The sequence below is a fragment of the Phascolarctos cinereus genome, unplaced genomic scaffold, assembly GCF_003287225.1.
Source record: "Phascolarctos cinereus isolate Bilbo 61053 unplaced genomic scaffold, phaCin_HiC Scaffold_2;HRSCAF=192, whole genome shotgun sequence".
Classification (NCBI taxonomy): domain Eukaryota; kingdom Metazoa; phylum Chordata; class Mammalia; order Diprotodontia; family Phascolarctidae; genus Phascolarctos; species Phascolarctos cinereus.
The window spans coordinates 320,604,069-320,748,247 of record NW_027555625.1 but is presented as its reverse complement, the minus strand read 5'-3'; the positions used below and the strand labels follow the sequence as shown (position 1 = coordinate 320,748,247).

General features: G+C 39.7%; 1 long non-coding RNA gene across 11 annotated transcripts; it reads right to left on the bottom strand.

Moving 5' to 3' along the window:
- Window positions 1-31,247: 31,247 nt before the first annotated feature.
- LOC110211471 (uncharacterized) lies at window positions 31,248-105,415 on the bottom strand. 11 transcript variants are annotated; one of them, XR_013484802.1, is made up of 8 exons: window positions 104,728-105,415; window positions 99,666-99,845; window positions 74,091-79,036; window positions 59,339-59,442; window positions 57,392-57,539; window positions 57,080-57,243; window positions 47,038-47,120; window positions 31,248-37,990 (listed from the first exon to the last, which is right to left on the bottom strand). It is a non-coding gene; the product is annotated as an uncharacterized LOC110211471 (long non-coding RNA). The 11 variants fall into 11 exon arrangements; XR_013484803.1 differs by having other exon boundaries at window positions 31,248-35,120; XR_013484799.1 differs by lacking the exons at window positions 31,248-37,990; window positions 47,038-47,120 and adding an exon at window positions 47,130-50,885 and having other exon boundaries at window positions 74,091-78,504; window positions 78,972-79,036.
- Between the last annotated feature and the right edge of the window lie 38,764 nt (window positions 105,416-144,179).

Below are 144,179 nucleotides of genomic sequence, written 5' to 3'. Positions count from 1 at the left end.
TCAGTTACCACTTCCTTATACAGGGTCTTTTCCTATTGTATTAGTTAGAGCTCTTTGCTTCTATGTGCTGCAAATTAGTTATAATTATTTGGCATATATTTTGTATTTATTTATCTATATATATACACGTGTATATATATATATATGCATATGTATATATGTATGTGTATATATATGTATATGTATATATATGTGTGTATATATATGTATATATATGTGTGTGTGTATATGTATATGTATATATATGTGTGTATATATGTGTGTATATATATATATATTTATGTATGTATGTATATATATATATATATATATATTTATGTATGTATGTATTTGTGTGTGAGATATATCCCCTTCCAAGTAGAATGTAAGCTTCTTGAGGGCAGGGGATGTTTCATTTTTGTCTTTGTACACTCAGCACCTAGCACAGAGCCTGGCATATAATAGGAGCTAAATACAATGACTGTTGTATTAAAGCTCTGAAAAGCTAGATGACTTGTCCACAGTCACACAGTAAGTACCTTGTAGGAAGGATTCAAAGCTCAGTCTCCTGATTCTAAGTCCAATGTCCTTTCAACTGTCCTGCAAAGAACAGCTTTAATGGCCCAGATATCTCATGCAGAGGCAACTCAAGTCTAGTCCCACAAATGGCTTAGCTTATGGGGCTCCAAGGATTGAGGACTATTCTTCATTTCCTTTGATTTTGCCTGGGTTGCTCAAACTCTACAAGTCAGCTTAAATTTGCACTGCTCCAAGGTTTGAAAGGATGCTTCTTTTCCTTAAAAGAAAAGTTTTATTGATGCTCTTTAAAAACAAAACAAAACGAAACAAAACACCAACAAAAATCACTAACCTTACCCTAAGATCCCCCTGCCTCCATGTAACAAAAAATTATAGTTAAACTGAACAAATCAACACGTTGACTATATGGGACAATGCATTTAGCTCCTGTTCTCCCCCAATGTCCCTTCTCTCCCCAGGCAAGGAAGAAACTTCTCTCTCTTCCTCCTGAACATTCTTTTTCCGGCTTCTATCTAGCCTATTTTGATTTGTAATCACTTCCTTGCTTACTCTTGGAGGACTCTAAGTCTTTGGCCATTGGGTTTTTCTTGCTCCTGGTCCTGTTTTGTTTGCCTGAAACATATTTAGTAGCCAATGTTAAGCCTGGGCCTAGTTTTCTGGGGCCTCCTTCCTCCATGGTCCTCAGTAGTGTCTGGAACTAGTATTTCTCCTAATTTGAAAACAAATCACTTAAAAAATTTTGAGTTCCTAATTCTCTCCCTCCCTCCCCATTTACAAGGCAAGAAATGTAATAATACTCATTATACCTGTGTTGTCAAGCAAAACATATTTCCATATTAATCATGTTTATTTTGCCTATTTTTTGTTTTTTTAATTTTTTCACGGACCTAATATTTCTCAAGACCACATTGCCTCAACAGCAGATGTCATCATCCCTGGAAGCTGCCTATAATACAGATTGCTCACATTTCTATGGCTCTAGGTTTACTAGGAGCTTTTCCCATTATGATAATCTCACTATCGCTCTTTTGCAAATACAGGATCTGAGTCTCAGGAATTTAATTTGCCCCAGTTAGGGTATTTAGGCCTGAAAGGGCTTGTAGATATTCCCTAGCCCAATTCCCCTCTTTTTTTTTTTTTTGGCTAGGCAATGGAATTAATTGACTTGCCCAGGGTCACATAGCTAGTAAGTGTCAAGGCCGGATTTGAACTTAGGTCCTTCTGACTCCAGGGCCAGTGCTCTACCCACCGCACCATCTAGCTGCCCCAACTCGTCTCTTTTTTCAGCTGGAGGAACTGAGACCTCAGAAAGTTAAATAACTTGCCCAGTATCACATAGGTAGTAAACAGCAGAGATAGAATTTGAACTGAGTTCCTATGACTCCCTACTCATTGCGCTTTTCACTAGGCCATACTTCATCTCCAATAAAAGTAACTTATCCTTGTATTAGCTGTGTGGTTTAGAGATACTTTAATATGTAGGCTCAGAGGTGGGAAGACTTGTCGACAGCCCCATAGTCATTGTAATATATAGGCAGGAATTTGAAAAATAATTATTTGAAGGGCAAAGTGATAGCCTTGTATCAGCTTCATCTAGCCTCTTTTATTCTTGCCTTACGACCTTCATCCATCTGTATAGGAGACCCACAGAATCTTGAGGGGTGGGCTATGCTGAGGAAAATTATGGGGCTCATATTCACATAGCCCAGTGGTTTTCTTTGTTTGTTTGTTTCTTGGGCAAAATCCTTGTGACTTGCCCAGTGGATTTGAGGACAGGAAATGATGGGGTATTTCTAATCCTAAATCAGATAATTAGTTAAGACAATGGAGAGATGCAGAAAGCTAAAAAGACAGAACTATATGTCTACAAGCCCTACCTAGATAACTGGATGTTCCATGTTCTGAAAGACCATGGACACTGGAGGTTAAGACTGGAAACTGATACACTTCTTGTGGGAAGAAAATAGCTCCCTAGTCCAATGACTGGTTATATGTGTGTGGTGGTTTACCTTCCTTAAAAAATTAAATATAATAAAATTTGAGTATCTTGCTTTTATATAACTTTCATTTCCAAATATATCCCTCCATCCTACCTCACTCAAATTATTTGGAAAAAAATAAAAGCAAACATTCAGTGGACCATCCCTTGTAACAAAAAATAGAAAAAGAAAAAGAAGGGGAGAGGAAGAAGTTCAGCAAAACTAAGCAGTACATCAACTGAACCTGGTAATATATGTAATATTCCAAAGCCAGAGTGCTCCACCTGTGATCAGTTTTTGTTCTTGTTCTTTCCATTTACATTGCTGTAGTCATTGTGTATATTATTTTCCTGATTCTGCCTACTTCACTTTGCAACCAGTTGTCTAAATCTTCTCATTTTCTCTGAATTCTTCACATGCGTATCTTCTTTATAGCACAGCCATTTTCCATTATACTTACATATCACAATTTTTTAACCACCCCCAGCTGATATTCATCTACTTTGCAGTTTTTTGTTGTCACAAAAAAATCCTGCCTTCCTTCTGAAAGAGTTAAAATTTAGGCTCTGAGCTCTGGGTGCTAAGCTAAAAGAGACATGGTATAGAACCCCTTCCTTCTATGGGAATGGTCAGCACCTAGGCTGAGGACCTAGTAGGTGGCAACAGAGAGGAAAGGGACCAGCTCAGGAGGGAGAGATAGGGAGTAGCATAGGTGTGACAGCATACCCATCAGACAGCATGTATATGGCATGATGCACAGGTGCAGGCCCAGCAGAGAGCAGCATGAAGACATTACCAAAAGTCACAGGCAGCCCTTCAGCTATACAAGCACGTGTTGCCTCTCCACATGTGCCCTAGCCGCACATGTTCTCCACTACGGGTAGATGCTGGACATGTGTGATCTCAAACACAATCCCAGTGAATGTTCAGTTTTTGCAGCGATTGTGTGTGCATTTATCACAGAGTATATCCAAGATTTATGGGGGTAAATGTTTTATTGCTTTTTGCTTACTATTCTGTTTGATTAAATGCGTCCTGCTCTAAACTGATCATGCCTATTGTTTTGAATGGCTACTAAAGCAAACCTGCTAGTGGTAGAGAATGGCGGAGAATCATGACCTCTGGTTTTGGATGAATACAGATCAAAGCAATGCCCCATAGCTGGAACAATATTTCTGGGGCCTTGTGTGAGAGGGCGGTGTCCCAGGTCTTGCACAGACATTATCTTATATAATCCTCACAGCAAACCTATAGAGTAAGCAGGGTGAGTGCTATTCTCCCTGTTTCATATGCTTCCCCCTCAAAAAAAATAAATAGCCAGCCACTCCCTGTTTCAAAGTGCTGCAGCTCTGTAGACCTCATGTCTACTTGACTGCCATTTCCTGTCTGAAGGATACTTCGACCTTCAAGCTCATTTGAGGAGCTAAGAGGACCAATGGATGGAAAGTCAAGAAGTTAGCAAGCTCAAGTTACCAGCTTTGCCTCTGTCTCCATCTACCTTTTGATGATTCATTCACCTTGATGACTCAGGTATACCCCTGAGAGTTATTTTCTAGAAACCCAGCTCTATGGGAAAAATAATTTTCACCCCAGGTAAGAATAGTAGACATTTTGTGTCAATAGCAGGGGGAGACTTGTTCCCTATTCTCTATCTTTACTTCATGACAACCTACTAGGTTCCCTCAAAAGGAGGGTTATCTGAGTTTGCACTCCCTTTGAAAGGAGGCTCTTTTCCTCTAGCTGTAATCGTGGGACCCAGCCCTGCCCTATACCTCCCTTCTGCTCCCCCTCCTAGCGAGTCATCAACAATCTCACATTCAGTTGGAGTAGACTGTATAGTTGCTGGAAAACTGCAAATTGACAGCACAGTTACAGAGCCCAACCCCTCTCCAACTTGCTCCTGAGAAACCTGTTTTTTTCTTCCTAATTCATCTGTTTCTATATGTCCAGTCTATGCAATACAACTCAATTAAGTACAAGGCACAGTGCCAGGTACTGGGGATATATGGACAAAAATGAAAACGATTCTTGGCCTTGAGGAGCTTATGTTATGCTGGGGTGGGGGGAGGGGCTAGGGCTTGTACCAGATAAGTAAATACGACGTCATTTCAAGGTGGGGGACAGCACTGTCACATTGTGGGGCGATCGGAAAGGCTTGAAGTAGGAGGTGGAAACTTAATGAAATCATGCACGAAGCCAAAAGAGAGCTCCCTTCCTTAAGATTTTGGGAAGTCATAGATGAGATTTCTCTTTTGGGTTGGGAAATCAAAATGGCAGTAAAATAACAACTAGAATAAGTTTAAGCTTCCAGGGTGCTGCGTATTTATGTACTGGGGAATGGGAGTGTTCTTTTTACATTCTAAGAATGTTGAATATCCACTCTTAACTTTTACTAACATTTATTAGCTGTGAATTAACCTTTCTGAATTTCAGTTTCTTCATTTTTAAATGATGATAACAGTTCTTCTGCCACTTACTGTAATGGAGTTATTGTGAGGGAATCACTTTGTAAACTTTAGTGTACTACAGAAATAGGAGCATTTATCTATTGGAATTTCCTTGTCGAATTAGGGCTTTTCATTCTGTTTCTGCTGGGTCAACTCAGGGGAGAGTAGGTTGGAGGTGGGAGGTCAATGGAGCCAAGTTCTAATGATGTCTCTGCTCTTAACATGCTGCATACCCTTTACCTTTCACATCTTGATCTCCCCAACCATTTCATTTTTTCAGTTGCTTTCTTTTTTTTAAATTTTTACTTGTTTTATTTTTAATTTATGTGATAAAATAAACATTTCCATAACACAGCATAATAAAAAAAAAGATGATTGCACATGAAACTGCAAACATATTATGTACAACTTGCCATTCCTTTTAAATGTAATAACAAAGATATCTTGATGAGGAAAAAGGATATCACCTTTTCCCCCAGCTAGAGCTCTCCACTTTCTCATTTCTTGGAGTACTTTCCTTTGGCTTGTGCTTTGCCCTTGTTGTTTTCATTAGAGCTAGAAGGGACCTAACAGGACATTGAGTCCAGTGCACACCTGAATAAGACTCCCCTCTACAGAGATCGTTAGATAGTGGATAGAGGGCTGGACCTGGATTCAGGAGAACCTGAGTTCAAATCCTGCCTCAGACATGTATTAGCTGTGTGACTCAGGCTTAATCACTTTCTGCTCAGTTCATCCTCTAGAAAATGGGCATAATAATTGTACCTGCCTCAAGGATGTCATGAGGATAAAGTGAGATAATATATGCAAAATGCTTTGTAAATCTTAATGTGTCATATAATGTTAACTATTGTCATTATAGCATCATGAACAAATGGTCACCTAATCTTAACTTGAAGACTTTTAGTGAGGTGAACCCACTGCTGTTTTTGTAGATGTTAAAGTGTAGTATAAATTCAAACTGCTATTCCTCTCTTTTTCTATCTTTCTTTTTTGTGTTCATTAAGATGGTAAGCTCCTTCAAAGCAGGGACTCCATCTTTTTCATTAAAAAATATAAATAAATAAATAAATAAAGCAAAACCAATTCCCCCCCCCCCCATTTCTGCACAGCTGAGCTCAAGGCTTTTCGTATCAGGCATTGGAAGTATTTATTATATGTTTGTTGAGTTGAATTGAATTAAATTAAAATGTTCTCACCTGTTCCTCATTTGAGCTAGAACTTAATCATAGGTGTCTGACTCACCTCTTTGACTCGTCATACTTTTCACTTCATGTTCACACATCTCCCCCTCTCCTGCTGGAGAGGTCCAAAAATCTCTGTCACCCACTATGTAGCTGATAAACCCTGGCACATCCGCCAAGCAACATTTGCAGGCCCTTTCACTAAAAAAAATTCAGTGAATAAAGCAAGAAGGGTTATACAAAGCACAAACCGCAGAAGAGACTGCTCATCACTTCCCTACTATTCCTGGAACAGGGAAAATATAGCAACAACAACAACAATAATAATTTCACATCTTTTTTTTAGAGATCTAGAAAATACTTTTTTCAAAATGCCCCTGTGGCACTGGTCGTCTTAACTCAACAAATAAGGAAACTTTACCTCACGGTGAGTAAGTAATTTGTTTGTGGTGGCATAGTTACTAAGTAGTGAAGTTAGTACACAACTTCAGGCCTCCTACTCCCAAGTGCTAGGCACATTTTACTAGATGAGAATTGAGTCCATATAATACTATAATGATGATAATGACTTCTACAACTAATGTTAATTACAAGGACATGGTAGAAACTGTGTGATTTATCACTGCAAGTTGCAAAAACAATGACACCTAAAGAAAACAAAACCAAACAAAAAAAATATGACCAAGTGCCCAGAATTATAAACCACAAACTCATTACTCTTGTTAAACAAATCACTATCCCACAAATATGAAACTCAAAACACCCTTTAGAATGAAGCAACTGAGTTAGAAATAGAGTGCTATCACAGATCAAAATCTATCACTCTTAATCACTTGAGCATAATAATACTGACCCACAAAAATTTAAGAACAATATTATTAATAGTTGTACCATACCAAACAGTCATAAATTGCAAATCACGTGGAATAAAAACCTCTCAGAATATAGAGAGAACTAGAAGAAATCAAACCCAAAGGGGAACAGGAAGAAGTACATATCATCTTTCTTGTCCTTCCTATTCTTGGAGTGGCCCCAAGAATGCTTTCAAAAAAACCTAGAAAAGAAACAAATAAAAACAATTCCAATTACACAACAAATTAGGTACTCTTCAAATAAATGAAGAGATTAATAAAACTGAAAGCAAAATAACTGTTGCATTTTTAAATAAAAGGAGAAGTTAGTTTTTTTAACAAACTAATAAAATAACTGTTAGCTAGTCAGATTTTTTAAAATAAAGGAAAATCAAAAGATAAGTATTAAAAATGAAAAAGAATTCACAACAAAGAAGAAATCAACAAAATTGTCAGTTGCATGCCCAAAAAACTGATAATTGTGATGTAATTTATCAGTATCAAAATATATGAAATATTCATTTATTCAATGCCAAACTATCAAAAACTATTTTATAGGACTTAAAACATAGTAACAAAATTCATCTGGAAGAAGAAAAGCTTGAGGATATCAAGGTAATCAATGAAAAAAAAATGTGAAAGAAAGTGGTCTAGCTATACCAGATCTCAAATTGTATTATAAGGCAGTAATTATCAAAACAATCTGGTACTAGCTAAGAAATAGAGTGGTGGATCAGTGGAATAGATTAGATATAAATTACGTTATAGTAAATGGCCATAGCAATCTAACATATACACCCAAAGATCCAAGCCTTTGGAATGAAAACTCATCATTTAACAAAAACTGCTGAAGAAATTGGAGAACAATATGGCAGAAACTAGGTATAGACAAACATCTCACACCATATACCAAAATAAGGTCAAAGTAAATACATCATTTACACTAAAAGGTGATACTATAAGCAAATTAAGAGAGCATGGAATACTTGATCTGCAAGATTTATGGATAAGGGAAGAATTCAGGACCAAAGAAAATATGGAGGCAATTACAAAATATAAAATATATAATTTTGATTGTATAAAATTTAAAAAGGTTTTGCACAAACAAAACCAATGCAACCATATTATAAGGAAAGCAGAAAGCTGGGGGGGGGAATTTTGCAACAGGTATCTCTGATAAAAGCCTTATTTCTCAGGTATATAGAAAACTGAGTCAAATTTATAAAAGTGAGTATACTAAGGACGATCTCAATGGTATTATTAAATTTCAAAGGATCAATAACCAAATTAACCTATGCAATGGCTTGCCAAACAGAAGACATAGAAAAATAATAACAGGATAGTGACTTGTCAGCAGACTTTATGTCTGGACTCCATTGAACATAAAGATCAGAATAAAAGGATGATGATGATGTCCATGAGGATGTTAAATCTTCTAATCTATCTGCATAATAATTCATGTTCACATTAAATATAAAAGTACAAATAATTCCCCAAATGGTCAAAGGGTATGAACAGGCAGTTTTCAGACAAAAAGAAATCAAAGCTATCTCTAGTCATAAAAAAATTCTCTGAAGGAATAATGAAACAGTAGCATGTCCCAGGAATACTGTTTTTTTTTTAAAACAAATTATTTATGTTCATCCTGAACTTGACACATACCAAGTAAAATGAGCATTTTCACATACAATGTAGAGCAGAAAAAGAAGAGTGCATGTGAAGCTGTGAATCTCTATCATAGAGACCTTGCTTTTCTTTTCAAGCATACAACAAATTCAACATGTAGCTTCAAAGATGTTGTGCTTGTCTATATTTCCATCTAGCCTTCCTTCTGCTCTCTTCTGTGCATTTAATGAGAAAAGTTTCAGTGATCCCTTTCCTTTCCTTTCCTTTCCTTTCCTTTCCTTTCCTTTCCTTTCCTTTCCTTTCCTTTCCTTTCCTTTCCTTTCCTTTCCTTCCTTTCCTTTCCTTTCCTTTCCTTTCCTTTCCTTTCCTTTCCTTTCCTTTCCTTTCCTTTCCTTTCCTTTCCTTTCCTTTCCTTTCCTTTCCTTTCCTTTCCTTTCCTTTCCTTTCCTTTCCTTTCCTTTCCTTTCCTTTCCTTTCCTTTCCTTTCCTTTCCTTTCCTTTCCTTTCCTTTCCTTTCCTTTCCTTTCCCTTACAACCCTGTTGCTACTGGGGGCAGGGGAACCCCTGTAACAAATTTGAATAGTGAAGCAAAACAAGCTTACACATTGACTGTGTTCAAAAATGTATGTCTTGTCCTGCACTTTGAATCCCTTACCCTTCTGTTATGCTTCATCATCAGTCTTTGGAATCATGATTTGCTATTACATTGACCAGAGTTCACTTGCTTTTCTTAATAGTGTTGTTATTATTGTATAAATTGTTCTCCTGGTTCTGTTCACTTTACTCTGCATCAGTTCATAGAAGCCTTCTCAAGTTTCTCTAAAATGATTCACCATTTCTTACAGCTCAATAATAATCCATTATGTTTCTATACCATTTATTTATTCAACCATTCCCCAATTGGTGAGTATATCCTTAGTTTCCATTTATTTGTTATAATAGACAGGACTGCTATTAATATTTTTTCACATATTAGTCTTGATATAAATCTAACCTGCTCAGTGTATAATCTTTTTAACATGTTGTAATCTTTTTGCTAATGTCTCATTCAATATCTTTGTGTTGGTATTCATTAAAGATATTGTTCTATATCTTTCTGTGATTTGTCTCTTTCTGGTTTAGGTATTAAGACTATATTTTATCCTAGAAGGAATTTGGTATTATCTCTTCTTCTTCTTCTTCTTCTTCTTCTTCTTCTTCTTCTTCTTCTTCTTCTTCTTCTTCTTCTTCTTCTTCTTCTTCTTCTTCTTCTTCTTCTTCTTCTTCTTTTTTTTGGCTATCTATGTAATATTGGAATTATTTTGTCTTTGAATGTTTGATATAATTCATTTGTAAATCAATCTGTTTTTTCTTTTCTTAATTCATTTATTAATTGTTCAATTTATTTTTCTGATATTGATTTATTTCTATAGCTTTTCTTTCATTAATCTGAGTATTTTATATATGTCCCTATTATAACTTTATTTTTTTTAAAACATTTTTGTTTAAAATTTTGAATTCCAAATTCTATCCCTCCTTCTCCTCACCTCTTCCTGATATGGTAAGCAATTAAATATAGGTTATACATGTGCAATTATGTAACATTTCCATATTAGTTATTTTGTACGAGAAGACTCAAAAAAATGAAAGAAAAAAAGTGAAAAATAGCATGCTTCAGTGTCTAAACAATATCAGTTCTTTCTCTGGAGGCAGATAGTATGCTTCATCATTAGTTCTTTGGGATTGTCTTGGATCATTGTTTTGCTGAGAATAGCTAAGTCATTCACAATTGACCATTTTCTAATATTCCTGTTACTCTCTACAATGTTCTTCTGATTCTGTTCAGTTCACTATGCATCAGTTGATGTAAGTGTATCCAGTTTTTTCTGAAACCATCCTGCTTGTCATTTTTTATGGCAAAATAATATTCTATTACAATCATAAACCACAGCTTGTTTAGCCATTCCCCAACTGATGGGCATCTTTTTGATTTCTAATTCTTTGTCAACACAAAAAGAGCTGCTATAAATACTTTTGCACAAATAAGTCCTTTCCCTTTTTTCTGGATGTCTTTAGGATATAGACCTAGTGGTGGTATTTGCTGGATCAAAGGGTATTCACATTTTTATAGCCCTTTGGGCACAGTTCCAAAGTGCTTTCCAGAATGGTTGGATCAGTTCACAACTCCACCAACAGTGCATTAGTGTTCTAGTTTTCCCACACCCCCTCCAACAGCCAACATTTTCCTTTTTTTTTTTTGTCATATTGGTCAATCTGATAGAGGTAAGGTGGTACCTCAGCATTGTTTTAATTTGCATTTCTCTAATCAATAATGATTTAGAGCATTTTTTTGTATGACTAGAAATAGCTTTGATTTTTTTTTGTCTGAAAACTGCCTGTTCAAACCCTTTGACCATTTGTCAATTGAGGAATTACTTGTACTTTTATAAGTTTGACTCAGTTTTCTGTATATTTGAGAAATAAGGCTTTTATCAGAGATACATGTTGCAAAATTCCCCCCCCCCAGTTTTCTGCTTTCCTTATAACATTGGTTGTATTAGTTTTTTTCTGTACAAAACTTTTTAATTTTATACAATCAAAATTATATATTTTACATTTTGTAATTTGCTCCATATTTTCTTTGGTCCTGAATTCTTCCCTTATCTATAAATCTTACAGATCAACTATTCTAAGCTCTCTTAATTTGCTTAATTTATCACTTTTTATTGTAAATGATGTACCCATTTTAACCTTGTTTTGGTATATGGTCTTGGATGTTTGTCTATACCTAGTTTCTGCCATACTGTTTTCCAATTTTTTCAGCAGTTTTTGTTAAATAATTGGAATTGTTTTTATTTGATTTGGTAGGGTAAGTTATTTTGTTTGCAAGCCTTTATCTTTTGTGTTTGGGAATATTATATTGCAAGACAAGTTCTGGGTTATCCTGACTGTGGTTGCTTGGTACTTGAACTCTTTCTGGTTATTTATATTTTCCCCCTTTAATCTGAAAGCTCTGAGTTTTGTTTATGGCATCCCTGGGAATTTTCATTTTGGAGTTTCTTTGGGTGTTAAGGTGCATAGTGGATTCTTTATATGTTCACAGTTCCTCAAGTTCAAATAGATTTGAGCAGTTTTTGTTAAATAATGAGTTTTCATTCCAAAAGCTTGGATCTTTGGGTGTATATGTTAGATTACTATGGCCATTTACTACAATGTAATTTGTATTTAATCTATCCCACTGATCCACCACTCTTTTTCTTAGCCAGTACCATATTGTTTTGATAATTACTGCTTTATAATACAATTTGAGATCTGGTATAGCTAGACCATCTTCTTTCACATTTTTTTTCATTGATTACCTTGATATCCTTGAGCTTTTCTTCTTCCAGAAGAATTTTGTTGCTATTTTTTTAGCTCTATAAAATAATTTTTGATAAGTTTGATTTGGCATTGACTAATGAGTATTTTATATATTTTGAAAATACTCATCAATTACATCAAAATTATCAACTTTTTTTGGTGTGTGACAATTTTGTTGATTTCTTCTTTGTTGTGAATTCTTTTTCCTTTTTGATACTTATCTTTTGATTTTCCTTTGTTTAAAAAAATCTGACTAGCTAACTGTTATTTCATTAGTTTTGAAAAAAACTAACTTCTCATTTTATTTAAAAATGCAATAGTTATTTTGCTTTCAGTTTTATTAATCTCTTCATTTATTTGAAGAGTACCTAATTTGTTATATAATTGGAATTGTTTTTATTTGTTTATTTTCTAGGGTTTTTTTTTTTCCTTCCCAAGTCATTGACTTATACTTCTTCTCTTTTACTGGTAATAGAATATAAAGGCATATTTTGTCCTTCTTGTTCTCTGTAATAAAAGAGGTAATGAAAAAGGAACTTACTTAACATTAATGATCTTAATTGAATTGATTTTTTTCTATTCTTCTATTCTCTTTACCTAAGCTTCAACTCAGTCTTACTCTTGCTTTCTGTCCTTTTAATATTCTCTTCATCACTTACCCTCTTATTTTTCCTTGTTTTGCTTATGACCTATTTCTCATTGATCCTGCCCTCCACCTCAGACACTTCTTTCCCCTCTCTCTTCCTATTTCCCTGTTGCATTTAATATATTTTTACTCATTATTCTGTGTATTTGTTCATCTTTCCCTTGTCTGGTTTGGATGAAAGTAGGGTTCATGTGATGTCTGTTCCCTCTACCTCATCTCTTCCCTGTTTGCATAGTCTTCTTCTAGCACACAGTGTTTGTGATGGGGTTCTCTTACATGTATAGACTTCATTAATTTACTAATATCATCATCCATGTGTAGGACTGGAATAAGTATGCACATTCTTTGTTGGCCTGATGTTGTTGGGATGGGCCTTTTCCAATTAGTTGTGTATCTGAAATAGTGTATCATTGAAATGGTCTGAGTTAGCACTTGCTGTGGTTTTGCTGTCTTCCTGTTGGGGGAATATGAACTGATTCCCTCACTCATGGCTGGTAAGACCATATGGTTGAGGAGGGGAGGGACTTAACACCTCCTTCTCCCTCTTTCTCCTGAGAATATATGACCCTAAGAAATGGTCTTAGGTCTTTGCCTTTTCATTAATTCTTTTACATGCTAGATGAAGGGAGTGGAATCTCTGATCTGGGCTGGGAGTAAAAGACACAGTGATCTGGGAGTCTAAGAATTTAGATTGGGTATTGTAGCCAGCCTAGCGTGGATGCCTTGAACCTCAAGGGCCCCCAAACTCCATCTTAGCAGACGCCAAAAGTGAAGAAGGCTTTGGATATGAACTTGATGGGAGCAGTGCTATGTAGGAACTTAATTCCTCCTTCCACTTCCTACCAGAGACCAAGGTGATAGAGGGGTCATTATGACCCTGAGGTTTTGAGGGAAAACGTACCTTTATTTGAGCTATATCTGTAAAGTAAATATCCCTTTGTAAAAGCCAATTGATGTTAAGTGGCTAAATAGAAATAGAGTCCTAGTCATCAGGCCCCTAAAATGGAGGAACAAAGCTTGTAGGAACTCAAGATGATGGCAGAGAAATGAGACTCCTTATCCCTCTCAGGGGTACCTGAGAATCTTAGAACAGAGAGAAATGTAACAGGCCTATCCCTGAGTGTGCAAAATCAATTATATGTGTATAGTAAGTTCCTTCTCCCTTACCTGCCCCCTTTCTTTTCCTGTATATTCACTTTTCTCTTCCTTTTCTTAAGGCACATCTGTTTGTCCTATTTAACTTCCCTATGGCTCTTGAAGACCTTAGGGTGCTGAAAGGTCACTAACTTCTTCTACTGGAATATAAACATTTCATCATCCTATAGCCCCTTCCAAGTGCTCAAATGTATTTATCTTTCTAGTTTTCTCTTTGACATCTGTATTTGCATTTCAAAGCTTCTATTCAGCTCTGATCTTTTCATCAGAAACACTTGAAAGCCCTTTCCACCTCTATCCCAGAGGCCTTCTCCTTCTGGCGCTGGTTCAATTCCTGTGGCATTGTCCTTTGATTGGTGAGATCCTCCCTGGGAACCTCCATTTGAGGAAACACCCACAATAGCCACGCTTACTTCACACTTAGGCAAGCCCATGACTTTCCAGACAAATTCTCCACCTTGCCCCTCTTCCCACTTTACCACCTCTCCCCAAATTTTCAGTTCCCTTTTATGTGTTGTTATCTCCCATTAGAAAGAAAGCTTCTTGAGGTTAAGAACTGCTTTTCTTGCTTGAACTTGTATTTTCATTGTTTAGCACAGTACCTGGAACATATTAAGGGCTTAATAAATGTTTTGTCCACCAATCAACCAATCAGTAAATCTGTCTGTCCCATCTCTCTCTCCCTCATCTATTCCACTAAAATTTATTTGCCTCCTTTAGGATTATATTTGGTTTGGTAGGGTAAGTTATTCTTGTTTGCAAGCCTTTATCTTTTGTGTTTTGGAATATTATATTGCAAGACAAGTTCTGGGTTATCCTGACTGTGGTTGCTTGATACTTGAACTCTTTTTGGTTATTTACCATGTTTTTCCCTTTAATCTGGAATCTCTGAGTTTTGTTTATGACATTCCTAGGAATTTTCATTTTGGAGTTTCTTTGGGTGCTAAGGTGCATAGTGGATTCCTTCTATGTTCACATTTCTTCCAGTTCAAATAGGTTTGAGTAGTTTTCATTTATGATGTCTTGAAACATGACGTCCTAGCTTTTTTCTGTGGCCATAGTTTTCAAGTAGTCTGATAATTCTTAGATTATTTCTTAATAACATTTTTATAGATCAATTTTCATTAGTAATTAGCTTATATTTTCTTCTATTTTTTCAATCTCCATTTTGTTGTAGTCATTGCTTTCCATCAGGTCCATTCTAATTTTCAAAGAGTCTGTTTCATGGGTAAGGCTTACCACTCTCCTTTCAATTCCTCCTTCCAAACATTTCCTCTATAACTTGATTTAATTTATTGTCTCTTGTTGCATTTCTTCCAGGTATTCATGTAGTCCTCCTAGCTAAGGCATTTTCTTTGGAGTGGCTCTGCTTGTAGTTGTTGTGGTGCTATTCCTTTCGGGTTTTGCCTTTTGGAACATTGTTGACCCATAATATGTCTTCATATTGTTTAATGTTTTCTTCTGTTCATTCATATCTCAAGCTTCAGTCCTTGACTTGAGATTTCATCCCAGGGCCAGGCTCTACATCATCCCAGACTCTTGGATATGGCACCTTGGCTTTGTTAGTTCCAGGTCTTGATTTTCTGCACATTTTCACTTCTACTGCTGTGTCTGTACTTGGAGAGCTATTAGGCTTCAATGGCTCTGGCCAAAGCTCTCTGGTTGGTTTTCTCTGATCAAGGCACTGGGTGTTCTTCTCTGTATTTTGAGGCTTCCATGATGAGGAATTGTCTCTTCTGTCTCTTCTGGGGCTTCCCTGGTCAGGATAATGTTGTGGTTTGTTATCAATCACATCTTTGGCTTTTTCCAATCAGGTCTGTGTTCCTTGGGTCCACCCCAAGTCAAGGCACTTGTAGGGTCTATTGCATCCCCTTCCCAAGATTCTGAGGCCAAGGTGCTACTTCTTTTGTGCTCCATTGGGCAACCCTGATCACGTCATTGCAGTGGTCTTGCCTTTTAGGTTCCTTCCTTCCTTCCTTCCTTCCTTCCTTCCTTCCTTCCTTCTTCCTTCCTCCTTCCTTCCCTTCCTTCCTTTCCTTCCTTCCCCTTCCTTCCTTCCTTCCTTCCTTTCCTTCCTTTTTTTCCTTCTTCCTTCCTTTCCTTCTTTCTTTCTTTCTTTCTTTCTTTCTTTCTTTCTTTCTTTCTCTTTCTTTCTTTCTTTCTTTCTTTCAATTGAGGCACTGCCAGGGGCTCTGTCTGGAGGAGGAAGAAGACAATTTTGAGGAATGTGAGCTCTAGCAGTCTAGATTAGAACTATCTATGGAAGAAGAACTTTTCTTCTGAGAGAGAATTGCTACTTGCCTTTTGGTGGGAGAATGGATTTCTCCCTTCTCCCATCATCCTATCAGCTATACATTTTTTTTTCGAGGCAATTGGGGTTAAGTGATTTGCCCAGGGTCACAGAGCTAGTAAGTGTCAAGTGTCTGGACTGAAACTGGATTTGAACTTGGGTCTTCCTAACTCCAGGGCTGGTGCTCTATCCACAGCTGCCCCAGCTATAGCTTCTTATAGCAGAGCTACTTGCCCAGAATGTTTGGTAGATACTATTATTATACCTAAGAGAAGTTATATATGGTGGCGGATAGAGCACAAGACATGTTGTTAGGATGGCCCAGTTTCGAGTCATGCCTCAGAAATTTATTAATTGTGTGACCCTAAGTGAGTCATTTAACTTCTCTATTCCATAATTTCCCCATCTACCTAATAGGTGGACTTAATGGCCCCTAAGTTTTCTTCCAGCTCTAAATCTACTACTCTATGATACTATTTCAGTAAATGCCTTTGCTTTGAGCTAAATGTATGCCCTAGCTAGCTGTGAAAGATAAATATATCTATGGGGGCTCATGAGCTATGGTTTTAGGACCGCAGGCCAACAGGTCTGTGAATACCAGTTGTCAGCCATCTGGATGTTCAAGATGGTATGTTAGGAGTGTCAGGACAATTTTGCCAGTGAACAGACATGTTATGATTAGGAAAAATGGCAGAGGTAGTTACTCTTGTAGCCAGATAAAACAGATTGATTGACTTAATATGTTTCAGCATGCCATGAAAACCAAGTTTCATCAATGTCTATGCAGTATCAAGATATATATGCATGTTCTACTGATATATACTTCTGTGGCATACATTTTATACATATATTTTTGCATTAATGCATTTGCTGTATTTCCATAGGTGATATATATATTTGTTTACTGTATGCTTCACTATTATCAATGATTGCATTTTGGAAGATAAGTGCCATCCAGAAGTCCACAAGCTATGGTAGATATAGAATCTCATGAAAGACTGTTACTTTATTATCCCCATCTTATATATGAAAAAACTGAGGTTGAGGAAGGTCAAGTGACCTGCCTAGGGTCACTCAGCTGGTAGGTGTCTGAGTCTGCATTTGAACTCAGGCTTTCCTGACTCCAAGTCCAGAAGTCTTTCCTCTGTAACCACCCACCAGCCTCCAACTGAGTGAGAATAAGGGCTTGTATCCTGAATAGGAGTGGCTAGATGCAATGTGATATTGAATAAGGAGAAGTGAATTTGGAGTCAGAAAACCTGAGGGGTGTGGTCAGGCTAGAGAAGAGGCTCAAAGTCATGTCATGTGATGAACAATTAATGAAAAAGTGGGTGCTTAGGCCTGGAGAAAAGAGGACTTGATGGGGACATGGTATCTGTCTCCTTATATCTCAAAGATAGGAAAGGAGAAGAGAGATTAAACTCTACTAAGCTCAGGCTTAGGAGCAAAGGATAAAATTATAGGAAGGTAGGTTTCTGCTCAATTGTTAGGAAGGACTTACACTGAGAAGTATTTGAAAATGGATCAGGTTGCTTTGTGAAGTTATTGATTTTCCCTCAACAAGATGTGTTCAAGGAGAGCTAGGTGACCACTCTCAGGAGCAGAAAATGGGATTCTTACAAGGAGTGCAGAGTTGTTCTAGAGTCAATTCAATAAAATAAACATTTTTTAAAAGTTGCTGTCATCTATAAGTCAATCTACAAGATTCTTCTGAGCAATTATATATGAACCAATTCATTTTATAAGCATTTGTCAAATGCCTACTATGTGTCAGATGCTATGCTAAGCATTGGGGATAGCAACACAAGATAGAGATAGCCCATGCCCTCAAGAATGTTATGTTCTTCTACTGGAGTAGGGGAGATAACAAGACAAATAAATACAAAATTTGTAAATATGAAATAGAGTCAAAGTAATTTGGAGGGGTATGCTGCTAGTAACTGTGGAGGTTCAGAAAGGCCTCACATAGGAGACAGCACTTTCTGCTGTTTGTCCTTTGTTCTACAAAAGGACCATGACATCATGGAAATGATGCCATGACATGCAAGTGAATTGGATTTAAGTAAGGGAGGGCCGTGGAAGGTCACCAGCCTCACTTTCTACTTCAGAACCATCTGAGTCTTGGGTATGGGTGCAGCCTTGGGACAAGCTACCTGTTGTCCTTTGCCTTTATCAGATATCCTGAAGGACAATACAGAGGCAGATGGTGGACACAGGCAATGTAGATTTGTGACATATTCCTAACAATGACCTGTGTATGAGAGTGGTGCAAGAGATGTGTGATTAGAAAGGGGATTAATGAGTGATATTATATATGCTTAAAAGAGACTTCCCATTTGAACTTAACCTTACTAAGGAGGCTAAGAGGATGGCCTCCTTCTGTCCTGTCAGAGTAGATTGGGAGGATTGATCTTTGTGTTAATTGGTGTTAGCATGAAAAGGATTTCCACACCACCAATGAGGTCAGACGTTCACCTCTGAAACCTGTTCCCTGTCTCCAAGACCACTGCTCTCAGGAGCCTGGGCCCAAGGACAGCTGCCTTCACTCTCCAGAGGCCCCTTGAATCTGTTCACTTCCAGGTTTGGCAATTTCCTTTGTACCTTTGGAATGTGGCACAGTGTTTGAGGGCTTCACCAGATCATCCTGGAATGGAGGCTTCTGGCAGGCAGCCCACTGACCCTGACTCCACATCCTTCTGGACTCTCAAGGAAAGAGTCCAGAATTTCACAACTGGGTGTCTAGACAAGAAAAGGCCATTTGCTCAATGCCAGTGTGTGCTTATAGAGTGCCAGACTCTGAGTCCTTCTTTTCTACTTCCATAGAGTGACAGAGGCCACATTTCACAACTCACAGCAATGCTTGTGTAGTTCAAGATTTTTGACAGTTAAATCCCCTTTTTTAAAGGGCAGTTTTAGCCAAAGTGATGGTATGCTCTTGTGACACTTTTCTTCAACCGTTACTAGAAACTAATACTTGAAGAATGAACTCTGTTCCTGTATAGAAATTGTTTGGAGAATGAACTATACAAAATTCATTTCAGCTCACCTCAATGACATATATAATTCAATTTAATTCAGTTCAGGTTAGTGCCATTCAATTCAATTCACTTCAATGCAATGCAATGTATTTCAGTTCAGTCTTGTTCAATTCAGTTCTTTAGCTCATTTCAATATTTTTTTCCAGTTTCAATAAAATGAAATCAATTCAGTTTAATTTAATTCTATTAAATTCATATCTATTCCACCCCACCCCATCCCATCCCATCCCATCCCATCCCACCCCACCCCATCCCATCCCATCCCATCCCATCCCATCCATCCCATCCCATCCCATCCAACTCCATGCAGTTCAGTTCAGTTCCATTCCATTCCATTGAATTAAATTCAATTGAATTCAATTTAAGAGGGACAAAAATGTTATGCTTGATAATGTGCTAAGGTTAAGGGTAGAGCTTGATATTGTGTGCTAAGTGAGGGCAGAGAGGAGAAGAAAAAAGAAAGGGAGAATGATATAGTAGAAGCAATGTTGGACTTCTGGTCAGAAGATCTGGGTTCTTATTAGAGGTAGATAGATAATTCAGGAGGTAAAGCACTGGGCCTGGAGTCAGGAAGACCTGAGCTCAATTTATTGAGTTAGTAATTTCTGGTATTTCCCATACTTATAAACATTGACTCCTTCCATAAAGAACAGACCCAAATTTATTTCAATCCAATTAATATTTATGAAGGACCTACTACGTGCAAAGCACTATGCTAGCTGCTGGATATAGATTCAAAAGAAAATCAAACAAAATTGTCTCTGCCTTCAAGAAGCTTACGTTTTATTGGTATGGAACTAACATGGGTACGTATAATATAAGGTGGGATTGTGAACTAACAACCTGGTCAAGCAAGGTTTCACAAAGAGGATAACACTTGAACTGACCCTTAAAAAAGGATTGACAACAGCTCTGATAATGATAGTAAATTTGAGATCAAGGAATAGCCTAAGTAAGGCTTTCTGAACTGTCACTTTGAATCCTGCCTCTGAGTCAGGGCAGATATTCTGACCTCTTCTATTCCACATTATCTGGCTTTCCTATATTTGACTGAAGCTCCCAGAAGGTAACTTTTTTTGAATGATTCTACAAATAAAGTCAGAAAAGTTTATTTGTTTTTGGAGGCGGTAGAAGGTGAGAATGAGGTATTGTTTTAGGCCACATAGAGAACATACGGGTTCAATCATGTACCCCTGTTCCCAAGGTCCCTAGAGGCATATCATAGTGAAAGTTGGGTTCAAGTCTCAACATTGCTACTTATTATTAGGTAATCTTGGGCATCTCTCTTGGTCTCAGATTCCTTATCTGTAGAAGGAGGCAGCTGGACTAAACGATTTCTAGTTCTGATATTCTGTAGCTTAGAGGAGCTGGGGGCAAATATAACAAACAAAATAAATAGGTAACTAATGATACATAATCAGGAGTGGAAAGGTGGGGGGATGTTTACTTTTCCCTCTCCATCTTTCCTTTGTCCTCCAAGCTGAGGGGTCCCTGGGCCTACTTGTTGATGGTTTCTCTGCCCTTTATTTGGGTGGGAGGCAAGTTAAGGAGCAGTGAGGGCTCCCTTAGATAGTAGTAACACATGAACTTTGGGTCTTAAAATGAGAGCAACAAAACCCTTTTCAGCTATGCTCTGGGGTAACTGTCAGGTTTTTGTTCTCTGCCTCACCTGACCCTGCTGCTCTGCCTTCTGAAGACACATTAGTGCGGACGTACTTCTCTCACTGTCCTGCCGGAGCCAGCATGTTCTGGCTGCACTTTCAAGAGACACCTCTACGCTGCTGAGAAAGGCAGTGCAGGAAGAAAAGTAGGAGGACAGAGTTTGTACTCTTCCTCCGAAACTTATTGGCTATGACCGTGGGTACAGTGGTAGCTAGCACAGTCTGCCCGAGTCTGGCAGGATGGAGTGTCCTTACCCCACTCCCTAGTCCCATGTGCAGACAGAACCTAGCAGCACAACCAGAACTCCTCTGGAAGCTCAGGGTTCCCCTCTACTGCCTTCTGGCTAATAAATAGAGCTCCAGAGTGAGGGTCCCATGTTCTGGGGCTGCTGAGGTTTTCTGTACCAGTGCAACTGCATTGGGGTGGGTGGTCCCTTGCATGCTGCTCTCCCTTATTCCATCCCTTCCAATTCACCCCCTCCCTTTTTTGTGAGTTTTATGTAGAAGAAATAAATAGCTATCCTATATGTTGTACATTGATTACCCTTTGAACTCTCACCCTTGGAAAGACTCCAGACACCAGCCAAAAACTAAGCTTTAAATCATTTTTCCCTGAAGGGATAGGGCTGTAAAGAACCAAAAAGGGAGAGGATAAGGAACCTGCCCCTTCTTTTAGGTGGTCAAACCTCCCCCAGGACTGAACCCAGATGGAATGCTTGGGCAGAGAGCTGAGAGGGGTTCATTAGTAGAGCAGGGGGCATAACATCATTCTACATTAGTGTAAATATGCTGAAAAAGCTTAACCGCAGTTCTTAGGGTTATCTTAGTTAAGACTCTTGATGGGCAAGTCACTTCTACTTTCTGTAACTCAGTTTCCTTGATTATAAAATAAAGTTAACAGTGCTTAACATCAATCTTACAGGATTGTTGTGAGGAAAGAGTTTTCCAAACCTTAATGTGATCTAGAAATAGGAGATATTTTGATATCTACATGCTTTTTAGACTCTGATTTGATCATTTCTTGAGCAATACCCTCAGCTCTGGAAAATGGTCACAGGAAAGCTAGCCCCATGCTGGCACCTGGCTTTTCTGGAGGTCCTCAAACTAAAGATGGGGCCCATCTTCATTTTCCTGCCCAGTCCTCGAGCTGGCAGAGGAAGGGAAAGGGATGAAAAATATTCCCTGTTTTATCCTTCCCCGAGCATTTAAAAAGCAGTAATAAATAGATGATAGCCTTGGAGGTGTGATTTATTTGTTTTATGAATCACAGAAGAGCCCATAACTCATGGGAGATTAAGGCTGAAGTAAGTTGTATGACTCTTGCATTACAAGTTGAGATTAATGTCTTATCACACGAGGCACCATCATTAACCCATCCTTCCTGCGGTTAGTTTAATGGCAGTGACAGAAGAATTGACTTTTAACATTAAAAAAAATGTTCTTGGTTTCTGTTTGGCTCTCATTCTAGCCAAATAAATACTTACATGGTTATGATAGCTGGGCCAGGGGTTTTGAGTGGGCAGGGTTACTCAGGCCCTGGGGTGGAATAGTTTGGCCAGTTTATTTTATTGATGAGGGGAGGGGCATTATGTGGAATGCTTGGACTTCCTTCATCTGATCTGAACTGGGAGGAGAGCTCTGGGAAGGCAGAACCTTTCTTTCTGCTCTCAGTGATACTTTTAAAAAAAGTTTTATTGATACTTTATTTTTAAATTTCAATAATTACTGAAAATCAGTTCCCAACCTATTCACAATGAAACCCTAACTCATAACAAAGGGAAAAGTTAAGGAAAAAAATGGGTAAGTGGTTCAATATTCACAAATAAGTATGCAGCATTCTGCCAAAGTAGCCCCTACTTTCCCTTTGGAGAAGAATGAGGCATATTTCATCATTTGTTCTCGGGGACTGTTATTGGGTTTTCAATTGCTCAGCATTTGGCTTCCTTTCTATGCTCTTTTTATTCTTGTAGCCATAATGTATGTTATTCTTTTGGTCTTATTGATTTCACTCTTGCAGAGATACTTCTGAGAGAAATGACCATTCAAGGTGCTATGATGTGAAAGTCTCCAAACCAGACTTTCCATGGGAAAGTTAGAATTCAGGGAAAAGCATCCTTCAAGACCTCAGTCTAATGTGTTGCTGGGACCCGAAGGCCCATTCAGTGTTGGACACTGCCATGAAGGGAACTGGAAATAAAATCAGACATACGATGTATCCCCTTCCTGAAATCCTTACAAAATCATAGGGAGTATGGACCCGCTAGGGAATCCTATGGGCAGCTCCAGTCCCTACACCTGTCATGTCGTAGAAGGAAAAGAAGCAGCAGGATGTAGTAGGGCAAGCTTTTTTGGGAAGGCTGAGGCTGGAGGATCACTTGAGTTCTGGAATTCTCAACTATAATATGGCTAAAACCAATTCAGGGTCCACACCTAATACAGTAGCTAAGTGACGTGGTGGATAGAGTGCTCATTTGAGGTCAGGAAGAGCTGAGTACAAATCCAGCTTCAGACACTTACTAGCTGTGTGACCCTGGAGAAGTCATTTAATCCTGGTTCCTCATCTGTAAAATGAGCTGGAGATGGAAATGGCAAACCACTCTAGCATTTAAGACCTTAAATGGGGTCTGAAATGACTGGACAACAGCAATACACCAAATTTGGCACCAATAGAGAGAACCTCCAGGAGAAGAGGACCACCAGACTGCCTAAGGAGAGATGAATTGGCCTAGTTCATAAAAATAGAATTAATTCATGCTGATCCATATTGGGATTGGGTCTGTGAACGGTCGCTATATTTCCAGCTTGGGTGAGAGGGATACCCAGGCTCAGGAAGAAAAAAAAGATAATCAAATAAATCTGTCAGGGCAGGATGGTGCTAGTTTGTGGAAGGCCTTGAATGCCAGGTAGAGTACTTTGGACTTTCCTCAATATATAATAGGGCGTCACTAACTGGTTTTGAACTGAGGAGTAATATGATTTGTATTTGGAGTTAAAAAACAACAACAACCCTACATTCATATCCTTATTCTGTTAAGTATCATCTTAGGACTTTTACTAAGTTACTTTTCTTAAATCCTCAGCTTCCAAATTTGTAAAATGATGGGGTTGGACTAGATATTCTCCAAGGTCTTTTCTAGCCCTAAATTCTGTGATTCTAAAATGGATCTGGAGGAGGTCCTGAAGATGATGAAATAGAAGACAAAGGTGGGAGCATAGAGAGGAGGAGGGATGAGGAAGAAGTGAGGAGGGCAAGGAATGGGGGAGGACATTTCACTTAGATCAGATCCATGAGGTTAGCACATCTAGTTTGCCTCCTGAATCATCTAGTCTGGTTGTTTACATGACTCAACTTGACCAGATCTTCAACAGAGGGAAAATCAATAGCCCTTGAACCAGACAGAGTCAGAAGTATAATAGAAGTGCAATAGGGGTGCTTCCTCTGCCGTCTCTCCTGCATAACTATGTCAACTGTAGGGGTTCCTAGATATTCTTTGTCCTTAATTTTTGTTTCTGTGTATGTATCTCTAATTTTTGTTTTCCTTCATTGGATGGTTCAGCCAACCCTTCTCAACAACATTGTTAAGGTGAGCAAACATATGTTTGCTGGAAGCCTGTTGTTTTTGAGGCCTGTGCTGAGTTCTGGGGACACATGGACGTGACAGATGCAGCTTTTGCTCTCCGTGTGTTCACAGTCCATAAGAAGAGATACAACACACACACAAAAAATGGGTAACTAACAACACGTAATCTTGAGTACAAAGTGCCAAAAAAATGAATACAAATAGGCTTGCCATCAGAAAGGCAGTTTGAATCTAGCCTCAAACACTTACTAGCTGTGTGACACTGAGCAAATAATTTCATTTTCATTTGCCTCAGTTTCCTCATCTATAAAATGGGGATAATAATAGCACCTACCCCCTCGGGGCTGTTGTGAGGATCAAATGAGAGAATAATTGTAAGGTACTTAGCACTATGATTGGTACGTAGTAAGTGCTATATAAATATTATTATTGTTATTATTATTGTTATTATTATTATTATTATTATTATAGTAGTAGTAGTAGTAGTAGTAGTAGTAGTAGTAGTGATGATGGTGGCAGTAGTGGTGGTGACGGTGGTAGTAGAAGGATCAAAGGACTTGGTGTCAGAAATTCAAGGTTCATATCCCAGCTGTGCCACTACCTAGCACTGTGACCTTGGGCAAGCCACTTAACATCATCATCATCATCAACACTTATGTAACATTTTAAGCTTTACAAAGCTCTCTTTATATGCTATCTTATTTAATCTTCACAACAACCCTGGGAGCTGGGTGCTACTATTATCATCCTAATTTTATAGATGAGGAAACTGAGTTAAACATAGATTAAGTGACTTGCCCAGGATCACAAAGTTACTATCTCAGGTAGAATTTGAACTCAGGTTTTCCTGACTCTCTGAGTCTCAGTTTTCTCAACTGTAAAAGAGGGAATAGTCAGTCAATAGTCAATGAGCATTTATTAAGCACTTATTATATATCAGGCACTATGCAAAATGCTGGGGATATAAAGAAATGCAAAAACACTCTCTTTGCTCTCAGGGAGCTCACAATCTAATGGGGGAGACAAACATGAAAATAATTAGGTGCATGTAAGAAATATACGAAGATACGCTCAAAAAGAAGTTGCAGTATCTGGTTGAACCAGGAAATGCCTCCTACAGGAGGGGAGACTTGAGCTGTGGCTTATAGGAAGCCAGGGAAGCTAAGAGGTAGAAGTGAAGAGGGGTGAAGGGTTCTGAGCACAAGGAGCAGCAATCACAAGGGGGTGGAGGCAGGAGATGGAGTGTTATAAGAAGAGTAGCAAGAAAGCCAGTGTGGTCTGATCATAGAGCTCATGGAGGGGAATAAAGTGTAAGAAGACAAGAAAGGTAAGAAGAGGTCAGGCTGTAAAGAGATTTTAAATGCCCCAAAGAGGACTTTGTATTTTTTCCTGGAGGGAATAAGGGATTCATCAAGAGAGATTGAGGTGGGGGTGAGTCAACACAGGCTGACCTTTACTTTAAATAAATCACTTTGGCAGGCTAGTGGAAAACAGGTAATCATGAGTGGAAAGTGCCAAATAAGGGGTATGGCAGGAATGCCATCCTGGTGTTAGTAGAAGGACCATAGGACTTGATGTCGGAAGATTAGGATTCATATCCCAGCCCTATCTTTCCCTAACTTGAGGACCTTAGGCAAGGCATTTAACATCATCATCATCATCGTCATCATCATCATCATCATCATAATCATCACCATCATCATTATCATCATCATCATCATCACTGACATTTATATAACCCTCCAAGCTTTACAAAACACTTTAAAACATTCTATTTCATTTAATCTTCACAACAATCCCAGGGGACACGAGGCAGGGCAGTCAATTACAAATCTATTGTGATAGTCCAGGTGACAGGTGTTGTTCATCCTTGGTTTTCAAAGAGGACCAATAATATCACAGGGTGAAGTCTTGGCTTGCATTAAATGGGATTTAAGTGAGGCAGAGCTGCACAAAGCCATCAACCTCATTTTCTCTTCTAGACTCATCAAAGTCCAGTGGCAAGACAAAAGTCAGGATGACTGGTGATGGCCTGGGATGCAGCAGATGACTTGGGTGTCTTTGATGTCTGACCAAGCTCTAAGTGCTCCACTGCTACCTTCATGGCCATTGGAATGAATTGTTCTCATCTGCCCATTTCTCTAGGGGAAGTCTTCACATGCTTGGGATAGACATCTCCCTAACTCACTGAGGGGTCTGAGACCTGTCATTTACCCTCAACCTGGTTTAGCCTATCTGCCAAGACAGTGTATTGTGGAATGGCTGCTGCACATGCTACAGCTTCTTGGAGCCACAGGGAAGAGTTGGGTGAAGGTGGACACTAAAGGCAGATAAGCAGCCCTGAAAAGAGATTGGCAGGCATTCACACCAGAGGTGCTAATCCTCCTTGAATGCCCCAAGGTATAAAGTGACAGATGATGAGGACCTGAAGTAAGGAGGTAGATGTGTTAGTGGAAATAAAGGGACAATTATGAAAGAGGTGAAGACAGAGATGGACCAGAGATTGCATATGTGGGGTGAATGAATATGAGGTTTTGAGGATGACAATGAAGTTTTCAGCTGAGTTAACTAGAAAGGTGGTGGTCTTTTCAACAGTAATAGAAAAGTTCAGAAGAAAGGAGGATTTGGGGTGAGAGAATGAATCTATTTTGGATATGTTGAATTTGAGACAACTATGGGACATTCACCTTGAGACAGGTCAAAGGCAATTGTTGATGAAGGAGCTGGAGCTCAGGAGAGAGACTAGGACTGAATATAGAAATCTAGAACTTATATGTATAGAAAAAATAAATTAATCCATGAGAACTGAGGAGAACATCAAGTAAGATGGTATAGAGGGAAAAGAGAAGAGATTCCAGGACAGAACCTTGGGTAATACCCATGGTTAGTGGGCATGATGTGGATGAAGATGCAGCAAAGGAACCTGAAATGGAGTCATCATTTAGGTGGGAGTAGAACCAGGAGAGAGCAGTGTTACTAAAAACCAAGAAAGGATCGATTATTTAGGAGGAGAAGTTGATATTATTAAATGCTACAGAGAGCTCAAGAAGAGTGAAGATTGGGAAAAAGTCATTAGATTTGTCAAGTAAGAAGTCATTGGTAGTTTTGAAGAGTTGTTCCAGTTGAATAAAGAGGTCAGAAACCAGATGGCAGAGTGTTAAAAAGAGAATGATAGGAGAAGTAGAGTCTTCTAGTGTAGATAGCTTTTAAGAAAGGGAGAAGAAATTAGGACAATACAGGATAGTCAGATAAAGTGAAGACTTTCAAGTATTGGGGAGACATGGGGATGTTTATAGGCAGCAAAGCAAAAGCCTGCAGATACTTAGAAATTGAATATTAGAGAGAGAGAGAGAAAGAGTGTAGATAATAGCAGAGACAATCTGCTAGACAAGATGGGAGGGAATGGGACCAAGGATGCCTGACAAGGGATTCACTATTGGCAAGGAGAAAGGCCACTGCTTCATGCAAGACAGGGATGAAGAAAGAGATGGTACGGGAAGACATGTGAGTCATATGAGATGACAATGAAGAGATAAGAAGGAGCTCTTGGTGAATGGCCTTGATTATTTATTTATTTTTTTTTAATGTTAGGGAAGGTCCTCAGTAAAGTGGGTTGGGGGAGGGGGTGGCCTAAGAAGCTTGAGGATAAATAAAAAGATTCAGAACAATTGTTGTAGAGAGTGAATTACTGAGTCTGTTTATTAGCTCTTATTCTATTTCATAGATTTGTGGTTAAGAACATGTGTTGCCTTATTATCATCTGATTTAAAGGGAGGGAAAAATCTCAGTGGGCTAGGGCAGCCAAGGAAGGCTCCAGAGAGCAGCTGCGTCTAGAATAAGAGGAAGGGCTTAGGTAAGTAGGGGGGCTGCTGCTCTAGCCAAAGCATGCAGGTGGAAAAAGGCATGATGTAGATGGGTATGAGGAGATGAGTATGATTGGAATTGAGGGTTTCCTTACTCACCCACCAGAGCCATCTTTAGTAGACAAACAATGAAGACAATCAAGCTCATGGCAATAAGGCATTGAGTCTTAACTCAGGGTTTATGCTGAAGAAGCCTAAAGCTCATGGACACAGAGGCTCATAAAGTTTTAGCTGAAAATGACCTTAGAGGACATCAAGGCTGATCCCTACTCCCATCTCCATTTTGCAGGTGAGGAAACTGAGGCAAAGAAAGGTTAAATAACTTGTCCAGCATCACAAACTAGCCATCTACTTCAAATCTTCTCATCTATGCTCAAGCCTCCTATACCATCCCTTACCCCAACCCATTGCACTCAGGACCTCCCTTTGCGTTTCACCAAAAAAAAAAAAATAGGTCATTACCAGGAGCTCTTATTTCTTCATCATCATCCCACATGACTCAGAAGCAGAACTGCAATTCAACTCATCCTGACATTCAATTCAGCCCAGTCCCATAACCCACACAGACATGCTGCCTCTCAAATATAACTAACCTCCAAATATCAGTCACCCATCCAACAACCATTAATTAATGCAATGCAAAGGAAGGACTTGCTCTCCTTTCTTATTCACCCATGTCTTTCGTTCCCTCCCAAATTACCTTTCTATACCTTCTATTGAATTTTGAGACTGCTCTAGAGAGTCAGTAATCATTTTCAATACTATCTCATAGGATCACAGATTTAGCTGGAAAGGACCTCAGGGGCCATGAAAGCAAATGCTTTAACTTTAAATATGAGAAAACTACTCCCCCCAAGTTAAGTCAGTTGCTCAGGGTCACATAGCTTATATATATACACATACATATATATATATATATATATATATATATATATATATATATATATATATATATATATATATATATGTATATATGTGTGTATATGTATATATGTGTGTGTATATATATGTATATATATGTGTGTGTATATATGTGTATGTGTATATTTGTATATATATGTGTATGTGTATGTATATATACACACACACACACACACACACACATATATATATATATATGTATATATGTATATGTAGATATACATCTGAATTGGGATTTAACCCCAGATTAAGTACAATCCTCTACCCACCATATTATGCTGTCTCTCACCCTCATTCAAATCGTTAAGGGAATGGTCTATGATCCTGTGATCCCCTATTACCACTTAGGGATCACAGAGTTACAGATTTTGGAGTACTCTTTCAACACTCGGTATGCCCCCATGGGAAGAGTGTAACAGAGTGTTCTCAAATGGCTCATGAGAGCTAATTGTTAAATTTTCAGTATGAGCATTTTCACGTTGGAAATTGGCCAACACTACAAATCAGGGAAGCTAGATGGAGCAGCTGATAGAATGCTGGGCTTGGAGTCAGGAAGACTCCTCTTCCTGTATTGAAATTTGGCCTCAGACACTTAGCAGCTGTGCTGGGCAAGTCACTTAATCCTGTTTGCCTCAGTTTCCTCATCTGTAAAATGAACTGAAGAAGGAAATGACAGACCATTCTAGTGTTTTTGCCAAGAAAACCCTAAATGGGGGTCATGAAGAGTCAGAGGACCGAACAATATCAACAACTCATCAGGGCTTGTCTTACTGTTTTCTTGATTGTCTAGATTTAAGAAAGTCTATACGTGGAGAAAATGTTTATAGTACAGATTAAGCTTAAAAGTGTGCTGTATGTTTTCAGTAAGCCAGTTGTTAAGCATTTGCTGGAATTCTGCCCCATACCCTACATTTTGGAGTGGATAGCCTCACTCCGAATTTCACTTTGAAGGTATCAACCAGCTGTCTTGATTTTCCTACGATCTGCTTTTCTGTGCTTTCAACTTTTTCATCATTGTCACCTTCTGGTCAAGAAGAGACAGTCTTGATCAAGTAAATCCTCCCACCTCTACCCATGATCCCATTCCCTGTGACCTCTGGGACCTACTTCCAGCAATCCTCCTCTTTCTCTTAGTAATCTTCAGTATTTCCCTTGTCAGATATTCCTTCCCATGTGTCTACACGTGTAGTCAGGCTTTTCCTCAATCTTTTTTTTGCCCTTTTGGTGAGGCAATTGGGGTTAAGTGACTTGCCCAGGGTCACACAGCTAGTAAGTGTCATGTGTCTGAGGCTGGATTTGAACTCAGGTCCTCCTGACTCTAAGGCCAGAACACTATCCACTGCACCACCTATCTGCCCCCTTGACCTTTCTATACCACCCAGCTACTACCCTAACTTTCTGCTTCCCTTCATCAGTACATTTGAAAGACGTTGCATACATTCAATGATTCCAGTTTCTCAACAGCCAATATTTCTGTAAACATACCCAGTCAGGCTTTGACCCCACCACTCTATTGAAACTTTTTTCCCTAAACTAACAAAGTCTTCTTCATTGCCAAAAGGGTAAATAGGATCATAGGAGCATAGATTTAGAGCTGAAAAAAAACTTCAGAGCTTTGAACACAGAATTTAAAAACACAGCAGAATAGGAAAAATTGAATATGCATTGGGATATCTTTCCAAAGATGTAGAAGCTCTGAGAAAGAGAATAACAGCTTTGGAACACCGAAACCAAAGTGGAAGGAAATTTGTCAGAAGTAAAAGGCAATAATATTAAAAAAAAGAATTCTCTATAAGTCAAAGAAAAATGTTTTTATTTTTCAGAATATTTTCCCCAATTACGTGTAAAATCATTTTTTTACATTTTTTAGGTTTTGAGTTACAAATTCCATCCCTCCCTATTTCCCCTCCCCCCTCCCTGAGGCAGTAAGCAATCTGATATAGGTTATACATGTACGATCATGTAAAATATATTTCCATATTAGTCATTTTATTGAAAGAAAACAAACCAAAAAAAGAAAAAAAAGAAAGAAAGAAAGGAAAGAAAGAAGGAAGCAAGGAAGAAAGGAAGGAAGGAAGGAAGGAAGGAAGAAGGAAGGAAGGAAGGAAGGAAGGAAGGAAGGAAGGAAGGAAGAAGGAAGGAGGAAGAGGGAAGGAAGGAAGAAAAAAAGGAGAAAAATAGTACACCTTAGTCTGTATTCAGATGCCATCAGTTCTTTCTCTGGAGGCGTTTAGCATTTTTCATCATGAGTCCTTTGGGAATATCTTGCATCATTGTATTGCTGAGAATAGGTAAGTCACTTACAGTTTATCATTGTACAATATTGTGTTACTGTGTACAATATTCTCCTGGTTCTGTTCACTTCACTCTATGTCAGTTCAGTCTGAGACTTTGTTTTATACCATGAAAATTGGCAAAGATGATTAAAAAAAGGAGAAATATATGTTGGAGGGGCCATGAGAAAACTAGTATAGTAATGTGTTTTTGGTGTAGACCTGTCAATTGGTCCAACTGTTCTGAATATTGATTTGTAATTATGCAAGAAAACTTTTGACACAGTTATTCCACTACTCATTATATAACATAAGTGGATCTGATTTTGAATCATGGGGGCCCCAGGATAGTAAGAGACACAACAAAGTAGCAAAAAATACTTTTATTGAATGGGAATAAGTTATTTCCAGTGGCAGGGAGAAACCCTGGCAACAATCCTGCCAAACTGCTGCCTGTAGAGTGACCTTCTGTCATTGCTGGTCTTATCCAAATAGAGGTTTCAAAAAGTCTAATGAAGTCAGGTCCCTAAAGTTGTCCTAAGTCTGCAACCTAGAGAGTCAGTCACAGTAAATTTCCACTCAGTTAATATAGGTTAAGAGGTTCCACTCTCCAGCAAGTTTCAAGCTGTGGTCACTAGCTGGCTCTAGAAGTTAATGCATATCATTCTTCTGGCTGGGTTCAGACAGTGGTCACTACTATAGCTAAAGCCAAGAGTCCTGATGTTCACCCTGTCTTTCCACAGAAACTTTTCTACAAATTCACTGTCTCCTATGCCAAGGAAGCACAAAAAAACCAGAAACAAAAGTTAATGTACACTCAAATTCTTAGTAGTATTCTTGGTGCTAGCAACCACACAGAAACAAAATAGGTACCCATCCACCAGGGAATGGCTAAAAAAATCAATAACAACAACAACAACAACAAAAAAAACAAACCCCAGCCAAACTTATGATATTTGAATGTGATGAAATATTTTTGTATAGTCAAAAATGGTGAATATGAGGGATTCAGAGAAACACAAGAAAATAGGTACAAACTGATGCAGAATGACATAAGAAGCAAAGAACAATATAGTAACAACGATGTATATGGAAAAATAATTAAGAGAAATCTGAACTTTGAGTGATTGGAAGACCAGTGAAGAGTTTAGAAAAGTCTCAGAAAATAGAAATTGAACATACTTCCCTCCTCACAGTTGAAAGATAGGGGACTACCAGGGCAGAATGCTGTATACATTGTCATATATGGTCATTGTACTGGGTGTTTTGTCTTAATTATAAAATAGGTTCCTCTGCCTCTTTTCCTCTCAATCTCTTTAATTCTCTTTAGATTGACTTCTGACTTCATCATTCAACCAAAATTGCTCTCTCCAAAGTTACCAATGATCTCTTAATTGCCAAATCCAGTGCCCTTTTTCGATTCTGATCCTTCTTGACCCCTTTTCAGCTTTCAATCACCCTTTTCTCTTTGATACGCTCTTCCCTCTAGGTTTACATGTCACTACTCTATCCTGGTCTTTCTCTTACTTGTCTGATCGTTCATTTTCTGTGTCCTCTGATGGATCTTCATCCAGGTCATACCTGCTTTGGAATACTGCACCTCCTGGCTTCTCTAGCTTCCTTCATGTCCCAGCTAACATCCCTTCTGTTATGAGAAACCTTTCCTAAGTCCTCTTAATGCCAATGTTTTCCTCCTATTATTTATCTCCAATTGATCCTATATAAATCTTGATAACAGTAATAGCATTTATATAGTGCCTACTATGTGACAGGCAGAGCCAGGGCTAAGGACCAAGGTCTCCTGGTCTTTTCCACTGTCCCATGACATTCCCTGATCAGAGGATAAAAGAACTGTAGCCGAGAATGGTGGAAAGAAAGGAAGGGAGAATTTATGAAATGACTACTATGTGCCAGGAACTGTGCTAAGTGCTTTCACAAATATTATCTCATCTGATCCTCACAACAACCCTGGGAGATGAATGCTATTATTATCTGCATTTTACAGATTAGGAAGCTGAGGCAAACAGAAGTTAAATGACTTGCCCAAGGTCAAACAACTAGCAAGTGTCTGAGAACGGATTTGAACTCAGGAAGATGAATCTTTCTGACTCCAGGCCCAGCACTGTATCTAATATATCACCTAACTGCTCTCAATAAAATGCATATAGCTTTAAAAAAATTACCTTAAAAGAACTATAATTGCGTATATGTGCATATATGTGTGTGCGTAGGTGTGCTTTTTCTCCCAACTACCCAAATATAGATGATAACCCCTTCACATTTTAGTAGACAGGTCAATATCCCCACATCAACAAAGATACGCAAGACCTCAGGGAACGTGGACTTTTCCCAGACTCTGTAAATCTGGGACAAGGGTTGAAAGTTGAAGGCTGGAGCACAGAATCATGGGACCATAGATTTAGAGCTGAGATATATCTGAGAGGTCATCTAGTTCAGTCTCCTTATTCTACAGAAGAGGAAGTCAAGGCCCTCAGCTCTCATGGCAAAAAAAATAAAAGAAAATGAAAAAATCCTCCCCTCTAGGGCAACCTTCTGGTGAATGAGTCTCTTTGAATGGAGCTAGTAGCTCTTGGAAAACAGATACAGATGCAGCCATTGGGCTGGGGTTCTAAGTCTTTCCAAATCACTGGGACCTGTTGGAGTTCATGTCTTACTGACAGCTTTCTAGAGCCCAGGATTAAATACACAATGTGCTCAGGCATGGGAGCAGGACTTTTTATTTGTTTATTTTTTTAAAGTTTATTGAGTCTTTTGTTTTAAATCATATATAGAATGTACCTCTTCCTCCTTTACCTCACTGAGCCTTCCCTTGTGGCAAAGAAAAATAGTTAAGAAAAAAATCAACAGCACAGGGACCAAGTCTGACACTGTACAAAATATTCCACACCCATAATCCCTCCCACCTTTCCAAAGAAAGGAGGGAGGTGCATTTACTCATTTTCTTCCTGAGGCTAAGATTGGTAATTATAATTATAATTATAATATTGCATAATATCTGGCTTTGTTTGATCATTCTTTCCATATGTATTGTCATTAACTTGTCTACTGTTTCCCTGGTTCTGCTTACTTCATTCCGCATCAGTCTATATGAGTCTTCCCATGTTCCTTTGAATTCTTTATATTTGCTGTGTTTTTTTATGGTGCTTTTTGATGTTTTTTTTTTATCTGAGGGTATTTTTAAAATATATAATATTTCCCCCAATTATATGTTAATTTTTTTTTTTAACATTTGGGTTGTCTGTTAAGTTGTGAGTTCCAGATTCTATCCCTTCTCCCCTCCTGAGACATTAAGCAATCAGATATAGGTTATACATGTGCAATCATGTAAAACATTTCCATATTAGTCATTTTGTACAAGAAGACTTGAATAAAAAAAAAAGAAAGTGAAAAATAGCATGCTTCAGTCTGTATTTAATCAATATCAGTTCTTTCTCTGGAGGCCGATAGTATGCTTCATCATGAGTTCTTTGGAATTGTCTTAGATCATTGCATTGCTAAGAATAGCTAAGTCATTTACAATTCTTCATTGTACAATTTTGCTGTTGCTGTGTACATTTTCCCAGTTCTGCTGTCTTCACTTTGCATCAGTTCATGTAAGTCTTTCCAGGATTTTTTGAAATCTGCCTGCTCTTCATTTCTTATAGCACAAAAGTATTCCATCACAATCAGATACCACAACTTGTTACACCATTCTCCAACTGATGGGCATCCTCTTGATTTCCAATTCTAAGCCATCAAAAAAGAGCTGCTATAAATATTTTTGTTTGAATAGGTCCTTCTCCTCTCCCCCTTTTTTTGTATGTCTTTGGGATGTGGACCTAACACTGGTATTGCTGGATCAAAGGGTATGCACAGTTTTATAGCCCTTTAGGCATTTAATGCTATTTTTATGTTGCTTTTTTTTCATTCCATTACATTTGTATATCACAATTTTGTTGGCTGTGCCCCAGTCATTGGGCACCCACTAGGTCTTTACAAATACAAAAGGTTCTACCATGGACCTTTTAGGTTACAGGGCTTTTGTCTCTGTCCTTGACTTCCTCTGAGTCAAAAGAAATGATCACTCTTTTTACCTCATTTCAGATTATTTTTCAGGATGGCTATACCATTTCCTAGCTTCACAGACAGTTTAACTTTATGTCTGCTTTCCTGCAGTCCCTATGATGATGATGATGTTAATAATAACAATAATGATGATGATGATAAAAAAAACAATAATGTTTATATAGCACTTTAAGGTTAGCAAAGCTCTTTGCACATGTCATCTCATTTGAGCCTTACAGCAATGTGTGGGGTAGGTGGTATTATTATCCTCAATTTATTGATGAGAAAACTGAGACTGAGAAAGGTCAGGTCCTTTACCAGGGCCACATAATTACAAAGTGTCCAAGGCAAGACTTGTACTCAGATCTTTCTGACTCAAGTCTTATGCTCTGTTCATTATGCCACCCCAAGGGCAAATTTTTGTGGGGGAGCCTCAGAAAGTGTACTTTCATCTAAGAAGGACACCTTTCAATCTCTTACATAGGAGGTGGTACACATTTCCAGATGATAAACTTCTGCTGATGTCCTTCATTACTGTCCAGTATCAGTGGAAAGGGTTCTGATCCTGGTACCCCTATAAAATGCTTTCATTGTATGATGCAAGGGATTCAGAATCATTTGATGCCAAGTTGTCTCTTCCCCCCTCCCTCCATCTCCCCTGTTACCCTGATTATCCAACATATCTTTTGTCAGAATGGCTCTACTCATTCTCAGTTGTGGTCAGTGATTTTTTTTTTGGTGGATTAAAACAAACTCTAGGAAAAAAAGGGAAGGGGGGGAGGAAGAGAAGAAAAGGAGTTTTTCCTGGGGAGATCAAAGAGACAGCCTAACATGAAAGCGATCTTATAAAACTATATATTAGAAGCAAAACAACAAAGGCCCAGCCCTTGAGCAATACCCATATGGGAGAGTCATTCGAGCCAAGCCTCAGGGGTGCTGGACTGTAAAGTTGCCGAAGGAGATAGGAATTTGGTGACATTGTGCATTAAAGGCGGGCTGAATAAAAGCGGGGCCTTGTTCTGGAATGCTGTGTGGAGACATAGGAGCCCTCTGGTGAAAAGATCCTGGCCAAATCTTTGTTGGCCTGAGACAGGTGGGGAGCTAGGGGTGACCCAACATTCTGTCTCCAGGTGTGCAGGCCTCAGAATGCCTGTTGTAACCTTTTGCACTACAGTTATCATCGAACTGTTTGAAGTCACCCCATTTTCCCCTTTGCTTTTGGTTAAAGGCCTGGCCTTGTGGCCTTCCAGATGTGTGAGAAATCCTTTCCCTCAGGACCAGCTTTTGGGGGAGATGGAGGCGAGACACGGAGGTGGTAAAGCAGAGTGGAAAGAGCACTGGATTTAGGGTCCATGGAATGGACTCTCTGCTACATATTTACTACTACCTGTATCAACCTTAAGCAAGTAACTTAAGTAGCTAGATAACACAGTGGATGGAGCGTAGGGCCTGGAATCATGAAGACCTGAGCTTAGATCCAGCCTCAGACCCTTACTAACCGTGTGGCCTAGAGCAAATCACTTTACCTCTGTTTGCGTCAGCTTCCTCATCTACAAAATGGAGATAATAATAGCACCTACCTCCCAGGGTTGTTTTGAGGATCAAATAAAGGTAGTAATTGTAAAGTGCTTGGCACAGTGCCTGGCACACAGTAGGCATAACATAGATGGTAGCTATTATTATCACGTCATCTTTCAGCTTTCTCATCTATATAAGAAGGGGGTTGAGTTAGATGACCTTGGAAGTCCATTTCAACTCTAAATCTGTCATCCCATGATTCTTATGCTTCAGCCTCCAACTTTCAACCTTTGTCCCAGATTTACAGAGGCTGGGAAATGTTCATGTTCCCCGGAATCTCGTGGATGTCATTGTGGCTGCGGGGATATTGAACTGTCGTATGCGACCTGCAGCAATCTTCTGAGGCCAGCCAAGAAACTAGATCTCCTCCACGGTAGTCCTGTTCATATCCTTTTTCAATATTAGCCTTAGTGACTCGGCAAGTGCTTATATGAGGTGCTCCCTAAAATGCATTTAAGGGGCAGCAACATTTTGTTCCATTATAAGAGATCTAGCTGGAAATATAATATCTGTTGGGAGAGGGAATAGTGACTCCAACCTTCATTAAGGTGCAAATGACTAATCCCAGAATTAGTCATGGGTTTGGAATCACAAAATCTCAGAAATAAACAGGACTTCAGACGTCATCTGGTCCAATTTGTACCTGAACTGGAAATCTTCTACCACATAAAAAAGGGGTCATTCAGCCTTTGTGTGGAGACCTCTGGTGATGGGCAGGTAGGACAATAAGCACAGTGGATTCGAAATCAGAGGGCTACGGTTCAAAACCCAGTTCTTAGACTTGCTCCCTGTGTGATCTTGGGTACATCGTTCTTTGGGTCTCAGTTCCCTCATCTGTAAGATGGACAGGTTAGGATCACTGGCCTCTGAGGTCCTTTCCAGTTCTAAGTTGAAGACCTTTTGGCCTCTAACATACTATGATTCAGTTGTACCTATAGATGCAGTTTTTGAGGTGGTATAGACAGCCAAATATCCTGAAGGGGAACAAGATAAGTGGCAAAACTGAGTTCATTTTATCAATGTAAAATAGCCTAATAGTCTAGACCCTGAAATACATACTCCCCCCCCGCCCCGATTTAACTGGCTTATTGTCACTGCTGATTGAGTATTAATAATAAGCAAGGGAAGAACAGACCTTCACATTTGCCAGTTCTGTTAGTTACAAAATGACAATGGGCATTAGAAAAACATAGATAGAATTACACAAAACAATGAAGAGTGTAATGAGCAGAACCAAAAGAACATTGTATACAGTAAAACAACTCTAAGTGAATGTCATTTTGACTATTATAAATACCAAAATTAACTACAAAGGACCTGTGAAGGGGGACACTATCTGCATCCAGAGAAAGAATGGATAAATAGAAGTATGTATAGAAAGATTTTGCATATATATATATATGTATATGTATATATATACATATATACATATATATGTGTATATATACATATATACATATATATACACACACACATATTTGTATCTAATGGTATTTACGTGATAACTTTATTATATATTTAAAAAGAATTGCAGGTTGTAGATAGTAGATTTGCAGTGTCATGTACGATCATCTTTATCATACCATGTTATGGAAATGCTTGTTTTATTCCATAAATTAAAAATAAAGTAAATCAAGGTTAAAAATGACAATGGGCAAAACTATATTCAATAAATAACAATAATTGACATTTACATAGCAGAATTTGCAAAGCATATGACACCCATGGTCTTGTGGTACAGTGGAGAGCCAGCTAGAAAATCAGAGACATCTCAATAAGAGTCCTACCTCTGATACATACTGGCTTGTGTGGCCCTGGGCAAGTCACTTATCTCCTCAGTGCTCTAGGAAACTCTCTAAGACTGTAAGTTGCAGAGAAGGTGCCAAATTTGCATTAGGAGAAGGCGTTTGCTCATCCATGAATTTCCTATACCAATGAAATCACAAGGCCAGTCTCTGTTCTGGTCTTTTTCTCATTTGAATCTTAAAGCAACCATGTGACATAAGCGCTAGAATTATCATCCCTATTTTATAGATGAGGAACTGAAACTCAGAGAGGTTAATTACTGACCCCATTGTCACATGGCCAAAAAATGTCAAAAGTGGGATTTGAACCCAGGCCTTCCTGATTCTAGGTTCAGCATTCTAGCTGCCACATTAAGCTGCTGCCTTCCAAACTATTAGTACAAGAGCTCAAAAGTGATAGAACACTGAAAGGAACGCAGTGTGCTCACATCAGTAACCTTGTACCCTCTCTTCTTCTGGTCTATGTACAGAACACCTCCTGGCCCTACCTTTCAAAGGAACTGAGGCAGTGAAGATGTTATTATTCCCATTTTACAGAGGAAGACGATGAGGATCAGAGAAGATGAGTAACTTGCCACAAGCTAGTAAGTGTCTAAGCCAAGATTCAAACCCCTATCTCCACATGGCCTTTCTCTACCTAGATAGATACCACATGATTCGGTACTGAAGGGATGTTAGAGGTCATCATCTCTTCCAACCTCTCATATTATTATTAGGGACAAAACTGAGGTCCTGAGAAATGAAATGGTTTTTCCATAGGACTATAGCTATGTATAGAATGGTTTTACACCTATATTTATGTCTGCATCTATTTGTGTCTAAAGGTGGCTATCTCTAGGGCCACCTAGAGGGGGAGGGAAGAAAAAAAAGGAGACAAAAAAATTTGTATAATTATTACATATTTAAAAGGAATAGCAAATTGTACATAATAGATTTGCAGTTTCATGTACAATCATCTTTTAAAAATTATACTGTTATGGACATGTTTGTTTTATTCCATAAATTAAAAATAAAAATTAAAAAAGAGAGGAGACTGAAACTCAGTTTCCCTTATTTCAAATATAGTGCTTTTTCCTTTACACCAAGGCATACTTCTTTCATATCTGTGTATCAATCATATATCTATCTATCCATCTATCTATCTATCTATCTATCTATCTATCTATCTATCTATCTATCTGTCTGTCTGTCTGTCTGTCTGTCTGTCTGTCTATCTATCTATCTATCTGTGTATCTATCTATCTTCTACATGTGAACCTGCTTACCACTTATAATTATTATCACTATTCACATATACAGACAGACCATACACAGAGAAGAAAAAGTTAGGGGAGACCTCAGTCAAACATTTGGTTGTTTTGTCTTTATGATATACAATATGCATGCACTTGGAAATAACTAAATGTTTGGTCTTCTGGATCTAGTCTTTGAGGGTGGCTGGGTCTCTCCATCTCTTAGTAATTATATTTTTTAAGGTCTCGTTATTCTCTCCAGGGTCTTAGTACAGAATTCCTTGCCTGGGCCCGTAGTTCTGACCAGAGCTCTGTGAAAGTGAGGACACGCCAATCCCAGAGCCTAAAGCCGCCTGCAGATGTGCCATGGCCACACGATGTCCTCTATACTGGCTTCAAGTGAGGTTCTTTAATTGCAGTAGGACCTCAGCAGTCTTTGCTCTTCCCTACCTGGGTTCATTCCCCGTTCCATTTCTCCATATTGGAAGGCAACTTGTGCATGTGTGTGGGTGTGTGTACAGGGCATGTGCATTCACACATGTGTACGTGTATAATTATTCCAACTTTCCTTTGCCTTTATTCAGGACAGCAGCAGCAATGCACAAGTGTTTATTAAGGACCTGCTGTGTGCCAGGCACTGTACTAAGCACTGGACAGTTTTGAGGCTGCAACAGCAAATGCTGATGCATCCATTTGGAAGAAGGGTTTTGCAAACACATGTGAAGTTTGTTCCTAATTCATGTGAGTAGCAAGAAGTAAAAAAAAAAAGACTTTCAGGAGGCAAAAGATAAATGGATACAGGAGAGCAGGCTCTGGACTTTTATGTAAACATTTTTGCTTTGTTTCTAATGATCAAAACCACTCTTTCCACAGAACCACATTAAAACAACAACATACAAAAAGTCACTGCTTGTATCTGTGCCAAAGGTGGAAAAGTCTGTAGACAAGCAAGACAAAAGATGAGGGCGAACTGAGAAGTGGTGATTCCCAGCCCTGGGTGCCAGCTCCAGGCCCTAGAACTGCCCCTTCCTGACTGAGCCTTCGCGAGGGAGCTTTTAGGAGGATAACTCCCATTTCTGGAGAGCTTACCTTTGACAAAGCTCAGCCCTCACAAGCTGAAGCATTATTCTCTCCATTTTAAAAAATAAAGAAACTGAGTCTCGGAGATCTGAAGTAACTAACAAGACAACAAGCATTTGAATGGAAATTCAAACCCAGGACTTGACAATAAAATGACTCAGTATTTCTTCTGAGAATAAAGGTTAGTTGAAGCACGGTGAGGGGAAGGGATTAAATGGTTACGGCATAGATCTGGAAATTAGATCAAAGGTCATAGGATCACAGATTTAGAACTGGAAGAGCCTTTAGAGTCTCTTCCTAGTCCATCCCTTCTTTTTACAAATAAGGAAACTGAGGCTCAAAGAGGCAAAGGGATTTGCCCCAGGTTATACAGGTAAGTGGCAGAACAGGAGTTGAACCTGGGTTAGCTGAATCTAAATATAGCACTCTTTCCAGGAGACCATGTGGCTTTAGTTAGCAGGTTGCCTCTGTCTCTGAAATCTTGGTGAAGTTACCTAGCCTTTCTGTGCCTCAGTTTCTCTATATGAGATAACACCAGTCTACGTTAACAAGGTACTATGGGGAACAAATTAAGTGATAGTTACAACGTTCTTTGAAAAAATAAATCACTAAGTAATAATACTTAATTATTTATAATATACTTTGAGATCTTCAGATGAAAGGCTATCTAACTATAGTACATTATTAACCAGTCATCAGGAACTTTTGTTTGGTTAATTGACTTAATTATCTACACTAATTTAATACAATTCTGTAGATGAATAATTTAATTCTCATCCCTATTTCTCTCCTTTTCCTATCCTGGGTCATCCTGCCACTGGATCTCACCAACATGTGTAATAACTAGCAAACCCATTGCTTCTCTTGGGATCTCTGGCTTGTTATTGTGATTTTTTGTGAAGAGATATGGGGCATTTCTCTTGTGTCCCTGCATGTCAGCCATCAACACTAATTAGACTGTAAGCATCCTTTTTTTTTTTTAATAAGCCTGTCGCAAGTTTGCATGGGCTGTAGGTAAATCATGGTTCCCATGTCAGTTAAATAGCTACAGTGACCAGTATGCAGTAACTCAAGCTTTATCCATAAATGGGGGAGGGGAGAGTGAGAAACCAACCAGTCAGAGACCATGGCAGGTTTGTTCACTTCAAGTTAAACTTCATAAATATGAACAATTGGTGCTAGACCCAGCCTAGCATGTGACTGGTGAGATGGTTGAGAGGTAACTGGGCAGGGAAAGTGTCACAGAGCCGATTCCAGGTAGCTATTTCTGAGGCCCTAGCTACTCTTCCACGTCTGTTCTCTTGGCAGGTAATTCTCTTGCAGCCATTGGGAAAGCTGTCTCTAAGCCATGATGCCTTGTCCTGTCCATGCTGTCTTGTGTGGGGAGGAAAGAATTAGCAAACCATAGGTAACCTGGTCCCTGTAGAGGTGAAATTCCCTCTTGGCATTCAGACAGTCTGAGAAGGTGGTGACTGCTGTTGCTTAGCTTCAATAAGTTCCTTCCTTGCCCTGAGCCCCAGTTTCTTCATATTCCCTTTCCCTGAGCCCCAGTTTCTTCATATTCCCTTTCCCTGAGCCCCAGTTTCTTCATCTTCCAAACGAGAAGGTTCACTCTAACTCCTCCACAAAGTTTTGCTCCAATGGCTCACAGATGCATAAAAGTAACCTTGGATTCTTGAAGGCTGGATCAGGACATTATCTCTGGTTGGAAAGTCTTTGGGTGACAAACTGATAACAGATTGTGTTTGCTTTCCAAGGACCAGTCTGCCTAAATACAGAGTGATGTATCTTAGCGCCTGGCCAGTAGGTAACTAATTCTTTGGCCATGGTGACCCATTAAACAAGAAAATTTTAAAGTAGCCCTTATCTGCTTTCTTAGTGATGGTCATGGAGTTTCAGTAAAGGAGTTAGAAAATATTAAGAACTACTGTTTTTAGACAACTTTTAAATATAAACTCTAGGTACATATGATGGGGGATTGGGCTAATGAGAGCCTAACCCTTGGAGCTGATTATGTATACTCTAAGAATGGGATCCTCACTAGCTAGTCCCAGTTACATAGATGTTAGGAATGAAGGCATTACAATATAGTAATAGAATGCTAAACTTGGAGTCAAGAAGATCTAGGTTCAAATCCTACCTCACATACTTAACTATTTGACCCTGCACGAAAGGCATTTAATCAGTCCAATCCTCAGTTTTTTCATCTACAAAATGGAATTAATAGTAGCACCTTGCGACAACCCAATAAGATGTAGGTAATGTGTGTTGAAAACCTAAGCTTAAAAAAAACAAACCCTTGAGTTATAGTAATAATTATAATGACAATAATAATAGCATTTATATGGCGCTTTAAGATTTTCAAAGCACTTTAGAGATTTTATCTCATTTTATCTTCACAACTCTGGGACGAGGTACTGTTATCCCCATTTACAGTTGAAGAAACTGAGGCAGGCATAAGTTAAATGATTTGTCCAGAGTCACATAGCCAGTTAGGGTCTGTCCAGATTTGAACTCAGGTCTTCCTTATTATGGTTCCAGTGCTCTATCAGCTTGTGCCACCACTTTTTGCTGTTCTTTGTTTATTGAAATTTTCATGTTTGTTGATATTTATTGAATTTGTGATTAAAAAACACTTAAAATTAAGAAAGAAACTTTAAAAGACTACATAAATATAAGTTATTATTGTTATTACTTTAAATTAGACGGGAATCACATTAATAAATATTGATCATTAAGGTTAGAAGACAAAATAGGGTTCTAACTCAATGGAAGGGGGGCTCACAGGTTCTCCTTAGAAAGGTGAACAAAGTTGTTGATGGAGTTAGTTTTATCTTGTACAAAGAATACATGGAACTCCATTGTATGGGTCACTCGGTCACCTCATCTTGCAATGATCAAGATGAGTATAACCAAACAAAAAACCCCCAACCAAACAAAACCTAAAGCAAAAATGACCAAGGAAATAATTGCAGGTTATGGGTCAGCATCTGTTGTAGAGGATGAGGAGGCATTCTATATATATCAGAGTACATATATATATATATATATATATATATATATATATATATATATATATATATATATTATATATATTATATATATATATATATACACACACACATATATATACATATATACACACACATATATATACACACGTATATGTATATGTATATATACATATATACATATATATGTGTGTGTATGTGCGTATGTATGTGTATATATATATATACACATACACACACATATGCATATACATATATATATATATACATACATATATATACACACACCACACACACACACACACACACACACACACACACACACCCTGAGTTTAATACCTTTCTATCAGAAAGGGAGTATGCTGTTTCATCATCAGTCCTCTGGAATCATGTTTGGGCATTGTTTTCATCACAGTTTCTTTACAATATTATTGTTATTGTATAATTTGTTCTCCTGTTTCTGCTCATTTCATTTTGCATCAGTTCATATCAATCTTCCCAGGTTTCTCTGAACCCATTCCCTTTATCATTTTTTTTTGTATAGCACAATAGTATCCTATTAAATTCAAATAACATAGCTTGTTCAACTATTATATGATTGATGGATTGCCCCTCAGTTTCCAATTCTTGGCCAGTACAAACAGAGATACTTTAAATAATTTTGTTCGCATGGGTCTTTTTGCTCTTTATTTGATATCTTTGGTTCATAGACTTATTGCTGGGTTAAAGGGTATGCACAATTTAATATTGTTTGGCATAATTTTAAATTGCTTTCCAGAATGTCTGGACCAGTTCACAGCTCCACCAAGAGTGGAGCTCTTGTTTGCCCTGTTTGCCCACAACCCCTACAGCATTTGTTATTTTCCTTTTTTTGGCTGACTTTGTCAATCTGATGTACGTGAGGTATAATCTCAGTTTTAGTTTTCCTTTTTCTAATAGTTATTTAGAGTATTCTTTTCTTATAGCTATTGAGGACACTGATTTCTTCCTCTTAAATCTCAACAGGCAAACTTTCGCATATACATTTCAATATTAAATCATATTTTTTGTTACATAATTGACAGAAAAGTGTAAGAGATATGCCATTTATCTATTATTTATAGTTTGTTGATTACCAAAATGTTAAGAACAAGAACAAGAACATAGAAGAGAAGAAAGAGAAAGAGAAGAAGGAGGAGGAAGAGGAGGAGGAGGAGAGGAGGAGGAGGAGAGGAGGAGAGGAGGAGGAGGAGAAGGAGAAGAAGAAGAAGAAGAAGAAGAAGAAGAAGAAGAAGAAGAAGAAGAAGAAGAAAGAAGAAAAAGAACAACAACAACAACAACAACAACAACAACAATAACAAATCATTTGACTCCAAAAAGAAAACCATAGGCTAAAAGTTTTCCTGGATAGGGAGTCTCTTTCATGCAAATATCAAGCTTTTAAGTAATTCTTCAATAAATTCAATCACAGAGATAACTCTGTTCAGTAACCCTCTGATTATTACTGTTACATGAGATATAAAAAGGATTTTGGGACCCTCACCTGACTCCCACATTCCATCTGCAGTGGAAGGAGTTCCACTGTCATTTGAGATATACTGGTAGAATAGACCCCAAATGAAAGAGGCAAATCTTAGATTATAATGTCTTTAATAGGTTCCTGTTTGCTGCTGATTTTGTGCTGATTGCAAACAAGCTCCTCAATGAGATCCTTGATTACTCAAGAGAGATCAACCTAACAATTCATGCAGAAAAAAAATAAAATAAACGAAAAATCTCTGATGTTCCAATTGTGATATGTGGTTGGATGACCAATCCATAGTACACCTGTGCATGTGTAATGGTGGCTTTGGATCATGTTTAGATCACTTAACACGGAAGCACACTGATTCTGGGGGAAGACATCCTGTGTTCCCTTTCCATCTGAGTGGGAGTTGCCTCATTTGATTGGCTGCATAGCTGGAACAAGCTGTCTCCCTAAAACTGCCAGACTAGTCAATCTCGATTTCTTTCTCATGTGCTTTTTACAGCTGTGTCCAGGGAGGGCGAAGGTCATAGTTCACTCAGAGCACAGGCACCACAAACTGAACCAGTAAGGGGGAAGGGCTCACCAGATGCTAGGAACACCTTTGTATATTTATTATTACACCTTTGAAGTAAATATTCCTTTGAAAAAACTACTCCAACTGTAAGTTGCTAAATGGAACTAAGGTGCTAGAACTCTCTTTCTATAATTGGAGGAACACCTTTGCTGAGAGCTTCAGCCAATGGCAGAGAGCCTAGGCACCCCCAACTCTCCCTTAAGGGTACTAGAGTACCCTGGGCTGGGGATGAGATGTAGCACACCTGGCCTTCAGACTGTGAGCACCAAGGTGGTCACTGTCACACATGTATTGCAGATAAGCAATAAAGATGGACAATGAAAAGGAGGAAGGGAAAAGCATTCTGGACCTTATCTGAGAAATTATGTAGATTTCAAGAATCCCAAGCTATTCCTTTGCATGATTTAAAAAAAAAAAAACAAATAAATGTTCTCCCAGTGATGCTGAATGGTTGTTTATCTCAGTTTATCATGGCCTGAAGAATCAAAGGAGAAGTTCACTCCAAGGGAAATAATGGAAAGATGTGTGGTGGGCATATTTCCCATGATTACTAGCACATGTGATATCACTGAGCAGATGAAAGATCAGAAAAGGATATAATGTAGGCTGTTCATGCAATGAAAACAAGGGACCATCAGAGAGAGCTAACTCGTAGGTTACCCTAGTTCACATCAAATGTAAAAATACCTAGTTTTCTATCACGCTGAATATTTTCTCAATGAAGGATTGACGGGAGCACATGGATAAGAATGGCACAGGCAATGAGAAGACATTTATGAGTTATCATCGGTACTGATGGAAAGAGTACCCACCTTGCTGATATCACAGATCCACTGGTGTGGCTCACAAGAGTTGGTTGTTAAATTTTCATTGTGAACATTTATACCTTGAAAATCTGCAAACATTACAAACCAAGGCTTGATTTATTGTTTTGTTGATTATCTAGACTTAAGAAAGTGATGGAGAAAATGCTAACAATACAGATTATTTCCCCCCATGGAGAGCTGATTGTTAAACATTTACCAGCATGCCATTGTACAGATTACAAATCCATTGAAATGTGGAAATTGAAATAAGTGGGTTACATGAGATGATTGATCATTAAGGTCCTTCCAGATCTGATATCTGTGTTCTAAGGTCCCTTCTAGACCAGTTATTCTTTGTTTTTTCCTCTACTATGTTCTAAGGTCATTTCAAGTCTGACATTTTATTCTAAGAGGAATAACTCCAACATTTCAGGTGGACTTTCTATGGAGCTAGTATAACATAGTGGAAAAAAGGACTGGACTTTGATTCAGCAGTCAAACAGAACTCAGAATCAGAACTGTGGGACAGTTCAAATCCTGTATCTGGCACTCACTTGGTTTGTGACCTTGGGGAAAGCCCTTTTCCCTTGTCCGAGCCTCATTTTTATCATCTGTAAAGTGGGGATAACTGCTTACATATCACAGGACTGCATCATCTCATAGGATCAGAGAGGAAAGTACTTTATAAACCTTTAAATATTATGGAAATGTGAGCTATCCATTCATGGCAAAATGAAGACAAAAACTGCAAAGAGTGAAAAGGTATGGAAGAAGGGTGTGACTTGTTCTGATGGAGGCATCATCCATGTAGGCAGGATCACAGAACCATCAAATGATAAAACCTTATGAGATAGAACATTCTTTACTCTGCACCAGTAGTGTCAAACTCAGATAGAAAGAGGGGCCACTAAACCATACATAAGCATCTCTGAGGGCCCCATATTGACTTAGAAACCCTTGTATTCACATGATCTATATTCTATTGTATTTTTATTTATTTTGTTAAATATTTCCTGATGACATTTTAATCTGTTTCCCTCCCCCCTAAGGTGTTTGCTCCAGTCCTCTCAAATAAATCTTCCTGTACTGTCCTCAGAATGTCTCTGTGATAGGCAAGGAGGTCTTATTACCCTCTTTGGCAGGTGAGAAAACAGACACCATGGGAGAAATGATCCATCCAAAGTTAGAGGAATTGTTGATTTGACCACTTCAGTCCTCCTGTCTGAGATTAGACGCTGGGCCTTCTTATTTCATTGATCTTTTTATCAAACTTAGCTTTCACTCACTTCCAAAGGGGCCAGAGCCCCTGTGGATTTGAAATTTTCTCCACCTCCATCCTACCCACCTCTGTCTACTTAGTAGGAAGGACAAATTCTTTCCAGGGTCTGTTGTTATATTTTCATATTTTGTAAACTTTTAAACTTGTATTGTTGTGTTTTTCTTTTGACAACTTCATTTCTGAATATAGCCCTGTTCCCTCCATTACTTAGTGAGTCTTCTTTCACAATAAAGAATGAAAAAGAGAAAATCTACAAAATTAGCCAACACATCAACTGAGTGTGAATGTGCCTGCAATGTTCTACACTTGTAATTCCCCACTTCTGCAAGGGAAAGGAAGGAGGTATGTTTTTCCCATCTCTTCCTTGGAGTTAATCTTGGTCATTATAATTATGGTCACTTTAATTATTATAATTATGAAGCATTTGACCTCCCTCCCTCCCTTCCTCTCTCCCTCCCTCCCTTCCTCTCTCTCCCTTTTCTTTCTTTCTTTCTTTCTTTCTTTCTTTCTTTCTTTCTTTCTTTCTTTCTTTCTTTCTTTCTTTCTTTCTCTCTCTCTCTCTCTCTCTCTCTCTCTCTCTCTCTCTCTCTCTCTCTCTCTCTCTTTCTTCCATTCTTTTCCATTTAGATGGAAAGCTACCTAGAGGAAGTAGCTGGTATACAAGCATACTGGGCCAGGAGTCAGGAAGACCTGGGTTCAAATAATTTTTCAGACACTTACTAGTTGTGTAAACCTGATCAAGTCACTTAACACTTCTCAGCCTCAGTTTCCTCAACTGGAAAATAAGGATCATAACAGCACTTACCTCCCAGTATTATGAAGATTAAATACATATCAATGCATATAAGTATATATTTTCCATGTTTATCTGAATTTAAAATTTTCATTCTTTCTGGTGACACAGTAATATCTCACAATATTCATGAGCTATAATTTGTTTACCCATTCTCCAATCTATGTGATTCATGTTTTCTGTGACCCATTAACATCTTCTTGTTTTTTTGTGTTTTTTTCTTTTTGGTGGGGGCAGGCAATGTGGTTAAGTGACTTGCCCAGGGTCACACAGTTAGTAAGTGTTCAAGTGTCTGAGGCCGGATTTGAATTCAGGTCCTCCTGACTCCAGGGCCAGTGTTCTATCCACTGTGCCACCTAGCTGCCCCTCTATTAATATCTTCTTGAGAGAGCTGTGAGGCTCCCTAGTTCCCAGGAGAGGAGTTCCATAGTCATGCCTTTTGGAGTGAGGTCCCTTGAAGCAGAATCAGGAAATGTGAACCCTTCTGGTCTTCCTGAGAAGTAACAAAGAGAGACATGCACTCTCTACTCAGACTCAGCAGATCTGAATTCTATACTCAGCACCATTAAGCAATCACACAGCCTGGTGAACATTTTTGTAGAACCCCTGATTCTCTGACTCGTCTCAACAGTTTTCAATTCTCTGATGCTTTTATCTTCTCTCTGGACAACCTGTGGCATTCCCAGGTCTCCGGCTAAGACTCCAGCTAATCTTGAGGAACCATGGATATTCTATGATTACTGATGCCTTGGTCAAGATGGACAATTTCAGGTGGTCTAGGTCTGTTTAATGAACAGGCCTTTCTTTTCCCAAATTAGCCCTTCCTAAGCTATATGGGAAGAATAATTCTGGCAGTGGAAGAAATGTATCTTGCCAATAAAGAATGCAGATGTGACTTGGAAGCCATTGCTTAAAACAAGGAGTTTTTGCATTTTGCTGTTCCCAAGGGGATAAAAAAGAATAAAAATTTAGCTTAGCTTATTTTGGTGAAGCTAGCATTCAAGGGAGCATAAAGAATGCATATATTAGAGGGAAGGAACATGGCAAACACACAGGTGCAGACTCCCAGAAGATTAGGTCCACAGGGGCTCACACCTCCGCTAAGCCTTTTGGCTAAGATCAAGCACAGAGGTGAAGATGATATTGAAGAGCATTCAGTCCAACCTTCTCATTTGACAGAGGAAACATAATGATGCTGTCTGAGGCCATTGGGTTCATACAGTAAGCATGGGTACTCCCACTGACTCTAGCTCTGGCTATGCAAGTAGTAGATGAACCACCTTATCATTAAGGTTAATCAGGATTTATCAGCTACCATCTTCCCCACCATACTGCTCTGGGCTCTCAGCAGGAAGGACAGGGCACCATAAACAAACAAGGCATACATAATTCATGAGATATGGGGACCACCCTCTGACTCTAAATGAAAAGAGACTTTTTGAGCAAGAGAAGAAAAATGGGGAGAAGGCACTGGGAAGAGAGGACATGGGGACTTCTGCCTCCAGTTCCTTCTGGGAAGCATTGTCATTCATTGACCCTCATTGTTGAAGGGGATCTCAGCGGTCATGTAGTCCAAACTGTGCTTGACCAAGTGTTCTCGCTATAACTTCCATAACTAGTGTCATTAAAATTCTGCTGAAATGATGAAGCCCCCACACACCTCCTAGGTAGCCTATTCTGATTGTGGACAGCATTTAGCTCCTTCATCAAACTTCAAGCTGCCCCTTGGCAACTTCTGTTGGTCTTCTCTTCTCTGGAGGCCTTTTCTTGAGGTTCTTTTCTCTGAGGGCCGAGGAGAACAGGTATAAGCTTTTTAGTCAGTCACCATCACTCTATCAAATTATCTTTATCTGGGCTAAAAATGCCTGCTTTTTCAACTAATCCGTACACAGCATGGTCTCTAGTCTCTCTTCTCCTGCTAGTCTTCCCTTATTTAGGCTCCAGTTACTGACATCCTTTTAAAATTGTCCATTGCTGACAGAAAAAAAAAACCTTACAGGAAGTATACAAAAGCCCCTAGTACTAAAACACCACAGTCCAGACACTGTCTGAGCAGAGCCAAGGGCAATGGGACTATCACCTTGTTTGTTCTCAGTAGACTCTCTCACCCAGATGTACTTTATGTGTCTGGAGTCGGAGTGAGGGCAGAAACAAGTCAATTCACTGAGGCCATGAAGTCCCAAAGAAGAAAGGGCCACTGGCAGGGCCCTACAGGTCTAGACCATCATTTCCCAACATATTCCTCCACACATTACTTTGGGGTTGTGGAAAAAGCCTTTAAACAAGAGTTAGGAGTCCTAAGTTCTGCTTTAGCTGCATTACAAACTCCCTATGTGACCTGGGGGGCAAGTTCCTTTCTCTTTCTGCAGAAAGGAAAAGGAATTTTTATAAATCTGTCATTCATGAATAGCAGTTATACTAGTAGGTAGAAAGGTATCATAGAATGGCAGAAAGAACACTGGCCTAAGAGTTCTGGATTCTAGTCCTGACTCTGTGGGATTTGGGCAAGTCACTTCTGCTCCTTCTCTGAGTCTGTTTCCTTCTCTATAAAATGAGGGGCTCGAATGAGATCATAGGCTCACAGATTTAGAGCTACAAAAAGAAGACCTCTAAGATCCTCACCCTGCCTTGACATGCCAAGGCTCTGTGTTTCTATATATTGCTTAGCCCAGGTTTCTCTGAATCAAGCCTCTGTGTGCTTCTGAAAGCAACCTGTTGTCCTGAGAGAGAAAGAGAAAGGGAAGAGACAGAAAGAAAAGAGACAGAGAGACAAAGAGAGGAAAAAGAAGAAGGAAGGGAGAGAAGAGAGACAGAGACAGAGACAGACAGACAGACACACACACAGAGACAGAGAGAGGCAGAGACAGACAGAGAGAGACAGGGAGAAAGAGACAGAGAGAGGGAGGGAGGGAGGAAGAGAGAGAGAAAGAGACAGAGATGAGACAGACAGAGATAGAAACAAAGACAGACAGACACACACATATATGCACACACAGAAAGAGAGAGTGAGAGAAAAAGAGAGAGAGAAAGAGAGAGAGAGAGAGAGAAAGAGAGAGAGAGAGAGAGAGAGAGAGAGAGAGAGAGAGAGAGAGAGAGAGAGAGAGAGAGAGAGAGAGAAATATTTTATTTTCTCATCTGTAAAATAGTGGCCCTGAAAATCTTTACAGTTCCTTTGTGGCTTGACATTCTAAATTCAATGGTTACCTTTTCATTGAGATTTGGCTGCTAAAATATATAGTGTGTGTATTAGTGAAGTTATGAATGTTATGTTTCAAGTTGATGTGGTTGAACTGATAGTTACCAGAAGCCAACATTGCTGTGGGGACTTTTGTATCCTTCCTGTCGGGTTTTCTCCTGCCAACAATGGACACTGTTCCTCCCTTTCTCCCCTCAGGCTTCACTGGAACATGTGAAGAAGTGTGACCAGTTGGTAAACATTTCTCCATTACCAGCAGGTTTGATTAATTCTTTCTGTAACTCTTCAACTGAGTTGGCCGAATCCTTCAGGGGTTAGGGCTTTTGCAACTGCCAGCAGCCGAATGGATAATTACTCCAAGGTTAGAAGGGAATCAAAAACTAAAATAACTAAACAAAGCAAACTTGTCTTCCTTCCTTGGAACTGGGAATGCGGCAAAGAAGGTAACCTGGTGATGGTGGTTGTGGGGGGCACAATTAAAATATCCCAAACTTAGACATAATGGAAAGGTTAGTCTTCTCAGGCCACTGTACTCATACGGAAGATGTGGAGGGAATGTTAGAAATTCAAAGGACTTTACTCATCATTTACTCTACCCTCTCCATTTTACAGAAGAAAACCAAGGCCAAGAGAGAGGAGATGTGCCCAAGGTGACACAGGTGAATTGCAGAGACAAGCCTCAAACTCCAGGCTTCTGACTCCAAATCCAGTGCTGTTCTCAAGACACCAAGAGCAGAGCTAGATCCCCCCCCCCCAAAAAAAAAGCAGAAGGGGCCAGACAAACAGTGGTGAATGAGAGAAGATGAAATGATGATGTGTGCACATGATGGGAACATTTTAGGTGCTAAGAATTTTATAAAATGCCTCCTGAACTAGGATTGACAAAAATGAGCCTGGGGCATGGTCTCTCCTTGGGAATCAGCACAAGCTGCATTCCTTGGGAGATTTAAAGCTGGTTTGGAAAACCCACTGGAGAGTATGTGGTAGGGACTGGCCTGCCCTGGGATGGGGAGTATACCAATGAAGTGGTCGGTATTTTCCATCTGTAGTTTCTTCTACGTCTTTGAGTCAAAAGCGGCCTCAGCCTGGGATTTCAGCCTAGGATTTAAATTACTTTATCCCTATTATTTATTATGCGGAATTTTAGACATGTTACAGACACAGAATGTCCTGAAATCTTTTCTGAGACCTAGGCCTTTCTAATCCATGGAGGGTGTTCTGAGACTCAGACTGGGCCTTCTTAAGCAAGTGGAGCTGGTAACTGGGTTTGGGGGGTGGTGGTGGAAATAGAAGGGTCAGAGGAAGAGGTGGGAAGAGTTACTGTGGAGAGGGTTTCAGGCATGGCTCATGGCATTGTTATCTCTGGGGTTCTCAGCTTCCAGTTTAAATTCATTGGAGCATTGCTTTTAAAAGTTATTATTATTTTTATGGAAACATTTCTCTTTCTGTCGTCTCTGTGTCTGTCTCTGTCTGTCCCTGTTTCTCTGTCTCTTTCTCTTTTTCTTTTTCTGTCTGTTTCTCTTTTTCTCTGTCTCTTTCTCCCCCCCCCCCCGTCTCTTTCTCTCTCTGCCTCTCTCTGTCTCTTTTTCTGTATCTCTTGCTATCTCTGTCTCTCCATCTCTGTCTCTATCTTTCTCTCTCTCTATTCAGGACAACAGACTGCCTTCAGAAGCCTTGCAGAGATCCAACTCAGTGGAACTTGGACTAAGCAATAGGTACAAACATAGAGCCATGTCAAAGGGTGTGTGTGTGTGTGTGTGTGTGTGTGTGTGTGTGTGTGTAATATTAGAGGTCTTCTTTTTGTAACTCTAAATCTGTGATCCTATGATCCCATCTAAGTCTCTCATTTAATAGAGGAAGAAACAGACCCAGAGAAAGAAGAGAAGTGACTTGCCCAAGGGCCCACTGAGTCAGGCCTAGAATCCAGAACTCTGACTGTTAGGCTGGTGTTCTTTCTGCCATTCTGTGGACCTTTCTACCTCTTACTAATCTGTCATTCATGAATCTATCTAATCCACCCCATCTTTGAAACTCTGTCTCTATCTAATGCCAAATAGTGCCTTGAATTTAGGAGAACTTTTTTTGAGCAAATAATGGGATGCCTATTTCCTTAAGTAAAATATGATACATTTAATAGGACCTCTTAGCAATGACCCAGAATACGAGCTCTTTGAGAGCTTATTTCATTTTTTTTTATCCTCAGTGCCTTGCACAGTGACTGGCACCTAGTAAGTACTAAATAAATACTTGCTGATTAATTGACTATCTGAAACCTATTTTTCTGTGAACCTGCAAGGGGGTTAGTGGTATTGGAGGTGAGGGATATCTTAGCTCTAATATCTGGGATTTGTAAATCTTTGTTCCTCTTCTCTAAATCCTACCTGCCTTATGAAACTTCTTAACTGCTTAAGGCAGGCAGACCTCCTTTTTCCCTCTACCTTCTCCTTGACTTAAACCCAGTACTCTAGGGGACCGGCAGTGACCAGTACCTTCTAACGTACATGTGATGTAAAACACCCCCATACACCTTCTGTTTGTCTGGAATAGCTAAGCTAACCTGGGCTGGTCCCTCCAATACTCCTCCAGGTTCCTGTATGAATCACCACAGAGCCAGCTCCCTGCCAAAGGCAAAGGATGGAGAAAGGGGGAGGAGAAGCTTTCCAGGTAGGGTCCAGCCCCAGGCTGGAGAATGAAGGGGAGGAGGTATACTCCCTGGCTTCCCCAGGGGTGGGAGGTGCAGGTGGTGGGATGATAGAAGCTGGCTAATTCTTTCTCTCCACTTTTGAGTCACCCACCACTGGAGGCAGGGCAGGATGATATGACCAGGAAGACCAGTTAAGACACTCACTGGTCTCCCTGTATCTGCCCTGCCCTCCTCAATTTATCCTAAAACACACTTCCAGATTAATCTTTCAAAAAGGATGGCTTGAGTTCCAACACTCATCTGTTCAAAAACCATTAATTGGCTCCCTTTGCCAAACTAAATGAAATTTAATTCCTTAGCCTAGCATTCAAGGGCATCAGTGATTTGGTTCCAATCTCCCTTTCTAGCCTTAGCTCCCTTTTATGTATCCTGTGCTCTTTTTTAAACTGGGCTATTTATCATTTTCCAAACAAATCCTGTACTTTGCCACTTTGTGCATGCTGTTTCCTCTAAAAGGAAGGAAGGAAGGAAGGAAGGAAGGAAGGAAGGAAGGAAGGAAGGAAGGAAAGGAAGAAGCAAAGAAGGAAGGAAGGAAGGAAGGAAGGAAGAAGGAAGGAAGGAAGGAAAAAGAAGGAAGGAAGAAGGAAGGAAGGAAGGAAGGAAGGAAGGAAGGAAGGAAGGAAGGGAGGGAGGGAGGGGAGGAGAGAGGAACAAAGGAAAGTGAAATAACAACAGGAAATTAGTTTATTTGAAAATGAGCTGGGAATGAGAGGAGGAACTTCAGGGAACATCAGGTCCAAATCCTTCATTTCACAAATAATGAAACAGAGGTATTAAGGTGGAAATGATTTACCCAGAGTTACAATAATAGTTAAGTAGAGAGGGAGGGGTGCAAGGAATATGCATTTCTGTAGCACCTACTATGGGCCAGGCAAGGTGCTAAGTGCTTTACAAATGTTATATCATTTGATCTTCACAACAACACTGGGAGATAGGTGCTATTATAATCACTATTTTACATTTCAGAGAAAACTGAGGCAAACAATGGTTAAGTGACTTGCCTAGGGTCACAAAGCTACTGAGTGTCTGTAGCTGGATTTGAACACAAGTCTCCCTGAGTACAGACCCAGCACTCTATCTGCTTTGCCAGACAAGATTCTAACCCAGGTCCTCAGACTCAAATAAAATTCTATTTCAATCGCACTCTGTAGCATTTTTTTTTCTTCTGGTGGCAAAGTAGTTGGCCAGCTGAAAGCTAGTTTATTTGAGGGCAAATCCTGAATCCATGAACTTTAAAAAGAAGGAGAGAAGGGTGTGGATTAAGCAGATGTGTATATTTGGGGTGGGGGGTGGAGAGGAGGGACTCTCTTCCTTTCCTATTTTCCCCTTAGCAAAATGTGCTTAGCACAGGGCTTGGAACACAGTAAACATATAATCAGGCTTCTTTATCCATTTATTCCCTTGGACCTGGAATCCTACCCACTCCCATACTAAAAGAACAGCGACAATAAAAATAATAATTGCTAGCATTCGCAGAGTTCTTTAAAGTTTACAGAGTGCATTACATATGTTATCTCATTGTACTACAGACTCGTTTTCCAAACTGCAAAATAGGATCCATGGGGCAGGGGTGATGAAAGGCCACGTGATGCCATGAATTTAGCACTGGACTTGGAGTGGGAAGATGTGGGTGTGTCTGAGGCAGAATGATCTTGGGCAAGTCACTTACCCTTGAAGAGGTTAAGTGTCAGTCTCCTCTCTTTAAAAGGGGAGGAATTTGAACTCATGATCTCAAAGGTCCCTTCTAGGTCTAAATCCGTGATCCCATAATACAATATGAATATGAAATCATCTGAACACTTTGGATTCTTAGTTTTGTGGAAGTAAGAAGTTGTAGTGAGTCTGACCACTTGCTTAACAATAGGGGACTGAGGATTGAGGAAAACTCTGAGATCATTGAGTCAAACCCCCTCAATTTATAGGAGAAGAAATTGAGGCTCACAGAGGTACGGTGACTTGCCCATGGTCACCTGGTTTGTAAATAATAATAGGATTTAGAGCTGGAAGGACTTTGGAGATCCTATAGTCCTCATTTTGCAGATAGGGAAACAAAGGCCCAGAGGGAAAGGAATTTACCTGAGATACCTTAGCTGGTAGATGGCAGTGTCAGCATTCAAATCCAGGCTTCAGACTAAAACAATCTAGTGTTTTTTCTCCTACAGCTTCTTGTCTTCCTCCTCTGGTCACAGGAGAGTTAAATTGTTGACCAGAAGTGACCTTCCCCGACCTGGGTCTCAGAGCTGGAAAGAGCAGACAGGGGCATGGATCTTTCTTAGAATTTTACAGAACCTTTGTTTATTTTCCACAGATTTTTCCTTAAAGCAAATAACAGCAGGGTAATCAATTGCCAAATTGGGCAACAGGACAAGCTTTCCATGCCTCCCTTACCTGCAACTCCCAGAATGCACTGGAAATGTCCACTAAAGCCCTCCACAGGCATTTCTGGGCCCCTCTGATGGGTACTATGGTGGAGCCTGTTGGGGACTAGATAGAGAATGAGACCTTAGGTGTCCTCTGTCCTCAAGGGGTTTGTAGTCTAGGTAGAGAGAAGAAGAATACAGACACCTGTGAAAAACCATCCAAGAGTCTACAACAATAATGACTAGATGAGGCTGGGTCCGTGTCTCCTAGTCCACAGAAGCAGAAGGAAAAAACCATAAGCCAGGACTTGATGGTGAGAATGAATTTGTGCATTGACGGGTCAGTGAGGATCCCATCTTGCCTGTGAAGAGGGTTCACGTAACGAACAGGTGGGAAATAAAGTTTAGAGAGGTAGGTTAGGAAAGATTGTGAAAAGCCTTGAATGCCAGGCTAAATAAGGGTAAGATGCTAGCTCCTGGAGGGTAAGTAATATTTTAATTTTCTTTGTATCTCTCTGCAGTGCCTAGCACAGGGCTTGGCCCAGAAAAAGTGCTTCATAAATGCTTGTCTAGGACTTGGCACAGAATGGGTGTTGGATTAACACTTGCTGATCGATTTCTATCCCAATGCTTAGCATAGTGCTCAGCACATGTCTTGATAGTTGTCCAGTCATGTCAGACTCTTCGTGACCCCCTTTGGGGTTTTCTTGGCAAAGATACTGGAGTGGTTTGCCTTTCACTTCTCCAGCTCATTTTACAGGTGAGGAAACTGAGGCAAACAGGACTGAGTGCCTTGCCTATGGTTATCTAGATAGTAAGTGTCTGAGGCTGAATTTGATCTCAAATCTTCCTGATCCAGCCACTGAGCCATGTAGCTGCCAGTACTTTGGCACATAGTAGGTGCTTAATAAATGCTTGTTGATTGATTGCTTTGTTTAATTAGGCAAAAAAAACCCCCGTAACCAGATGCCATAGCCATTTTCTATACTCTAAATGCTAAGGAAAATACAGATTTTTTTTAATGGGGACACCCCAATATCTTTTCCTAAAGCTGCTATTTGTCTGTATCGACCTTCTTGCTCACAGACATATGTCTTCAGTTCAGGAGGTCCTGAGCTAAGCCAGAGCAGGCCCACTGACTTAAAACTGATTAGAATTGTTCCTTCCTTGAGCTGCAGGAGATACTAACTTTCTGGGTCTAGTCCGGTAGAATAGAGCAGACACCCCTGGCTGTTCACAGGCTCAACCCTGGCCCTTGAACACAACTTCAGAGAAGCCACCTTTGCACAGCAGGGTAGGGCATGTAAGGGCACCTGAGCTGAGGTGTCCTCACTTGCCCTGGCAGCAGCCCACACCCCCACACACTGTAAGCAGAGGAGGAGGCTGAGGTTTGTGGCACCTTCACACAGGCATCAATGGGCCATACATTGTTAGCCTCTGGTATTCCCTGTCATTTCACCATCCTATGCCTCATGAACTTTGTTTACACCTAGAGCTAGGCCCCATAGCTGGGCCTCTGTGGGCTAGGTGACTTTGGGCAAATCACTTATCTTCTCTGGGACTCAGTTTCCTCATCTGTAAAATGAGTAGTTTGAGTAGGTAATCTTTAATATCCCTTCCTATGTCTCTGAGTTCAACATCAGAGAAGGTTCCAGGGGCTGTCCAAAAGAGTTGGGGGGCACTTCTTTAACCTCCATATACCTCCTGAAGACCTCAGAAATGGAATGGAATTTCCCTCAGGAAAGGATAAAGTAGGGCTGACTAGTTCTAGGGACCCTGAGGAGAAGAAGAATGGAGAGGAATGATCAGAAAAAGCCTGATTGGACAGAAATAGTTAGAGAAGAGCCAGAATGGATGAAATACTCTAAAAGAGAATAACTTCTTTTAGGGCAGAGATTATATTTTATTTATGTCTATATCCTAGCACCAAATCCATTGCATTGCATATAATAACTTACATTTCTAAAGCACTTACCTGTGAGGTTGGTAGTACAAGTAATATTAACTCCATTTTATAGTCAAATTTTCAGTCAATTAGTATTTATTAAGCACCTCCTATGAGCCAAGCACCATACTAACCTGGGGATAAAAAAAAAATGACAAAAAACAGAGGGTCAGAGGATTAGAGTGCTTAGGTTGCTACAAACTTAGGTTCATAGAATTTAGAGTCAGAAAGAAGCTTGGAGATCATCTAGCCAACTTCTGTTATTTTCCAGATGGGTAAATTGAGACCCCACAAGGTTAAAGTGATTTCTCCATATCTATACAAGTAGTAGAGTAGCTCCGGATCCATTATTCTTTCCAATAGACCAGGCTGTCAACCTCCACCCAACAATTGCTGTTCAGTTTTTTCTGACTCTTCTTGACCCCATTTGGGATTTTCTTGGCAAAGATACTGGAGTGGTTTGCCATTTCCTTCTCTAGTTCATTTTATAGATGAGGAAACTGAGGCAAGCAGGGTTAAGTGACTTGCCACACACAGCTGAGAAGTGTCTGAGGCTGGATTTGAATTTAGGAAGATGGGTCTCCCTGACTCAGGTCCAGTAGTCTATCCACTGCGCCACCCAGCTGCGCATCGACCCAACAATATCAATATATAAAAAAGGTGAGAAAATTGAAAAATAATAGGGATAGAATAAAATGAAAAAAAATATAGCAAACTGTTAATTATACATGAGAGAAGCTTCGTAAATGTTGAATAAACTGAATGAGTGGATGAATTCATCATCATCATCATCATCATAATAGCTGGCATTTACATAATACTTTAGAATTTGCAAAGCACTTTAAATACATTATCTTAATTGATCCCCATTACAACCCTGTAGGGTAAATACTACAGGTAGTATTAACTCTTTTTCTGAATGAGTTACTAGGGAGGGGAAGTTGTGTGAAGCAAGAAGTCCAAACTCCTTTCTGCTGTACCATAGATATGAATTCACAAGGTAAAGAAGGGAGGGAGGTTATTACAGATGACTAGGAGAGGGCCCAGCTTGGACCCACCTGAAAGTGGGGAGAAGCTGGGATTCAGACCAGCTTATCCCCCAGTGGTGGGTAATAGTCCTGCCCTTGCCAGAAGGTGGGGTTCTTCTTGGCTGTTTATTTTATATTCATTAAAAGTCAAGGTCCCCTCTCTGGGGAGGCACAGTGGAATATAGAAAATATATTGGATTCTAGGTTCAAAGAATATGGGTTTAGATCCTAAGTCAGTCACTTATTAACTGGGTAACCTTGGGCAAGTTACATAATTTCACTAGGCCTTGGTTTCTTCATCTGGAAAACCTGAGGATTAGACAGGATGTTCTCTAAACCATCTGAACCCAATATATGTTTCCCTAAAGTAAGGCCAGTGTTAAAACTTATCCTTAGGGCTCTAGTTAGTAAGAGAGTGGTGAAATACTACTCATTTCCAGTTTTCCTGCCAGCCCCTGGGAAGCTTGGCTTTCCAAAACCTTGGTGGTTTCAATCTATGAGTCTGCAAGCATTTTAAGCACAGAGCATCATGCTGGCCACAGAGGCAATGAATGCAAAGAAGGAAACAATCCCTGTTCTCAAGTGGCTTACGTTTTAGTAGGGAACAAAATAAGTTGCATAAGTGGCCAGATGGAGTCATGGTGCTGATCTTTCTTTCTTCCTTTCTTCCTTTCTTCCTTCCTTCTTCCTTCCTTCCTTCCTTCCTTCCTTCCTTCCTTTCTTTCTTTCTTTCTTTCTTTCTTTCTTTCTTTCTTTCTTTCTTTCTTTCTTTCTTTCTTTCTTTCTTTCTTTCTTTCCTTCCTTCTCTCCCTCCCTCCTTCCTCCCTTTCTTTCTTTTCCCCTTCCTCTCTTTCTTTCTTTTCTTCTTCCTTCCTTCCTTCCTTCTCTTTCTTTCTTTCTTTCTTTCTTTCTTTCTTTCTTTCTTTCTTTCTTTCTTTCTTTCTTTCTTTCTTTCTTTCTTTCTTTTTCTTCCTTCCTTTCTTTCTTTCTTTTTCTTCCTTTCTTTCCTTTCTTTCTTTCTTTCTTTCTTTCTTTCTTTCTTTCTTCTTTCTTTCTTTCTTTCTTTTTTCTTCCTTTCTTTCCTTTCTTTCTTCCTTCTTTCCTTCCTTCCTTCCTCCTTCCTTCCTTCCTTCCTTCCTTCCTTCCTTCCTTCCTTCCTTCTTTCTTTTTTTTCTTTTCTTTCTTTCTTTCTGGAGTGGTGTAAGAGTGGGACACAATCCTGAATTGATTATGATATAAAGTAAAACAAATTGTGTGCTTCTCTCTGCAAATGTCATAGAGGTTAAGAGAAGCCTCCATGAGCACAGGAGTCATCAGGGAAGACTCGTTGGAGGAGAGGAGACTTGATCTGGGCTTAGACACATGAACAGGATTTGGATAGTCAGAGAAGAGGAGGGAGGTGACCCAAGTTGGGACCGGGAGGAGTAGAGGGGAGAGAAGGGAATGGGAATCATAGATTTGAAAGGGATCTCAAAGGCATAGGCAGGAATGAACATAATGTATTTTTGGCAAAGTCAGTCATAGGAAAGGAACAAGGATGTGAGGAAGTCACATAAAGCCCAAGGAATCATCATATATTTAATAAAGCATGTATAAGGTGCAGAGCACTGTATTAGGTAGTGGGAGACATAAAAAGTTCAAGTTTAACATGGTCCCTGCCCTCATGGAATATAGAGTTGGGTAATGGGGCATCTAGGTGGCACAGTGGATAGAGTTCCAGGCTTGGAATCAGAAAGGCTCATCTACCTGAGTTCAAATCTGATATCAGATACTTACTAGCTGTGTGACCCTGGGTAAGTAAGTTAACCCTGTTTGCCTCAGTTTCCTCATCTGTAAAATGAACTGGAGAAGGAAATGATAAACAACTCCAGTATATTTGCCAAGAGTCAGACACAAATGAATAATAACAACAGTGGAGAATAAAGTTTAATGGTACCAGGAATACAGGAAAGGGATTTGGGGCAAGAGGATCTCTGTGGGCCTCCTCTCCTGCCCAAGCATTCCTCTTTCAGAACTTCCAGGGAAAAAGAAAAATGACAAATTCTGGACAGGATGTGCAAAAGCAGGAACACTAATTAATTATTGGGGTAATTGTGAACTGATCTACCATTCTGGAGAACAATTTGGAACTATGCCCAAAGGGCAATAAAACTATGCATACTCTCTGACCCAGCAATACCACTTTCTATCCCAAAAAGTTCAAAGAAAGAAAAGGATCTATTTGTACAAAAATATTGTAGTTTTTTTTTGTGGTCTCAAAGAATTGGAAATTGAGAGGATGCCCATCAACTGGGGAATGGCTGAACAAACTGTGGTATGTGAATGTGATGGAATACTATTGTACTATAAGAAATGACAAGCAAGATTGGTTTCAGAAAAACTTGGGAAGACTTATATGAACTAATGCAAAGTGAAATGGGCAGAAGCAGGAGAATATTGTACCCAGTAAAAGCAATGTTGTAATGATGATGAACTGTGAGAGACTTAGCTACTCTAATCAATACAATGATCTGTGACAATACTAAAAGACTTATAATGAAAAATACTATCCACTTCTAGTGAGAGAACCGATGAAATCTGAGTGCATATTGAAACATATTTTTTCTCATTTTCCCCTGTATTTCTATTTTTCTTGCTTTTTAAATTTTATTTATTTATTTTCATAACATGGCTAATATGCAAATGTGTTTTGCATGACTTCACATTTATAATGGGTATAATATTGCTAGCCTTCTTAATGGAAAAGGGGATGGCAAGAGGTAGAGAATTTAGAATTCAAAATTTTAAAAATGGAATGTTAAAAATTAAAAAAATAATAATAATAAAGAAGAACTTCCAGGGGAATCGTGATTCAGGGAGTGTTGATCTTTGCATGTGTCCTTGTTACCATTAGGGTTCCTGATTAGACTGCCTTTGCCATTTTGGCCACCATTTTGTTTTTATTGCTTCTTTTTTCTATTATGAAATTAATAACCAACAACAAACAAATAAGCACAGAGAGTCAAACACACAAAGAACAACAACAATTATAAACTCCGACACATTGTACATTGAATCCTAGCCTTTGGTTATGGGCAGATTGTTTTAAAAATATGTAAACGCTTTAACAAGCCAGTAACCAAGTTGTTCAGCCTGATTGCACATGCCTTGCTGAAACTTTCATTTTACAGATGAGGGAGCTGTGAGTCCCTCTGGAACAGGAACTGTCTTTCACCTTTCTTTGAGGGTAAGGCACAATGGAAAGATTCCTGGGCCTCAACTCCGGTACGTCTTGAGTTAAAATCGGGCTTCACTTACTAATTGTGCAAACTATAAAAGTCACTTAACCTCTGCTGGCCCCAGTTTCTTCAACTAGAAATGGGGATAATATAGCACTTGGGTTGTTGGGAGGATCAAATGAAATACTATTTGTAAAGTGTTTAGCTCAGTGCCTTGCACACAGTAGGCACTTAATAAATGTTTGTTGACTGAGATCCCTCTTTTATATACTGTTCCAGATTTTGTTGCTGTTAACTATTAATTGCTGTTTTCATGGGACAAGGACAAATGCAAAGTGTGTCTATTCTTCATTGGATTCTGCTTGCTTTCCTACAGCTTCCTATATTTCTTCATATTTTTCATACTTGCCACTTCCTCTATATTTATGTATTACGGTCGCTTCAGCCATGTCTCATACAAAATATGGGTTATGTTCAGTTAAGGGTGTTTTTTGCTATTATAGATAATGGTGGTAGGAATATTTTTATACAAATAAGTCTTTCTTCCCACTGTCACTCTCCTTCTTATGGAACAGTCCGAGTATTCTGCTGGGATCTCTCAAGCAAAAGGTAGCAACAAATGCGTAGCTTGTATGATAGGTTTTTGTGTTGCTTTTGAAGATTACCCTGATTTCTAGCTCAAAATAGTAGTATGTTTCCACAGCAACTTGGGCAATATTTTAACAACAAGGCCAATTGCATCTTCTTGATGTGCTGTGACAGTCTGTGTGGTTTATCTTTTTATTTTGGTAGCACAAGGCAATCTGATGTACATCCATAGATCTCAACCATCCAGGTATGAAAACAATTCCCTCAGCATCTCTCTCCCCCATGTCTACTCCTACCTCCACAACCAATGGATGGGGACCATCCACCTTGATCTGAAGACAGACAGCTCTGTGGCCAGGAAGTCTTCTTTTCAGAGTTTAGGTCAATCCAGACTTGCTGATATCCTGACCTTCCTGCAGCTCACATTGAGCATAGAAAATAGTCTTGAACAGGATTCCATTTTTCACAGATTTGATGAAACCCAGGGCTGAAGTGGACCTCAGAGGCATCTAGGCCACCCACTAGCTAATTAAAAATCCATTGAATGATATCACTGAGCAGGGGTCTTGTGGCAGGTGAAAGATGAAATGACTGAGGAAACAAAAGTTTGAGCTTCTGAGTATATCTATTCATTAATCAATGGGTGCCAATTGTCCAACAAATCAGGACCAGTAGGCTTCCTCAGCTTTGACACTGAACCACAAATTCAAGGGGAAATAGACTTTTATGCATTAAAAACAATCAAACAAGACCAATTAATTCAAAGAAAACAGTTAACTAGGATGCAAAATTGAAAAATCTGATTTCCAATTGGAGGAAATATTAGGGATCGTCTAAGTTGGGAGGGGAAGAGTGAACAGGTATGATTCTCTGAAATAAGATAAAGAGGTGTTTCACTCCCTCTAAGTGACTGTACACAATTAAAAGAACATGGAAACAATAACTGATTGATCAATACGAGACCAGTTTTCAGATAGGACATATGAGTTGCTTCAGATGTAGGATTGTGAGAAAATTCCTAGATCTTGACTGGGTTTCTGATCAGCATAACCTAGGTCCTTAGTTAAGGGTCTCTAAGGAGCAGGTAGACGTGGTCCAGCTTCCTAGCCATGCAAGGCTAGGTTCAAACAATGCAATATAGTTTTTCTTACAATTCCCACAATTGAATAAACTTTTCTCATAGGACAGAAATTGGACTAGACCCATCATTGAATAGACAGGGAACTGAGGTAGCTCCAGAACTGAGTCACAATATGGAGTCAGTGTGGTCCACTCAATTCCTATAATTAATCACTTGCTGTTCTAATCTCTTTAATCCCCTCAGTCTTTTTTACCTATACTTGAATACTTCCAGAAATTGTGACCTCAAATCTACCCAAGATAGCCCATTCCCTGTTTGGGGAAATACTATCAATTTTTCCTTTCATCAAACCAAAATCTCCCTCTCTTTAACTCAGAACCCCATGATTTTACATTTAGAGCTGGAAGGGTTCTCAGAGGCCATCTTGTCCAACTTTCTTCATTTTATAGATGAAAAAGTTGAAAGTCAAGTGACTTATCCAAGGTTACAAGTGGCAAGGGGCAGAGATCAGATTGGAACTCAAGTGTCCTGTCTTTAGAGCCAGCTATTTTCCTACTTCACCAGTATACATTGCTCCCCATCCTGTCTTCTAGAATCAAGGGAAACAATTCTAAAATGTCTTTAATATGACAGTCCATCAAGTACTTGAAGATGGTGATCTAGGAATCCCAGGCAAATCACTTAAGTTTTCTAGGTCTCAATTTCCTCAATTGTGAAAAAGGGGTTGGACTAGATTGCCTCAAAGATCCCTTCCAGCCCTAGGTCTATAATCCTATGATCCCAATCTACTCTCCTCTCTCAAATCTTCTCTTCTCCAGGCCCAAGAGAGCCTTTAACCACTCCTCATATGGCATGGTCTTCAGACCCTTCACCATCCTGGTCACCCTTACAACCTTCCAGATTGTCAATATTCTTCCTAGAATGGGTCACCTAGAACTGTTCCATGCTTCAGATAGAGGTAGCTTAGACAACACTGGGCTTCCTGATTACATTTGTATGTATCTAAAATGGGGATTGACAAGAGCCAGGTGCCCCACCGCCCCATCCAGCAGGTTCCAAGCTGCTTGGTTCTGTGGGGTTGACAGAAGTAGAAGGCAGGTGGCGAGATTGTGAAACTGGATGAAACATGGGTCCTTTTGCTATAGCACATTTATTCTTATTTAGAAGGGTTAGTATTTGGTCATGTGTTGTGGGATTTTCTTTTTTCTATTAGATTCCTGATGAATTAACAATCAGAAAGGACTTCAAGCCTTCACAGATTTGAGATTCTTTCCCTCCCTGTCTCTTTAAATGAATGCCAATTAGGTGTCCACACCAACTCTGGCACCAATTTCTGAGCTCTCAAGAGCAGAGATGGGATGATAGGTCACCTAAGGAGACATGAACAGGTCCAAATCAGAAATGGAGAAGTCCCAAGCTTCCATATTGATTAATTGTGGGACTGGGCTTATAAGTTGCCACTGTCCTTCCAGACTGAGTGAGATAGGGAGACTAGCCTCAAATACACACACACACACACAACACACACACACACACACACACACACACACACAAATCCCTGAACTCTATGCTCTAAAACATCAAATAATATTGGCATTTCCACATACTTAACAGAACAGAAAAAAAGGATTTGCACATGAATCTGCAGAACTCTATAACCTAGCTTGCTTTTCATCTTAAGTATATAATAGGTTCAACCCACAACTTTCAAAGCCTGGAAACATCTTCTTCAATGCTGCAAAGAGCTCTGTGCACTATCCTTCCATTCACATTGTCTGCCAGATGCCAGACAACCAGATTAGACCTGGGGCTCCTCCCACATCCCCTGTCTTTGCTTTGCTGCTGGAATATGGAACCTAGGAATCCTGGGAGTGTAAGGAGGATTAGCAGCATACACAGGGGCCTCCTGATTGATGTTACATGGGGAAGAGCCATGCCTATGCCCATGCCCATGCCCATGCCCATGACTGTGACAGCATGGTTCTTGAGAGAATCATTTTTATGATAGGGATTCTAAGCCATGGTTTGGGCAGGCATCATTCTTGCTGTTGCCTTCAGAATTTAAAAGTCATGGGATCTAGACCTAAAAGGGACCTTAGAGACCATCTATTACAGAGGAGGAAATAGAGATCTATAAAGCCTAAGTGACATGATCACAGAACTAGAAAGCGGCGGAGTCAGGATTCAAACCCAGGTTCCAAATTCACTGTTCTTTCCATTAATACCACACTCTCTTCTATTTTTTCAATGTAAATTTATTTATTTTTAGTTTTCAACATTCACTCCCACAAGCTTTTGAATTCCAAATTTTTACCCCATCTCTCCCCTCCCCCTCCCTAAGATGGCATGCATTCTGAATACCCCTTCCCCTGGTCTGTCCTCTCTTCTATCTCTCTTCCCTTCTCTTATCCCTTTCCCCTTCTATTTTTCTATAGGGCAGGATAAACTTCTGTACCCCATTTCCTGTATTTCTTATTTCCCAGTAGCATGTGAAAACATTTTTTTAAACATATGTTTTTAAAACTTTAGGTTTCAAATTCTCTCTTCCTCCCTCCCCACCCACCCTCATTGAAAAGGCAAGCAACTCAATATAGGTTATATATGTGCAGTTATGCAAAACACGTCCACAGTAGACATGTTTTGAAAAACTAACTCTATTTCCCTTAATCCTATCCTGCCCTCCCATTTAGTCTATTCTTTCTTTTGACCCTGTCCCTCCTCAGAAGTATTTACTTCTGATTACCCCTTTCCCAATCTGCCCTCCTCTCTATCATCCCCCTGCTCTCTTGTCCCCTTCTCCCCCTATTTTCCTGTAGGGTAAGACAGATTTCCATACCCAATTGAATGTGTATGTTATTCCCTCCTTAAGCCAAATCCTATGAGAATAAGATTCCTCATTCCCTCTCACCTTCCCCTTTCCCCTCCACTGTAAGAGACTTTTCTTTTCTGTTTTTTTTTGTGAGATAATTTACCCCATTCTACCTCTCCCTTTCTTCTTCTCCAGTATAATCCTCTCTCATCCCTTAATTTTATTCTCCAGATATGACCCCTTAATCTTCAACTCACCCTGTGCCCTCTATCTATCTATCTACATACATACATATAATTTTTTTCCTCCAACTACCCTAATACTGACAAAGGTCTCATGAGTTATAAATATCATCTTTCCATGCAGGAATGTAAACAGTTCAATCTTAATAAGTCTCTTATGATTTCTCTTTCCTGTTTACCTCTTCATGTTCCACTTGAGTCCTGTATTTGAAAGTCAAATTTTCTATTCAGCTCTGGTCTTTTCATCAAGAATGCTTGAAAGTCCTCTATTTCACTGAATGACCATTTTTTCCCCTGAAGGATTATACTCAGTTTTGCTGGGTAGGTGATTCTTGGTTGTAATCCTATCTCCTTTGCCCTCCGGAATATTATATTCCATGCCCTGCGTCCTTTAATGTAGAAGCTGCTAAATCTTGTGTTATCCTGATTGTGTTTCCACAGTACTTGAATGTTTCCTTCTGGCAGCTTGTAATATTTTCTCCTTGACCTGGGAACTCTGGAATTTGGCTACAATATTCCTAGGAGTTTTCCTTTGGGGATCTCTTTCAGGAGGAGATCTGTGGATTCTTTCAATTTCTATTTTGCCCTCTGGTTCTAATAATCAGGGCAGTTTTCCTTGATAATTTCTTGAAAGATGATGTCTAGGCTCTTTTTTTGATCATGGCTTTCAGATAGTCCAATAATTTTTAAATTCTCTCTCCTGGATCTATTTTCCAGGTCAGTTGTTTTTCCAATGAGATATTTCACATTGTTTTCTAATTTTTCATTCTTTTGGATTTGTTTACTGTGTCTTGATTTCTCATAAAGTCACTGTCTTCCAATTGCTCTATTCTAATTTTTAAGGAAGTATTTTCTTCAGTAATCTTTTGGACTTCCTTTTCCATTTGGCCAATTTTTCTTTTTAGGGCATTTTCTCCTCATTGGCTTTTTGGACCTCTTTTGCCATTTGGGTTAGGCTATTTTTTAAGGTGTTATTTTCTTCAGTATTTTTTTGGGTCTCCTTTAGCAAGCTGTTGACTTGTTTTTTGATTTTCTTGCATCACTCTTTCTCTTCCCAGTTTTTCCTCTACTTCCCTTACTTGCTTCTCAAAATCCCTTTTGAGCTCTTCCAAGGCCTGGGACTGATTCATATTTTTCTTGGAGGCTTTGGATGTAGGAGCTTTGACTTTGTTGTCTTCTTCTGGTTGTATATTTTGATCTTCTTTTTCACCAAAGTAAGATTATATCTGACTCTTTTTGCTGCTTGCTCATGATCCCAGCCAATTACTTGAGTTTTAAACTCTTTGTTAAGGTAAGAGTCTGCTTCCAATGTGGAGAATGTACTGTCCCAAGCTTCAGGGGTTTGTACAGCTGTTTTCAGAGATACTTGTAGGGACCTGTAAATTTTCAGTTCTTCCAAGGTGGTATGATAAGGGAGGTGTTTACTCCTTTCCTGGCCTGTGACCACAAGTATTCCTTTCTGTCCTGTAACTGTGAGGAGGGTTCCTTCCACAGCCACTACAAGCTCCACCATGCCAGTCCTCCTCACCCCAGCACTGCCGCCAGAACTGTGACCCAGATCCAAACAGGGCAAAGCAAGCGATTCCTGCCTCAGCACTAGCAAAGAGACCCCTGCAATCCCTCTCTGATCAGCCACTGGATTCCCCCTCAGTCTGTGGGCTGGAAGCTCGGGAAGCAGCTGCCCCCCCCAGGGCCACTCTTGGGGAATGGAGCTGAAACCCCCTTCCTGTCTCAGCACCGACAGAAACAGACTTTTCCCACTGACCTTCTAAGTTGTCTTTGGCATTGTGGATTGAGGAGTCTGGAAACCTCCACAGCTGCCCGATTCAGTCCTCTGAGGCCTGCTCCAGGTTTGCGGAGGCCTGAGCGCCCACGCTGCACTGCACTCCCAGCCCAGAGCGATACACCTTTCTGATCAATCATCCAGGTTGTCTTGGGCTGGAAATTTGTTTCACTGTGTCTTTTTGTGGGTTCTGCTGCTTCAGAATTTGTTTAGAGCCATTTTTTTTATGAGTATTTGGAGGGGTTTGGAGGAGAGCTCAAGCAAGTCACTGCTTTCACTCCGCCATCTTGGCTCTGCCCCTCTCTCTTCTGTTTTTAATAGCTCACTCACGCTCTCTCATCTGTTAGTTTATTTGACCCTTCTTTGAACTAGGTCACATTTTTAGCCCATACCACTTCTTGGGGAAACAAATTCCATAAGTTGACTCCCTGTTATGCAAACGGGAGACTTCCTTTTATTTGCCTCAAAACTACCTCTTTCAGGCTTCAAGGGGGAACTTGCAAGTTCCCCTAGTTCTACTATTCTGGGGTTTGGTGAAGAAGTCCATGCTCACCCCCCCGTATGCCCTTCATGATTTTACTGACTCCCAAGAATGCTGATTTAGAGATGCCACCTCTACCTCTACACAGGATCCTACCTGCATAGGGCTGCTGGAGTGAAGCGTTACATTGCTCATTTGAAAAAATGTCCCCTGTGTTATTCTGATATTGGAGACTGACTCAATTTAATGCATTAAATACTTACGAGTATTAGAGGTAAGACCTAGCGCCAAATTGTAGGGGAGCTACCACAAGAAGAGACTCATCCTTTGTCTCCTTACACAGATCTATGCTCTCTGTGGTCCCTTTCCAGCTCTTGTATTCTCTGCCTGTGTGTCACTACTTAACTGAAAAACCTTCAGTAGCTTCCTGTTGATTACACACAGCACTAGGGCCAGTGCCCAGCACATAGTAGGAACTTAATCCACACTTGTTGACTATCAGAATAAAGTCTAATTTCATGAGAATGTCATTTAAAGACCTCCGCATTATGGGACTCATCCTATTTCTCCAAATCTTAATTCTGACTAGACCCTGATTTTCATCACACAAGAATGATACTTTCCATTCTTCATATCCCCAGCCCCGCCCTATTCTTTCCCATTTAAAAAAATTATCCCTGCTCTAACACCACCTTTAGCATGCTCCTTCCCAAATCTGTCTGTCCAAATCATATCTGTCCTTTGAAGTCTGCTAAGATGCCTTCTCTATGAAGCCTTCCTTGATCTTCCCCGTCTCTGTTCTCAAAGCACCTCCAAAATCCCTCCTTCTGCCAGAATCCTCTCCTGATCCCTTTTAATTCTAGTGCCTTGTCTGTGTTGATTATTGCCTATCCTATATATAGCTTGTTTGTACATAGCTGTCTGAACATTGTCTCTCCCATTAGACTGTGAGATCCTTGAGAGGGGGGATTGTCTTTTGCCCCTTTCTTGTCTTTTCAGCACTTAGCACAGTGCCTAGAACATAGTGGGTGCTTAATTAATTTTTATTGCCTGACTGACCTTGTTCCTTTATTATTTTTGCCCATGTCTTAGAGCTCTGACTAGATTGCAAGCTCCTTGAACACAGATAGTGTATTATTTATCCTGCACATGGCAAATTCAACTTACGCTTTCTAAGCTGAGTTAATTGGGATGTAGCAGAAAATATAGTGGGTCAGGGGGCAGAATACCTGGTTTCTAGTCAAGGACTATATGCTAATTCACTATATGGTCTCGTGTAAGTCATGTTACCCTTTCTAGGGCTCCATTTCCTCACTTGGAAAATGAACTCTATTGATCTTACTTGAGTAATTTCTTGGGTTCCTAACTGGCACATATACAGGCTGGCACTCATAGAGAATATCCATGGACCAAACCATACATCTCACCACCATCGATGAGGACTTATTTTTAATTTTCCTTGTCACTGGTCATCTGACTCATATAGGGTGGCCAACTAATTAATCAACAGACATTCATTAAGTGCTTAGTATATGCCAGGGTGCTTGGCAATGGGTATAAATATGCAAAAGTGAAATCATCCCAGAGCTCAAGGAGTTTATATCCCACTGGGGGTAGGAGGGAAGGTTGCAACGCATTCACAGAAAATATTATTATGTATACAAAGTGATTGGATGGTGAACACTAGAGGATCAGGAATCAGTAAAAAAGCCTCTTTAAGGAATTAAGCTTTGAAAGGACCTCAGGGTTCCAAGAGGGGGTTCTGAGAGGCAGAGTGAGGAGGAAGAGGGTTCTAGTCTAATGCAAAGGTATGGGGATGCATGATGGAATGTAGTATTTGAGGAACAAAAAGCAGGATAGTTTTCCTGGGACATAGAAGGGAATACTGTGTAATCAACCTGAAAAGATAGGTAGGAGTCAAATTGAGAATGGCTTTAAATGCCAAATGGGGGAGTTTACATTTTATTCTAAATGCAATGGAGAGTTATTGATGCTTCTTGAGCAGGGGAGTGACATGATCAGATCAGAAACAGGCCATATGTAATATTAAATGGTATTAAGTATGCTATGCTCAGAGAACATTCTATCCATCATCTTTCCCTTCTTTTTCACCTTAGGTGTGAAGTTAGTTACAAAACAAACAGATCTCCAGGTCACTAGTAATATATGGGCTGTTTGGGCAGTAGAAAAGGGAGAGAAAAGGACAAGATGGGTATCGTATACCTTCTTTGAGCTGGAAGAAGTTTATGAGTTTATAGAATGCTGTTATAAAAGGAACCCTGGATTAGGGTTTAGGGTTCTGAGTTTGAATTCCAAGTATGCTACATCTCAGTGATGGGACCTTGAATAATTTCATCTGTCAAGGTTTCAGTTTCCTCTTCTCTAAAATGAACAGGGGCTAAACTAGGTGAAAAGTGACTAGTTGGCTAGGTGGATAGAGCTCTGGGCCTGGAGTTGGGAGGACCTGAGTTCAAATTTGGCCTCAGACTCTTACTAGCTGTGTGACCCTGAGCAAGTCAAATTACCTTGTTTGCTTCAGTTTCCTCAGCTGTAAAATGAGTTGGAGGAGGAAATGGCAAACCATTCCATTATCTTATCCAAGAAAAGCCCAAATGGGGTCAAGAAGAGTTGGACAGGACTGAAAATCATCCAATAACAATAACAAAAAGACTGGATGATATCCTGGCTCACTTTCAGCTCTAAATCCTATTTGCTTCAAAGTTATTACAACTTCCTACACCTCAGTTTCTTCCTCTTTAAAATAGAGGGTGGTGGGGCAAGACCGGATAATTGCTAAGATCTCCATTTCTAAATCTAGGATTCTTTTTTTTTTTAGCAGTCTGAATAAATATGCATCTTTATCATTAGTGTCCCTCCTCCAAATTTAGAGGGTTTAGCTGAAATGGGTGTTTTATATATAGAAGAATCTAATGGAGCCTTCGAGGGCTATAAAAACCCTCTGTAAATATTCCCCCTGGTTTCATTACAAGGATTTTCAGAGGAGGTGAACCTAGAATTGTAGCCTGGGGCTCCTAGGACAGTTCTAGCCAGTGGGCCCCAGGCTTGGCAAAGACTGATTCAGTAGTGTGTGAGTATCTGTGGAATCTTTTATTGTAGAATCACAGACCCTCAGAGGTGAAAGGAACTTCAGAAACTTGTATTTGTACATAAGTCCCTTCTACAGCACCCCCAGCAAGCGGTCTTCCAGTGGAAGCCTTGAGACCTGCAGTGATGGGACACTCATTACCTTCCAAAGGTGCTCATTCAACTTTTGGACCATGCCTAGCACAGTGGAAGTTTTTCCTGACATTCAGCTATATGTATCTCTGAAACTTAAGTACACACCCTTATTCATCTGTCCAATTTGAGAAATTGGGAGCTATCTTTGAGAAAGGCCTTCTGATATTTCAGATCTTTACTTAGTAGCACTGGCCCCAGTGGGATTTTCATAGGATGGCAGCTCTAGAGAAGAAGGATCCTTCACTGCCTGATGTCCAATCCTCTTATTTTGTCAATGAAGAAATGGAGGCACAGAGAGGTTAAGTGACTTACCGGAGGTCATCAAGGTTGTAGTTTCATAGTATGTCATAGTATCTTAGATCTGGGTACTCCAAGGTCATCTGGTCCAAGCCCCTCATTTTATAGCAAAAAAAAAAAAAAGCAGGCTTAGAGAGTTTTCTGAAGGTCGCACAGATAATAAGTAGCAGAATTAGGATTTGAATGAGATCATATGACTTCAAGTCCAGGGCTCTTTCCATTCATACATTCATTCATTTATCCATGAAGCATTTTCAAAGCATCTATTATGTGTGAAGCACTGCGCTAAGCTGAGGATACAAGACAAACATGAAGCAACAGTCTTTGACCTTCATAAGCTTACATTCTATGGGGAGGAAAAAAAAACAGATACATAGAGAAAGTGATCTAACAAGGAAATCAACAATTGAGAGCCCCCTGCTACACACACCCAACAGAAAGATGAGGGATGGAAATGGGAGTATATTCTTGATTTGAAATCTTTCTCAGGCTTAGAAATGATGGGAAATGGGAAGAATGTACTGGGAAATTTAATGAGCAATTGCTGGAAGATGCCACGTTGTGGTAGAAATGGGGATTCTTGTAAAGGTTCTTTGCATCATTCTTTCCATGCACAAAGCCTTCCTGCATTCCTTCTTTAAGTCCAACCAATATTTAAGTCCATTTTTATTAGCCACATAGAGAAAAAGAGAACAGATTACCTTGGTCCACTTTGACAACCAATTTGGAACATCTCTTATTTGTGGCTCTGGTATGTTCAAATACTAGTTTGTTTTTTTTTTCTTTCTAAACTTCTGTTTTCCATCTGACCAGGACTAAAACTTAAAGTGGTGATATCTGTGAATGAGGCTGACCTCAGTCTTTCCAACCCTTTCTCCAGACCATCCTGAGCCAGGGCCAGTGTAGGCCAGAGTTCTCCTTCACATTTGTGGCTGTGTACTCGTCTCTCTGCTCACCTACTTACCAGGTTGGTCATGCAAGAAGCATCGGGCAGAGCACAAATTGGGCGGTTAGGCAACTAACCGCCCAATTTGTGTGAGCAATTTGGTAATTGCATGTTTGATTAATTGCAAGTACGGGCTTGGAAGCCACCTTTTGAAGAGATGGACCAGTAGTAGGCTCAGGATAAGCATCCAGTCCTCTGGGTGAGGCTTATCCAAACTTCCAACTTTCCCAGCTTCTCATATCACTGAATGCTATCTCCCTGCTCTATGCTGCCAACACTGCCTTCCTTCTCATCCTATTTCTCCCCATCCCAACTCTTTCCAGGAGCAGTATTGAAGTCTTCCCTAAGGCTCATTGGATGACTATTTCCCAATGTAGTCTTCTCTCACTTCCTTGCATTCTGGCTTCCATTATGAACCCAAGAATGCTCTTCCTTGACCTTGTAAAATTCCTGCCTTCTTTTAAGACTCACTTCAAGGATCATTTCTTGTAAGAAGCCTTTCCCAGTCTCCCCAACTACTAGTGCCTCTCCTCCAAGACTACTTTCCATCTACTCTGTTTTTATATTTTAAAAATTTTTGTATCTATGCATATGTGGTCTCTGTATTAGAAAGTATACTTGTTGAGTGTGGGGCTATTTTTGCTTTTTTGTCTCCCCAGCACTCAATGCCTGACAGATAATAAGCCCCCCATAGGTGCTTGTTGGTTGGTGGATTGAAGTCATGATTATGACTGAGAGATCTGGCTCACAACATACTATCCAGAAGGGAATGAAGACGTCTTTAGACACTCAGTAATGGCATATGGTAGATACATGGCTAGTGTCTAGGGGAAGACTCATGATAACACTCTACCTTGGTGAGATCCTCTCTGAAATACTATATTCTGTTTAAAGTACCAGATATATTTTTTAAAATAAGTTTTATTGATGTCTTCTCATTTCTAGATATACCTCTCCCCTACCTCCTTCCCCACTAAATTTCCCCTTTCTAAAACACACACACACACACACACACACACACACACACACACACACACACAGAGACAAAATTAAGCAATATGGTAACCAAAGCTCACACTGTATTCAATATTCTCTCCTCATTCTCTCCACCTCTTGGCCAAGAGCGAGAGCCATGTTTCATTCTTTGCTCTCTGAGACCATGGGTTCTTAAATGGTTTTGTGTCCTGGGTTTTTTAGGCAGACTGGTAAAGTAAAGGGGCACATTCTTAGAATCATATTTTTAATGCATAAAGTAGAATACATAGCATTACAAAGGAAATAAATAATATTGATATACAGTTATCAAATTAGTTTTTAAAAAGTTCAGGTTTTCTAGCCAGTGTTTGACTTCCTTTAAGTGACCTTTTCATTTAAATCATTGTAGCCACCATGTATATTGTTCTTCAGCTAATTTCATATTGTATCATTTAATACAAATCTTCACATATTTCTCTAGAATAAGGATGGGGACCTGATTTGTGATTTAATCAGTATAGGAAATTTCCAGGTAAGAAGACTCTACCAATGCAGGTCTGCACCTTCTCTGCAACTTCTAGTCTGAGAGAGTTGGCTGGGATCCCTGAGAGATTAAGTGGCTATGTTTGTGTCAAAGTTGGGATTTTAACCCTTTCTTCCTTACTGGCTCTTTTAGCCTCTATACTATACCAAGTTATTCTTCATGTTTCTCAGAACTCCTTATAACTGCCATTTCTTTTGCCGTAAGAATATCCCTTTACCATAGTATCCCCTAAACACCACATTTCAGAAGGGATATTGACAAATGAGAGACCTTGCAGAAGAGGTGGATCAGAATGTGAATGAGATTAGAAACCATTCAATAGGTGCCAAGATCAGCTGAAAGGACAGGGGATATTTAGTCTGAAGAAGACTTGGGTGGGGCTGATATGATCACTGTCTGTAAGCACTTAAAAGAGTATTTTTTGAGGAGGATGAATCAAAACGGTTCCAATTGGCCTCAAAGACAGATTCAACTTTGATATAAGATGAAAAAAAGCTAACAGTTATTCCATGAGCTTTAATGAGAATGTCTTGTGTGAAGTAATGGCTTTTCCTTCACAAATGGCGGTCAAGCAAAGCCTGGTTTATTACTTATTAGGTATTAAATTTGATTCAATTTCATTCAATTCAGTTCTTTCAGTTCAATTTCATTCCATATACTTTATTCCAACCCAATAGTCATTAAGTGTTTACTGTATGCACAGTTTTTTGCTACTAGGAAAATAAAGACAAATAAAATGGCTGTGCCCTCAAGGGGATATCTATGGGAGCAGGAAACTTGTTCACATATGAGTAAATAAAAACAACCCCAATTAAATATAAAGAAAATTTGTGGGGGCAGGGGAAGAGTACATTAATGAGGGGCAAAAGGAAGAAAGGTTTTAACTAAGAGGTGGCACACTGGCTGAGACATGAAAGAAGCTAAAGAACCTAAAAGAGAGAGGTGAAAGGACAGCATCCCCAACATGGAGGATTATTTGGCGAAGGTTTGGAGGCAGGAGATGAGATGTTTTAGATGGGGAATAGCAAAGAAGCCAGAGTTTAATAGAGGGATTCTTGCTCAGGCAAGGGTTGGACTAGATGTCCTCTGAAGTCTCTTTCAATTCAGATCCTGTACTTATGTAGGAGTATGAGTTCATATTCATAGAATTAGAATCTCAGAATCTCAGAGCTGAAGGAAGCCCTCAGGGGCTACCTAGTCTACCTAGTTCATCTGCACAGGAATGCCAGCTACAGCATCTTCAACAAGTGATCCTCCTGTCTTTATTTGGAGACCACTCTTTCCTGAGGGAGTCCTTTCCATTTTAGGATACTTTTAATTTTCAGACTTTTTTTCTTATATGGAGCTTAAGTCTGCTTTTCTGCAACTTCTACTTACTGGCTGCCCAATGAGGCCAGGAAGAACAACTCCCTTCTGGTCACTTAGTATGAGTCTACAAAACACATAGTAATGATACTTGACTGATTAACTTAATCAAATCAACCAGCCTAGATAATTCTGGTCACCCATCCCTTGCAGTGTCATAGACATGGCCCTTATAAGATAGGGCACGTTGTGCCAGTTACTTGGAGGGTGTGACGTTGTGCTCAGAGGACCCCAGTCAGTCAGCTAATAAGTATTCATTAAGTATCTACTATGTGCCAAGCATTGGGTATACAAAGAAAGGCCAAAAGAAAAATTAAACTGAATTAAATAGTTCCTGCTATCAAGGAACTCAGTCTAACTGGGGAGATAACATAAAAAAATTTTTAAGAAGAGAAAAAAATTCAGCAAAACTGATCAATATATTGAAAAAATAAGCTGACATTATTTCCAATGCTTCTTACCCATGGCCCTACCACCAAAGGAGTGGGGGGAAGGAGTCTTCTCATATCTCTTCTTTGGGTCCAAGGTTGGTCTTTTTAATTTTGAAACATTTATTATAATTTAATTCTTTTTCCCCTTTCAGACTATGATCCAGATAGCTGCATTCAAACAAGGATAAATGTTCATACCTGGACAAATAGGAGATACTCAACAGAGGGGAAGGCATTAGCACTGGGAAAGGTTTTGTGTAGAAGGCAAGATTTTAGCTGGGATTTGAAGGAAACCAGGGAAGTGAGGAGGCAGAGCTAAAGAGGGAGAGAATTCCAAACATAAGAAACAGTGAGTGAAAATGTCTGGAGTAGGGATATGGAGCGTCTTGTATGAGGAATAGCAAGGAGCTAGCAGCACTGGATTTCAGAGTTCTTGGGGAGAGGTGGCTAGTAAGGTATAAAAAGCTTGGAAAAGTAGGAGAGGGATGAACAATGGATTGATATTTGATCCTAGGGGTGATAGGGAACCACTAGAGTTGACTGAATGGAGGAGAGGAATAGTCAGACTTGTACTTTAGGAAAATCAGTTTGACAGCTGACTGAAGTGTGGAGAAACTTGAGTCAGGGAAACCTACCAGCAGGCTATTGGAATAGTCCAGACATGAGGTGATGAGGTCCTGCACAACGATGGAGGCAGTGTCTGAGGACAAAAGGAGGCATATATGAGAAATGTTACAAAGGGAAAATTGACAGACTTTGGCAACAGATTAGATGGAGGAAAGATGTGGGTGTGTGTGTGTGTGTGTGTGTGTGTGTGTGTGTGTGTGTGTGTGTGTGTGAGAAAGAGAGAGAGAGAGAGAGAGAGAGAGAGAGAGAGAGAGAGAGAGAGAGAGAGGAGCAATCACACCTTGGCTAGGTCTCCCCTAAGATCTATTGTGACCTGGGTAGTAATAGAAATATCACTAGGGTGCTTTGGGTCAAGGAACTCTAACTTAGGAAGTTCTAAGAGGGAGAAAAGGGGTCCAGACTATGCCCTTCCCCTAACCATGGCCCCATAAACTACACTGGACATGGTACAGCTATCTGAATCACAATCTGACTAAAAAAGGAAAAAATTCAATTATGATGAATGCTTCAAAATTATAAAGACCAAGCTTGGGCCCAAAGAAAAGTTATTAGAAGACCCCCTCCCCCAACTCCTTTGTGGAAGTGGAAGGTCCATGGATGAGAAACATTGGATATGATAGATTTTTTTTTCAAAATATTGATCAGTTTTGCTGAATTTTTTTCTCTTTTTAAAAACTGTTTTATAATAAATTCTCTGGGAGGTGGAAGAGAGAGAGATAGGAAAGAGAAATCTAGATGATCTAAAAGCAGAAGATACCAATAAAATACATTTCAAGTTAGAAAGGGAAAAAAGTTAGCCTCTCAGCATGGGGCCAAGCAGCCTTCCCAGTATATGTTTTTACCATTAAAAAGAGGAAGCGCTGTAGGAAAAAAAAAAAGATGCATTCAGGGCAACTTTTTTTTTTTATTATTACAGAAATAGTTAGAGAGTAAAGGCCTTTTCTGTTTACAGGAAACTCTCGTAAATCCTCCAAAGAGGAGCTGGCTGAGCAATCTTCACCAGCAGTAGTGGGCTGGGCACACTGGGGCTTCCTAAGCTATGACTGACTAGTCCCCTATCCTTGATCCGTGCCAGCTGAATAACCAGTTCTGGGGTGGAGGGTCGGGGTCTCATGGGAAGGGAAGGGTCTGAGCCCTGGGGTGGGAGAAGGTGTGGAGTCACCAGACTTCCTCCCTGGCAACATCAGCTCCCTTCTCCCCTAAGGGTTCCTCCACTTAACTCTGTGCCTCCTACACTAATGATATTTACTCTTCCCTCCTTTGCAAGGTGTTAGGCGGGCTAATTAATGTTTTGAAACCTCCTGAAGGCAGAAAACACAGTGTAAGTGCTTAATAGTTGCAAGAGTCATGTCATGCCTAGAGCACAGTGGGAGGATGGGGTGATTCTGTTGGCAAAGGAAGAGGAATGACCAATTTGGGAGGTCATATTTTGAGGTAGTAGCAGCATCATTAAGAGAAAGGACTGTATGAGATACCATGGTGGCTTCTACACGGCTTTCAACCAAAGCATTTTTAATTAGATGGCATAAATAAAAGTCCTGGCACATGACTATGGGCAGCACTGTCTTCGTGGGTAAATTTTTCCCCCAAAATTTAACAAGGATTTATGAAGCACCTACTATGTGCCACACACTGAGCCTCATACTAGGAGTATAAAGACAACAATGATACAGTTTCTGTCTTCAAGGACCTCATTCTATTAGCAATAATAAAGCTTCTAAAATTGTGTCCATTATGGGGGAAGTCTTAATATTCTTTCTTTCCTTTGGCTCCAAGGATTTCGTGTGGGAAAATCTCTTCAAGAGTACAAAAATAATGTCTTTTGACTGAGTATTAATCCATCATGCCTCCTAGAGGGAGTCACCAATTCAGTCCGTATAATGAGTTGAACCCACTCAGGCTTGAGAGTTATACCTTCCATTTCAGTCTGGTCCATTCCATTCTACAAACATTTATTAAGTGCTTCTTGTATATACCAGGCTAGATTCTCAGGATAACAAGACAAAATAGGAAAAGCCTCTGTCCTGAAAGACCTTACATGCCATGGTAGCTATTGTAGGGATGCAACATGAGCGCAGGAAACCCAAAATGAGCTCGTTTGAGGAGGAAGAGAACATTAACCATTGGGACACCCAGGAAAGGCTTCTCAGAGGAAGTGACTGCTGTGTCCAGGGTAGCTGTGCCAGGTAATGAGGACGTAATGGTAAGACAAGTCCTAGCCTATGCCCTCAAAGACCCTGTAGTCGAATAGGAAGACCAAACTAATACACAGTCAACAATGGATCAATTAACCAGCCTTTATTAAGTGTCTGCTGTGTGCCAGGCTTAAATCTTCCCTGATTGTGTTCCTTTGCTCCCCCCAATTGCTGATGTCTTTCTTCCATTTTGCATGTATCTTGTATGTACTTGGTTATCTACATGTTGTCTTCTGTATTAGAATGTAAGCTCTCTGAAGGTAGAGACTAGGTTTTTGCTTTGCTTTGTATTCCCAGTGTTTAGCATCGGTCCTAACACATTGCTTACTAAATAATTTTTGACTGACTGATCGTGAGATGCTGGTGATATGAATACAAAGAATGAAATAAATCACCATAAATTATACCAAGATATTATGTATGTAACAATAAATAGAGAGGTTCTGGGAGGTAGGAGTGATTCAAGGAGGGAGAGATCACTTCTTGCTAGTGAAGCAGTAACCGCTGAAATGGGTGGGTCTTGAAAGAAGAGACTATTCCAGGCAAGAGGAACAGGGTGTATAACGACATCCAGGGAGAAAAGGGTAGAATGGAATGAATATCTGGTAAGCTGATGAAAGAATTAGGGAGTCAGGCAGACCTGATTTCAAATCCTGCCTCAGGCACTAGCTGGGTGACTTTGGTCACCTCAGGTTTCTCATCTATGATTTGGGGATCATAATAGCACCTACCATACATGGTTACTGTAAGGATCAAATGAGATGTTATATGAAAAGTGCTTTGTAAACCTTAAAGTGCTATGTATTATTATTGTTGTGAAGTTGTTTTTCATTCATGTCTGACTCTTCATGATCCCTTTGTGGGTTGTCTTGGCAAACATACTGGAATGGTGTGCCATTTCCTTCTCCAACTCACTGTACAGATGAGGAAACTGAGGCAAACAGGGTTAAGTGACTTGCCCATGATTACAAGTTAACAAGCGTCTGAAACCATATTTGAATTCAGGTCTTCCTGACTCCAGGCCTGGCACTTTATCCACTGTGCCAGTTAGCTCCCTCATTAAGTGCTATATTGATGTTAGCTATTGTTATTGTTATTGTTGTTATTATTACTAAGAGCTTGGAGACATAAAGGGAATATGATTGAAAGATAGGTTGGAACTGGCTTATGGAGGGTCATGAGTGTCAGGCTAGGAATTTATGCTATTTCCAGTAGGCAGTGGAGATTGGAGTTTCTGCTCAAGCAGAAGAATAATGTAGTCAAATCTGTGCATTAGAAGAATGCATGGCAAGGTGTGTGTGGGGGGAAGGGGGGAACAAGGATCTTAGGAGCTAGGTTTTAAAGCTGGATAGAAACCTAGAGACCATCTAGTCCAAACCTTTCATTTCATAAATAGAAAACAAGAGGCCTAGAGAAGGTGAGTTGCATGCCCAAGGTCAGACAGGTAGTAAGTGACATCCAGAATCTGGGGCCCCAAATCCACTGCTCCTTCCATGCACTGTACCATGATGTCCTCCTTAAAGACATCAGAGGAGCACCTAGAAGTTTTGGCCCTTCGTTGGTAACTATGACTGATTGACCTATTTGGGAGGTGCTAGGATTGTCCTGGACAGATGAGGAAGAACAGAAAGGCTTGAGAAGGTGAGATGAGAGAAATGGGAAAGGTGTGGCTTTTCCTATCAATGGTGATAATTATAGTTTATATTTCTTTAGCATAATAAGGCTTATAAAATGATTTATCCACAATAATTCTGTGAAATAGCTTATCAATTATTCAATCAACTAACAAGCATTTATTTAGTGCCAGGTACTGGTCTAAGCGTTGGAAATTCAAAGATAGAAAGTATAATATAAATAGTATTATTTAACTTATTGCACAACTGATGATCGGAGGGCTTAAGTGATTGGCCATCTAATTAGCAAGTGTTGGAGCCAGTATTGTAACCCAGGTCTTCTTACCATAAATAATGAGTGGGAGTTACAAGAAAGCAGCTTCAAGCTCAATGTATGGAATAGGTAGATATATGTATGTAAGTGCATGTTTATATGTGTGTATATCTATGTCTATATGTATATGTATAGGTATGTGGATGTGCATTTGTACATGCATGTGTGTGTGTGTGTGTCTATAACATGGCTCCAACCTATCATTCCAGACTCATCTTCTACATTCTGCTCTTCTCATGTACTATACATTCTAACCAATCTAATTGACTCCAGCCTTAGCTCGCTCTGTCCCAAGTGCCTGTAATGGTTTCTATTCTCATCTCCATCTATTGAATGTGTTCCCTGCTTTCAAAGCCTGATTTAGATGCTCTCACTTCCATGGATTCTTATCTGATGAAATCTATTTTCTTAAGCTGGATATTGGAGAGGTAATTCAGCATAGTCAAGAAGGAGATGGCCTGAAATTCAGAAAGACTCTGGCTGAGGTCCTGCCTATGCTACTTAAACCACTCATTGTCTCAGACTACTCTAAGCTGTCTTTAAGTGGAACTTTATTCAATAGGCCATGAGAATCCGTTACAGATTTTTGAACAGAGGGGGTGACATTTCACTCAGCTGGGTGAAACATTCATTGGAGAAAGGATAGACTGAAGGCAGGTAGGCCAGTTAGGAGACTTGTACAATAGTCTGGGTGAAAAGATATGAAGGTTGAATTGGAAATTGAGGGGATACCTATCCATTGGGGAAAGGCTGAACAAGTTGTGGTATATGAATGTAATGGAATATTATTGTTCCATAAGAAATGACAAGCAGGTAGATTTCAGAAAAACCCGGAAAGACTTTCATGAACTGATGCTGAGTGAAGTGAGCAGAACCAGGAGAACATTGTACACAGTAGCAGCAACATTGTGCGATGACCAACATTGATAGACTAAGCTCTTCTGAGCAAATGCAAGGATCTAAGACAACTTCAAAACACTCATGATGGAAAATTCTATCCACATCCAGAGAAAGAACTGTGGAGTCTGAATGCAGATTGAAGTATACTATTTTCACTATCTGTATTTTTAAATGTTTTTTTTCCTGTTTCTTCTTTCACAAAATGACCAGTATGGAAATATGTTTTACGTGATTACATACATATAATCTATATCAGATTGCTTACTGTCTTTAGGAGGGGGTAGAGAGGGAGAAAATTAGGAACTCAAAATTTAAAAAAAAAGTTTTAAATTGTCTTTATATGTAATTGGAAAAAAATAAAATAAAAAATACTTTAAAAAAAAGAAGTAAAGGAAGGGGTGAATTTGGGTGGAGGCAGAGGGAGTGCACTTATTTAGTCCCTTACTATTTAAAAAAAAAAAGGCAGGAATAAAGGCCCAAGAAAATCCTAAACTCAGGTACAAGAAAACATGGCATCATGGCTGTCAAAACCCTATAGAAATGTCACCAGACTGAAGTTAGTGTAGATTACCAAGGGGGTGGGAAAAGAAATAGTGAAGGGTGGTTAATGGCTACATTCTCATCGGAGGCCCAGATTGGTATGTTTATGATAATGATGATAATGATAATAAGGACATTACTCTAATTGCCATTAATAACATTAATTTCATTTATTTATCAACCATCTGCTTTCTCTCCTCATCTCCTGTTACTTGCTGAGAGCAAACTGGACCTAGCTTGATGGCAATACTCACAGGCCTAATCCTTATTTCTCCTAGAGAGGCAAATAGGGAGGTAATGAAAGGAAAGGGAAGGAGGTAGAGAAGGATAGGAAAAGTTAGAACAAGGAAGGAAGGGGGGGAAGAAGGGTAAAAGGAAGGGAGGGAGGGGAGGAAAGAAGTAGCTGTATTTGAGGATGAAGGGAGACAGGAAGGATACAAGTATTTATTAAATGCCTACTTTATGCCAGAGTCCAGGGATGGGGAACCTGGGGCCTTGAGGTCACATGGGGCCCTCTAGGTCCTCAAGTGCAGCCCTTTGACTGAATCCAAACTTCACAGAACAAATCCCCTTAATAAAAGGATTTGTTCTGTAAAACTTGGACTCAGTCAAAAAGCCACACCCGAGGACCTAGAGGGCCACACGTGGCCTCAAGGCCACAGGTTTCCCATCCCTGTGCCAGATACTGTGCTAGGCACTTTACAACTATTATCTCATTCTATTTTCACAACAACCCTGGGAGGTAGGTGATATTATTATCTCAATTTTATAGTTGGGGAAACTAAGGCATACAGGTTAAGTGACTTGCCCAGAGTCATTCAGCTAGCAAGTGTCTCATGCTGCATTTGAACTCAGATCTTCCTGACTTGAGCCCAGAACTCTATCCAAGGTGCCATCTAGCTTTTTAGGCAAGTCAGTGCACTGATTGCTCCTGGCAATCCTTTTAATTCCCAAAGTCATGACAGTGTAACTAGCTCCTGTTTTGAAGAAATACTGTGGAAACCCTAAAGACTGAGCTTCAGCCTCCTTATCTCTAAAACAGAGATAAAAATGCACCAAATTCCCTGGATTATTGTGATGATCAGACACAGCAAATTCAGTTAAATGCTTTGAGTCTACAGATGCTGTCCAAGTGAGAGTTTCTTTGGGATCATCACTTCTCAGGGGTTTCGTGAAGGGGATTCCTGTTCCTCTATGGCTTGAACCAGCTGACCTCTGAGGTGCTAAACTTCTTGGTTCAAGGCCGGCTTTCAATGTCAAAACCTCCGCCCTTGTGACTAGAGGTTGCCTTGCTGTGTAAGCACATTTGGGTAGAGCTCAGAACCAGATTATTATTTGTGCTAATGACAGTGGCAGAGTGTGAATCTCCATTTATCTGCACAAATGAGTAAGATCCTACAGACTTAGCAGTGGGCTTAACAGGCATGGTGATAACAGAGGTCCTGTAGCCCTTTTTCATTGCATCTTTCAGCCAAGGAGCACAGTGAGTAGAGATTGCTGTTGTCCTAAGACCACCTTCTGGAAAAAAATGGGATGTACTGGGGAGTGGTGCAGTCAGAGGCTGGTCATGCCTCTGTGATTGGGAACTGAAAAGAAAAGGGTAACTATGTTGCAGAAGCACCTAGAGCTCCCAAAGTGGGCTAGGGACTTTCTTTTCTAAGACTCTTTTTGAGTAGGAAGGCTGAATCTTTGTCTGTCCCTTCCCCAGGTGGCCAAATGGCTGGTCCTCAGATTCCTGTGCCAAGTGGATGTCTGAAGGCAAGGCTGAGAAAGAACAAGGGGAGCTAGAAGAGGGGTAAATATAAGAATAATGTCAGGAGTTCTAAAATTTGGGATGAGCTGGTGTTGAAGAAGATAATGTCAAGAAAAAGGTTTGTCTTTTTTTTTTAAAGTCTTTTTGTTATAGCTGTTCTAAGGAAAAAGGGGGGGATAGAAAAGAAGGCTAAGACCATTGCCTAGAGCCAGTGGAGTGGTTTTTTGTACTTAGCACAGTGCCTGGATCATAGTAAGGGCCTAATAAATGCTTGTTGACTATCTGACTGGAGAAGGCCAACTGATGCCCGAAATATTAAAAAAAATGGAAGAGAATGGAGCCTGCAAACTCCAAGCTGGTGAGTTAGACTTTTGCTACTGGTGAAATTCTAGCTCCTATTTTTATTAAGGGGATAGTTAGTGAATGTCCAGAAGAGGCAATGGTAATAAAGTCCAGAAAAAAATCTGAAAATGAAATCTTATCTTCATCAAGGTTAGGTCATGCTAGCCTAGGAGTTCTTAATCTGAAATTTGTGAACTTTTAAAAACATAAATTCTGATAACCAAATATTAGTGTAATTGATATCCTTTGCAATGCTGTGTATTTTAATTTTATCCACTTAAAAACATTATTCTGAGTCCATAGGCTTTATCAGACTGCCAAAGCAGTCCAAAGGCAGAAAAGGTTAAAAAAACTCTGGCCTTTTCCCATTTTTTTGTCATTTTATAATATAATTTTGGATCTGGTATGGCTGGGCTACTATTTAACATTTTTATCAATATCTTGGATAAAAGAGTAGATGATAAAGGTAACAACAACAGCAATAATGATAGCTAGCATTTATATAGTGCATTAAGGTTTGCAGAGCACTTTACAACTATTATCTCATTTTATCATTACAATAACCCTGCAAGGTAAGTGCTATTTTTATTGCCATTTTACAGATGAGGAAACTGAGGCAGATAGCAGTTAAACAACCTACCCAGGATCACACAGCTAGTAAATATCTGAGTCCTGATTTGAACTCAGGTCTTCCTGAATCTAGTATAGAGCTTTATCTACTGTGCTACCTGGCTGCCTAGTTATTAAATTTGCAGATGGCATAAAGTTAAGAAAAATAGTTGACATGTTGAAGCACATATCTGATACATATCAGACCTCAATCTGATACAATGTATTTATAGCAATAAGTGTAAAGTTTTACAAGGCCACTCAAAAAATCTTCACAAGCACAGGATAGGTTTGATAGCAGCTCCTCTGAAAATATCAGGAGTTTTATTTTACTTCTAGCTCAATATGAATCAGTAGCATTTCACGCCATTGCCCCAAACCCCAAAATAAATAAACAAACAACAAAAACAATAAAAAATTAATTTGAACAGAGGCAGGATTATGAGAGAGCATTATGAAAAATTGTACCCAGAACAAAACTCAGCCTGGGGAGGATGAGCTTCCTTACACTTAGAGAGTGTGTGAATGTGTAGATTTCTCTTCATTTAGATTTTGACCTAGCTCTTCCTCTTTTAGGCCACGTCCTGTACTACCTATCCATCTGTAGATGGGAGATGAGTCCTTTTTGGAGCCCACTTCCTCACTACTCCATCAGTGGAGTGGCCTCTGATACCCCTTCCAACTCTGAGTTTCAGTGATTCTGTGACAAAGCAGCTACAGGCCAGAGAAGTCAAACTTGTCTCTCCCCTTCCATTGCCCTGATCCCGAGGGATAATCCCCAAGAGCCTATGGTACCTGTGGCAGCACGATGTAGTAGAGAGAGCCCTGAGCTGGAGTCAGGACCCACCCCCTCCACATTCTACTCCTGAGTCTGTTACTTATTCAGGGTCTGTCCTTCTTGGTCAAGGTTCTTCTGCTCTCTGGGTCTCAGTTTCCTCCTCTATAAAAGATTTGGGTTCTGTGGTCTTGTAAGGCCTTTCCAGGTCTCATGTTCTATGATTCTATGACTGATGTCCCTTCTAACTCAGTTTCTGTGGTTCTATGATTTAACTTTCAGTCTTGAGCCTGGAAGGGATAAGAGTAGGGAGGTGCTGGAGACAGTTCATACCATCAGCATTTATACTTAGCTATCAGCACACTCCACAAGTCAGTGATAGGTTTTTTATTTTGTTCATTGTCTAGACATATTGTCTAAACATTGTCTAGCCGCATCTTCATGAGTTCAAATCTGGCCTCAGACACTTACTAGCTGTGCAACCCTGGGCAAGTCTCTTAACCCTGTTTGCCTCAGTTTCCTTATCTGTAAAATGAGCTGGAGAAGGAAATGACAAACCACTCCAGTATAATTGCCAAGAAAACCCCAAATGGAGTCACAAAGAGTCAGACGTGACTGAAATGACTGAAGTGTTACAACAACACTTAGCTTAGTGCCTGGAACATAGAACGTGCTTAATAAATGCTTGTTTCTTTCTTTAAAAAAAAAGTGATGAAGAAAATGTTAATAATGCTAATTAAAATCAAAAGAGTGTCTTGCATACATTTTCCCCCCCTTGAAAGCCAGTTGTTGAACATTTACCAGCATCCCCCTGGATAAGGCACAGACATAATATCTATGATACACAATATTACATGGTAAGTACATTCCAAAGGTTAAAATAAAGTGGCCTCTGTGGTCTGTAGGAGGCAACCTTTCAGTTCAGTGTTAGAGAGTGGATAGGAATTCAGCAGTTGAACAGGCGTTCTGTCCTCTGGTTTGAGGGCCTTCACTCAGGAGTCTACGGAGGAGGGGAGACAGGACACAGCAGCTGCTGTCCTTGGTATCCAGCATTGACCTTCATTCCTCCAGAGCCAGTGTGCATGCCTGTAGGCTGCCATGGCCTGAAGCCCTGGGGAGACAATGCTGCAGAGGGCAGAGCTGCAGAAGGGAGGTGACAGAGCCCAGAGGCACTGGTAAGCTATATTGGCCTACCAAACTTGGGCACTAGGATGTGAGGAGGCTGGAGAACTGGAAGCTATGTGAGGCACAGCTGGAAGGCTGAGATTTAGGGAAGGACTGGGAATAGTTCAGGCTTCTGGGTTCAGGGTTTCCAAGGAAATGGCTCAATTTTCAGGGAAATAGAATCTTAAGTAGACAGCATTAACCCTTAAACAATGGCCAAATATTAAGCAATTATGACATCTTTTACCTCCAAGAAATCTTCCCTTGACATGCATCCTTGGAAGGGAGGACTTAATTTTCTCCTTTACCTGTCTTTACAACTGCTACCCAGTTCTGCTAAATAGTTTTCTGACCCTCCCCAGGGGTGACAGATGAACTCATACCGGAGACATTCTTAGACTACCTGACTTGAGTAGATGGCTGAGCAATCTCATGACCGCTTGGCATCTCTGACAGTCACAGAAGAGCCATTAGTGTGTGAGGGTAGACCTGTGCTTGGGGTACACAGGCATCTGTCACCAGGCTGGCTGCAGAAGGCCTCTGCCTTTTTGGCAAGAAGCATTTTGCCTGATTAGTGACTCAATGTAGGCTGCTCAGGTTCCAATCATCCCTTCCACTCTGTGTGCTTCTGCTGGGAGAGGATTGTGAAAGCTTGCAGTGGAGGGTCTACAGGAACAGAGTTTTCCATTTATCAGTGCTCATGGGTTGTGAAATCTGCCAGCCAAGCCCAGCTGAGGATTAGTCTCTTGCCCACACTGGCACAACTATAACTGGAAGTATTTTTACTGATGGCAAAAATATCTGGGGTGACTAAGGATAAATAGAAATTATAAAATGATAGGCTCAGTGGTAAAAAAGAAAGGCTCCATATGTGTCAAAATATTTATAATAGTACTTTTTGTAGTAGTGAAGAACTGGAAACAAAGTAACTGCCCATTGACTCTAAGAAATGATGATTATCATGAATCCAGAGAAGTATGGGAAGACATAGATGAATTGATGGAGAATGAAGTAAGCCCAACAAGGAAACAATATACACAATGACTGCAAAAACAGGAAAATTATTAATCAAGTATTATTCATCAGTCAAATATTATTAATCAATCTTGGCTCCAAAGAAGAGATTTCAGAAAGTACCTGCTTCATTGCTTTGAAAAAGTGAGGGGCTATGGGTGTGGAACACTATACGTATATAATATTAGACTTTTTTCTATGTTTTAGTTAGACTTGCTGAACTATCCCCCCCCCCTCTTTTTTTGTTCTTCTTGATGTGAGATATCTCTCTGGTAGGGGGCATGCGGAGGCACATATTGGAAAATGAAGGTAAATAAGAAACAAAGCTATCACTCTTTGCAAATGATATGATGATATACTTATAGAATCCTAGAGAATCAAGTCAAAATTACTTGAAATAAATTTAACAAAGTTGCAAGATATAAAATAAACCCATATAAATCATCAGCATTTGTACATATTACTAACAAAGCCCCACAGCAAGAGATAGAAAGAAGAAATTCCATTTAAAGTAACTGTAAAGAATATAAATATTTGGTAGTCTACCTGCTAAAACAAACTCAGGGACTATATGAACACAATTACAAAACACTATCAACACAAATAAAGTCAGATCTAACTACTTGGAAAAATATCAGTTGCTCATGGGTAGGCCAAGCTAACATAATAAAAATGACAATTCTACCTAAGTTAATTTACTTATTCAGTGCCATACCAATCAAACTACCAAAAATATTTTATAGAGCTAGAAAAAATAATAACAAAATTCATCTGGAAGAACAAAAGGTCCAGAATATCAAGGGAATTAATGAAAACAAATGAAAGGAAAGGTGGCCTAGCCGTATCAGATCTTAAATTGTATTATAAAGCAGCAATCATCAAAACTACTTGGTACTGTCTAAGAAATAGAGTGGTGGATCAGTGGAACAGGTTAAGTAAGCAAGACACACTAGTCAATGACTATAGTAATCTACTGTTTGATAGACCCAAAGACTCCAGTTTCTGGGATAAGAATTCACTATTTAACAAAAAATTCTGGGAAAACTGGAAAACAGTATGGCAGAAACTAGGCACTGACCAACATCTTACAATGTATATCAAGATAAAGTCAAAATGAGTACACAATTTAGATATAAAGGCTGATACTATATGCAAACCAGGAGAGCAAGGGATAGTTTACCTGTCAGATTTATGGAGACGGGAAAAATTTATGACCAAACAAGAGATAGAGAACAGTATGAAAAGCAAAATGGATGATTTTGATTACATTAATTTGAAAGATTTTTGCACAAACAAAGCCAATGCAACCAAGATTAAAAGGAAGCAGAAAGCTGAAAAAACAATTTTTACATCCAATGTCTATGATACATGCCTCATTTCTAAAATATATAGAGAACTGAGTTGAATTTATAAGAATACAATCATTTCCCAATTGATAAATGTCAAAGAACATGAACAGGCAGTTTTCAGAGGAAGAAATTAAAGCTATCTATAGTCACATGAAAAAAATGCTCTAAATCACTATTAATTAGGGCAATGCAAATCAAAACAATTCTAGGTACCATATCACACTTATCAAATTGGCTAACATGACAAAACAGGAAAATGATAAATATTGGAGAAGATGTGGGAAAATTGAAAGGCTAATGCATTGTTGGTGGAGTTGTGAACTGACCCAACCATTCTGGAGAGCAATTTGGAACTATGCCCAAAGGGCTATCAAACTGTGATAGCCTTTGACCCAGCAATACCACTTCTAGGTCTGTATCCCATACAAATGGGAAAAGGACTCACATATATAAAAATATTTAAAACAGCTCTTTTTGTGGTGACAAAGAATTGGAAATTGAAGGGATGCTCATCAATTGAAGAATGGCTGAACAAGTTGTGGTATATGAACGTAATGGAAAGCTATTGTGCTAGAAGAAATGATGAGCAGGCAGACTTCAGAAAAACCTAGAAAGACATATAAACTGATGCTGAGTGAAGTGAGCAGAACCAGGAGAACATTTTACACAGTAACAGCCATATTATGTGTTGACTAGCTTTGATAGATTTAGCTCTTTTTGGCAATGCAACAATCTAAGACAACTCCAAAAGACCCATGACGGAAAATGCTATCCACATCCAGAGAAAGAACTAGTGGAGTCTGGTTGCAGATGGAAGTATATTATTTGCTCTCCTTTCTATTGTTGTTTTGTTTTGTTTCTTCTTTCTTGTGGTTCCTCCCATTGGTTCTAATTCTTCTTTACAACATGACCAATGTGAAAATATGTTTAATATGAATGTATATGTAGAACCTATATCAGATTGCATGCTGTCTTGGGGAAGGGGGAGGATGAGGGGGAGAAAATTTAAACTCAAAATCTTATGGAAGCGAATGTTGAAAACTTAAAATAAATAAATTCATTAAAAAAGAAAATGAAGGCAATGCAAAAACAGGAGATAGCAATTAAAAAAGTTATTAAAAAAACAATTGGGGTTGGAGCCTGAAAGCAGGTAAAATTATGCTGAGAAAAGGAGATCTAATCTTCGCTCTTGTGCTTTTGGGGGATGGTCCAGGCTCTGAGAGAGAGAGTTACCGCAATAAGGGGCTCAATGGGGGAATTTGGGGCAGTAACATTGCGCTGTTACAGAAGCCAGTGGAGGGCTACTAATTGAATGGTTACTACTGTGAGAAGGAAGCACTGCCCTGATATTGACACCCTGTGGAAAACCCTATTTATCCAATACTAGATGTAAAGGGCTTTAACAGTTAAAGGAGTTTATCCTAGAGGCAACAGGAAGCCATTGATGTTGATAGAACCACTCTGGCAGCAGGGTATAGGATGGATTGGAGCAATGAGAGAGTTGAGGTAGGAAGACCAATCAAGAAACTGTTGGAGTGATCTAGGAGAGAAGTGAGGATGGCCTGAACCAAGGCCATTGTTGTGGGCGTGGACAGAATGGGCCATATCTGAGAGATAATATGAAATGTAGAAATGGCAGGATTTGGCAAATGGATTAGTGTGTGGGGTGAAGGGATAATGAGGAGTCCAGGATAATGCTGAGATTTTTAACCTAGGAATCTGGAAAGATGGTGGTGTCTTTAACAAAAGTTAGGAAGTTTGGAAGAGGGGAAGGATTTGAGGGAAAGGATTAATGTGTCTATGGGACATCAAGTTTGAAATTTCCAGTAGGCAGAAGAGTTGTATACACACACATAGAAAACACACATACATATATGCTACATGTATACATACATTTATACATATATGAATATGCAATAGAACATGCATGTCTATACTTCCTGCTGACATATATGTACATACATATATATATATGTTTTATGTGTATATCTATATATATGTATCTATTCTTGTGTATATGTATAATTAATGTAACATACATGTATGCAAGCATAGATGCATATATGTGGATGGACACATAGAATATATATGTATGTATATGTACATATATTTTTCCTTGCATATCTGTATCTATCTCTAGCTAATTATCTGTCTGGCTATCTATCTATCTGTCATCTGCATAGAATTGATAAATAGATCCATGGGAACTGATGGGGTTACCAAGAGAGTGTAAAGAGTGAAGAAGACCTAGGATAGAGACTTGGTGAACATCCACAGTTAAGGAGGGTGATTCGGATGATAAACCAACAAAGGAAACCGAGTAAGTGGTCAGACAGGTAGGAGGAGAACCAGGAAAGTGGGAGTTTCATGAAAAACCAGAGACAAAAGAATATCTGGGAGGAAAGCATGGGCATTTGATAGTGTCAAGCTTTAGCAGAGAAGCTAAGGCAGATGATTGGGGAAAGGCCATTCTATTTGGCAATTAAGAAATCATTAGTAACTTTGGAGAGGAGTTGAGTGACGAGGTGAAAAGCCAGATTATAATGTGTTGAGGAGAAAGAATAGAAGTGGTGACAATACATATAGAACTTTTTTTTTTCAAATTTGGCTGAGAAAAAAAGGAGAGCTATATCATGATAGCTTGAAGGAGAAATAGTACAGTCTACTGAAGTTCTTTTTTTTTAAGAGTGGGGAGACTTGAGCATGGTTGAAGTCATTAGGGAAGGAACCAGTAGATATGGAGAGGGTGAAAATGAGAGAGGGAGGGAAGGAGGGAGAGAGAGAGAGAGAGAGAGAGAGAGAGAGAGAGAGAGAGAGAGAGAGAGAGAGAGAGAGAGAGAGAGAGAGAGAAAGGGAATTATTGAGCTTATAATCTATGTAATCTTCTTGAGATGATGTTATGTAGTGAATGTGCACATGGATTAGCCTTGGCAAGGAGAAAGACCACCTTCTTATCAGAGACTAGGACAAAAGTAGAGAATGAGAAATGATGGCAAGGGGTATTGAGATGAAGAAAATAGGAGAAGAAGCTCATGTTGAATGACTTCAGTTTTCTCAGTATAGTAAGAGGCAGAGTCCTCAGCTGAGAGAAAGGCAATAGAAGTTGTAAGGGGCTTGAGGAAGGAAGAAAAGGTTTGGAATATCTTCTGTGGGGAGTAAGATAGAGAATCAATTAGGAGAAAATAATTAAATAAAAGTTGGGTGAACAGTCCCTGTCCCAAATTGAGAAGTTTAGAGAGGAGGCCAACAGCTATCTCCAGGGATGGGGTAGGAGATGGGTCATAACTCCCCAAATGGTAAAGAACACTGAGAAAGCTCTCAAAATGGGACCAAAATAAAACTTATAAAAAGCAAGGCCCTGGAAGGAAAAGAATCAAGTGGAAAGATGTCATCAAAAAGATAATTACTCAAGGCCTAGGAGAGAAACTAAGTCTCCTCAAATAGGACAAAGGAAAATGATATAATTTTCCCTTGCCACTGGCCACTCCTTCTAACTTGCCTTTTAGCCCAGTACAGAATCCAGTCCAGCTCAGGGACCAGCCCATCCTGGTTCAGAGGCAACCTGACCCCTATTCAGAGCCAAGGCCAGCTTAGCCCAACCCAGAGCTCAGCTCAGCCTAGCAGAAAATTCAAACCAGCCCAGTCAGTTTCAGAGCCAATGCTAGTACAAATCAGAGCTCAGACCAATCCTGCCTAGGCAACATATGATGGGTGGAGACCAAAGAAGATTGGTTACTGGACCAGACTGGCTACTGCATCTGTGCCCTCCTCTTTTTTTCTCTTTTTGCTGAAGCTACCTAATCTTTGACTTCTTCAAAAGTCAAGTGAGGACGTTCTATCCTTCCATGAAAACACTTCACACCATTACAGGTTTTTGCCCTCTTTTCCCAGAACCAGCTTTCCCCTTATAAGTACTGCTCAAAGTTATTTTGAGGATACTACATTCTCCCTTCTATTGCCTCCCAGATAGTTATCTCTCTTAATGAAGAACATTTAAAAAGGAAAGAACAAAAAAGTCACCCAAACTAATAAGCATATTGAAAAAGTATTCCATCATTTGCAGTATTACACACTGATAGCTCCCCACATTGGCAAAGAAGTGGGAAAAAGGATTATCTTCTTGTATCTCTTCTTTGAGGCTAAGCTTGTTCATAATTATTTCCAATATTCAGTTTTGATTATTTAATGTCATTTTATCCATTTACATTGTTGTGGTTACTGTATATATGGTTTTCCTGGTTCTTCTTGCTTTACTTGGATTCAGTTCATATCATCTTTCCACACTCCTCTTTATCATATTTATTATGTCATCACAAGTCATATTCCCTAACAGTCATGCACAACAATTTGTTTAGACATTCCCTAGTCTAGGCCCTTCTTTTTTAAGCCATATTCAACTAGCATTAGTCTATGACTATGAGTGATGGAATACCACTATGTCCAAAGAATTGAGAATAAGTGTCATCCAGAGGACAGTGGAGAGGTGGGTAATGAGTGTAAGTAGGTAGTAAAATGTTGCAAACAAGGAATTAAGAAAATTTGGAGTCAAGCAATTGGAATTATGAAAGTAATGTGAAATTGATGAAGATGATGGACTGGTCATCCATTCGACTGGTATTTCCATGATGTCAAGAGAAAGCAAGCAGGATTTCCCAGCACACTGAGTGGGCCCTCTGTGGCAAATTTGTGGACAAACAAAGATGAGAGTTAGATGGGATGGACAGACATGGATGAGTTATGATCTGTGTGTTGGAGAGAGTACCTCCAACCCCCATTAATGAGTTCATAGATTAACCACAATATTTCAGTCAAGATCATTATTATTCGCCCTAATTAATCCCTAAGAGCTGTGTACGGGATGTGGGGATTCTGATGCTGGGGCTCCAGGCCATCTCTGGGGCTTGTTCCACCCTCTTATCCTGGGGGTTGCAGTGATCCAGGAAGGACAACGGGCTCAAAGGATCATTGGATTATAAATGGAGAACCAGGGAGGACCTTAGACAGCCTCAAAGCCAACTCCCTTATTTTAAAGATTAGGAACCGGAGAAGCAGAGAAGCTGAATGATTTGCTCAGGGTCATGAAGCTATTAAGTCTGTGAGGTTGGATTGAAATCCGCATATTGCTGACTTCAAGTTCAGCCCTCTATCTACTATATAAAATGATGCCTCTTGAGGCCAAATTTGCATCCAGTTATCCTGTAGGCTTCAAGCCTGTAGTACAACCCAGAGGTAACCCCCGAAGTTAATTGTGGCAGAATCTGGCCCTCCCAGGCATGTTACGCCAATACAAACGACCACCAGAGGTATTCCCCATGATCAGGCCCACTTTCGAGGGAAAAAACCCAGAGACCCCAAAGCTGTGATCTCCTGCGTTGGTCCAGGCCCTGAAAGGCAGATTTTGTTTTTCTCCTTTGGTTTGTTTCCATTGAAAATTGGCCAGAAGATCGGGAAATAGACTCCCTCTTAATTTAATGGCTCTGCTGTTGTCGATGGGCCAGGTATTAATTGTGTTAATGGTGATCATTCTGAATTCATTTGGTGTTTGTGGGGAGGCCACCTGCATGTCCATATGGTTCCCATCATTACTGAGGGGTAGGGAATGGGCCCACTAGGAGTTTGCAGAGGGGAGGTTGGGCAGGCAGTGGATGCTGGGATTCAGGAAGGGGGAGGATGCTGGTGGGACCCTGCTGAGGTCTGAAATCTTTCCAAAGAGCTCTCCACCTCCCCCCTTTTCATCCCCCCTTTCTCTTCACCATGGACACTTCTTTTCAAAATAATAATTTCAGTTGAGTGTTTGAACACCTCAGAAAATAAACAAAACTAGGCTTCATTGCTCCCACACAGTCGGGTTGCAAAGGCAACCTACTGCTTGCCTTCTAATTTTAACAGGACGACTAGCACTTCACATGCTAACTGTGCAACTCTCCAGAGGAAGCATTCAAGGCTTCCAGCAAAGCTGTGAGCTGGATTTGTGTGTGTGAGAGAATGTGTATTTGAGTATATACGTATATAAGAATTATGGGTCCATGTGCATGTGTGTGTGTGTGCTTGTACGAGAGATTTTGCATATGTGTATATGTATAAAAATCATGTCTGCATGAGTATGAATTTGTATGGTTCTATGAATGTGTGAGGATGAGTGCCTGTATGTGAGAAGTTTATGTATGAAAATGTGCTCATATGAGTTTGGGTATATGCAAATTTATGTGCATAAGTATTGTGTGCTTAGATGTGTTTACAAATGTATTTTATACATATATAAAGATGAGTGTCTATGTATGAGAACTGTGTGTAAGAGTATGTGTAGGAAAATATCTATAAGAATATCATATAAATGTGTGAATCTGTATGTGAAAGTATTTAGATGTGTATGAATATCTGACGGTGAGTAAGTTTATACATGGGTGTGAGAAAGTGTGGGAGTTTATATATGTATTTGTACTAAAGATTTATGTGTCTGTGTTAGTCTAGGAAGTCATGTACATGCAAGAGGATGTGTTTTTGTCAGCATTTGTGAGATACTGTGTGTTTATAAATGAGCCAGTGTGTGAAAATGTGTATAAGGGTGTGAGTTTGTATATAATATGTACACATACATGTATGTGCACATGTGCATATGCATGTATATATGATACCTGCCCACCTAAGCATCTTTGTGCATGTGTGGTGTAATGGGGGAAGGAGATGGAGGAAAGGGGAAATTTTGAATCAGAGGGAGACGGCCTAAGAAATGGAAGAATGACTATTTTAGGGTTTTGGTTGTGAAATCTCTAAAGTCTGATGAGGTAGGAAGGATGAATAACATGAAGCAGCAGTGTCAGAAGGGGGGAAATGGCCCTGGGGGATGGGGAAAGGAAGGGTGAGGAGAGCCTGGTAACTCTAAGGCTGGGGAAGAGCAGGATATGGACTAGAAGGGTGGTTCTGAGGCCGGCCCTGACCACAGAGTCCTCCTCACTGGCTGTGCAGATCTGTTAGATGGCCAGGTACAGCTTTTCAACCTGCTACCTTCATTTCAAACAGTAAGGATTTCCTACAGTCCCACAGGTCACAGATTATAAGTGCTATTAGAGGTCTCAGACATCACCTAATCCCAAGTCCCTCATTTTATAGAGGAATTCTTATAATTTGCAGAAAAGTTAAGAGAGTTACCGAAGGTCACAGGTTATAGAGCCAGGACCTCAAACCTAGGTTTCCTGAATGGGGTGCTCTTTCCACTAGACCACAGCTGCTCTAATTGGTTTTTGGGTTCCTCTCTAAGGACCTCTCCTGAACAGCTCTCCATTCTGTATTTAAACAACAGTGCCCCTACTCCAGATTTCTAGGGAGTATAATATAGGGATATACTGAACTTGGAGTGCTGACTTTGGTGCCATGAGATCTGACTTCACCATTAGCCCATTTCCTTCCACAAACCTGCCCTCCCGTATTCCAGTGGGACTGGTGGGGATCACTTGGCCATCTTCAATTTATTCATTTATTCAATAAATATTTACTAAGTGTCTACTATGTCCGCTGTCCTGGACTTGAAACTAGGGGAAACAAAAAGTTTAGATAAGAAATTTCTAGTTCTCATAGGGCTCACAGTCTCGTAGGTGGATAAAACAGATTTAAATACAAAACACACAATTATAGGTTAAATACATGAGGTTCCCAAAAGGTGGGTTGTGATTGATGATGGATGGAGGGACATTAAGGAGAGACTTCCTGGGGGAGGTAGTTGTCTCCTTCTAAGGAAGGGTAGGTGCAGACAGGGTAGAAATTCATTAGGTAAAAGGGGGAGAGAACATTACAGGAATAGGAAAGACATAGAAGCTGGAGGGCATAGAACAAGTTTGAAAAGTAGAGAATAGTCCATTTTGGAAGAAGCACATAGAAATCACAAAGAACAGTATCGTAAGACTGAGAAGGTGAACTGGAACTATATTATGGAGGCCTAGAAGAAGAGGTGGACAAGTTTGAATTTAAGAAGCAATAAGAATTGGAAACTGAGGGGCTACCCATGAATTGCAGAATGTCTGAACAAGTTGTGGTATATGAATGTAATGGAATACTATTGTGCTGTAAGAAATGATAAGCAGGCGGATTTCATGAAAAAAAAACTTGGAAAGACTTACATGAATATATTCTGAGTGATGTGAGCAGAACCAGGAGAACATGGCACATAGTAACAGCAACATTGTGCGAGGATCAACTGTGTTAGATTTGGCTCTTCTCAGCAATTCAATGACCCAAGACAATTCCAAAAGACTCATGGGAAAAAGGCTTTCCACATCCAAAGAAAGACCTGATGGAGTCTGAATACACATTGAAACATACTATTTTCACTTTTTTATGTTTTTTTTTTCCCTTTTGTTCAGTTTCTTCTTTTACAACATGACTAATGCGGAAATGTTTTACGTGACTGCACATGTATAACCCATATCAGATTGCTTACCGTCTTGGGGAGGAGGAGGAAAAGGAAGGAGGGAGAAAAATTTGGAACTTAAAATCTTTCAAAAAATGAATGTTGAAAACTGTCTTTACATGTGATTGGAAAAATAAAATACTATTAATTTTTTTTAAAAAAAGAAGAAATAGTAACTTTGGTTTCAGAGCCAGGATGAACATTTATGTCATTTAGGCTAATCCTTTTACTTTTCAGTTGAGTAAACTGAGGCCAAGAGAGGTGAAATAATTTGGCCAAATTCACATCAGCAGCAATAGGGAGCCATGGAAGATTTCTGAGTGTAGAGATTGTTCTGCTAGCAATATAAAAGGCAGATTGAATCAGAGAACAATAGTGAATTGACAGCCCCAAACCATTGAGGGACTGAAAAAAATGAGGAGAATATGCTTGGAAAGTAGCTTCAGAAAAAATAATGACATTGCTTAGAAAACAGAATGTCTTTGACCTTGAAGAGATCTTTTGCTGTGAATTTTCATGGGATCTCAGGAGACAGAGGAGACTTCCAAAAGCCACACAGACAGCAGGATATCTTGAGCAAATCCCTGCCCCACCTTTCTTCTTTGCTGCTATCATGGCCCAGGCAAAAAGAAACCACTATTTTTTTTTTTTGTGGGGGGAAATCAATCATTCCTCAGAACCTTTTTTCTTCAAAAGGAAAGAGGATAGTGATCTTAGGCTCAGCTTAAGTCCATGCCTCGACCTCTCACTGTTGTCTAAGGTAGGAGTCCCAGTGAGTCTCATCAATTCATGGGATTACATATTTAGACCCAAGAGGTCATCTTGGCCAACCCTCTCATTTTACATGTGAACCAACTGATGTCCAGAGAAGGGACATGATTTGCCCAAAGCCACCCAGTTAATGAATGGAGGAGCTGGAATTTGAACCCAGACCATGGTATCATAGGATCATAGATCTTTAGTCAGAAAATATTTCAGAGGCCATCCTGTCTAACCCCCACATTTTAGGTTGAGGAAATTGAGGCCCAGGGAGGTAAAATGATTTGCCTAAGGTCACGCAGACAGTAAACAGCAAGGGTGAGAGTTCGATCCAGGTCCTCTGATTCCCAATCCATTACTCTTTTCTAGATGAGTGGAGGCAGTTAGGTGGCTCAGTGGATAGAGCATTGGGGTCCAAATCTGGTCTCAGACATTTATTCAAGCTGTGCGATCAAGTCGTTTAGCTGTTATCCGCTTTCAACTGTAAAATGAGGCTAATGATAACACCTACCTCCCAAGGTTGTTGTGAGGATCAAATGATGTATGTGTAAAGTGCTCAGCACAGAACCTGCACATAGTAGAAACTTAATGCTTGCTTGTTTGCTTGCTTGCTTTGTTCCTACCTCCCTTCCTTTCCTCTTTCCCTCATTCCCTCCTTCCTTCTTTCCTTCCTTCCTTCCTTTCGTTCTTCATTCCACCCTTCCTTCCTTCCTTCCCACCACTTCATGCTGTAATTCTTTTATCCTCTAATCCAGGACCATCACAAGATGATGGAAAGATCAGGAGACCTTGGTTCTTAGGCCAGGCTCTGACATCAAGTTGCAGCGTGCCTTTAATGAAGCCATATCTCCTGGTGTGTCCATTGCTGGTCTGTATATTTCCTCTCTGACCTACGAGAGCCCTTGCAGCTCTGCTCTGACACTCTACCATCCAATTCTCCTTTCCCCAAGTCAAATCGACCTTCCTTCCAATTAGCTTGAATTAGTGAAAATTTCCTCATATTCCTTCCCATGGGGCTTGTATTTCATTTCCTAAATGATTCAGTACATACCAATAAGGGTAGTGGAGGAACCTGGCAAAAGTATGCTTAAAAATCTACTAATTCTGTGTTTTTTTTCAAAGTACAAAATATTGTGTCCGTGTGTGCTGATGTCACTGTGCTATTGAGTGTTCATTCTCTGTTCTGAACCACTTCGATGGGGGGGGGGAGGGAATTGGAGCAATTCCTACACCGTGGTGGTGCAGTGGGAAGAGGAGTAGACTCAGACTCAGAGGACCTGGTTTGCGTCACTGGTCTGCTCTCTGTGACCTGCATCGCCATAGGGAACTCACCTGACCTATCTAGGCCTCGGTTTTCTCAACTGGCAAACATCCTCCAAGGCTCTTTCCCTCTTTACATCTATGATGCTATGATCTCTTCGTTCCATCTGAGGCTTGTGCTATTCAGTCCTCTTTACCAGTTCACTTTTCATATGTTAGTTAGCAGGGCAGGGCACATCACTGTTGCCCTTTCTATCCCCAGACAGACTCCCTCCTTCCGTGCTCAGCCTGACCTCAGTGTTCTCAACACTCTCTTTGGGAGACAGGGCTCCTTTCACCCACCTCCTCTTAACCTCTCCTCTTCCCAGGCTAGAGATGAAGCCACAGGCACTGTTGTTGTCACATGAGAGGGGAAAAGTTGGAAACAACTTCTTTGGAGAGAAGAGACATAGGGGTGGCCTCACTGAATAGACACACACAGATGCACACACAACCCCAAATCCAGCTTGACACCACAGAGAAGAGGAACTCACTGGCAGAACCCAATTCTGGCCCCCAAAAAGCCTACCCATGTTTGGCACTGGGGAGAATTCGCCAGAAATGGGCAGCTGATCCTTCCATTAGGACAACCATGAAGCCACCAGTATGAGTTAATTTATCTTGTCATTTCTTCATCTATTTAACTCTTCTAGCTTCTGTAGCAAAGACAGCCATGGACATTGCAACTTAAGTGACTGAGCTGGCTACATATTCCCTCTTGATGCCTAGAGGGCCATAAGGAAGCTGAGAAAGCTCACAAAAATCACTTACATTTATAATATGCAAACAGGTTTGCACAGCATTTTACTCCATTATCTAATTTGCTCTCTACCACAATCTCATCCCCATTTTTACAGTTTAGGAAACTGAGGCTCATAGAGGTTAAATGACTTGGCCATGGTCACATGGGCTAGTCAGTGTCTAAGGCAGGATTCAAACTAAGATCTGGAACATAGTAAATTCTTATTACCAGCATTCACTCTGGCTGTCTCTCATGCCTGGAAACTTTCCTTTCTTCACCCTGACTACTGACCTCCTTGGCCTCCTTTAAGTCCCAAGTAAAACCCCACCTTGGACAGGCTTCCCTAACCCCACTTAATTCCAGTGTTCTCCTTCTTTTAATTACTTCTCATTTATCTTGTATAGGCATATTTTGTTTCATTGAGCTTTGCTTTATTGTGCTTAGCAGATTTTTTAAAAATACAAATCAATACAATTTTTTAAAAATGTAAATTGAAGGTTTGTGGCAACCTTTTGTTGAACAAGTCTGTGGGCACCATTTTTCCAACAGCACGTGCTCACAGCTCGTCTCTGTGTTACATTTTTGTAATTCTCATATTTCAGGCTTTTTCAATATTATTATGTCTGTTATGGTAACCTGTGATCAGTGATCTTTGATGTTATTATTGTAATTGTTTTGGGGCATGTTTATACAAGACTGGCTGAACTTAATAGGTACACTTCTGATTGCTCTACCAATGGGCTGTTTTCCTTGGGCCTCCCTGTTCCCTGATACACAACAATATTAAAATTAGGCCAATTAATAGCCCTACAATGGCTTCTAAGTGTTCAAATGAAAGAAAGAGTCAACTAATGTGGCAAACTTCACTGTTGTCTTATTTTAAGAAATTGCCACGGCCACCTCAACCTTCAGCAAGTACCGCCCTGATCAGTCAGTCAGCGGCCATCAGCATCGAGGCAGGCCCTCCACCGCAAAAAGATGTTAACTTGCTGAAGACTCAGATGATAGTTAGCTTTTTTTAAACAATAAGGTATTTTAAAATTAAGGCATGTGCATTTTTTAGACACAATACTATTGCAAACTTAATAGACTACAGTTTAGTGTAAATATAACTTTTACATTCATCGGGAAATCAAAAAATTCTTGTGATTCACTTTATTGCGATATTCCCTTTACTGTGGTAGTCTGGAACCGAACCCACGTTATCTCCAAGGTATGCCTCTATATAATCTGTTTTGTATATATTTGTTCACATATTGTCTCCCTCATTAGACTGTAAGCAACTTGAGGACAGGGACTGTCTTTTGTATTTTTTTGCATCCCCAACATGTAGCACAGTGCCTGGCACACTGTAGGTACTTAATTAACATTTATTGATTGATTAAGTTGCCATTTACCATCCATTACCTCTTGCTTCCAGGTCCTGGGAGCTCTTTCTATTGTCTCATATTATGCCTCTTACCATTCTTTCACAAGCACCATAATGCCACACAATTTAGAGCTTGTAAAGGGCTTTAGAGGGTCTAATTCACTCTTGCTGATAAGAAAACTGAGGTCTATAGTGGATCGCCCAAGCAAGACTTGAACTCAGGCTTTCTGACTCTGAATCCATTGCTTTTTCTTGCTGTTGCACCGATGATGATGATGAAAATAACAGCCCATATTTATAAAGCCCCTTACGTAGCACTTTCTCACAGTATCTCTGTGCTATTATTATCCTCATTTCAAAGAGGAAGGCACCCCCAGGTCTCCTCTGGCTCTAAATCTACGATGTTATGTGGTCCAGAGAAATCAAATGATGTGCTGAAGGCCATATGAATAGGATACTATGAAGGCGGGCCTCAACCCTGAAAGGCCCACTGCACATCCCATGTTACCAGATTCTCACTTCTAGTTGATAGTCAACAAATATTGGTTAAGCACCAACTGTGCTAAGCATAAACGGAATACTCCATATTCTGAACTCTCTCACCTGGTGGTTTCTCCTTTTCAGGGATTCTTCTTCCTCTCTTACATTCCCAGAAACACCTTTTCCCACAAAGCTTTACTGGGGTGGGGAGACGTACTATGTTGCTGGCATCAGGTAGCAATGCCATCAGTCCTCAGAAGCTTCTAGTCCTGCATTCACTTTGCTCCTGACTTGCTTTCAGCAAGTCTCTTCCCCAACCAGACTTCCAGTTTTTGAGGCTGATGGAATCATTTGACTTGCCTTGTTCCTCTTTGGCAGGGAGGCTACTGTCTGAAGAAGTGGTTTTGACCTTTCTGGCTGCAGAGCTGTGGGCCTCCTGGTTGGGTGGTAGCTGAGGCCTCTGAGTACGTCTACATCAAGATGACCACAGATGACCCATCAGCCATTGCTCACTGCAGTTACCACCTTTGGGCAGCACTCATCGCTGGTAGCAACACAGATTCTTGGAGATAGAAGGGACCCTGGAGCCCATCCAGTCCAATCTGCATTGGAACAGGAATCCCCTCTGCAATCTACCCAAATCATTTAGCTTCCTGCTTGAAGAACTTTAGGGAGGAGGAACCCCACTGTCTTCTGAGGCAATTCATTCCACTTTTGTGTGGCTTTAATCATCAGGATATTTTTCCTCACATCAAATCTAAATTTGGCTTTTGGCAACTTTCACACACTGCTTTTGGTTCTGGCCTCTAGAGACAAACAGAGAAGGTTTAATTCCTCTTCTATGAGACAATCCTTTAATTACTGAAATACTTGAATATGCTCCTCCCCAAGTCTTCTCTTCTGTAGACTAACCAGCTCTAGTTCCTTAAAAAAAGTCATTCACGCTCATCTTGAAGCCCTTTACTATCCTGATTATCCTTCTCTGGACATTCTCTACTAGTTTATCCATGTCTTTCTTAAAATATGGTACCCCAAATCAAGCATAATAATCTAGACATGCTCTGACCCGGGTGAGGAAGGGGCAGATAAAATCATCTAGCTTTGTCATTTCCTTCCTACTATGTGCTTTTGAATTCATTAGTAAGACCTACCCAAGGACTTGGGTTAGCCATCCACTAAGAATACATTCTGGGCTGCCTAATTCAATTAGATTAAATTCATTTCAATTCAAGTGAATTTATTAAATGCCTACTACGCTCATGGCTTTGGGTTAATTTCCCAGATAGAATAAGATGACTGATAAAGATGGAAAATGATGAACTCTATAAGAACTTCAAGTCAAATTTTGGGGGACAGAAGGAGGCAATAAGAAATGTCAATGACCCTTGCTTAATTTTACCTCTGAAAATCTCAGGACCCTAGATCTGGAGCTGATAGGGACTCTTTGATGCCATCTGAACTAACCCCCTCATTTTACAGGTGAGGAAACTGAGGCCCAGAGCATCAAAGTGACTTCCCAAAGGATGCATCCCAAAAGATGCACAGGTAGAAATGACCATCCAAATCCTATGGTCTTTTGTTGAATCATGCTAACTCTCTTCAATAGGTCCAACACACTTCAGGTCTTCCACTAGCTTGTTTTTAATATTTTGTAGCTAGGGATGCAGGGTCTGGGGTTATCTTTCTCTTTCTATATTATTGGCCCATCTCATTTTGTGGTCATACATGTTCCTGATGAAGTCTGGCATCTCATAAGTTCTTAAATATTGGGAATCAGCAGCCCTAGGCTCAAATCTTGCCTCACACACTTAATAGTTAGGCCATCTCAAATAATTTGCTTAATCTCTTAGGGCCTCAGTTTCCTCATCTGAGAGGGATAATAATCCTCTTACCTTCTCCTTCACACAGTTGTCATGAGGAAAGTGTTTTCTAGACCTGAAGAGTTATAGAAATATGATTCTATTAATTAGGTTGCATTAAATTATTCATCTTCCTTTCACCCACGTCATCTAGCAGAGGGTGCTTGATAAAAACTTACTGAATGAATGAATCAGATGAAATTGAGTGGTGATTAGAAGAAAGTCAACTTTCAGTAAAGACTTGGGAATGGAAATGAGGTGTTAGCAAATAATGAGAATATCCCCATATATACAACTTTACTCACTCACCCTGTCCTCATTTGGATCTGAGCACATTTAGAACTCAGGCCAGTGAGAATGTGAGAGAGAGAAGGAAACTGATGGCGTGTGGAGGGGAAGAAGGAACCAGTGGTTCCTAGAGGAAGGGAGCAAGAGGTTCATTGGGGGCAGTTACCAGGATGTCTCCATTTTTCTTTGTCTCTTCTCTCCCTCTGCCCCTTCCAGCAGCAAGATATTTTGATCTTCCCTGATGTTTTTCTATTCAATTCGAAAAACATTTAGTGAACTCTTGCTATAAGGAAAGTCCTGGGCTAGGTACTTGTGGGGATAAAGGAAAATAATAAATGCAAAACAGGAACTTATGAATGAGGAAACTAAATTCAAGAGAAGTCAGGTCTCTTGCCTGAGGTCACTCTGGTAGTAATTAGTAGAGTCCAGGATACACACTTAGATCCTCTGGACTCTAATCCAAATCCAATGCTTCTTCCTCTACACAATGGTCCCTGTCCTCATGGAGTTTATAATCCATCACATATGTAATTATATATACTACACACACACACACACACACACACACACACCACACACACACAATCATAATAGTTTGGAGATTTCCCTATTGTTGCTGTATAATTTTTGTTCTGCTTCCCCGGAAATGTACCCTTCGGTATGACTCTTAAATATGCAAGCATATTATGCCAAACGCAGTGGTGGGGAAACTGGGGTACAGACAAGACAAGTAACTTGCAAGTAATGAGTCATTTTAGCAAATGCAGAAAAGATCTGCCACTATGCCTTCGGGAATCACGTGCAGTTAGGATATAGCAAGCTGACTTCTTTCGCAACCAAAGGCAAGGCTCTTAACCACAGTTCTGTTCATGGCCCTTTCATTCATGTGAGTCACATCTGCTCCTCCTCCTAACCCCCTCACTCTTCTCCTTCTCCCACCACCAAGAACCGCTGACAGTATGTGAAGAAAAAAGGGCCCTGGGGAGCAGGTACAGAGACTCTCCCGAAAGCCAACAAGACCTAAGACCCTGATTGGAATGCCCCAGAATCATGGCTGTAAGCTTTAGTCCCAACATCCAAATTTGATGTTCTATTGATTTTACCAAGGATGTTTGTAAAAGGTCCACAGGCAGACAGCAGGCAAGCAATGAGCATTAAGTGCTTACTATGTGCCAGGCACCATGTTAAGTGCTGGGAATAAAATAAATAAATAAATATACATAAATATAAATAAATAAAATAATATCATATATAAATATAACAAATATAAATAAATAAATAAAAATAAAAGCAAAAATAAAGGCAAACCCTGCCCTCAAGGAGCTTACAGTCTAACAGGGGAAGGTAACACATAAAGGGGGGGGGCATTTATAGCTTCCATAATCTAGATTTCAAGTCCCATTTAAAATTCCTCTTCCTGCAGGAAGACTTATCTGACCACTCCAGCCTTCCAGATCTCTAGCTCCTAAACTAATCTAACAACTAATTGCCTATCACTCTCCCTTTCATCTCTAGGCATTGGCTGACTGCCTTCTAGATTCCCTTTTTGTATGTTTTCTTTTTATCTTTCCAGCTGCATTGTACTCTCTGAGGAGAAGGACCATATGATGGAAAGACTGGACTTATAGACCAAAGATCTGGTTTCCAGTCAGGGCTCAGCCATCTTTCACCTGAGTGACATTGAACAATTCACTTCTTATTTCTGGGCCTGTTTTCTCCTCCTGGTGAAATGAGAGGCTTGCACTAGATCATCTCCAAGTTCCCTTCCAATTCAAAATCCTTTAATTCTGTGTCTTATTTACCTAGGGTCTTGTATAAAGCACATACTCATAAATATCTATTGGTTGGTTGATTAATCAATTGGTAAATGGGCTTTCCCTTCTTAGCTTGGTTATTTACACCCCATCATAAGATTCCTGGCTTTTTCTTAATTTTGTGGGGACCTTTATACCACATTCCATGACACTACTTGCATTTTTCCTTTGAAGTGGGAAATGAGGCTTATTTGTTATTTGCATAGACTTGTCTGTCATTCTTGGAAAGGTGGAACACTGTGAAATATTCCCTCCTCCCCTCTACCTCTTAAAATCCCTGGTTTCCTTCAAGGTTCATCTACATGAGGCTATTCCTGATCCCCTTCGATGTCAGTGCTCTTGATCTTTTTCACAAACAATTTTCTGTTTATGTTATAGCATCCCAAGAGAAAACAGGCTCCTTGAGGACAGGGACTGTTTTTTGTTATGTCTGTGCTCCTGGTGTCTTGGCTCAGTGGTTGGAGCACAGTAAGTAGGTACTTAAGAAGTACACATTGGAGATTAGATTGGATTAGATTGCCAAATTATTTCAACAGAAAGGCCTGAGACACTGGTTACACGCTGAGAGAAATGGGAATACCATCCAGACCTCTCTGCTTTATTCCCAATACACCTTTCACTAGACAATGTTAGTGAAACGGTCTAGGCCTGTCTCTCAGGCAGCATGGCCTCATGAGCAACTCCCCAAGCACTGCTTCTGTGCAGGCCTATAAATACTAATATAGCCATAAGCAATTATCTGGGTCTACAGAGCTTCTCTGAATTATAATGCACTTTCCTTCACTCTTTAGAAGATAGCAAGAACTGCTCCCCTGTGGTGGGCAGTGTTTGATATCTCCAAAGAGCTCATGAGAGCACTTTATAACATAGGAAAGAGACACACAGGGGAGACTCCATTCAACTCTGCAGACGGACATAAGTGGGGGCCAGGCTAGCTCTGACTGCCCAAGGAATACAAGTGGGAATCCTTCCAGTCTGCTGGAGAAATGTTTATTTTCTAACTTTGGAGAAAGTGCTAGCAGGAAGTCCACTGATGAAGCTCCATAGATGAAAAGAACTTAGAAACTTCCCTCCCTGGAAGCAGGGCTGATAATTTTGGCTGGTGCTGCCTGTTTGCTAAGAGTCTTTTGACTCCAGCAGATAACATGAGCAAAAGGGTCATCAGCCATTTCTGTCTTGTCCCCCAGATGTTTCACTGCCTTGGGGCCTGTGCCTCCAAGAAAACAGCTGCTCAGAACACATGTGCATTTTCCACTCAACAAACCATAAGGATGTGACAATAGAATCATAGCTTCTGAATCCTACGGCTAAAATGTCACCATAGAAAGGTGTTTCTTGGGGAAATCTTTTCATGCAGCTTTAGCACCACCACTACCCTCCTTCCCCAGTCCCTATCACTTTCTCTCTCTCTCTCTCTCTCTCTCTCTCTCTCTCTCTCTCTCTCTCTTTCTCTCTTTCTCTCTCCTTTTCTATGTCTCATTGCCTCTGTTGTTGTCTGGCTGGATGGCTTTGGTTCTGTCTCTGTGTATCTCTGTTCCTCTGTGTGTCTCTGTGTTTCTCTCTCTTAACTAAAACTTGGAGACCATCTGTAGTTCATCATTAGGCCTGCAATATTTTGTCTGTGCTGGAGAAAGAGAGAATTTTAAAAGATATGCCTTTTCAAAACTTCAAGGCATTGCAATTCTTCATTGATCCACTGTGACTTCAAGCAAATGAAAATCTGCCCTAACGTGCTTGAGGAAGAATTACAAAATTTGTGGAAAGCTGTGGAGCATAAAAGGCCTGGTTCATTGACCAAGACTCTTGCTTGAGCTCCTCAGAGGACAAAACCACAACTTTGGTTCTTGAGGAAGCCTACTCTATTTGGGTTTGGACCTTATTTTTCCTCTCATTTCAACTAGATACTGTCTAAGGCTCCTTCCAACTCTAAAATCCCATCTTCCCAAGAAATGTTACATCTTGTCAGCACAGGAGCTTTTAAACAACTAAGGAAAATAAATATTTTATTCAAGATAGTTATTAACATAATTGTTACTTCTTAGTAACAACTCACTCTCCTGCCCACCGCCATGAACCTTCCCTTATAGCAAAGAAACATACAAAATAAGATAAACCAACACACTGGGCATATATGCCAATGTATGCCTCATTCTGGGAGGCAGCTAAGTGGCTCGGTAGTTGGTAGTTAGAATTCAAATCCAGCCTCAGATACTTACTAGCTGTATGAACCTGGCCAAGTCACTTAACTTCTGTTTGCCTTAATCCATGGGAGATGGAAATGGCAAACCACTCCAGTTTCTTTGCCAAGAAAGCCCTGTAGACAGTACTGGTGTGCTATGGTCCACAGGGTCATAAAGGGTTAGACACAACTGAACAACAAATACTTCATACTGCATTGATAATTCATCACTTCTCTGATGAGAAAAGGGAGACATCTTTCTTTCATACACACACACACACACACACACACACACACACACACACATAATTAAATATTTCCCAGTTACCTGTAAAAAAAGTTTTTAACAATATCTTAAAAAAATTTTGAATTCCAAATTTTTTCCCTTCCTCTTGCTCCTCCCCCTCCTTGAGAAGGCAAGAAATTTGATATTGACTATAAATGTGAATTCATGCAAAACATATTTCTGTATTAGTCATATTTCAAAAGAAAGCACAGGCAAAAAAAACCCCAAGAAAAATAAAGAAAGTTAAAAAAAGTCTGCTTCAATCTACATTCATAATTTATCAGTTCATTCTCTGGAGGTGGATAGCATTTTTCATCATGAGTCCTATGAGATTGTCTTGGGTCATTGTCGTAATCAGAGTAGCTAAGTCTTTCAGTTGATCATCTTTACAATGTGGCTGTTACTGTGTACAATGTTCTCTTGGTTCTGCTCACTTCACTTTGCACTTGTTCACATAAGTCTTCCCAGGTTTTTCCTTTTTTTTTCTTTTTTGGCTAGGCAATGGGATTAAGGGACTTGCCCAGGGCCACACAGCTAGTAAGTGTTATGTGTCTAAGGCCAGATTTGAACTCAGGTCCTCCTGAATCCAGGGCCAGTGCTCTATCCACTGCACCACTTAGCTGCCCTCCGCCAAGGTTTTTCTGAGATAATCCTCTTTGTCATTTCTTATAGCAATAGTTTTCCATCACAATCATATACTACAATTTGTTCAGCCATTCCCCAATTGATGGACATCTCCTTCATTTCCAATTCTTTGCCATCACAAAAAGAGATGTTACAAAGATTTTTGAACATATAGGTCTTTTCCCCTTTTCTTTGATCTCTTTGAGATCTATTTCAGACAGTAGTGGTATTGCTGGGTAAAAGAGTGTGAACAGTTTTATAGTCCTTCAGGCATAATTCCAGATTGTTCTTTAGAATGGTTGGACCAGTTCACAACTCTACCAACAATGCATTAGTGTTTCAATTTTTCCACACTTCTTCCAGCATTTGTCATGGGAGAGTTCTCTCACTATCAATTCTCTGAAGTCAATTTAGGTCCCTACATTAATCAGTATCCTGAAGTTTTTTCAATACTGTTCTTCACATTATTGTGGTCACTGTATATATTGTTTTCTTGGATCTTCTTTCCCTCTTATCAGCTCATATAGGTCTTCCCAAGTTTCTCTGAATTCTTCATATTCATCATTTCTTATGGTTCAATCCTATTTCATTAAATTCACATACCACAATTTGTTTGACTGTTCCATAAACACTTGTAGAGATCAAAGTAAGAGGAGCAGCTAGGTAGCACAGTGAATAGAGCTCTGGCCTTGGAGTCAGGAGGACTTGAGTTCAAATCCAGCCTCAGACACTTAACACTTACTAGCTATATGACCCTGGGCAAGTCACTTAACCCTGATTGCCTCACCAAAAAGCAGAAAGAAAGAAAGAAAGAAAGAAAGAAAGAAAGAAAGAAAGAAAGAAAGAAAGAAAGAAAGAAAGAAAGAAAGAAAGAAAGAAAGAAAAGGAAGAAAGAAGTCAAAGTAAGAACTTAATAAATGCTTGATCTATCTAAGCATCTTCTTTGTGCCAGGAACTGTGCAAGGCAATGAGGATACAGATACAGATGTGAGATGGTCCCTGGCCTCTAGGAGCTTGCATCTCCCAACTGATAGTTTCCCATTTTCAGTCCAGGTCTTCTAGGCTTCATATAGACTTTCCTAGCTAAAAAGCAATTATCTTGGTTCTGCTTAGTACAAGCTATTTTGTGCCAGAGGAAGAATCTCAAAATATGTAATCTGGATAGTAGTTTTCCCTCTCCTCTCCTCCTGTACTCACAACCTTGGGGGAGGAGGGGAGTGTCATTGTATAGGGATCCAGACAACTGGACTCCAGTCTTGAGATACCTTTCTTTTTGAAATCCAGAGCACATATTCCCAGCATTTCTTCTTGTGGAGCAAATATTAAAAAAAAAAAAAAAAGTATTACTTAAGGCATTAGGGAAGGCAGAGAGGTCCAGGAATTAGGAATAATGAAGAAGTGGGACCTTTTTTCTGGGGCCTGATTGCAGAGCTCTCTTTCTGGATGCTTGTCACTGTCCTTTGTGATCAGGACTGATTTAGCAAGGGAAGATCAAGAGCACAGAGAGACTAGATTTAAAATTCTGAACCCCTCCAAGTCTCTTCACCTAAGTAGATATTTTACATGCACAGTCCAGAGACTTTGGGGAACCAAAGAGCCAAGAGATTTTGTGGGCTGATGTGCAGGGGACATATGTATGTTCACTACCTAGAGTTTCCCAGGTTTCTAGGGTTTTTGGCCTCGGGGCAGGGCAGAGATTTCTGTTGAGAAGCCACATAGACAGTATAGAGAAACCAGACTATGAACCATATTGGTCTCCATGCTTCTCCTGACACAGCAGGGAATAAGGGACAAGCTGTTGCCCTTGTAACTGAAGTCAGGGAAAACAGGCAGATGTCAAGGGGTGGATAGAGATGGAGAGAATGAAGGTGGAAATCAGATACATGTAGGGCCAACCACAGGGGTAAAGAGTAGATCAGCTTAAACAGCCCCTGTAATAGTGGGTGAAGTGAGAACAAAGTCTAGGCCAAGCTCCTTTCTCTCCCTTGCTTTCCCAACACTCTACTCTGGGAAGAAAGCATAAGGAGGTGACCAGGTACCCAGGTTCAACTTGTTGAGAGTTGCTGCATGTGCTTGTAGCTGCCAGTACTGCTAGGAGATAGGGAAGGAGCAATCCCTTTCCCCTCTCCTTTTGCTAAAAAAAAAAAAAAAAAAAGAAAGAAAAAAAAGTAAATGTTGCCTCTTTCCAAATTTGATTTTCATGACCTATAAAGTGAGAATAACAACAGTTGCATAACCTATTTCATAAAGCATAAGGCTCAAATTAGATAATGGATATAAAGAGCTTAGTAAACTGTAAAGGACTGTGTAAACATTAGTTATTATTATTATTTTCCCACCATGTGGGTATAGTCCCACTTATTGTCTAGGAGTGTGAAATGCTTCAAGCAGCTATTGCCTTTTAGATAAGTGACGACCCTCTAACCACAGACAGTAGTTGTGCTTTCGAACAGAAGTATTTTTTATTAACATAATTACTACCTTTTAAATTCTCCTTCACACAGGATGATTGCAGTTGATAAATTCTAAACCGATGTTTGACCTGTGAAAGCCTCTTTCCAGCTGCCCCCTTTTTTCATACAGCATTAAAGTTAAATGCTGTGAGAGAGTAAGGCTGGCCATTTCTCCCACTAGAATTTAGCTCTCTTCTTTCCATCAATTCATTCGAACACTGGATGTTGCCATTTTCATTATTGTAATGGGTGCCTTTATAGTCTGCCCGGATGGATAGCAGATCAGCCAGCATCTGGTAGCATAGACCATTCTTTTAAGGAGCCTGCACTACAGCGTTATTTGGCTGAGGAAAGGTTCAGGCCTAAAGAACATTCAGAGTTATATTGAGAGAACCTAGGGTAATGAATTTTGAAGGTTTGTCCAGGTAGTCCATTGGTACCATCAGACAGCATATACCCTCACAAGAAGAGTCCTTCTTAACCCATGAACTGAGTAACCCAAGTTTCTGAGCAGCAAATAAACCACATTGGGCACCTGGAGGAATTTATTATTTTAATTGTTAGACTTCATCACTGGTTATTTGAATTTTTTTTTCAAGGACGGTTTATCACTTGTAAATTATTTGCCACAACGTTGTAATTCTATCCAGATCCTTAACTTTCTAATCATGCATCTTTTATGGGGTCTCCTTTAAAGAAGCACTATAATTACGTGCCAAGGGTCCCTGTAAATTTTATCAGGCCATAAAATATTATACTTTAATTATTTGCAAGGAAAAAAAAAGAAAATGTTCTCTCGGCAAGATGGACAATCAATACTGCTGGAATCACTCTGTCGTTGGCAGTTTCCTGTGTCCCACTTGCACCATCCCTCCCAAGGCCATGAGGCTCTTTCCCTTCACTCAGGCTCTGACTACACAAGGAATAAAGAAGAGGATCCAATTGTAGGATCACGTGCCTAAAGATATCTTTGTCTGACTCTGTGATAATTGTCTATACAGGGAGTAGAGAAGGCTTCCAAGGAGATGGCAGTCTCATCGATGGGAGAGATAGCTTTGTGTGGGATGATGGGGGATGTGACTTGTAGTCAGGAAGACTTGAAAGTTCATAACCCACCTATGAGACTTACATGAGGGTGACCAGGGGCCAACTTGCATAACCTCTCTGAGCCTCAGTGTCCTTATTTGTAAAACGAGTGTAATAACATCTGCAGGAGCTGCCTCACAGGTTTGCTTGGGGATCAAGTGAGTTAATGAATACCAAGTGCTTCAAAATGCCTGACCCATGAGTGTCGGGCATCATGGTAGTTTCCAAATATCTGAAAGACTACCATGTGGTAAAGGGCTTGTTCTCAGTGTCTTCTACTTTCTTGAAGATGCATCTCAAATACTTCCTTCTACATGAAGGCTTTCCATAGTAGGATAAAGATAAGAAGAGCACTAGATCTGTAACTTCATTTCCAGGAAGGAAGCTTCTTCTACCACAGCAGGTCAATTATTTATAGTCTGAGAGAGCTGTCTAGAGAAATGAGGGGTTAAATGACTTACCCAGGGTCATAGTGACAGTATGGGTCAGAGGAGCAACTCAGACGCAGATTTTCCTGGCTTTGAGGCTGGTTGTCTATCCTCTATACCTGAGTGCCTCTCACATAGAAGGCACTTACGAAATGATTGTTTGTTGTTTATTGATTAATTCTTCTTCTCCCCAAAGGATAGAACGAGGCCCGATAAGTGGAAGTTACAAGGAGGAAGGTTTCAACATGCTATAAGGCACACTTAGGTGGTGTAGTAGATAGAACACTGGGTTTAGAATCTACCCTGCCCTCTAGCTTCTTTTAATGAAAAATGATCTCAGAGTGTGGCAGCTGGGTGGAGAAAGTGGCTAGAGTTCTGGGCCTGAAGTCAGGAAGGCCTGAGTTCAGATCTGACATCAGATACTTAGCCACTGTGTGACTCTGGTTAAGTCACTTACTCTCTGTTTGCGTCAGTTTCCTTATCTGTAAAATGAGTTGGAGAAGAAAATCATAAACCACTCCAGTCTTTTTGCCAAGAAAACCCTAAATAGAGTCCTGAAGAGTCAGACACGACTGAACAAAATCTCAGAGGCAAGGCATTAGAGAAGGTGGGAGTTAGAGGTGAAGGGGGAGGGAGGAAGTAAGCAACCAGGAAAGGCCTTTTTGTGGAAGGTAGAACTTGAACTGAGTTCTGAAGATAGCCAGAGGAGCCAGGAAGCAGAAATGAGGAGGAAGAGTATCCCAAGTCTGAGGCCCAGTCAGTGCAGAGACATGGAATCAGGGAATGGAACAATGAGAAAGCTGGTGCAGATGGATTGCAGGGTATGTGGAGGGGGCTAAAAGTATAAGGCTGGAAAGATAGGAAGAAGCCAGCTTGTGACAGGCTGTGAAAGCCATACAGATGGTTTAATATTTGATCCTGAAGGTAACAGGCAGCCACTGGTGTTTATTGAGTAAGGAAGTGACATGATTAGATCCATTTTTTAGGAAGATCACTTTGCAGATGCCCTTACAGAAAGAGTGCTTACCCTGATGTTAGACACAATTCCTACAATCTTATTCAAATGATTTCTCAGGTTTGATGTAACAAATAAAGAGGGTAGGAAGGGAAAGAGAACACAGTGCTATGAGTAGGCACCCTGGCAGCACTGATAAAAGAGAAGAAAACTCTGGCAGCAAGAGGACTAGAGCTGGAGTCATTTGAGTCCTTGGTCTAAATCATGAGTTTGAAACTCACTTAGCTGTGTGACCCTGGACAAGTCACTTTTATCTCTGACCCTCAGTTTTCCTCTTCTTTAAAGTGGGCAAAATAGTTATATACTACCTACCTTATAGGGTTCCAATAAGGAAAATTCTTTGTAAACTAAATTAAATCTAAATTTGTAAATCTACATTTTTGTTATTTATTTTAGTAAGAAGTAGACATGGAATCTTAAATAGCACAGTAGTCAGGGGCTAAGCAAAATAGAGAAAAATGGCTCTATAAATCTCAATGTTGCCTGGGATTTGCCATATAATAATACAGTATCTATTCCTATGTGGGAAATAGAGCATGACTGGGTTGCTGATGGAAACTAGTCAGTCAATCAACAATCACTTACACATTTTTTTTCTAGTCCATACCCCTTATTTTATTTTTTAATTGCTTTTTTCCTTTTTCATATTAATTTTTAAGTTCTGAGTTGCAAAATTCTCTCCTTTTATCTAGCCCCTCCCCCACCAACTGAGAAGGGAAGCAATATGATACTCACTATACGTGTGAAGTCATGCAAAACATATTTCCATATTAGCCATGTTGCAAAAAAGAAAAAAAACAAGCAAGAAAAATAAAGACAGTGAAAAAAATGAAAAAAGGAAAACATGATTCAATCTCTACTCAGAATTCACCAGTTGTCTCTCTGGATGTGGAGAGCACTTTTCATCAGGAGTCTTCTGAAATTGTCATGGATCAATATCTCAATCAGAGTAGCTAAGTCTTTCACAGTTGATTGCTGTTACAATACTGCTGTTTCAGTAAACAACGTTTTCCTAGTTCCATTCATTTCACTTTGCTTCAATTCATGTATGTCTTCCCAGGTTTTCCTGAAATCCTCTCCTTAATCATTTCTTATATCACGATAGCATTCCATCACAATACTATAACACGACTTGTTCAGACTCAATTGAAGGTCATCCCCTCAATTTCTAATTCTTTCAATAAACATTTATTAGGTGCTTATTATGTGACAAGTACTATGCTAAGTGCTGGGGATTCAAAGAAAGGCAAGAATAATTCCTGCTCTCAAGGAGTGTATGGTCTTATAAAGACAATTTGAAAAAAGTAGGTACATAGAAGCTGTATACAGAATGGAGGAACAGTAATCTGAGAGAAGAAAACATTAGTAATTGAGGAAATAGGAAAGACCTAGAGAAGATAAGATTTTAGCTGTGTCTTGAAGAAAGACCGAAAAACTAAAAAACAGAGATGAGAGCAAAGATTGCCATCTGAATTAGCCTCTCCTGATTCTTTTTTTTTTTTCCAGTCTTGTTCCAGAGTTTATTTGCATGGTAACCAGGAGCATTTTGGGGGTTGGAAAGAATCTCTTCACCTCAGCTATGCCCATATTTTGCAGTTTTGCTAAGTGTAATGTCCAGGGATAATTTGAAGGAGAGATAGGCTCTTGACCAAGGAATATGATAGGAGTTTAAAGGAATTTTTTACTGTAACTGGAAGGCATTAGAGTGGGGGACCTCAAGCAGTATCAGAAGAAAAGTGCTCAAAAGAAGAAATTAAAACTTTCAAAGATTATTCTAACTAATTGCCTGGGCTGAGTGAATAAAAATAGCTTGAGGTCCTGGGCTTTTCAGAGGTAGAACCCACCTGCTACATTAGTTGCTCAGAAAAGTCAATTCAACTGAAGTTACAGATGGTGGGAGAGAGTAGCTCATAGGACATGCTTAGCACAGAGCAACTCAGTGGAGACCCAGCAGAAAATGGAGATGCCCAGTGGAAAGCAGCAGAGAGCTATGCGATGACATTATTAGGGAATAATGGCAATTTTGCAATGTTGGAGGCCCTTGTTGCTTTTGGACACAAGTGTTTCTTGGTCAGTCATGCTCCCTATGTTTCTGCTTCTTCACACGTGTTCCAAACAAGTGTGCTCCTCTATGTATGTTCTCTGATCACATGTATTTCTTGCATGTGCCTCCTTACCTGCTGGTGGTGTGGCAACCTGTAAGAGAATGTATCCTTATTTGTTCCAGAAGAACCTTTCTTATCACTTTTTGTGTTTGATGCTTGCTTTGAGTTAACATGGTTTCTAGTTGATGTGTATTTTTGAGTGGATGCCTTTAACACAATGCCTTTAACTTTAGGTAGCTTCCAGGGACCCATATGTCAAGGGGCTCCTGGGCCTGCATTTAGAAGCTTCATGTGAGAAGGAAGCCCAGTGATCATCTAGTCAGTCCATTCCTGAATCATGGGTGACTTCTACAGCAGTAAAATATATTGATATTTAATCCCAAGTGATTTTCTTTATGACTTGAGGTTAAAGGTTAAATTATGTTCATCATACTAAATTGAGGCTGTAGGGTACAATGAACTTTGGGTGTTACAACTGGTAAATCTTTACACTTGTAGCCAAAAAATATAAGCCTCTCAAGGGCAGTGGTATTCTTGCTTTATGTTAGTTTAATTGAATTGTTTGATGAATGAAATGGGTTAACTACTCATATGGAACATATGAAAATGCCAGATAAATGGTTGTTCGCTTTGCAATTATTATTACCTTTACACAGCCTATTTAATTCAATATTGCTATTTAGACAGCTTCTTGAAGGTAAGGAATATGCTATGCTTCATCTTTGCATCCTCAATATCAAGCATATTGGCTTGCAGGTAGTAAGCACTAAACAAAATTTTATGGAATTGAATCGGCATTTCAGAAATAAATTTATATAATCATGTTCTTACTAATAGGGACACCATTTCCCCTGCTACAACAAGGTCACTTTTTTTTTAAAGATCAGTAATTCAAGCCACAGTTATTCTGACAATCATAATGTGATCAAAAAAGTATTTTCCTGAGATACCTGAAAAGTACATTCTAGCCCCAGCTTGGCCACTAACTTCTCCGTAACCTTGGGCAAGTCTAGGTTCTCTTCATGCTTTGGTTTCCTCCATTTATAAATTGAAAGATTGGTACCAGATAATCTTCAAGATTCCTTCCAGTTTTGTCCCATCCCCATATAGCCTAGGAACCAAGGTGGCCAGACACAGGCAAATGATAATGAAACCGGCCAACCCTGAGCTCTGACATGAAGGGCTCCAATGGAGTTTATAACTTAATATTGTATTTACTTACAGTAAAGATTTCCTATTGATGGTTTCCAGTTACACGTAACTTACAAATAATTTGCAAACATTCTCCAGGATGCCAGAGGTCAGACACATGAATAAGTGCTGCAAACCCACTGACTTTACTTTTCCAGGGCTGGCTGAGTTAGTAGAATTTGGAACCCTGCAGTCTATGGGGGAGGGGCCAGGGCTCCAAGCCCACCTCCTAGCTGGTCCTGCTGAGGCTGTAGCAGCTGCAACAACAGCAACAGTAGTAATGGTGATGGTGATAATAATACCTTACATTTATAGATTGCGTTACGGTTTATAAAATGCTATATATATATATATATATATATATATACATATGTATATATATATATATATATACATATGTATATATATATATACATATATATATATATATATATATATATATATATGTATATATTATCTCAAACCAGCTTGAATGGAGCCTTACAGGGACTGGTAGTCCTGGACACTTTAGAACCCTCTCATCAGCTGCTTGGTAGGCACTTGGAAAGCAGCAGATTTCTAAAATGCCATGGATTTGGTCTTTTTCTTTTTCTTTTTTTTTTTGTGAGGCAATCAGGGTTAAGTGACTTGCCCAGGGTCACACAGCTTGTAAGTGTTAAGTGTCTGAGGCTGGATTTGAACTCTGGTCCTCCTGACTCCAAGGCCAGAGCTCTATTCACTGCACCATCTAGCTGCCCTTCATGAATTTAGTCTTATTGGAATATTATAGGAGATCCTAGCAAGCACTGGGAATGAACCTTTTAGTCGCCCTTTAATCCTCTGCCAATATGTGTTCCTTAGCTTGACATCTCCTGCCTGCAAAGACTGATTCTGAAGTAATGCAGGAAGGACTTGGGCAGATGCCACCCCACTAAAAGTTTAAACTTTAGGGACTAGTTTCATCTTTTCTGCCTGCCCTCTTTGCACCTCTACCAGTGTCCCTAATATACTTCCCTTTATAATAATTTGCTCAACCGATAGCAGCAAATATTTACTTGAAGTCCTACTGTGCTCCTAGCCTTATTCTTTGTCTTTGTTATTCATTCATTTCAGTCACATCCCATTCTTCCTGACCCCATTTGGGGTTTTCTTGGCAAAGATATTGGAGTGTTTTGCCATTTCCTTCCCTTGCTCATTTTGCAGATGAAGAAACTGAGGAAAACAGGGTTAAGTGTCCAAGGACAGATTTGAACTCAGTCATGACTCCAGGCCCGGAACTCTATTAACTGGGCCACCCATCTGCCCCAGTCTTGTTCTAGCTCTGACAAACTCATTTACGTTAGGGTTTAAATTGTCAACAAGGCTTAATGACCCCTCCCTCACAACGTTTGCTTTTTAACAGGGGGTCAGAAGTTCAACAACAAACTTTTGAATTATACACTAAATGCAAAGTGCTATATTAAAACTGAGAGAGATACAATTTGGGAAATAAAACCAGAGTTGGGGGCTCCAAGAAGCATAGGATGTGGGAGGGGGCTAAGACCCATATAAATAGCAAGTCTACAGACAGAGGATAAGTATGTTAGAATGGTAGCAAACAAAGGAGCAAAGGGAATTTGGAGGAAGAAGTGAGGACTTCCTTCTTAGGAAGTTCAGGAAAGGCTCCATAGGAAATGTCTCATTGGGACCCACTGAGATTTTAATGAACAGAGATTGAGGATTCAGAAGTGAGAAAGGGAGCAGAATATTCCAGGGAAAAGAAAAGGGGGAGCTCAAACACAGGCTGAGGTTGTCCTTGTGGAATGTTAGCTATCAATCAGTAAAGTGGAAAACTAGGGCTTCACTGGGGGCCTAGTCTAAATCTGCTTCCTAGACAACTCTCTAAGACCAGGTGCCAGCCTGCATCAGAATTCCCTCATCTGGGAGTTCCCTAAACAAATAACATCATCAGTCCATTCCCTGTCCTGATTACCTTCTAGGTCTTTAGGGGGACTTTCCCACTGTCCATGGGATCATATTCTGCTGCAACTGCCTTAAGTTGTGTTGGAGGTTCATCTCTTTTGCTTCAGTAAATGATTCTATAACTCGGGTGCTAATGGAAAATGTGGTCTAAATTTCAGACCCCCCCAACACTCTTCTATCTAAATTTTTCCCTCTTTTGCAGAATGGGCACTTTACAAATGGAGTAGCTTGGACCCCATACCACTTCAGGGACTTCAAATTCTGAGGGGCTGAACAGGTAAGCCCTACGCATTTCTAAAGCACTGGGAGACAAAGGCTGTCTCAGGCATCATTATAGAAATGAAATTTCGTGAACATTTATAAACTGTTAGAGGTAGAAGACTCATTAGAGATAATGTAGTTTCACCCTCTCATTTGTAGATGGGGGAATTGAGGTCCAGGGAAATTAAATGGCATAATTACTATCAAAGTGATATTTGCAGTGTTAGGGCAGTTTTATATCCCTTAAAAGAAATAACAACTTGCCTAAGTGTTTTCTATGTAGTATGCCTCAGTTTCCTCTTCTGAAAAATTAGAGGTTAGATTAGATGACTTCTCTTCTAAACCTTATATTCCTATGTAGTAATATCAGTTTCTCATCAAGATACAATATGATAAACAGCTGTTAAGTATTACTACGTGCCAAGCACTGTACTAAGTGCTGGAGATAAAAAGAACAAAACAAGATCATCCTTGCCCTCAAGGAGCTTACTATATGATGAGGGATGACAACACACCAAAGGAAGCTGATCATGAGGTGTGATGAAGATGATTGTGGAGCTGAATTCAAGCAGATCAGCTGGTGGCAAATGAAGAGGTGTCTGGGGTTTTGAACTCTCTAAAAGGAGATGATGGGGAAGCTTTTTGATCTGTGTCCCAGTCAAAGAGGTAGAAGCATCTGAGGGGATTGGTGAGGTGGGAGTAGCAAAGCCAAAGAAGTCATCATGGTGTGAGTTTCCTGATCAAGACTGTGAGCTTCCCGAGGACAGTCAATGACATCTTCTGCTGTCTGCTTCACAGAATCTAACACCTGGCTGGGGTGCATAGAATGGCTCAGGAAATTCTTGGCTACTGGACTAAATAGGCATTTGGAGCCTTCCAAGGCTCAAGGAGAGGGCAGAGTAAACAGGGAATCTCATTTCCAAGCTTCTTGCCTTGCCCTTGACCCCCATGTGCCAGCCTCCCATGACTGCTTTCAGGCAAACACACGCTAGTTGGAATTTACCAAGCCTTCTCCAATGAATTTCACACTTTTCACCATTCAAAGATGGATTTGAATGTGCCTCATTCTGTATTTTCCTGGGACAGATTTCCGCCTATGAATCCCACACCACTTACTGAGTTGAGAGCACCTAATGTGCTCATTCTAGTCCAGTCTCTCATTCTTCTGAGGCTGGAGCCCCAAATATGCAATAACAATGTCTGGGTTGCCAATGGCCTAAAAGGGTGGAGATTTTGAATCCCCCACTAAACTGTACATACAGTTTACAGGATCATACATTTTAGAGCTAGAAAAGAACTGAGGATTATAGGGTCACAGATTTAGAATGAATGAAAAAGCGTTTATTAAGCTCTTACTGTGTGCAAAGCACTGTGCTAATTGTTGGGGATACAAATGAAAAAAGAGAGTTAGAGCTGAAAGGGACCTCAGAGACCATCTAGTCTAACCTCCTAATTGAATCATTTAGTCCACTCCTTTCATTTTATCAGGGAGGAAACTGAAGCCCAGTCAGTGTGAATGACTTGTCCAATATCACAGAACTAATAACTGGCAGAACCCAAATCCATGCTCAAACCTACATGAAATCTTACTCAATCCCTTGATCAGGAATGGCTTTCCTCCTCCAATCCCACCTGGCTTTGCTTTACAACTCTATAATGCACTAAGTATGTAATGCTGTGTGTACTAATTATTTCTATGTGTGCTTCATCCTTGGCTAGACTATAAACTCATTGAGGGTAGGAACCTGTCTTGCATAAAATTTGTCTCTCCTCATGTACCAGGCATGGCATTCTACACCAGGTAAGTGCTTAATAAATTGTGGTTGTTGTCTTTGTATCTAAAACAGGGCCTTGGATAGGATAAATGTGCTAATATTGCTTCTAAATTGAAATGAGTTTGTTATAGATTCTGGGATTGGTATTTCTAGATGTTATTATACAGTTGGTGATATGACTCCTGCCTTAATTAAGAGAATGATTGAAAAAGGAAAAAACAAAAACAAAATAATGTCATGAATGACTTTAGCAGCGATATCAGGAAATAAGTCTGTAGTAGTTTTCCACCAATAAGGACGGACTTGGACAGGTGCCTCTGGGTTCTCCTCCTCCTCCTCTTTCTCCTTCTTCTTCTCCATTTCCTACTCATCCTTCACCTCCTCTTCCTCCTCCTTTTCTTCTTTTTCTTCACCATTACCATAAAAGTGCTTTTTTTTCCATTACAAAAAGCAGTCAGTATACACACCTGTGTAGTAGCCTGCAAAATAATAACTGTGAAAGAATACTAGCTGGATAGCAACTTTTCCCAGGACCACGTATATTTGAATTTCTTTGAAAAGGATGGGAACAAGCCAGCAACAACAACAACAACAACAATAATGTCAACAATCTCTCAGTAGTACCAAAAGACCCTCCCTGGGTGACATCCACACGAAGGCAACTGTACATAAAGCAACAAAGAAGCATTGGATCAATAACTTAATTGAGTGGATCTGTTTGCAGAAAGTAGAATGATTCCTGATGGCCATTCAGGCTCTTAGCCATTCATAGAGCATAGGCTGGCTGTGTAGGTTTTTCCATGCCTCAGTCCAAGAGCAGGTCATTGATACCAAAAGCTACAGGAACTTGATCTTAATAACTGATACAAACTTTGCAAAGAAATGATAGACATTGCCCAATCTGGACTAAACTAGCCTCTGTGGTCCCCTTCTAATGCTAGATTGATGAACACATGATTTCATTAGATTCTCACAACAAGCCCAGGTATTACCGTTCTGATTTTATGGGTGTGAAATTGAGCAGCTCTCTTAATGATCCTAAGCTGCCCATGAACATTTTAACACTGTTCTTTTCTCAGTGAAACTTTATCTTTGCATATCTTACAGTACCATTATCTCTGAAGAATTTAAGCTGTACATGAACCAAAAAACAATAGAGAAACAAACAGGTTGCAGTGTGAGGATGAGTACTCTGCAGGGTGTCCCAAAAGTCTTAGTGCAGTGTTATCTTTAAATACCTTAAGCATATGCACACAAAATAGCTTATATGTATATATATATATATATATATATATATATATATACACACACACACATACATGCAAACCTGTACACATGCATACACACCATGTGTGTATACATGTGCATACTGCACATGTGCTGCATACAAATGTATTCAAGGGTATTCCAAAAGTTATAGTGCAATTTTAAGTTTTAATAGCACAAGTATATATGCATACAAAATAGCTCTAGGATACACACGTGTGTATCTGTACACAATATGCACATGCCAAAGATGCACAGATGCATGCTGTACATATGTCTACGTGCGTGTGTTACACATATATACCAGGGTGTTCCAAAAAGAATGCAATTTTAAGTTATTAAGTTTGAAACTACAAAAAGACTTTTGGGATAATCTATATACACAGTATATATACATCATATATATGGAGCATTATGGAGTATGTTTATGTATGTATAAATGTATTTTATTGATGTGCTTCATCTTTATGCCACAGCGATCCCCTTCAGGTGCAGAGGCGTAATAAGGTGATCGCCGGGTAGATCGATATGTAAGAAAAGGATGCAGGCTGAAGACGTAGCAAGAAGCAGAGATAACAGAGGGCCAGTTTTAGTGTTGACTTGATGCCCTGAAATACACAGAGGCCTGGAAATAAGGCTCTGGCACACCGAGTCTATTAATCTATGGGGGTTTCTCTAAGAGAGTATAGGCGAGAAACACATATGCCTAGAAGGAGTGAATTAGCTGTGATTGGTCTGGGGAAAGAACACCCACATAGGTGAATATCACGGGTGTATAGATAAGGAAACTCCAGCTTACAAAGATAAAATGACTCATCTAAGGTCACTTGGCTGAGAAGTGTCAGAGGTGAGATTTGGACTCCAGTCTCTCCTTGCTCCAACCACCACTCTCTTCATGACACCTCATTGCTTCACTTATCTTTAAGTTCCAGAGTCACAGAATCTCATCATTGAAAGGAAGTTGAGATTTTCTGCTCCAACATGGAGCATAAATAAAACCCCAACAGTTACCCTCTGGCTCTCTTGAAATGAGCTAGCTACTGTGCGCAATAAAGTAAATTAAATTAAAAAAACAAAAATAAAAAAATAAAATAAAAGTTTCTATTAAAAAAAACAACAATGTGCATTTCCTCCTGTTCCTCATATCTAACATGGAAGTGACCTTCCCGATGTGCTGCAAGCTCGTGCTCCATAGTGCCAGATCTGAGTCAGCTAAAAGGTTCCTTACAAAGCATGTGGCCCTGTCTCCTTGACAGGAGGAAGGAAGTGGGCAGCTCTTACCGCAGGACCCACCAGCAGGGAGGTCTGGCTCTGGGACTGGAGGGTCAGATTTATGCAGATTGTCTTAGAGTGTTGAGTTGAATGCGAGAGAGAAAGTGCTAATGCCATCTCTTAGGCACATTCCCACAGGAAAGAAAATAAGGAAAACAAGACCCGGCAAAGTTGCTTTAGAACAAAGAGGAATCCACTGTGAAAATGGGGTTTTAGATGAGAACTGACAAAGCCCTAGGGCGATGAGACGCTGGGGACAGGAACTTCAGAGCCCTTGCAGAATAGCTGGCTTCTCCACTAGCTTAGGATGGGATCCTGAAAACTGGGAAGAGAAATGTTGAAGAGATGCCCAGTAAGAGCCATCGGAATTGGGTGGAACCAAATAGACAGGCCTTCCTAGAAGGGGGAAGGGAGGGGATTTTGAAGGAGGTGAAAGACCTAGAATGCGAGGACATTGGGAGGGAATTTCCAGAAGCATATTTCATATTGTAGACAGTATTCCAGGACAGACATTGCCCATAAATCCATTACTGAAAGGGCAACATCTTTGTTAAATAAAGAGAAGAGGGACGTGAGAACCCATCTGGCAATAAGGTGCAAGCTATCTAGGATGTTTGCAGAATTGTAAAGGCTGCGGGATTTAGAACTAAGAAGGGACCTCAGAGTCTCTCTAATCCAGCCCATTTCAGGTCATAGAAATTTATTACATCAGTGCTTCCCAACTTAAAAAAAAATGTTGTTTGTCTCTCGGGGATGTTTCTACTCTCAGTTTTATCACAGAAACGCCATATGCACACTCCCTCCCCCACATCCGCATGCATGCATGCTTACACACAAAATGCAAATGGAAACACACACACACACACACAAGCCATATTCTTTGGTAAGGTAGATATACAATTAAGAGAGCTGGGTGTGAATCTTGACTTTAGGATTTACTAGCTGGGTAACCATGGACAAATCATTTAAGCTCTCTTGAATCTCATTGCTTTTAATGTTAAAAAAAAAAGGGAGGTGGAAGGATGATAATACTATTTCTACCTATCTTACAGAGATGTTGTCAGGAAAATGCTCTGTAAAATTTAAAATGCTGTGGAAATATAAGTTACTATTATTGAATGAATGAATGAATGAGTGAATGAGTGAGAGAAAAGGTCTTACTGCTCCAAGTGCTGTGCCAAGAACTGATAACAATAAAGAAATAATAATAATAACAAAGTCCCTATGCTCAAGGAGCTGCAGCTGTTATAGGGGAGACTGTCTATTACGACTGTCCCATCCTCCATCCTCTATTTCCCATACCTGAGGTCAAACCCAGGCCAAGAGAAATGAAGCTGTCCACAGAGCAATGCAACCAGCATGTCCCTGAGATGTTGTAAGGTGCCCTGCAGTTTCTGTTAGGGAAAGCTTGCTCTGATCAATGCACCAGGAGCTGCTAAGGCTCCCTGTCTTATGGGAACTGAGTTGGTGGTAGTTTTGACCAGCTTCCTGTTGGCCCCAAGGATGAGATCCCACCTCATTTGTGGCCAGGTTTGGCTGTGCCTGGTGAGCAGAGCGATGTGCTGAGCAGTGGGGATTAGGAAATGGAGGTTAGCAAATGGAGAGGAGGGCAGTGGGAGCCCAGACTGAGTACTGAATTCCAGTATGGCTTTGTGCCTGCCTCCCTGGGTGGTCTCTTGGCAGGTTCTCTGATTGCGCAGTGATTCTGTCACTCCTTTGTACACGATTCAGACCTTGCCTGGGAAGTGTGCGTGGTTTAACAGAGTTAAAACACAGCTCCGAAATCTTAGTTTCATTGGCCTTAATATTGTGACATGAAGGTTGTGCTTTTCCCCTCCTCCTTTCTTTAGATTTAGTCATTAATTGAGAAACATCAGCAGGGAGCAAAGGAACAAAGTGTGCTTCCTGGATTTTTTTTTTTTAAATTCAAGATAACAAGCATTTTAAGTCTAAGTGCCTACTCTGTGTCAAGCTAGATTTGGGGGTTGAAAACATAAAAGCTAAATTGTACCTGCCTTCAAAAAAGTTAACATTTTACTGGGGGGAAATGACATATGAATAAATAGATACAAAATATATTCAAAGTAGATTGAAAGTAATTTCCATGGGATGGGGGTGGGAGTTACACTGACAATGAGAGGGATCGGGAAAAGCTTTATGGAGGTGGGGGCGCTTGGGCTGAATCTTAAAGGGACCATGGGAACTAGGGATTCTAAGAGGCAGAAGTAAGGATGAGATGTGTCACAGGCACAGGCAAGAGCCTGTGCAGTTATGGAGATGGGTGATGGAATGGCATGGACAGGGTACAGGAAATAAGCCAGTTTGGCTCGAATGCAGATGGCATGAGGGGGAGTAACTGACATCAGCACATGCCTTCAATAAAGTCTTACTTATTATGGAACAATAGAGGAAGCTCCCTTGGAGGAGATACCAGGGTTTGAATACTTCTAATCTTACCAGAGTACAGCAAGAAGACTTTAAGCATGGGTCCAGTGATGGCCTGTGTATCTCTTATCCAAAGCCAAGCTCAGGGAAGCTTCTCACCAGACTAGTTTCAGGATGATGACTTCCCCCCTCCCCCCACAGTAATATATCCAGGACCATCTACTGAGTTACAGAAAATTTGTGCTCCATGTCGGTGGATCAAGAAATTGCACTCAGGAAATCACAGACCTTTGAAGTATTAGAATAAGAGAGTGTGACAGAGTCTGTCAGTCTCACCAGTCATTCGCATCATGCATGCTCCAATGGAAAAAAAACACGAGGTCTTAGGACCTGAGTTCGAATCCTAGCACTGCCATTTACTATGTAAATGTGGGTAAATCACTTAACCATTTACAATCCTCAATGAATTCATTGGACTAGATGACCTCTAAGGCTGATTCTACCTCTAATCTATAACTTCAAGACTCTGTGACTTATGTGTAAAGCACTGTAATGGGCACTGGGGGAGAGGGGCACAGAAACCCATACAAAACAGTCCCACCCTCAAGAAGATGAGATTCTACTGGAAATTTTTACAGATTTTCTCTGGTGAAAGAGAAGCAGAGGCTAAACCTTTCCTACATTCATTACATTTCCGAATTTCCATTTAGTGTGAATTATCTGAATGTTTATATCTTTATCCAAAATGTAATTTATTAAAAAATAAAACCCTCTTAGTGACATTTCTCCCAGCCCCCTACTAAGTCTCTGTGAGCTGTTGGACAGAGGCTTTGTTCTGAGGGCTTTATAGCTAACTCCCCTCTAGTATTTTCCACCATGGTGCCTTCAGGGATGGAAATGACCTGGCTATTTTGTGAGTAACCCATAAAAATCCCATAAATTCCCGTAATATAAACTTGCTGATTCATTTTTATTTTTTCTAATAAATACACGAGTTTTGATTTCCTAATATTCATATCCTTGGCTGACTGCCCACTTGCTGCACATTTGATGGGGGCAGCAATGTAAATAGTCACATGGCTTTTAGGAAGGACTGGTCCATCTTGATCTAAGGGCAGACATTTTTGATTTTTCAGACTTAGGAGATATAGGACTATCAGTTGGGTTGGGGCTAAAAAGGAGGTGGGGAATGGAGGGGAAGGAGAAAGTGGTAGCCATGGTTGATGCCCAATCCGATGAGTATGTACTGAGTCAACTTTTCCCAGTGAGGCTGTTACCAGCTTCCCAATTATCTTTCTCCTTACTGTAGCTGGAGTCTACTTGGGGGCAATTCAATTCAAGAAGCATTTATTAAAGGCTTATTATATGTATGGCATTGTGCTAAGCATCAGAGATGCAAAGACAGAAAAGCAAGTGGTCCATGCCCTCATGGAGCTTACATTCTACAGGAAAATAAAAGAACAACAAGTAATATTTGGATAATACTTGTTATATCCACTTTTCCCATTTCAGCCTTGCAACCACTCTATTAAGGCTGTAAGAATGATTATCCCTGTTTTACAGTAGAGGAACCTGAAACTGAGTTTAAATGACTTGCTGAAGGTTACACAGCTATTAAGTATCTGGAGCGGGATTTGAAGTCACATCTTCCTGATTCTAGGTCTAGCACTGTGTTCTCCCTGCTGAGTACTTTACCTGTCTACCTGGCCCTGTGTCACTGTGGGGATGTGACAACCTGCTCAGTTCTCCACCACACTCAAGCTTTCAATGATTCAATATCTTACTGTTGAAAGGCTTCAGAAAGACAGAGATGGCCATCATTCTTCACTCTCTATCCCTGATATAGAAATAGAGTTAGCAGTTCTGGAATTCTTTTTAAAGGAAATGTTTCAGTTTCTTTTAATTTTTTTTAAAAATTTTTTTCACATTCATTTTTACATTTTGAGCTCCAAATTATCTCCTTCCCTCCCTCCAGGCTCTCTTCCACTCGTTGAGAAGGCAAGCTATTGACGTGGGTGAAATGGTTTGAAGTGAGGCAGAGTTGCACAAGGTCTCCAGTCTCACTCTCTCTTCCATGAGTCATCAAAGTCCAGTGGCAAGACAAAAGTCAGGGCCACTGGCAATGGCCTGGGATGCAGTGGGTGATTTTGGCATCTTTGATGTCTGACCAAACTCTAAGTGCTCCAGCTGTCTTCATAGCCTTTGAAGCAAATTGTTCTCAACCACCCATTCTACCAGGGAATGTCTTCATATGCTTGGGATAGACACCCCAAGAAAAGGCAAGCAATATGATACCCATTGTACATGTGACTTCATGCAAAACACATTTCCATATCAGCCATGTTATGAAAAAAGTAAGAAAAAGTGAACAGTGATATGTTTTCATCTGTACTCAGAGCTCATCATTTTTTTCCTCTGAAGGTAGGTGGCATTTTTAATCGTGAGTTCTTTGAAATCGTCAAGTTACACTTAAATTGAATAATCAGTTCATTCCAATTCAACAAGCACTTATTAAGCAACTACTATGTGCCAGTCCTTGGAGATCACAGAAGATAGATGGTGTGGGTAAGGGGAGTGGACCCTGCTTTTAAGAAGTTCACATTCTAATGGAACTCAAACAATGTTGTGGCAGCTAAAAAATTGAATGACTTTTCATAAGTAGAAGCATAGGTTCCAGAACGAGGAAGGGAAGACATTGTGCCCTGCCCTGGTTAGGCCACATGTGAAATATTTAACAAGATTCTAGTTGCCTCGTTTTAGAAAGAATATAAAAAAACCAGAGAGTTTCCAGGGATGGACCAACAGGAAGGGTCATTCAGTCAGTCAAACATTTACTAAGCCCCTACTATGTGTTAGGCACTGTGCTAAGTGCTGGGGATACAAAAAAAAAAAGGCAAAAGACAGTCCCTGTTTTCAAGGAGCTTACAATCAAATGGAGGAGACGATATGCAAAAAATACATGCAAACAAGCCCTGTATAAGATAAATAGGAACTAATTAAGAGAGAGAAGGCAATAGAATTAAGAGGGATTAGAAAAGCCTTCCTGAAGAAGATGGGATTTTAGTTGGGACTTAAAGGAAGTCAGAGAATTGAAGAGGTAGAGCATTAAGCATGGGTAACAGCCAGATAAAATGACTGTAACCGAGATGGGGTGCTGTGTAAAAGATGGAGTGCTTGTTTTTGGAACAGCCAGCAGGCCAATGGCACTGGATTGAAGAGGACGCATTGGGGTGTAAAATGATTGGAAAGGTAGGAGGGGGCAGGTTATGAAGGACTTTGAATGCCAAACATCATTTTGTCTTTGATCCTAGAATAGAATAGCCACTGGAGTTTATTGGTGACATGGTTAGATTTGGACAAGTCACATTACTGGCTGAATGGAGGATGGATTGGAGTGGAGATAGATGTGATGGAGGCAGACCCACCAGCAGCTTATGGTGATAATCCAGGTGTGAGGTGATGAGGGCCCGCACTAGGGTGGTGGCAGCGTCAAAGGAGAGAAGGAGGAGTATTCTGTATGTAGGTATATAACATGCATGTGTATGTGTGTGTGTGTGTATGCACACACACATGTATATGCACATACATGAATACAAGTGCGTGTTTGCTCATATATATTTACATAGAGAGTTGTCTCTCCAAAAGAACATTAGTGCCTTGAGAGCAAAGATTCTTTCATTTTTGTCTTTATATCCCTACACTGTGTGTAGCACAATGATTAGTGCATTTTTGTTCAGTCATGTCCCAATCATGTCCAATTCTTTGTGATCCCATGGCCCATAACACACCAACACTGTCCACGGGGTTTTCTTGGCAGAGGTACTAGAATGGTTGGCCATTTTATTCTCCAATGGATTAAGACAAAGAGAGGTTAAGCTACTTGCCCAGGGTCACACAGCTATTGGGCATCTCATGCTGGATTCGAATTCAGGTTGTCCTGACTCCAGGCCTGTATCTCTATCCACTGAGCCACCTGGCTGCCTCTGTCTGGCATATAGTAGATGCTAAATAAATCTCATTGGCTGATTTATTAATATGTGTTGATCTGAAGGACAAAGGCAAGGCCAAAGGGCAGAAATTTTGGGGATTTAGATTTTCATTTAATTTCAGATTTTCTAATAATTAGGAGTATTGAAAAAATGGAATGGGTTGCCTTTTAAGGTATCGAGCTGACCATTATTAAAAATATTCAAGAAGAAGCATCTGTTAGGGATACTATACAACCAGGGAATTATACATTCCTATGGTAAAATAGAAAGTGGACCAGGCTAGGATGGAGGAGACCAAGGTTGTCTATGGCATGATTATGAGGAAGCTAGGGAAATTGGGAAAAGCCCATTCCCCTTTAGTTCCTTACATATAAAATGATGGATTTAGACAAGATTATTTCTAAGATCCACCTCGCATACAACATTCTTTGTTCTACAGTCCCTTCTGGTGCTAAAATGCCATGTACCTGGGATCTCCGGGACAGGGGTGGACAAAGGACTGGGTTCAGAGTCAGGGGAGCTCAGATAGAATCCCAATCCTGCCCTTGCCCTGCCTCTGTCCTCCGGATCAACGCATATCAATCAATCAGCAGTATTTCTTCAGCACTTAATATGTTCCAGGCACCTGATAGGCTGGAAAAACTGAGACAATAGTAAATGAGTCCTTGCTGTCATGGAGCTAACATTGTATTGGAGAGACCATACAAACATATATATACATGCACATAGATACATATATTTGTGTGTAAAATATATACAAATATGTGCATATACACATGCACACATACGTGTTTATGTAAAGCACATAATGCATGAAATACACATTGTAACAATAGTTTGTGCATATACACATACATATTACCTACACACATGTAGGTAAAATATACGTACAAACATACATACATACATATGTACGTACATGTATATTCCATCCATTGGAGCATGGAGGTAAGATATATCCATAGTGCCTAGTGTTGTATTGCATAACATAGACACATAATACATGTTTGCAGAATAGAATTTTGGGGATTCTAACCAGATCTCTCTTTCCTTGTCGCCATGTAGACTCTTCTGCCAAGACCTTTGTCTCTGGTTCCTCAAGATGTTGAGAAGTCTGTGCCTTTCTTCTCTCTCTTCCCTTCTCGCTTGCTGCTACCCTGTGCAGCCTTTGAGGTTGGGGCCTGTGCTTTATTTATCTTGGAATCCTTGTGCACAAAGGGTGCTTACAAATGTTGGCTGTTTGGTGTGGCCTTGGCCAAGCCTTTGCAGGATCAGGAGGGCATTAGTCTTACTTCCTTTTTGACTGCACATGTAATTAAGTCTGGCTCGAGTTTTGTTTCCTGCAACAGCTCAAGTCTAGCACAGTTCTGGCCTTAACTTGTATGGTCAACCTCAAGACTAGAAGTACATTGGAAAGAAACTTGAATCTGGAGTCAGACTACCTACATTCCCTATAAGGACCCCTTATTGTTTACTACCCTGTAACCCTGGGAAAGGAATTCTTGCTCAGCAATTTTTTCAGTCATGTCTAACTCTTCATGAACCCATTTGGGGTTTTCTTGGCAAAAATGCCATTGCAGTCTGCTATTTCCTTCTTCAGCTCATTTTACAGACAAGGAAACAGGTAAGTGTCTGAGACTGGGTTTGAACTCAGATCTGGAGCTCTATCCACTGTACCACTTAACCTCTCCCATTTCTTCATCTGTAAAATAAGAGGAGTGAAGCTTAGACTATATAGTGTATGAGGTCACTTTCAGTTCTAAATCTATGATCTGAAGACCCCGTGGTTCTATTTACAAGGATATAGATGTAGAATCCACAAAGAATGCCAATGACATGAACCCACACCTTGTTAATAGAGCATAAAACTGTTTCCCCCCACCTCAAAAGAGAAAGTCTGGTGGCTGACCTCTAGTAGTCATTCTGAGGCAGGAAATCTGAGACTGGCTGATAACTGGTTTCAGAAGTGAAAGTCTGTCTACCCCTTTACTAAAGGGTAAAGAGAAGCTGCCAACCTCCCGTGGCACCCTTCTTAACACTGGAAGTAGGTTGTCTCTTCATGGTTCTGAAGTGGAAAAAACCTTTTGTTCCTAAAAGGATCTGGAGGAGAAGGAAACACTCAAAATTCATCGTAAGAGAACCAAGGAAAGGAACAAAGAACCTTAACTTGAGAAGAGTTTCAGGGGAAGGTGTGCAACTATAGGAAGATGCTGCTGCATCTTGAAAAAAAATAGCTACTGAAAGATGCTTTGGAACAGAAGACATACTTGGAATTTAACCGCTGGGAACACTAGGAGTTAGATCATAGGCTCCCACCCCTTCCCCACTGAGCTCTACCACTAAAGCATTGTAGGATCCTCTAAGTCACTTACTCTTTCTGTGGTTTAGTTTCTTCATTTGGCAGATGGGGATAATAATAACAATACCTTAATGCAACAATAGGTGTGACAGTATTGCGAGAAGTATTAAATAAGAAACATGTATGAGATGTTAGTATGGTCTTCTTCCACCAAAGCCTTCCTCTAAATGCCTCACAGTGGCACGGAGGCCAGCCTGGGTTCTGAAAGGCAGTCACAGCAGTTTACCATCCTAAACTAACAAGACTTTGAATATGTGTTGGGAATAGACTCCTAGACTGCGTGTTGGTGAGGCAGCTAGGTGGCACAGTGGACAGAGCTAAATTTCAAGCCAGGAAGACTTGAGTTTGAATCCTTCCTCAGATACTAACTGCGTGACCCTGGGTAAGTCACTTAACCTTTCTCCACCTCAATTTCCTCATATGAAAAATAAGGATAATAAGAGTGACTAGAGCACTGGACTTGGAATTAGTATAACTTGAGTTCAAGTCTTAGTTTAGACACTTGCTAACTGTATGTAACCTCTCTCAACCTGTTTCCTCAGTGGTAAAATGTGCATAATAACACCTACCTCCCAGGGCAGCTAGGTGGTGCAGTAGATAGAATGCCAGACCTGGAGTCAGGAAAACTCATCTTCCCAAGTTCAAATGTGGTTTCAGACACTTACTAGTTGTGTGACCCTGGGCAAGTCACTTAAACCTGTTGGCATCAGTTTCCTCATTTGTAAAATGAATTGGAGAAGGAAATCCCGTATCTTTGTCAAGAAAAACCCAAATGGGGTCATGAAGCAAGGGACATGACTGAACAACAACAAGAAGCCTTCTCAGGGTTGTTGTGAGTCTCAAATGAGATAATAAGTGTAAAGCCACTACTTAGTTATTAGTTATTAGTGAGCTTTTGTACAGGGACCATCACAACCAAGTTGGGAGAAGTAGGCTCATCACCACCAGAACTTTTAATGTTTGAATCACAGCAACAAACTCCCAAAAAACATTAGCCAGAAGGGCATAGTCTCCTAACTGGTGAAATCAAGCTGAATTTGAAACACTGAAGAAGAAAGTATCCTTTATTCATACATCCTACTTTCAAATGCAAATATCCCCTGGAGATAAGACTTCAAGTCATTAACACCTTAGTTGGATTAGTTTCGAAGATAACTAACTAGGTGTAAGTGAAAGTGAAGTCTTGAACCTGAAGGCTATTTAGCAGGTGCAGAACAAGCATCCAGTCTAGGCTCTGCAGTAAAAGTCTCAAATCCCAGGTCCAGAGGGGAACAGTATGACAAAGGGGAGTTGGGAAAGACATTCTGGGGGCACCAAGAGAAGGGAGACACTCAAAGTTGGGAAGGAGGAGTGGGAGTTTGTGATAGATTGTATTAGTTTACTTCACAGTTTTGCGTGGGACCATTCCCATCCAATATACTCCAATAAGCACCTATTGAGTTCCAGCTGTATGCAAAAACACTGTTCAAGACGCTGGGGATAGAAAGACAATGCTCAAAAGACAATCTGTCTTCAAGGAGCTAATAATTTATTAGTTCAGGAGTTCCCAAATATTTTTGATCTTGAGATTCCTTTACACTCTTTTGCAGACTTTTTTTTTTATTAAAAAAATATTTTTGGAGTATCAGTTTCAAATCCTCTCCTTTCCTTAACCTCCTCCCCACCCATCCAAAAGGCAAGAAATATGATATCCATTATGCATATGAAGGTACTCAAAATATATTTCAGCATTAGCCATGTTCAGGGGAGGGGGCAGTGGAGAAAAGCAAGAAAAATTAAGGAAGGAAAATATGTTTCAATGTATTTCTCTATCTGGAGATGAATAGCATTGTTCATCATGAGTCCTTTGGAGTTGTGGTGGATCATTGTACTGATAAGAGTTACTAAATTCCTCACAGTTGATTATCATTACAATATAGTTATTACTGTGTACATTTTTCTCCTGGTTCTGCTTACTTTACTCTGTATCAATTTATACAAGTCCTCAGGTTTTTCCGAAACCATCTTCTTCGTGATTTCTTACAGCACAATAGTATTCCATCATAATTATACACTACAACTTGTTCAGCTGCTCCCCAATTGATGGGCATACCCTCAATTTCCCATTCTTTGCCACTATAAAAAAGAGCTGCTGTATGTATTTTTGTACATATGGGTCCTTTTCCTTTTTTAAAAAATCTCTTTGGGGTATAGAACTGGCAGCAAAAATGCTAGGTAAAAGGATGTGCAGAGTTTTATAGCCCTTTGGGCATAGTTTCAAGTTGTTCTCCAGAATGGTTAAACTAATTCATAGTTCCACCAACAGTGCATTATTGTACCTACTTTATCATCCAGTATCAAGTTGTTCTGATGATTATCACTTTGCAGTATAGTTTGAGAACTAGTGCTGCTAGGTCCCCTTCATTCGCATTTTTCTTTTCATTGATTCTCTTGGTAGTCTTGACCTTTTGTTCCTCCAGATGAATTTTATTATTTTTTCTAGCTCTATAAAGCAATTCTTTGATAGTTTGATCAGTCTGGAACTGAATAAGTAAATTAATTTAAATAGTATTATTTTTATTATATTAACTCAGCCTACCCATAAGCATTTACTATTTCTCCAATTACTTAGATCTGTCTGTATTTTGTGAAGACTATTTTGTAATTGTGTCCATATATTTCCCGTGCATATCTTGGCAAGTAGACTCCCAAGTATTTTGTAGTGTCTGCAGTTATTTTTAATGGAATTTCTTTCTCTTTCTGTTGGATGTTGTTGGTAATACATAGAAATGCAAGGTCCTACTCCAACGACCTCACCCCTAGCACAAGCTATTAGGAGGCCTTGACTCCATTGTTGGCCAGTAGTGAAGCCTTGCAAACATTTGGGGGACCTCAAATGTGTTCATGAGTCAATCTTAGAAAAAGAAATTGAACAAGGCATCAATGAACTTCCTAAGAAAAAGTCCTCAGGAGCAGATGGGTTCACAAGTGAATTCTACCAAACATTTAAAGAACAATTAATCCCAATACTATATGAACTATTTGGAAAAATAGGTGAAGGAGTCCTATGAAATTCCTCAATGACACAAATACAGTGCTGATAGCCAAACCAGGAAGAGCCAAATCAGAGAAAGAAAATTACAGACCAATTTCCCTAATTAATATTGATGCAAAAATTTTTAAATACAATACTAGCAAAGAGATAACAGCAATATCTCACAAGGATCATACACTATGATCATACACTATGACCAAGTGGGATTTATACCAGGAATGCAGGGCTGGTTCAATATTAGGGAAAAAAACCTATTAGCATAATTGACCATATCAATAACAAGACCAACAGAAATCATACGATTATCTCAATAGATTCAGAAAAAGCCTTAGACAAAATGCAGCACCTTTTCTTATTAAAAACACTAGAGAGCATAGAAATAAATGGAGCTCACCTTAAAATGATAAGTAATATTTATCTAAAACCATAAGCAAGCATTATCGGTAATAAAGATAAGCTAGAAGTCTTCCCAATACAATTAGGGGTGAAACAAGAATGCCCATTATCACCTGTATTACTTAATATCATACTAAAAATGTTAGCTATTGCCATAAGAAAAGGAAAAACAATAAAGAAATTAGAAAAGGCAATGAGGAAACAAAATTATCACTCTTTGCAGATGATATGATGTTATACTTAGAGAATCACTTAAAAAATACTAGAAATTATTGAAAAACTTCAGCAAGGTTGTAGGATACAAAATAAACTCACATCATCAATATACATATACATATACATATACATATACATATACATATACATATACATATACATATACATATACATATACATATACATATACATATACATATACATATACATATATATGTTTAAGTATGTATGTATGTATGTATGTATGTATGTATGTATAACCAACAAAGTCAAATAGCAAGAAATAGAGAAATTCCATTTAAAATAACTGTAAACAATATATAATACTTGGCAGTCTACCTGCCAAGACAAAGCCAGGAAGTATATGAACACAAGTATAAAACACTTTTCACACAAAGTCCGATCTAAACAATTGGAAAAATATTAATTGCTCATGGGTGGGCCAAGCCAATATAATAAAAAATATTACTTCTACGTAAGTTAATCCATTTATTAAGTGCCATACCAATCAAACTATCAACATATTTCATAGAGGTAGAAAACATAATAATAAAATTTATCTGGAAGAACAAAACAATCTATGAAAAAAATTGAAAGAATGTGGTCTAGACATACTAGATCTCAAACTGCATTATAAAGTGGTAATTCTCAAAGCAACCTGGTACTGGCTAAGAAATACACTGGTGTATTATTGGGATAAGTTAAGTATAAATTACATTATAGTAAATTACCATAGTAATCTAATATATGAGAAACCCAAAGATCTAAGCTTTTGACAAAAACTGTTGGGAAAACTGGAAAACAATATGACAGAAAGTAGGTATAGAACAAGATCTCACACCTTATGCCAAAATAAGATTAAAATAGGTACATGATTTACACATAAATGTTCTGGAGAACAATTTGGAACTAAGGTTAAAAAAACAAAACTGTGTGCCCTTTGATCCAAAAATACCACTACTAGGTCTATATTGCAAAGCCATCTCCCAAAAAAGGGAAAAGGACCTGTTTGTACAAAAATAACTATAGTAAGTTTTTTTGTGGTGGTCAAGAATTGGAAATCAAATGCCTATCAATTGCACAATGGCTAAACAAATTATGGTACGTGATTGTAATAGAATATTATTGTTCTGTAAGAAATGACAAGCAAGCTGATTTCAGAAAAACCTGGAAAGACTTACATGAACTGATGCATAGTGAAGTGAACAGAACCAGGAGACTGTTGTACATCATAATGACAATATGGCTTGGTGAAGAATTGTTAATAACTTACCTATTCTCGGCAATACAATGATCCAAGACAATCCCAAAGGACTAATCAGAGAAAGAACAGTTATTGATTGAATACATTCTGAAACATGCTATTTTTCATTTTCTTTCTTTCATTTTTTCTTTTGAGTCTTCTTTTACAAAATGACTAATATGGACATGTTTTACATAATTGCTCATATATATCCTATATCTGATTGCTTACCATATTAAGAAGGGGGGAGGGATAGAATTTAGGACTTGTTTTCTTCAGTGTACTCTTTTCCAGTTGACCAATTGTATTATTTAGGGACTTGTTTTCTTCAGTGTATTTTTTTTTCCAGTTGACCAATTGCACTTTTTTTTTTTTAGGCAATTGGGGTTAAGTGACTTGCCCAGGGTCACACAGCTAGTAAGTATCAAGTGTTTGGTCTGAGGCCAGATCTGAACTCAGGTACTCCTGACTTCAGGGCTGGTGCTCTGTCCTCTGCACCACTTAGCTGCCCCTGACCAATTGCATTTTTTAGGGACTCTTTTACCTCTCTCATTTGACTTTTAAAATCCTTCTTGAGCTCTTCGAAGAAGGCTTTTTGGACTTAAGACCAGTTCATATTCTCTTTTGAGGTTCCAGATGTGGGTTTGTTGACAATGTTGTCCTCTTCAGAATTTCTGCCTTGTTCTTCACTGTTCTCATAATACGAATCTATTGTATGTTTCTTTTTGCTCATGGTGTTTGATTTTTCCCTGGCCTTTAAAGAGATTGACCTCTCCTGCTGGGGAGCAGAGGGCATTGACCCAAGCTTCTTGTGTTGGGATCCTAGGTCTTGGTCACTGGCTTTGTGTGCTGGGACCTCCTACGTTGGCAATTGGAGACTGTAGGGTTCTGGCAGCTTGTCTGGTGCTGGGCTGGAATCAGCAAGGCTAGAACTCTAGGGCAACTCTGGGTTGCCTGCTTTTCCTTTCCTTTCACTTTCTTCAGCTCCTTTCAGATGGATGTTGTAGGGTGTTTATCCACCTGGGGCCCTTGTAGTGCTGCTTCTCTTATTTTTGCTGAGGAACTGGGAGACCTGGTAACTGTAGAATGCTGAGGCACATGGTGATTTTCTGAGCTGGTTTCCACTGGTTACCCCACCCTCATTTAGGCACTCAGAGGTCCAGGTGTTGGTGTTTGCCTGCTCCACCACCTGGGTATCAGGATCTCCTCCTAGTGTGCTAAAATGGGGCTTTCCACTAGCTTGCTGGGATACCTCCCATTCCGTACTGCTCTCCTTCCCCCAGGGGAAGAAGGGCCTTTCTCGTTAATCCCTCAAGGTTACTGGGCTACTAGATTGGTGCTCCCCATCTTTCTTCTGGTTCAGCTGTTCCAGGGTTTTTCCTGGGGTGATATTTTCTGGGCTTCCAGAGGTTGATAGGGAAGGGTGTGAGCGACTACTTTTTTACTCCACCATCTTGGCTCCTGGAAGCGACTGCTAGGGATAGAATTTGGAACTCAAAATTTTAAATACAAATGTTAAAAATTTTTTGAAAAAGAAACTAATCTAAGGGGAAAAAAACTTCATTCATTTCTGTGCTTTTAGTGGTTTATTTTTTAAATAAGAAGGGGTGCTATATTTTGTCAAAAGCCTTTTCTGTATCTATTGATATAATCAAATTTTTTTTTGTTGTTGTTGTTATTGACATAGTTAATTATCTTAATGGTTTTTCTCATATTAACCAGTTCTGCACTCCTGGCATAAATTGAGTTTGGTATTTGCATATGATCTTTGTAATAAATTGTTATAATCCCTTTGCTAGTGTTTTATTAAGATTTTTGCATCAATATTCATTAGAGAGATTGGTCTATAGTTTTCTTTTCCTGCTCTCCATGGTTTAAGTATCATAACCATATTTGTATCATAGAAAGAATTTGTAGGGCTCATTCTTTACCTGAATTTTTCAAATAATTTATATTGTATTGGTTTTAATTGTTTTTTAAATATTTGGTAGAAATTGCTTGTAAATCAAGCTGGTCCTGGGTCTCCCCCCCCACCCCCTTAGGGATATGACTTATGGCTTGTTCATTTTCTTTTTTCAAGATAGATTTATTTTAAATATCCTATTTCCTGTTGTGTTAATCTGGGCAATTTATATTTTTGTAAATATCAGTTTTGTTTAGATTGCCAGTTTTATTGGAATATAATTGGGCAAAATAACTCCTAATATTCACTTCAATTTCATCTTTATTAGTTGTGCATTCACCTTTCACATTTTTGGTACTGGTAATTTAGTCTTCTTTCTTTTTATAAAATCAAATTAGCAATGGTTTGTCTATTTTATTGTTTTTCCTCCATAAAAAAAAGCTTTATTAGTTCATTTTTTATACTTTCAATTTAATTAATTTCTCCTTTGATTTTTAAGGATTTTTATTTTGGTATTTAATTGAGCTTTGAAATTTGTTATTTTTTGAGTTATTTTAAAGTTGCTTGAATTAATTTCTTGATCTATTCTTTTTCTCTTTTGTTAACGTAAGTGTTTACAGATATAAAATTTTCCCTAAATACTATTTTGGCTACATTCCACAGTTTTGGTATGTTGTTTCATTGTCCTCATTATCTCTGATGAATTTATTGATCGCTTTATGATTTGTTCTTTGATCCAGTCATTATTTAGCATTAGACTATTTAGTTTCTAATTAATTTTTAATCTATGCTTCAAAAGCAAATTGTTAACTATTGCATCATGATTTGAAAAGGTTGCATTTAGTATTTCTGCTTTTCTATATTTGTTTGTGAGGTTTTTATCCTCTAATACATGGTCATTTTTTTGTGAAGGTGCCATATCCAGCTGAGAAATTGGTATTGTCCCTTTCATTCCCATTCAATATTCTCCAAAGGTACACCATATTTAACTTTTCTAAAATTCTATTCATCTCTTTAACTTCTTTTCTTTCTTTCTTTCTTTCTTTCTTTCTTTCTTTTTTTCTTTCTTTCTTTCTTTCTTTCTATTTTATGGTTAGATTTATCTACATCTGAGAAGAGTAAATTGAGGCCCTCCAGTATTATGGTTTTATTGTCAATTTTCCTCCAGTAACTCATTTAACTTTTCCTTAAAGAATTTGGTTGCTGTGTCATTGGTCCATATATGTACAGTATTAACATTAATTCATTTTCTGTAGTACCTTTTAGCAAAACGTAGTTTTCCTGATGTCTATTTTTGCTTTTTCTTTGTCTGGAATCATAATTGCTACCCCAACCTTTTTTTTTTTTTTTGCTTTTTTACTTCAGGTGAAGAATGGTAGATTCTGCCCTAGCTCCTTAATTTAACTCTGAGTGGCATTTTTTTTTCTTTTTAAGGTATGTCTCTTGTAAATTGTGTAAGTTGTGACTTTTAAGTGTCTTTCCTGCCTACAATATGGTTTGACTTTTTTTTTCAGGTTGTTTTGGAAGGGGTATGCTGGGAGAGAGTGGCAAAATACTGCTTTCACTCTACCATCTTGACTCCACTTCTCCCCCCTTCACAATCTCAAAAATTGAGGATTCCTTCCCCTCAAACAGCTTTAGTTTATATGCTTTATATCTATCAGTGATTAACTTATTAGAAATTTAAACGTTTCAGTATTATTATGAAAATAGTTTTGACTTTAGAGACCCCCCGAAAGGCTCTCAGGGACACCAGGAGCCCCCAGACCACACTTTGATAACCCTTATAAGTTATCTACTCTCCATTTGTGTCGGATAAGCTAGTTTAGGGATGGAGCTTTGATTGAATAACACAGAGCACCAGCCAATTGTAGCCAGAAGCATAGTTCTATGCATATATCTAACACAGAGAAGGGTCAGGTGCATAAGCAAAACTAGTTACATTCAGCCCTAACTCAGTACATGTCTATGGCATGCAGTCATTTGTTCCTTTGCTCAGAATTCTTCAGTGGCTCCTTTTTGCCTACTGAATACAATTTTTATATCTTATTTGGGTTCAAGGCCCTCCAAAAAATTGACACCACAGTAATTTTTTCTCTAAAATTTTTTATCAATATTTTCATCACATTCATTTCTTAATATATCCCTCCCTTTTAGAATGTAAACTCCTTGAGAATAGGGTCCATTTTTTCTTTTCTTTTTAATCC